This window comes from Strix aluco, chromosome 6 (genome assembly GCF_031877795.1).
Source record: "Strix aluco isolate bStrAlu1 chromosome 6, bStrAlu1.hap1, whole genome shotgun sequence".
Taxonomy (NCBI): domain Eukaryota; kingdom Metazoa; phylum Chordata; class Aves; order Strigiformes; family Strigidae; genus Strix; species Strix aluco.
This window is the reverse complement of record NC_133936.1, coordinates 30,551,902-30,687,347: the sequence shown is the minus strand read 5'-3', so window position 1 is coordinate 30,687,347 and position 135,446 is coordinate 30,551,902. Positions and strand designations below refer to the sequence as shown.

The window sequence follows — 135,446 nt, the reverse complement described above, 5'->3', positions numbered from 1 at the left end:
AGAATAACAGAATCTGTGCTTGTTATATTTCTCTGATTTCTCAATCAAATTTGCTCAATATGCAACTTAAACACCTGGGTTTCCTTTGTCTGTCAGCTGCTGATTGCCATCCCCTCATGAAACCCTGACCTTTAGAAATTGCTGCAATGAGCTGTTTTGCCTACCCATAGTTGTGTTTCATGCCTGCAAAAGACACAGGTCTTGCTTTTTTTTTTTTTTTTTATGTATGTCTCTCATTTCTGTTCTCAGTGCTGATAGCTCAATGATAGAATGCGTTGGAAATGCTGCCCTGATGGGGCAAGTCCCTCGAGACAGCAATTCCCTGCCATCACCTTCCCCTAAATTAATGAAGTTGGGTGAAGAGTGGTGCCTCTGCTGCTTTACCAGAGGGTGGATGAGATGCTGCCGGTCTGCTTTTAAATGCACAGTACCCTGAGGCACCAAAATCAGTGCAGTTGCCCTGCTGAGAACGGCATTTAAGGCCAAGGTCTCAGTGTGCTGAGGGGATGGCTTGGGAGAAAGGGAAGGAAAAGGAGTGAACGTGGACCTGTGTGTGTCTTCCCTCTCTCCAGCCACACACCAGCGGTTCCAGGGGTTTCTGCAGCTGCAGAGCCAGCGGGAGCCCTCATCAGCCACCCATACTCCGTGCTGGGGAAGGGTTTGGGTCAGCTTTGTATGTTTTTGGCTAGGCTGGTTCTGCAAAGCAAAAAGGAGTGTCCTTACTCTGAAAACTAGCACTCAGGTGTTGGATTTGACACAGCTCTATTGTTGCATCATATAGATATGTTTTAGAAATGCCCTTCAGCTGAGCTGTGTGAGTCATCACAAGTTGATGCCTACAGGAAAGAGACGTTCATTTGGTGATGTCTTTTTCCGACAACTGCTTCTCTAAGATGGACAAAGAAGTCCAGGTGCTTTCTAAGGTGTTTTTGGCTGTGCAGTTTACATAGAGAAGACAGTTTTGCTTGTCTTTCAAAGACCACATGTAAAAAGTGATAATATGCCTCATGAAAAGGAGGATTCTTCCTATGAACATGCTTATGAAAGCAAATAACTCCCAGGGGGAATGATGGATTCTTTGTTTAAGTCCCTTACTGTAAGCCACAGTGATGTGAGAGGGGCACCACCATGAGGCCCCAGTGTGTCCACAGGGCCACTTGTGCCACTGTCCCTATGAAGGCACCCAAGGAGGAGGGTGCCAGAGACCCTTGCCTATCCCAGGCTGTCCCTGCGTGGAGGGGACATGCTTCCCACACACCTGTGGGCTGGAGGAGACTGTCTGGCTCTGCATCTACCCACCGCACAGACTGAACATCTTGGTCTTTGCCCATTTATGTGGGGATTAGTCACGTCAGGGCTTGGATGTTGCAACTTTGATGGCGTAATCCTGCCATGTTTTTAGTAACTCGGAGCCTTCCTGAACAAGATGGGAAAGAGTTTAATGTCTGATGTGAAAAGCAGAAATATCTATAAAAGGTGAGTATTAAAGTCCTTCAGGATGAATTCATGAGTCATAAAAAAACAAGAATAGAAATGGTGCAGAAGTGATTTCTGATCTGTCATTGCAGACCACTTTCAATGGAATTTCTTGATAAATAGTTAATATTCATTATGCAATTCCATTTTGACATGAAAACTCCAAGGACACATCGTCCTAATACAGCAAAAAAAACATTTCTAAAAGACGGTTAGACTGAACAGGACCAGGAGTTTTATTTACTTTAATCTTTCCAGATTTCCATAATCTCTTCGCACTAGTTGAGATGCTGCAGAGACCCTGGGTTTGCTTTGGCTGGTGATCCAGCAGAGCTGGAATGCCTTGCTGGCAGTGACCCACTGAAGTCCCAGGGGCTGAGCCACTGGAGGGAGCCTGCGGGGACCGTGGCCCTTGCGATTTGTGACAAACATCACAGGAAACGAGCTGCCAACACTGGGGACATCCCAGCCCCGCCCCCAGTAATCTTATACCAAAAGCAAGTAACCGGTGAGGAGTGGGTGTCTGGCTGTAAGCAGACTGCATGGGTTCATGTAAATCCATTGCTCAGACCTATCCCCATCAATCAAGGCATAATTCTTGTCCTGAGGTGGCTCAATTTGGCCTCTATTAATTCAAGCACCAAAATCACAGCTGAACCAAAACATAACCTTTCTCACGGTGTGCAGGCTACCAAACATACAGTGTGCTTACCCTGGTTTCTTTTGTTTGCATCACATCCTGCTTTCGTTAAGTTTCTGTTGAAGCATATCAAACACTGGTTTTGGGGGTTTCCTTTCAGCCTTCACAGCATCCTTAATTTCTCACTGCAGTCACCCTGCTGCTGTTGCACTATGGGGAAAAAAAGTGAATGTTTTGCCTAAATATTTGCAAACTGCCTGTGCCATAACAAACCTTCTTGAGCTTTGACAGAGGCTGGTCTGCTGAACTGAGGGTGGGAGGGAACCCGAGCGGCGAGCTCCAAGCCAGCCCCAGGGGCTGTTGAAGGTGCTTCTGGGCAGAGGGGGAGGAGGGTGAGAGTCTTGCCAGACTGAGAGATGCTTTTGAATGCTGCGGTTTCATCTGATATGATTTCATAAAGCTAACATTTAAGGGTCAGATGATGCGATATGCTGCCTTCAGACATTGCATATACAAGCCCAGCCCACTGTTGAGACAAAAGTGGCTTTAAGCCCCGTCTATCCATCTATCTGATCCATCTGTTTGCCTTTTGCCAGCTGGCATGAAAGGTTCTTTTATCTGAAGCTATTTCCAGCTATTTCTCCTTTCAGAAACTCCAAAGTGTTTGCATGACTTGAAAGAGCTATTTCCAGCATTTTTGGCTGGGCAGCATTCTAGCTTCAGATTTTTATGACAGGTATTTGAGCACATTCCCTTGCTATTGGAAGGGCTATTACAGCAGGTCATCTTTCATAGGAAGCGTATGTCTCCTGCTCAAAATATTCTTCTTTTTCTCATTATTTTCGATACTCAGAAATTGCAGGTTGGCAAGCCAAGTCCAAAGCATGAGCAGGGGCGGTTCATGTGTTCCATAGGTCTCAAACCAGAATGGGGAGAGGTGCCAGGAAGCGAGCAGCATCTCGGTGTGGCCTCATCTCTTTGGGACTTGCTGGGGCCTGGGATCTGCAGATTCTCTATTTGAAACTGCGCAGAGACCTTCAAGTGTGAAGCCCAGAGCTACTGCTGGGCTTAGTAACGCCTGGGGAATGGGATGAAGCTTCCAGTGCTAGAGAGAGGATCCTTTTGCTGTTCTTGTGTGTCTGCCACTGAGACACTGATTGTTTTTAATCCGGGTCAGTTATTTTGAAGACATTTTTGTTCCTGTTCTGCCCAGACATATCATAGAACAAAAAATAGAAAAAAAAAAAAATAATGGCAAAGGCAAGGGGGTTTAGGTAGCAATGCTGCTCCTGGAGCACTCAAGCGAGCAGCACATGTTGGGCACTGATGATCACTACATTTCCTTATGGTAATACCCAGGCTTTTGTATGTTCAGTTTTTCAGGAGTAGCTTTGATATGTCTCAGCGGAAGGAACTGCGATACGGTTTGTATCTCACTTGTTTTAGGGAGCTCTGAATAACATCTGCTTCCCTTCACACTGAAGAGCCAATGTTCCCACTTCCCTGAATAGCAGCCACGTAAGGGAGCAAATCCTGAAAATTGTCCTGTGCCTCATGGTTACGCTGTATGGAGGGATGGTGGCATAAAGCAGAGAACTTCAGCTACCTGCTGGAGAAGTGTTTGATGCAAAGTCGAGGCTATTGCCAGCTAGCTTAAAAAAGAAAATATTTGTTTCTTTGGGGTTTTTTTTCTTCTTTTTTTAAGATGTAGCAATTTGTGGCCAAATCACAGGGTCTCAAGGGCTCCCTTCTGGCTGAAAAAATTACTTCAGAATTTGGCCTAACATAACTTTAAGATAAAAGCCTTTATGTAATCACTAATTCATAGTCGCAGTTGCTTTGGCTTCTCTCATTATCATTCCTAAGTTATTTTTTTCACGCTGGGAGTTGGATTTTCCTGGCACTGCATCTGTTTTCAGCAATGTATACACCACAACTGCTGACAACTAGGAGTCGGATCCCATGTTCCTCGACCCTGGCTGTAGCTTGTTTTTTCTGGCACCGCTTTAAAGTCTCCCATCTGCACTTGTCTCCTGATGACCACCGGCGGTCCTTCAGCTGCGTGAGAAATGCCTGATATTATCCTGTTGTTCTTGCACTCCTCCGGATCCGTTTCTCGGGCTGGGCCGTGAGCGCAGTCCTGCGCTGGCTGTGCAGCCCTCGCCAGTTCCTAGATAGAGCCTTATCGGGGCCGGCCGTGGCAGCACTCCCATCCCCTTCCAGTCCTCCCCTGTGGTTACTGGAAGGCCCCTTAGCTTTGTCCATTTTAGCATGGCAGAAACAGTGTTCTGCTGCTTCTCCATTTTTTCAATCCTCTTTGCTTTTCTGTAAAATACTCCCCCCTCCCCCTGACCTCTGTTCCAGCTAGGATCTGTAGCAGACCACCTCTGCACCCGTCAGTTGTTGAGAGCCAGAGGGAGAGCTTTGTGTCTGTCTCTCTACCTGCCTCTCATCTCCACTGGGCTATTTTTTTCTAAGCCTGGTGCTGGTTGTTCCATATCCAGCTTACTCACAAGATGCTGCTGTTCCTCTTAGCAGCATTTTGAATGAGTACAGCTGTTTTATGCTTGGATTCTGCCTGACTTGGCTTACCAAGGGTATGACTTCTTAAAGAATGTGTGCTGTTTGGTAACAAGCAGGTGTCCTTGCTCAGCTGGGAGGCTGGGTATTTCTCTGAGCTTACTCTATAGTTTAATGTGTGCACAGTGTACTTGACAGATTAACAGTGTGTTCATTCCTCCCCCACCGCTTTTCTGGGTTTGTTTATTTTTGTTATTCCTGTTCTATTCAGTTTCATTTGTTATTTTGGGATTTGTTTTCCAGGCCTCTTTCCTTTCCTTACTTTTGCTCAGCTTAAAGGTATACTTTTTTGAGCTTTCTTGGTACTGGGGGGGGAAAAATACTATTACTGTTGAGTGTTTCATGCCTCCTTATCATACCTCACCACACAGGGCATGCAAGAGCTTGCATGTGCATGTTCCTTCCCTGTCCTCATTCAGGTGTCAACTTACTTTCATCTTCCTACACCTCCCAGCACATGTTAAAGCTTTACCTGGCACTCAGGGTTTCCATTACCTCCATACCACAGCTGACATGATGTAGCAGTCTTCAGCCATCCCACTTTCTACTGTCATCCACTGGCCACCACTGGGAAAGCAACATGGGAAATTACGGGGAGATATGCCCTCCTGGAGCCCTGCTCCCACCGGCAGCAGTACCGGTGGTTGGGCACATAGTCCTCCCTCAGTCAGGAGGGGAGCAGTGTCCCAGCCTGGCTATGTTTCATGAAAAGCTGTTTTTCAGCTGATCTCCTCTCCTGCCTGCCAGTGTCCCGCTGGTTTCCATGGTATTCGTGGTTGTATAGGGGTGGCAATTTCAGCGTCCTGGCAGCCTTCCAGGCTGCCTCTCCAGAAAACCCGGTACGGTTTCAAACATACATATATTTTTCTTATTTCTTCTTCGTCCCACAGAGCTGCTGTGTGCTTTTAAGCAGTTAATCTATTCCATCCTTTGCTTATCTCACAGGCACAGTATAAGGTTGTGCCTGTTCTTGCTGGCAAGTTGCTCTGAGATCCTCTGATGAAAGGTTTGCTGTGAAGGCAAAGAATGATCATAGCCATGTGATTGCTCTGATTTCCAGGGGACAGTACAGAGCATCCTACTGAAAAAATAACAGAAAGTCCCAATGACAACAAGCTGATTCTTAGAGCTGAACTTAAATGGGATGCCATCTCCATTCACTGCCATCTTATTGTGTAAGGGCTCCTTACATATTTTCATCCACTCTGAGAGCTGCTGTGCCCTGGCAGGAGGTTAGTGGCTGCTGCAACACTGTCGGTGGGTGTGTGCTCCCAGTCCAGCTACGCATCTGTAACAGCAGTGTAGGAAAACATCAGAAAATCTTTCTTGTTACAGATGGGGCCTAATTCCTGTCAATCTTCTGTTTTCTTTTGTTTAAAAAACAAAACCAAAACAAACCAGGGCTCTGCTTTAAGCAACAGTTGGAGTGAGCTGAGCACACATCTGGTCTCAGCTTCACACAGGCTTTCATAATAGTCTTTAGCCATAATAGTCTCATTTTTTGGAAGCGAGTCATTGCTGCTCTTCAGGTTGAATGAACTCTGATCAGGCTTGGACCTCTACGTGTTGGGCTGAAAAAACACCTCATGTCTGAGCTGCGGGAGGCCAGAGGAGTTGAAGAGAGGGGGTGCTGTGTTTGAATACGCACAGAACAGCCTCTGTTCCATTTAATTTGGAAAGGGCGATTAAACTGTGACCTCCTCAGCTAAAGATGGCTGGTGTGTGATCTGTGGCTTCGGCTGTTTTGGGCTTCATTTCATCTGAGGGTAAGATACATTTGGCAACACAGGCTAATACCAGATTGAAGGCCCCCGTTGTTGAGACGGGTTTAATGGCCACGAGTTGAAGGATGATGGTCCTTGGTGTGCTAAAGGGAAAAGGGGCTGTGAGCTGCAACACTTATTAACTGTTGGTATCTGTAGAAACCACAGGAGGAGATAATACAGTAGTAACAGCTGCCCCTGGAATTATTTGTGCATATGTTTGGCTCCAAAGCTTTCTGCCCAGCTGGCTGGAGGTCACAGCGAGCACTGATAAGTATTTGCCAAACGCCAAGAAGAAGACGGAACAAGGTCAGAAGCTCTTCTGGTAGCAAGGCAGAGCATGTTTTGCAAACACTGCTATCTCCCAAATTGGGGTGAGAGACTTCAGCAACAAAACACGCAGGGGAGGTCTGAACACTAGTGGAGGGCAGGAAGAATCTGCTTTACAGCTTTTGGCTAAGCTGGGAGAAACATGGGACTTGCTGTTTCCTTCTGAGCCCAGGATTATCTGCTGGCCTACCCCAGGGACCCGCTCCCGTGGACGAGCACTGAGAAACTTTTGAGCCTTTTCCAGTTGCATCCGAGTGCAGAAATGTCAATGTAGCAAGCTGTGGGAGTCTTCTGCCCCCCCCCAAAATGTCACTGCCACCCCCCTGTCCTGTCGCTGTGTCTGTATCTGTTGGGGCTGGGCCAAAGGAGTAGGGCAGCTGTGGATGGAGAGAAGCGAAGCCCAGCTCTGGCTCTGTAACAGTTCAGGTGCCTGCACTTGGTTACCTGAATGTGGGGACATTTGAAGCAAGGCTTTGTGATCAGCAGCCCTTTGCTTGGCTCTGCCCTTGTCCCGCCAGGCAGGTGGGGAACTCTGGCCCAGCACGGCCTGTTCAGAGGTGCAACCAAAACCACAGCAAGGGACCTGTGGAAGTGCCTGGGGAGGGAGACGGTTGTGAGGGATGGCGGGCCGGGGGTCAGGGGAAAGAGGTGAGGATGGGGTCTGCCTCGAGGGAGAAGGGCATTCATGGGACACTGGAGCGAGGATTGTTTGGTGGCCAGAGGGAACTGGGGGGATGACTGATGGGCCACCAGCAGGTCACGTCTGCATGCTGGCTTCTGCGGGGACTGCCTCTTTTTCCATCCTACACCTGCTGTTGCATGCACTGATCTTCAGCCCTTCCAGGCAGATGGCTGCAGTGACAGCCTCATATCCCAGGATGTCTGAAAGATTTAAGGTGTTCACTATTGCTACTCTGCCTTAACATGCTTCCTTTGCAGGCACAGATGGGAGATCCCCTGGGGGAGGACTCCTGGCAGGCAGACCAGCACTTTCTTGTTCTTAAGGCAAAACTGTGGGGTTTTGACCCATTCTTCACACCCATGGGATTCCTCCTATTGCACACCCATTTGCCTATAGCTCTTGTGGGAGCCCTGGTGAGGACAGCGTCACACAGCAACTCCATTACCATACAAATAGCTGCCTCCCAGTAAAATGATAACCCACAGGGAGGCTTGGTCACAGGTATTACAGGCCCGAGTTTAATATCCCCTTTTTGTTAAATCAGTAAGTGCAAATTCCAACTTGTTTAATCCTCTCCTATAACTGTTTCTCTCCTCCTTTCCCTCCCAGCTCCCCTCTCTGCTGCCTACAACCTCCCTCCTCTTTCTGTTCAACATTTAGTTCAGGGTCCGTACTTCTGTCTGCTCTCACTTCGCACACCTTCCACCCTTCTGCTGCCACTGGGGATGTGAGAGCTTCAGCAAAGTTATGGGGGCAGAGGTACTGAGCGGGTGGTTTTTCCTTTTCCTAAATGCAACCTCTCCAAAGTTGAGGGGATGGTTAAAAGAAAATGAATACAAAAGTGAAAGTGAAAAAAATGCTAAAGAGGGGAAATCCTGTGCAGAGACTGATTTTACCAACTCAGTGAGGGGCAGAGGAAAGGAAGGGAGGGGAAAAGCATTACACAAAACATCACACCTATTTTGTGGCAAATGTGGGGAGAAAAAAAAAAGGAAAAAATTCCTTCAAACTTAAGAAACCTAAAGCACCTCTCATGGCATTTTTTCCTGTGAGATTGTCCTTCCTGCTTTTGATGAGCTTTTGTCTATAGAAAAAAATACAAATTCCTTGCTATGGAAATAAAGGACAATTTTTCATTTAGAAGTCTCTGCCCACTTGTCCCTCTGTCCTCATTTACATCCATGCCTTTTAATCTGAAATTGCAAGCAGAGGTAGAGGTTACACAGAGTCCAAGAGCTGTCTGTGTCCCCTAAGCCACATATGCATAGTCCATTTTGTGCTCTGGAAATGGCCTCTGGAGGCCTGGTTCTCATTTGTGAATGAGAGCTTTTTAGATCTCTGCAATTTCAAATGACCATAGATAGCATGGGGTGAAGGGAGCGACTGTGCCCTCAATGCTTGCTGTGTGCCCGAGCAACTCAGGACTGGTGCCAGTGGCTGGAGTTGGTGGTCTGGCCTGTATCGCTTCAACAAGAGGATTCCTCATGGATATTTCAGGGTTTATGTTTCCAAATCAATCCATGACAGGCAAGCAGGCCGTACAGAGATACTGACTCATTTTGTGATCTGGAGGAACATTCTTCACCGATAAAAATAAGTTTCAAAATTCTCATGCAACAGCTGTCATGTTACAGGCAGAAGCATAAGGGATAGAAATCTCCTGTTTGACATAGTAAAAGGTAACACTTTTCCTTTTATCTTTGCCCAGGGGACATTCCTGGAGCTGGCCGCATGCAGGAGAACGGTGAGCAGGCACGCTCAGAGCAGCACTTTCCTCTGGAAGTGATGGCTCTGAGAGGGGTCAGCCCTCTGCCATCATGGCAGCAAACCCCAAGTTAAAAGATGCTGCAGTTCTAACTCTCTGTTTCCACTGTTTTTTGCCTTTGCAAGAGAAGACTGAGCCCGAAGAAGCTCTGCTGTTGGGTTCATATTTGATGCATCCTTTCTCATTGCAAAGGGGAACTGTTGTAAGAAACCTGAGCAAAAGCTGTTCCCCAGCCACTGCTGCTGACTCCCTGAAAAGGAAATAGGGAGAGATCAAGGAGCCAGGTAATGGCAAAGGCTGAGGGCTGCTGGAAGACGTGGAGAGAAGGGGATGTGTACCCTGTTATGCCAACTGACTGCCCAAAACAGCAGCCTCAGAGGAGAACCACCTGCAAGGGAGCTGCGAAAGGATGAGAAAAGGTAGAGGACAAATGCAACCCTGACTGTGCCCTCTCATCCACCAGCCATCCAGGCTTGGCAGGCAGCAAGGAACATGTCAGAGCTGTTCAAGGGGTACGATGTGTCCTCTAGGGAGTGGAGTAACACTGAGGCTTCACACCTCTGAGGCCTGGTGTCACCCAGGGGCCAGTGGTGCCACCACTGCCACCACTCAGGTCATTTGGGGAGTGGTTATATGAGGGGCTGGTTTGCAGTTAAGATTTCTCATTTAAAATAGCAAGTAATGACTGCATTTTGTAGACATTGCTTCTCTCTTTTGGATGAACTTTTGGCGCTTGTCAAGCTGGTGTGGAGTTCAAGGGCAGCCAGCAATGAGCACACACACAGAGGCTGCTTCCTCCAGACCTCTGCCATGGCAACCTGAGTGCAGGTCCACCAAGGTTTTATCAGAGGCTTTACTTTTGTTCTCAAAGGGCAGTTGTATTCACTTACTGCTAGAAGTATTGAGCTGATTGGAGAAACATTTTCAGGTCTGATCATCTGCGAGAAATTAAAGAACAAAAAGGGAAAGATGGCTTTTGAAAACCAACCTGGCTTGCACTGCTAACTAGCTTGTGTAGCGAGTGATTAAAAAAACCCCAAACAACAACAGCAAAAAACCTGACCCCAAAACCAGACGGAAAAAGGAAGGTAACAGTAGGAGGAGAGTCTGTTGGAGGTTCTGTGAGCTCTGTTCCCAGCCGCCTGTTGTGAGGGTGAGAAGGCTCAGGTAGCTCTCAGGAATGAAACCCTGCAGGTCTGTGGTGATGACATAGCCCTCTGCTACGGACCAGAAGATGATTCTGACACAACTCATTACATTTCTATTTATGACTAAGTCCATTGTTGGATTTAATGAATAAGTGATGTTTTGAACTGATAAACACCCTGCAGCAAATTTCCCATTTTATGTTGTGATGAACAAGCCAAGAGATTGAGGCAAGCTGTAAAGGGCCTTTAAATACGATTTCAGACTTAATTCAAAGTGGGAGGCGCTTCTCAGAGCTAGCTTGAAAGTTTCTCTCACCTCCACCCTCAAAGCGGAGATAAGGTTTCCACAGACTAAGCAGTGTTATCTCTAAAACAAGACAGCGACTGCTAAGAACATTGTCGGTAGTTCATTATTACAGGGAAACAGAGTGTATTATGAAACGTAAAAATGTCTATTAACTATTTAACTGCTAATCCTTTTAGATAGAAAATGTTCCCTTTGTGTGTTTGTCCCACAGTGTGCACCTTTGTCCTCCTTCTCCCTGAGTATCAAAGGCTTACCTGTCCCACACCCATCTGCTTACGTTTCCAGGCTTGACCCTCACATCTTTGATCATGCAATTATGGGCTCCCCATAGGAAGCCACTCACTTCACCAAAATCAGGGAATGTGAGACCAGTATAAAAGAGAAGTTTAATATTGAAATAAATCTTCCCAGGGACTGCCACAGAAGTAGTGCAATTAACTTTTGCATTAAATTAATTAAAAGTCTCCTGTCAAAAGGTAAACAAGACTGCCACAAAACTTCTCTTCCAGTATAGGATGATGTCAAAGACTGTCATGACTTCGTTGCAGTATGGTTCACCTTGCAGTAGATTACGCAGCAACATGCTAGTGTTAGAAAAACCCAGGTCTGAAAACAATTACTAATTCACACTCGCAAATGTTTTTTTTTTCCAAAGGCTCAGAAGTTGGTGCTCTTTTCTGTGTTTCAGAGACAAAGAAAAATGAAGTCATAACAGCCTTCAGACAGACTTTTATGAGTCTAAAGGCCAAAAGTAATGTCTGGCACAGATTATTTAACTTGACTAAAGGGGAAACAAATTCCCTCTGAGGCAGGGAATTCGATTTACCGTTTCCTTAAGGCTGTTGGTAGAATTGTGAACGTGAAAGCCTGCTCTGGTATGTGATGCCACAGGACGTTTTGCCAGTCTTGCATCCTGACAGGGCAGACTGACCATTGTGGATAGTGCTTTTCCTGCCTGTCAGAAAGAACAGAAAGGAATTGACTTTCCGCCACAAAGGACTTTTCCGGGGCTTCAGTCACAGCTTGGTGACTCTCTGTCCCTCTTCTGTGGAATCTGTTTTCCCAAGATGAAGCCAAGGCCTGGAAAAGGAGCAGGAACTGACAGTAATTCAGACAAGGTGAAAGTGAAGTTGCAGGAAGGATCTGAAGGGCTGGATGCCTTCTCTTCCCAAGGAAACGTGTCCATGCAGAAGAAAGGTACTTCCGGGTCCAGATTGCTTCTGAAGTCCCTGGAGGATTCACCAATTTTCTTTCTGCATATCAAGTACCCACATCTCTGTAACTATGGTCTTCCCACAGCCACCCTCACTATCCTGACCTCTAACTCTAAGGGGACTTATGGGGGTGCTTTAATGCCTCTGTGCAACACCCCAGACTGGACACTGATGGGAAAATCTATATAAAACAAGTAACTGAATACTTCCGAGGGTAATGACGTCTGCGTGTGATTACTTGTTTGGCTGCACTGGCTGAAGCTTCAGCTGCTAACTCAGCAGACTGTAAGTAGACAGTATTGTCTTTTCAGTTCATTCTGGCTGCAATTCAGAATGTTAATAATAATCTAGAGAGCTATATAAGGCTTGGATCGTAGCTATCAGAAACCACCTCTCTATCCATGTACTGTTACAGGAGGCGAGATTGGGGAGATGATCATGGTGACAGTTCCCTAATTTAGCAATGAGTGGCAGGCATTCATGGTGGAGACCTGTACCAAATCCATTATTTATTAAGCTATTACTTCGGATCCAGAATGGGTGTATTTATTTGTAGGGAAGTCTGTGAACATCTTGATTGCTGTTCTAACATAAGTTTATGCATCAGAGTCAATGCCATGGGCATGCTTTGTTTTTAAATTAGGAACAAAATGTCCTCTAAAAGCTAAACATCGGACCATGTTATTATCCTCTTTCGCCGACACTTACGACAGCACTGAGAGAACACTCTGGCTAAGCTGATGGGCAGCCAAATATAATTTATGGCTTGTTTTAAACTGATTTGTTGACTTCATGAAAGGCCCTGTCAAAAAGAACCGTCCCCTGAGTCCTAATGATGATAAGTTATGTTGCGTCAGTGCTGAAAAACTCTTGGATAATTATCCAGTGAACCTATCCTGAGAAATCTTTTTAAAGTGCCTGAACATTGCATTTTCTAAAAAGAAATAGGGCTAAAGCTATTGTTTCATAGTTCATTTTGGGGTTTCTTCATCCTTTGTTCATTTTATTTTCCACTGATTGGAATACTCTCTTGGAAGCATGAAAATAGTTTTCCATATTCCAGGCAATTAAAAACGAAGATGTGTGTTGTTTAAAGAAGGTGCTGCTAATGAGGACATGTTTCATTTCACCTATGTACAGAGCTGAATTTGTAAGTGATATCAACATGTTTGCATCTGCACCAGTATGACTGACAGCAGGAAACATCTGAGATGTGTATCAGCCTTATTTCTCATCTCAGTGTCTCCCTTAAGCAGAGGGACAGCCCCAGTGTGCTGCATGTAGCTGTGTCGCTCAAAGCTCCCTCGCCCAAGGGCCAGACACATGTGCCGTGCTGTGGGCTCAGTGCACATCAGACTGACATCTCAGGGGCTTGCAGCCACCACACCCCCAGCTTCTCTGCCACTGTCCTCCTTGCCCCCTGCCCCACGACCGCCCCCCTGGTGCAGCCTTGCCCCTGCCTGGCTGTGAGAACAGTGAATACAGTTGCAAAACAGCATCTACTTCATAAGGTCTTTTCTCCTCATCCTATTTTTAATAGTCTTGTCTCCGTTAACTTCAATATTGTTGTTTCATTGGGTGAATTTCTTCCTGGTGGAAATACAGTGCTTCAGTCAGAATATTTTCTGTTAAATGTTGGTGAGTTTTACAGGTTTCTCTTGTCTCCCCCTTACCCTTATCTGAACCCACAGCACAGATATACTGTGCTGCAGCTCTGCAAGTTTTCATTATCCTGAGTACTTTTCTGTGGGTCTTACTTGACATTGCTGAGTATTAGGCTAGGAAAATCCTAGCTTACAGATAAAACAATATCACAGAAAGAATTATAAATATGTTCTTGTCCAAGCACATAACAATGAGTGAGTCTGAGTGTGACAGATCTCTGGTTTCCTCCCACCACCGTGGGAAAAGGAAGCTGCTTCTGTGCTTAGACAGCAGTGATTACTTCCTACATCTGTGTGGTGAAGCGCAGTCAGCCTCTCCTCAGCCCTGCCAGCTCCAGAGAAACAGGGGTGCAGCAGCTCCAGCTCTGCAGCCTGGCATCAGTGCCCTTTGCAGCCTTCAAGTCACACCAGGCTAGGAGGGACCTGGCCCTCGAGGAGGTGGTCTTTTGCAAAATTCAAAATGGGTTAGGGAGGGAGGAGAACATCTTGCAAACTGCTGGGATTGCGAGTCTGGGAGATTAGTCCAAGGACCTGATACAAGCTCAGGCGAAGCAGATCCACAGCTTCATGGCCTTCAGAGGGGTGTTTCCTTGATCAGGGTCTGGGTTTTTGTGAAACTGAGAGGAAATAATTGCATAAAAAATGGCATGTCTTGTTCCTTCTTTCTAGGAAAACACAGAACAAAAATCCAATCCATTTTGTAGAAAGAAAAAAAGTAAGTATTTTAAGGCAGAATATCTGTTTCATACATTTGTTGTGGAGAAGAACTCCCGGTACTAAGGAATGAGCCAAAACTAGAACCATTGAAACAAGCAAGACTTCTGTCATTTACTTCAGGCTGAGCAGGTTTTGATACACGTCATAAACAATTACAGTAATTTTCTTTTACCATCTAAACAGTGAAAGTGCTGTGCAACCCACACAGTAAGGTTCTTGTTTTCTGTGAACAAAGTTGATCTCACTTCTTTTATTGGTAGGTACAGCTGGGCAGAAGGCATGCTGCATAGTTCAGTGTCTTTACAGAACCAGAAAAGAACACTGGATTTGGGGCCCACAAAAAATACCCAGTGTTGGGGGTTTTTTCCCCTCCCTTGGAAAACAAACTATTGTATTCGTTGCTGGGTATTCTTTCTGGTTGTTGGTTTTTTTTTTCTCTCTAAAGGTTATTTCTTGACAGTTCACATTCCACAAATAACAGGAAGGATACTGTGGTTAACATGTGGTTGCAGTTGTGGAAAGTGGCAATACAAATTACAATCTGGGATTCTATATTTTATTGTCTCTCACCAATATCCATGTTAGATCTGCATAGATTGGAAGATATTATAACAAACTTTTAAAACATTTTTGTAACTATCAGTCACATAAACTCAGCTTGGCCCTAGAAATGTCAAACTGTCTCTGGCCAAAGCATCACAATGATAAAAATCCTATTACAACTTATTTAATAATTCTCTTGATGATGCAAGAATTGGATTATATCTATTTCACCTGTTACAGCTTGTGAAGAGGAATGGAGTTATGCAGAAGCCTTTCGTTATCATTAAAATTGTAACTCTGATTTGCAGCTACACCATTTTATGTAGTAGCATGTAACGTTTGGAGGTATGGAACTGGATTTTTTTAGTTTGTATTCCATGTACCACATTCTTGAAACTAGCGTAGGAATTTAGGCACAGGGAAGCATTTCCCGCAATTGACTCCTTGGAGAAACCCGGATATGAAGGTGCCTTCTCGGTGCAGGATGCTTTTAAGAACCTTTTTCTATGCTACACGCAGTAAAACTTGTTTGAGCAAGCCTTGCTAGGCCGGAACATCAGACACTAGGTTCCAGTCACTGTTCTCCCATCAGCTGCTGGCCTCAATTATCTCTTCGGTCCTGTGCAATATAGCAAAGGTTAAAGCATACCAACAGCTCAGCGGGTTAACTTTATCTTTGTTTTGAAATCATAAAATCTCTTTAATTTAAGAGGCTTAAATGGTTTTGCTTGGGAGAGTCAGGTGGCTGGAGCCCTATGAGCTGGGTGGCCTTGCCTGGGTTCACTAAGGGAGAGGCGTAGGTAGCACTGCCAGCGCTTGCAGCAGAGCTCAGCGGGGCCGTGACAACAGGGGCGCTGGAAGCAGAGGACAAGGCAGAAGCTTCGGGGTTTTTGAAAAGAAGGCCGCGGAGTTCAAAGCTGATGCAGTCACAGGGTCTGGGAAAGATTTTCTATTAACGCGGATTTGTGATTCTTGAGCTTACGCTTCACAGACGTTTTTTCCCGCTCGCTGCCCGGGGGTGGCCGCTTGCCGCCCGCGGCCTTCCCGGGAAGGTCTGTCGGAGCCTTCACCGTGCCAGACGGGGCGAGGCCCGAGCCTATCTCACAAAGCCACCCCGTGCTGCCAGCTCTCCCGGCGACGGTGCCCTCTGCCTCAGCGGCGCACCCCAAGGCCCCGCCGACACCGGCCGGCCGCAGCGGGCCGCCAAACCCTCCCACAACATGGCGGGCGGGCAGGCCCGCCCTCCGCGCGCGGGGCCCCGCTCTACCTGCCCGGAGGCCCACCTCTATGGTCAGGGGCGCGGCGGGCAGGGGGCGGGGCGGCGCCCGGCCCCGCCACTGACGGCGGCGCGGGGCGGGGCCTATCGTGCGGGGGGCGGGGCTTGGCTTGGCGCGGGGCGGCGGGCCGGGCGCCCAGACTGGCAGTTGGAGCGACTCCCCTTTGTGTCTGGAGCCGGGAAGAGCCGTTGGTGCGGGCGGGCGGGCGGGAGGGGCGCGGGCCGCGGCGGGGGCGGACCTCCGGCCCTCGGCTCCCGCCCGCAGCCGGCGGCGGGGCACGGGAAGGAGGCGGAGCGGCGCGGAGCTGCCCCTCGCCGGCGAGCCCGGCGCGGGGAGGCGGGCGGCGGGGGGGGAAGGCGCTGGCAGAGCGGAGGGGCTGAGCCGTTTCCCGGCGGCGAGCGGTAGACGTGAGGGAGGAGGCCGGGCTAGGCCGGGGGGCTGCCCGGCGCTGTGGAAACTGCGGGAGGGAGGCGGAGGAGGGGGAGCGCCTTCCCCCGGCGTGGGGAAGGGCCTCCGCCGCGCTCTCGCCCACGGAGCGGAGCCGGGCGCCTCCGCAGCTGGAGCCGCCGAGGAGGGGCCTCGCCTCCCGCCGCCCCGCGCTCCGGGCCCCACCTTTGTCGGGGTGGCCGGGGGTGGTGTCGCTTCTGCGGGGGGGGGGGGCGGGGGGCCGGGGGTGCGCGGTGGAGCCTGCCCGGCGGGGGAGACCGATGGGCCGAGATGCAGCCGCAGCCCTCGCCGTGAGCGCAGAGGGGGTCGCGCCTCGCCGCGGAGGGACTGAGGGGATCGCCGCCGCCTTCCCGGGAGCGTGAGGCGGCGAGGAGGGGCGACGAGACGGCAGAGACCTTTAACGGGATGGGACGCGGCTCTGCCGTAAGCCCCTAGAGCTTGTTACCCGTGCCCCGGCCAGCCGAGGGGGGCTGCTCTGACTGACATTGCTGTGGACGCGGGCTCGCGTCTGGATATGTTTCCTTCTCCGCCGGGCTGTTTCTTCGATATCGTGAAGCTGCGTGGGAAATAAGCGTGGTTCCCAGCTCGGTGGGGAGCGTGCCGCCGGTCCTCGGCGGGGGGAGATGCCTCGGGGCTGGGAGACAGGAGCAGGCGCTTCCCCAGCGGCCGCGGCGCGGTGCCGGCTCCCGAGACATGAAGGCAGGCGGGTGTAATGGAGTAAGAGCGAAGACGGCTCCTCTCATCTGCCGTTTGCCCTTCCTGACGGGATTGTAAACCGAGAGAGCTGAGGAAGGCTGTGCGAAAGAAGGAGGAAATTCCTCTCGTCGGGTTCCCCCCCCCTTTTTTTTTTTTTTTCTCCTCCTGCTGCCTCGATCCTTGGCTTCCCCAGGTATGACTGCCTCACTGCAGCACCTTGTGCTGGTGCTCTTGCTCTCCAGTGCCACCCTGCTGCTCAGCACTGCGGCTGGTAAGTAGCCAGTGGGTGTAACGAACTAGCCATTTTGGCACAGGGAATGGGGGTGGGGTCCACTGGTATTTGGGCACATCTGTGTCTCCTTAAAAAGTGGTGTGTATCTGTTTCAGCGGCGAAGACTGATAAAGTTTTGAAATCCCGATATGTTAGGCGTCTCGGAGAATAAAATCTGCTTTATTGTGTAAATGAACTCGACCTGCATTCAAGATGTATGCTCTGCCTAGATCTGCTTCTCTTGTCTAATAACTTATTTCAATTTTGGAAAAATATATAATCTTTTTGTTTTGCATACCTCGCCCTTTGAAAGGTAATGCAGGAATTTTTAATATATATTTTAATCGTCAGCAGAGCTGTGCCTGTTTTGCTGTGGGATCTTTGGGCACAGCCATTTTTAATTTTATCAGCATCGATGCTTTTAGGGGCCTTAAACATGTGCTGCAGTTTTATAACAGACTTATTGTAATGTACGTTTTTTTTTTTTTCTTGAAGGAGAGATCTGAAGCAAAAATTTAGCTATTTCTATTGTTGCTTGTGATTATAGAACAGTAACACTGTTGAGGAATGCTGAAAGATCTTGAAGAGTACTTTTTTTTAACGAGAAGTTGGAAGCATATATGCTAAGAGCGTCCTTATTTATATTTTTGGACTCTCTAGACCTATTTTTGCCCAGAAGCTCAGTGTCAGATATGTCAGATGTTTGGCCGTGATACTGGAAGAGAGACGTGTATTGGTCTGGCATCCTTTGGTTTTCTGTCATGGTGACAGATTGGCATATTGGAGCCTTCTGAGTGTTACCCAGCTTTGTTAGGTACTAATACCAATTCTTCTTGCAGTATGCATTTTCCAGCAGTTCTGGAAGACTCCTAGGACTTTGGTGTCTTTTTACTAATCGGGATCCAATTTGCAGTGCTTGCTTTTTTTAAGTGTTATTTTGTAATCTGATGTGTATAAATCATAAATGAATCTTTGTGAGAAAATTGCTGTCTCTTGTGAGGATGACCCAACAAGCTGATGGTAATTGCTGTGTTACATTTCAGTGAGGTCGTAAAATTGAATTATTTGTCAAAGTTGAAGATACTTGGTGTCATTATTAAGAAAATCCTGTAAATTATACATGTTTAGGCAGTTTCTTCATCACTCTGACTGGATAGTCCCCGATTGTCTCACTTCTGCTTTTTCAGAGGTCTCTTTTAGGAGGATATTTAAATGAAAAGATTGATGCTGCCTATATCATCCTGACCTTTGGCTGCCATTATTTTAGACTGATGTCTGCAGCGTCTCTCTGTGGTAGTTTCAGAGGCCCGGTTTTATTTTTTTTTTCTTCTTCTTTTTTTCTGGAAGAAGGGACTTCTGAAGGTCAAAAATCTTGGTATTAAAGCGTGTATGAAGCACGAATGCCCAGCATCTCAACTTTTCTTTCAAATATAATTTTTCATAGGTGTAGGCTTTTTCTCCCTTTTGTGAAACTTCAGTGAGTTGGCAGTTTCTGTGCCCTGATGAAGGAAAAGGGTTACTGAAGGAGCAAGTATGGATTTGAACCAGGCCAAGGGCTGGGCAGGTGCGGTATGAGCCCATTTGCACGGTTTTGCCAATTCACCTCATTCCTGACTTGGCAACAGCATTCCCAGTATTTCAGTTCTGGTTTTGCCTGGTTAAAAAGGTATTAACGATGCCAGCTCGTTTGGTTGTTTTGTGAATAGGAACCTATTTTCCCATTGTGATTTATTTCTTAATTGTGAAATTTTAACAATCCACATTTTAAAAAACCTTGGTCATAATCCTCTGTAAAAGTAATTACATGGGTGATTAGAGCTTTAGTTAAAGTAACTAATGGTTGATTTTAAGTTTACACTGCATTTCAGAAAAAAAATGTCTATACATGGGGAGGCTACACTAATGTGTAGTTCTGCCCTTTTATGTTCATGAAAGAGCCAACACTCTTTCTTCTCTTCCCCTCCCCCAAAGTATGAACTGTACGCTCAGAGTGAAAATGCTGCCTTTGTAGCTTTGAAACCCCTATTAATTCTTACTTCTGATTAGTGAATGGATACTATATCTTAGCAGTGTATAGAACTGAGTGTTTATAAATGAAAAATCATGACATCAGAGGAAAAGTATTTTCATAACAGGTTTGTAAGTTTCTGCCTGGAGGGGCGTACTGGACCTCCTTGGGGAGAGCTCCACAAAGACCTGGGCTTAGTATGGGCAGGAAGAGAAAGATGTAAAGATGTGTAAAGAAGATGACCAAAAAAAACCCAACTTACACTGGGCCTGTAGATGACAGTTTCACTTGTATTCTGGAATATGAATGAAGAAAGAAGGTGGTTTTTCCTTCACCTTTGCAATTGAAGATATAATAACTAGATTCAGAATTATTTGCTGATTATTAGGGGGAAAATATTACAGGCTTTCTCCATAAAATCCAGATCTTAACAGGTATCTGGTAACTCTGTATTTAAATCATGTATTAGTCCTTGTAAAGAGAAATGCTGCAGTAAGGACATTTCACTGATACTACTCTTAGGTAAAAATTTGGAGGTTTAAAAAGTTACATTGAAAAAAAATGGTTTGTGCCACTTTGTTTCTCAAATGACTTGAAATACCTCTTTCTTAAATTTTTGTTTAGAACTATAAGACACATTTATACCCCTTTGTATTTTAGAGGATTTGGATGCGTTAATCATGAGGGTTGTGCCTGAAGAGGTGGTTGGTGAACCTTTGAGCTGTTCCCCAATATTGCTAAAGAATTTTGTTTGGGTGTTCATATGGACCTGATATTAAAGATATAATCTTTCCTCATTTCGCTTGCTTGCCCTCTGTGATATGCAATACTAAACCACTTTTCCTTCTTTATACATATTCAGGGTAGACAGCATTCCATTGTCTAATGTGTAAATTATTTGCGGAACATATAAAGTGAAAATTAAAGCAAACAGAATATCCTTTTATCTTTGGGAATCTTTCCATAAGTCTGCATCTATGTGGTTCAACAGGGCTGCAGAATTTTCAGTGTGAATGGAATTGGATAGAGATTGAAGTATTTTTTTAATGATCATTTTAATTATTAATTAAAATGAGTGAACTGAAGCATCTTTATCCAATTCTGCCTTGCCAGTTAAAGTTACTTTAGTATCTCAACATAATTTGTTTGAAATATCAATTGTTTGACATGAGGAAAAGCCTCCTTTGGCTCTTCAGCTCCTTTCTTCTAATTCAGTGCTTTGAATTAGTAACTAACTTTATGTATCTTGCATATTAAAGAGGTTTTTTTTAAACCTATCTACCCCCCTCTTTACTAGAGCTATAGCTATTGTTTATGGCTCATTCATAAGTAATATAAAATTAAATTTATTTTTCTGTTTGACTTGGGAGCTGTCAGAAATACTAGCCTAGCAGATGGAAACAGACTGTTTGCTTGAGGGGCACAACTGGTATGCTTGATGGATAACCACATGTACAAGTGCAGCCTGTATGCCAGACTAGGGCTTCATTAACTGTCTAGTTGTGTAAAGAAGTAGTGTAACTATGAAAGCACAGGATTCTGCACAGAGCCATTCACGCAGCTGAGAAGAGGCTTTTTTCTATTAGGTGAATCAGCCTGTATGAACCTCTGTGATACTGCAGCTAAGCTGCTCCCAGTTTCCAAGCAAACTTCAGTATTTCTGTACAGCACTGTGCGGTGTAGGCATAGCCTGTGAGGAAATGGAAGCTGCGCTCATCTGATGGCCAAGGAGCCCAAATTTCAAGCCCGAGATGTTACACAGATGCCTCGCTTCAGTGTGAATGGTTTTTACTCTCAAAGGAACCACGTGTAAAAAGTTGGCTAAATTGTCTGCCCTTGTCTGATGAAGGAAGGCAAACCTCACTTCACCCTGGACAAAGAGGGAAGCATAACTGTATTTCTTATGATTATTCTTATGGTGAACTTTATACAAAGTAGTTGTTTTGATGACACCTCTCTAGCACATATTACGAACTTCTCTAAAAAAATAATTTGTTGACTTTTACATGGTTGTCCCCCCCGCCTTTCTGTATTCCATTAAGTATTTCTCAGTAGTCTGTATACTGCTGAGAAAGCCAAGGCATTGTTCCTTGGCAGATACCACCTTCCTCTCTGCCTTTCTTACCAGAGGGACGAGGAAGTTGGTATGTTAGGTTCTTCAGAAATGTTTTACTCCTGACAATGGAGTGCATGGCTTACTGTCACTGGAGCTATATTCTGTTTGGACTCAGTCTGGCTGTGCCATGAACATGGGCTGTCATTTTCTGAGCAGACTCTTAACTTTCCCAGCCAGGGCTTTGTGTAAGTGGTGTGTAAAATTTCATTCGGAACAAAATGTTTATGCCCTGAATAAAACAGGCTTGGTGATGCTATGTTGGGTAGGACAGGAATCTCTGCGTAGCTTACAGGCTACTTTTATTAAGCTTGTAGACTTAGTGGAACTGCTTACTGCTTGAATTTGAATTTAAAAATAAGTGAAATAGAAGAATTGTTCTCCAGAACACCAACGTTTCAGCACACAAACTGATTTTCTGTGTCTCTTTTTTCTTGCTGGTTTGGTGGTTTGTGTGTTTTTTTTTTTTTTTTTTTTTTTTCTTCCTTTCTCTGAAATGTAAGTTCACAGAAGTGTAAGGCTGGAAGTGACTTCTCTTGTGTTTCCTCCATGGTCTGGTTGCATAAGCACAGATAACGATGTTTGTCTAACATCTCTAAAATCTCCAGTGAAGAGGGATTTCACAGCCTGTCTAGGTAGTCTGTGCTGCTACAGTGCTTAATTATCATGTTTTTCATAATGCAACAGTAGTAGTTTTTTTCCCCTTCTATTCTAATGCAAGATTGTTTAAGATATGCCTTAATTAATATGTGGCAATCCATCTGAACATAGCATGGAGTATGCACACAGACAATTGCCAGGGAACATCAGTCTTGATAAGTTCATGTGTTGAAGCCTGGTGTCTCAAACTTGGCTACAGTAATTTGTGATGGGAAGCTTGAGTTGACTATCAGTGTTTTAAAATGATCTTTTTGCAATTTAAAAAAAAAATGGTTTTGAAAACTTATGCTCTTCCTAAAATTTTGATTTCTGATGGTGTCCTCCTGAATTGAGGGGTCTGTTAATTGCAGAGCTGGGAACTGGACTGAGCAGGAGGAGTGGAATCTGAGAGGAGAGGTCAGTCTGGGTGTGTGACCAGGAGGAAGAAAGGCTAGCAGGACAGGAGGCATTTCAAAGGATGAAGGATTCAATCTGATTTGCAGTGGGATGAGAACCAGGGCGTAGTAGACAGCCAGACAGAGATCTTACATTTGTCAGACTTGTTTGGAGCATGAGTGCCTGCAGTTTTGTGGTGGAATGAAGTTTTTGCACTGGGAAAGAGGAAGAATGTATAGTTGTAGGTAGCAGTTCTGAAGATTTCTGTTCTCTCTTTTGAGAATGAATGAGAGACCTAGTCATATAGATAATGCCTTTACCCTCCTCCTTTTTCCTCAGTCTCCTAAGTTTGGAAACCACAGGGGTTTTGGGTGGTGATGGCATTTTATTCCAAGTCATTGGGGTGTGTCAGTTTTGTCGATTCCCTTCTTAGGTTTGCATCAAGTCACGTTTTTTGTTTTGAACTCTAAAGGTGTCTGCCTTCTGCATCGCTCAGTACTTTGTATTTTCTCTTTTGTTTCTTATTTCTGTGAGAGAGGGAGGGAAAAATAGGCGCTATGGACACGGAAGACTGTCATTGCGATCTGTGAACCCTTCCATCCCCACCATTAACTTCTGAATCTGCTGGCCAATTTTAACCATATGTGAAAGATGCTAAAAGTCTCAAGAGTTTAATTTGCTACTGTTTTCATGAAAATTAGGAACTGAATAGAGGAGACAGTTTCAAGGTAGAGATTTCCCAAGGGGAAAGCAGAGCAGAACTCAGCCCAGGTAATTCTCTCTGCTCAAAACTGGCTGCCCAGTCAGTGCAGGAATGCTGGCAAGCGTGCTGGTGCATACACCGTTCTGGACTAAGCACAGTATATTTTGTCTTCTGTTCACTCAGCATGCTGTAGGAGATCTGGGCGAGAATTGGGAGTCCCTTTTGTGGGAGGGTGGGAGTTGGGTAAGAAGTGTGGGAGAAAGGGCATGTTTATAGGCAATTAGTCTACTGCTTATGGAACAATTTGTGTTTCTGAGACAATGTACTAGGCAATTTTTTTAACGGAACTTCCAAAACACAGCCCAAATCACTTTACTGAATGGCTGTCATCCATTTAGGACTTCACAGTGTGTATGAGTAACTTGCAGTTTATGGTATACATTGTTTTTCACACTTTCAAAACTGGATTTAGTTCACTACCCTGTGTATACACTTAGCTTTAGCTCAGATGTCCCATACATTAAACTTCCTTACAATCTTTTTTCAATGGTGCCGTAACTTCTACTTTTCCTGTGGTCCCTTTGAATGTTTTTGTTACATAGTGTACTTGCTTGAACCGGTGAAGTGTATGAAAAATAGTTCTATTATTTGTGTTAAGCAGCAGTAATGCTAAGGCATGTACTGTCACCTTCTGGGTTGGAGTAAATGGCGGACAATGACACAGCTAGTGGTATAGTGAACCTCTGAGTTGCTGTACTGACTGTTAACAGGCAAGTGGGCTTGGTAATGCTAGCAGTGCTGCACAGCAACTCTTACTAGTATGTTCAGCCAAAAGCTGGTACTACATTTATGCTCCTTGTTCTACTAGATATACTTTTTCTGTTTTGAGTTGTTAGCAGGATGGGTGTAAGAAAATATGGGTAAGAGGCTTTTTTTTTTTCTTCTCAAGTGAGATGACTGAAAGTATAATCGTAGGTCATGTATGTTAATTGGGCTCCTTAATTTATACATTAGAGAATGTAGCGCTTAATTAATATCAAAGTATCGGGCGTTGGCAGTGTCATCTCTCAAGCTCGTTGTTGTTGGCATGAAGTACGTTTCCCTCTGCGTAAGTCACAAAGGTCGGGTTCACCTGGTGTGAGAAGCTTTAACGTAGTTCAGTGACAAGAAGGACTGACTAAACATGCTCTACTGCTCTTGCTTTTGCCTCATCAGACATACTCAGTTTGGCTTGCTTTCTGTTAAAAATGTTTTATTTCTGCAACCAAAGCAGCATGGGTACAGATACCGGGAACAAAATTCCTAGACTATCTGTGTTAGAGAACCTTAATCAGGTTTTCCAAGAACTTAAGCTAATCCACAATCCTCTGCTATTCTGAAATTTGTTAGACTTGACAAACATATATTGGGAAAATAATGGGTTGTGTTACTGTTCAAGCTATTTTCTGTAGTAATAGTTGTATTAAATAATCTTACAGGGATATGTTTAGTTGTCCACGGCTAAAAAATTTTTGCTTTTGTTAGTGATGGAGCGGTTCTGTTGTAGTTAGTTTGTTGCTGAATCTACTTGAAAATTAATCCTTCCTTCTGGTACTATCCTTCAGAGAGAAGTCAGATTTAGTTGGAGGGCTTTGTGTCGAGGGCTTTGTGTCCCTATACCTTCTAAGTTGCAAAAATCTTGGTGTGGACATAGTATACACTGTAGATATGTGCTATATCCTGTGAACTTTGCCAGTCCTTTTAGTTGTTTAAAACCTAAACATTAGAAATTACTTCTCTATATTTATTCTGCAGTCAAGGGACCTTCTTAGCTGAAGATTAGGGTTTTTTATGATTACTGGTTCTTAAATATAAATTTTCATTATATTTAGCTGATTGAGATGTGAATGATATGTAGAGCCAATATAGCAAGCTGAAGAAAACTAAGATTGTAGTAGGAAAATTGTAGCACCTATCTTTTTAGTTAGACTGTGGCACCACCATATATCTCCAAATCAGGCACTTAGCCCAAGAACAATCCTTCTGTATTAAAATAATTTCAGTTGCAGTCAGAGAAGGATAAAGGGAACCCTGTAATGAAGTTCGTCTGGATGCCACCACGGTGTCGGTTTCTTACATTTGCTTGTTTAAAGTTCTTTCCCTTTATTTCTAGCTGTAATGGCCCAGGCCAGGGAGCTGTAGCCTGAGCAGCTGCCATGATTGAAATAGCCACACAGGCCTGGGCTCTGCCAGCTGTAACAGGAGACAAGCGCTGGGTCAGGGCACACACTCCTGTCTCACAGGGCTTGCTCCTGGTATTTGAGTAGGACTCGGCTGCGAAGTGGAAGAACTTGTTCCAGGGTTCTCTGCTATTCTGGCTCTGCTTTGCAGGCTGGGATGAATGACTCCGTGAATCTAAATGAGTGAAAAAAAAGACGTGGAAACACCAGGGTAAATAATTTCTCATGCCCACTGCAGCAGTATTTGGATCTCTCTGTAAACTTTTTTACATAGAACAGGCAAATCCCTGATTCTAGTGTGTATTGCATAGATATAGTGAAGATGACTTGTAATACATATATATATATACATATATATGTGTGTGTCTGTATGTATATAGCCTTACATACTCAGTATGTTACCCAAATTCAAGCAAACCAATCTGCTTCACTGCTAAAACCTAGTATTTTAATATTAGCAAATTAGCTGGTTTTTGGTGTTCTTAATTTCCAAAAAGTCCTTACAAACAGCTTATCTTGTGTGACTGGTAAACTTTACACTTATTAATTACATGCAGATTCTACCAGGACCTGTTAAATAATTTCTCTTTTAGTTATACTAAGATGAATCTGGCCTAACTAAATTTTAGTTAAATTTAGTCTGTAGTAGTTAATGCTGTTGCAGCAGAACGTAGTTATTTGGCTACAGTTGTTTATCATTGTTTTAGCTAAGAATTTAAAATCTAGTAAATATTTTTTCTGAAATTTTTCAGTACAAACTTAGAAATATCTTAAATGGCAAATAGAGAGAATTCTTTGCTTTTATTGTTTCCTGTCAGAGAAGTAGCACCATTAATGAAACTGTCAGCAAATTTAGCCTCCCTTATTTTAAGAAGTAGTGAAATAGAATGTTTGTGTGCAAAACAAATAAAACCCTAATTGTTATTTTTACTAATCTGTATGCAGACTCTATAATGCTACTTAAAATTGAAGATGTGGGCTTTGGGCACAGGAATACACAGTCCAAATATGACACAAAGTAGTAAATAAATTTTAAAAATGCAGAGAAGGTGTGTAAAATAAGGAAAACTAGTGATACAATAATAATAACTCAACTTAATGGTTTCACTTTGGGAATGCAAGAATATTTTCTTCTCTCTTTCCTCCGTGCAGGATAAAAAAAAAAAAAGGGTACTAATAAGACATTTGAATAATAAGTAGTGCCATAATATATGAGACTGGCAAGCATATTCTGAGCAGAAGTCACTTCACTGAGGAAATCTACAGGTGTTGAAGCAGGAATGCAGTAAAATGGATGTTGAATTGGGTTGCTCTGAGGAATGGAAGAGTTAAATGTGAAAGCAACTATTCAGATGTCGTGTACTTTGAAGCAGTCATCAAAACAAAGCCCTTCATCTTGAAGCAAGTGAAGGTCTGTAAAAGGAGGCAGATACTGTCAAAGTGATATCATGGACAACAACTTGATTTTCTTGAATGGATTTGGTAGGGTGGGAGAAGGGTTAGTAACAAAAGAGCTGAGCTGAGAACATAATAAGGCATGCAGAGGAATAAAGAATGGGCTTTTAATATGTTGTAAACGAAACTGAACCGAGGGAAGAAGATAAGCGGAAAAGTCAAAAAGCTCCACAGTTAATTAAGAGTCTCATTAAAAATTGAGGGACCAATTGGGAAGAATGGTGAATTGTGTGTAGCACACAGGGCAATGTGTCTTACACTCTTACACATTCTCTATGTCCTGTTACAAAAAGAAGCTTGCACTAGCTGAGTGAGAAAGCATCTGGAATTGCCAGTAAATCCAGAATATGTCCTCTAGAACTGTGTCTGAACTGCACTGTGTGTAGCTAGTACCTATCAAAATAGCAGCAACAGGTTTTTGTTTGAACTGCTGGCCATGTAAAGAAACAGATGAAAACTAAAATTTTAACACTTAGAAAACGTTTTTATGTGGCAAATAATGCAAATCTTTATTGAGCGTATTTTTATACAAAGAACCTGAATAATCCACAGTTGTACTAACTGAAATAAGAATTTGCATAGAATCTGAATCCTTTTTATGATTTTACCTCCTTGCATTCGGTTAGAATTAATCTTTCTTAAAATTGTTAAATATTTGTGAAAATCAGTGCAGTGTCTTAGGTAATGCTTAATTAAAGTGATTGAATGGCGATGGAGTTTTACAAATAGTACCTATGTTTTAATGTTGCTTTACTGCTAACAAGAAGAGATGCGGCTTGTCTTTGGTGACAGGTTTCATGTATTTGTTTTGCATATGGTATCTTTTCTGCCAACTTCAAATCTTAAAATGTAGTTAAATCTATAGTTTTCAGACACCAGGATTCGACATACGTGTAATGACGCTGTTATATACCACTTCCAATCTTCCTGCAATATGTTCATGCATATAATGCAAAATAAAAACTAAGCAAAAGACATCAACAGCCTTTAGCAGCCTACTAATTGTAGTTAATCAAGATAATGCTAAATACTGAACTTATTACTGTATCAGCTAACTTGTCTTCTGTATCTGATTACTGAGGGGAAAATTAAAATTTATGTGAATACTCTGTATTTAAATGGAAATTTAAATAAGTCACTTTTCTCTTTCTGTGCTTAAGTGATGCCAGTTATGAGCCTCTCAACATTGCTTTTTTTTCACATATTTTTTTGTTCATGCTATAAGCTTAAAACCAGAATCACTGTGGGACAATTAAGTTCAGTAGAGTTATATTCTATTTTCAGGTGCTTATTATACAAGATGCTGGTGTAATCCCACCAGCCTTTTTAGTATACCAGTGTTCTGAATACTTTATTCATTTAGACAAATTTACAGTTAGTTCTTTGAACTTGACACAGGTTTTTGGAGATCGGGCATTTTGGTGCGACTATTAGGAAACACTGAGAAGTAAGCCCATTGCAGTATCCTTGCTTCTCCAGATAAAAGTAGACATACTGACTGCATGTTTAACAGTGTTATTACAGGACAAGATATTTATGTCTTGATTCTTCTCCTAGATTTGCCCACCTTTCTCTGCCCTTGGTTGTATTATTCTTTTTAGGATGGTTAGAATAAGCATTTAATGAATTTACCTTTACGTTACTGACATGTGCTTTCAACCTATAATTGCAACTAAATAGTTTAAAGTAATCTAGGAATGCCACATACAAACAGTTATTACTTTTAGCTGAAATATATAATAACAAATGAGGATGACATATGCAATGGAATCTGATAGTAAATTCCTTTGTGGCAATTACATAAAGCAGTTAGTTTCAGTGCTTAATTGATAACACTGGGGCTTGCTTCACTTCCATGAGGTGTGGGAATATGAGGTGCAGAGGTAACTGCATTCCATCAAATTTCAGTCTAGACAGGCACGAGAGCATCATTCATCCTGTACCAAACAAGGAAGGCTAATCACCTTCTTAAAAGTGACCTTGCAGCTAAAGAATGTGCTGTGGTGGGCACACAGAAAGGCAAGTCAAGAGCTCAGTGTGATCACCAGCAATACTCTTCCTGGAGTTAAGGGTCTTAACTTGAAAGGATGCTATCTGGATTGCAGAATGTTTGTTTCTTCTCATTTCATAGGAGTGGTAGTTTTTGAAAGAAATGGTTTAATGAAGCGCTGTACAGTTAATTATATTTGATTGAAGGAAAAGCTTGTTATCTAGTTGAGATGGGAGGAAGTTTGAAGTACACTTTTATAGCAAAATGTATTAGGAAACACTATTGGAGACTCATCTGCCTCCTTTAATTGAAGAGTAGTAGAGTGAGCTTTGACTTTTTCAAACAAGGTTTCCAAGTAAAGGGTCTTTTTTTTTTTTTTTTTTTTTTTAAAAAAAGGGGATGTGTCTACTTCTAAGGCGTATCAAAATTCAAAGGTAAAGTGAGTGTGATGTAGCATAAGCTGAGCCCTGTTTGATTACTTCTGCTGGATTTGTTAACTTGGTTTCTGTATAGACACTACCAGAATTAATTGGGGAGGACTGCTGATGGGAAAAATGGTGGAGCTATTGAGGAAACTGTGGAAAGGTATTTTGAAGTTTTTTCGGTGATGTGAGGACAAACGGTGAGTAGCAGATGCCGCTGATAGCGTAGGGGGGGGGCACAAGTAGCGAGATGCACCTTGACAGCTTGATGATAAATGTTAAGAACTCATGAACAAAGAGGTGTAAAGGAACAGGACCAGTTCAGATGGAAACTAGTTTGCCAGCTGCTTCGCTTTGATTGCCTGTGTGCATGCTCCTAACCTGCAGTAAGTGTAAGATAGCTCTTGGAAAGAAGTTGTGAGTGTGCACATGCAAAGCTGCTGCAGGAAAAATTAAGTAAATTCCCGCTGTAATTTAATATTTTATCTCATCTGGCTTTGTGGACATCACTCCTTCTCCCTTGTCAATTGTTCTGCTTGAACAGGAGATGATTAATCCTTCTGCAGTTTAAGAGCCAAGTGGAGCACTTAAAGAAGGGAAGCTGCAAATGTTATATTTAGCAGAGGATGAGCATAATTTTATAGTTTTGTTTTTCACTAGTAAAACCAGAATTACCTAAAAGCAGAGCATTAAAAACAAACATGAAATCAGTCATGTAAACCCCAAAAAAGTCAATATTATAACTATCTGTCTGACCTTAATTCAGCTGCTTTGTGCGTAACTGTGACAGTTTTTATAAAGTATTTTTCTCTGCAGGATTTCTGCCTCATTTGCTGGAAAAGGGGGTAATTTTAAGTTCTTGCAGAGAATAGACTTTTGCAGTTGCAGACCTTCCTGCTTCTGTCTTCCCCCTGGATGCTATATCCCCCAGTTCAGAGGTGGTTCTTCATGTGTGCTTCTTTCTTGATAGTCTCTCTTCTTCATTTTCACTTATTCCCCTTATTTCAGTTATTGTAAAAAGACACTTTTATTTCAACTTGAGCATTGCTGTTTTATGCATTTCTCTGCTTTAATGAAAAGAAACAAGTTGTATCATGTTACTAAAAAGAGATCTTTGATAAGTGCTCAGATCAACTGGGGTGCATAAAGGAAGTGCAAAAGTCTGAAGTTTATTCTTCCCTAAAGGAATGCTTAACTTCACTGACTCTTCTCGTATGCTTTCTAAAAGTGGTGCTCTTTTATTTTTCTACTTCTGTTGTCTTGCAGAACACAAACTGAGAATCTTCACTGACAGATGACAGATCCTCTGTGAATGTATAATTTATTCTGGGGGAAATGCAGTGGGGTGAGATTAGAGGCAGTATAGGACAGTCATTGCCTACATAAACTTGGCTCAGTATAGCCCATGAGAGGTGGCTCATCTACTAAACTTTTTAAACATGCATGAGCTTGAGTGAGTAATTAAGGAAGCGATTTCAGATAGATATTTAAATAATGCTTTTGGAAGAATCATATGAAGTGTTGGTTAGGATTTGGGGAGGGAGGCAGTTAGGGTAAAACTGTGTGAAGGGCTATTCCAGTCCTTGGGGAATACCCAGGTTCCATGCCACAGATTTCCAAACTCTTTCTCCCATAGTGCATTTTATTAGAGGGTTCTGGAATGACTTTTGAAAGGCAAGCTGATAATGTATTTTTTCACTGTGTGTAGAAGAAAACCAAAATTATTCTCAGTGTTGTTAACTACTGTATGGCAGGGGAGGGAGGATGTGACAGTTAAAAAGAAAATCATCATGCCCCCTTGGAGATCTGTATCTAGTCATTAGTGTGATAGCGGATACCCTTCTTTGTAGTTCTGCTAGGATTATTTTGAGTTCTGATCTTTGTGTTTAGAGTTGTATTGTGCAAGACTGATGAGATCAGGCTTTGGAAGTTAGCTTAGAATTGCTGTAGCCTTTGCTTGCTCTGCCCTTCCTATCCTTCCGGTTTTTATTCACCAAATGTATACAAATGTGAATACAAAGATTGTCCTCATCTCAAATGTCTCCATTTGAGGAAGAAGGTAGAGTTCCTCTCTTCTGTCCCATACCTGGCATATGGTAGCATTTATCCAGTTCTGTTAAGGAGTGCAGAAGACTTGTTTTAGCATATGATAATAAACCTCTCATAGCTTTAAAATAAACAGAATTAAACTAGAGTCAGAGTTAACTAGGTCTTTAGCAATGACATCCTAGAGAGAAGCTCTTAAATTCCTCCTTAATGATCCACCAAATATTTGCTTTTGGTCGTCAGGAGCTGACAAATCCATACAGTGCTGTCTGTCTCGACAGATTCCTGTGCTTGAGTTAAATTGTCTCAAGTGCAAATGATCGCCCTAAGTAGCAGCGCTTAAGCAGCACAATCAAAATACGTTTGTGTGAGAGCTGCATCGCCTTTGCTGCTGGGAGCACCAGCAGCATTAAACACCAGCAGCTTAAATCTGGATCCCCTGACTGGCCTGCTGGTTCATGTTCAGGGCCTTACCCAATTCAGGCTTGCTATTTCTGTGTGGAACAGAAATAGATGCATTCAGATGTAAAGTTGCGTGCTGCCCTTTGGGGCAGAAGTTGGTTTGGAAGCCGTATTCTGCTTTTGCTTTGAACCTGTGAATTGAAGGCAGTGCATTGTTGCAAGTTGCAAGCCCAGATACTCTGTAAAAGCGGCTGAGGGAAAAGGAAATAGTAGTTACTTGCTGCTACATAAGATGAAGAAAGGAAATGGGAGCCTCCCATAAGTGCAGCCACTAAGCAAAGTAGTTAAAAATAACTGCTTTTCCCCTCTAAGCATTTGCCTAAGTTGCCATAAATGTTGTTGTTTCTTGGGAGCTGGAGACAAGTCTCATTCCCTGGATTTTCTGTTCTGAGACACCAGTTTTGTTTTGAGAAATTATGCTGTGCACACCACTGATTATTGTAGTACAGATGTTTAAAAGAAAAAAAGCATTGAGGCCTAACTGTGATTGTAATGAGGAAGAGCATCAGAGTACTTAAAAACTGCATAGACAATGGATGGAAGGAGGACCATAGTGAGATGAAGTATCTGGCTGTTGCTTAGATGTTGCTATTGCCACCAGCAAAGAGGAACACATCTCTGGTTTGCTGGCTCCTCGTCCATTGTTGTCCACTTCACCATTTTGGGTTTCTTTCATTGCGATCCCAAACTGATGTTTTTTTGAGACATCTCATAATTGAAAGCTGGTTGTGAAAGCATTGTACTTATTAAAACTACACTTATGGAGAAAAGTTGTGAAAAGTGGTGGTTTTATTGCAAACCATACAGCTATTAGAGATACCAATTTTTAAATGAAATTTTGTTTTCAGAAGGCTTAGAAATACATTTATTAATTTCTTACCACTGTTAACTGCTCTGTTTCAATGGTCTACAAATAGTTAAAAAGAAAAAAACATTTTAATTTGAAATGTATTTTGGAGTGTTTTACCTTGCATTTTACCTTACTGCTGTTTGAATTCTGCATTGTTAAACTGAATTTTTAATAATCATTCCTGGCCTCTCAATTTCTTCAACTCATTACCCCAAGCAGGCCACAAATTCCAGATATCTGTTGTTTGGTATCATCCATTCATCCTTTTTGTCTGATTGATTGAGCTGCTCCTATGAAGTTTAATAAACAGCTAAGACAGCTGAACAAATTACTAAATAGGGTTGTTTTGGTAGTGTGTACAATTGCCCAACTACCTGAATATATTTTAATGATTCAGCAAAAATTAGGTGCTTATTTTGTAGGCACGTGGTGGATGTTTTCCTTATTTTAGATGAAAGTTCTAAATTCTAATTAAATTAGCAAATCCAAATGTCCGTACTCTGACATGCTTTCCTGAATTTCTTAGAAGCAGCAGTAAACTAGAACATTCCCTATGTAACCTTTTTTTTCTTTTCTTTTGACAGTGAGTATCCTTGTTTTTTTATTGCAAGAAAACAAACTGTAGGGACATGAGCACATTGCTGAAATTTCATGACTCTTATTTCCTTTTTTGATCTTTGTGTATTTCCACTTTTTTTCTCTCTTCTGTTGAAGGTTCTCAAAGTGCCTGTTTTGCCTGTGTAGGAGAGAGAAGAGGTAATTTGAGCCTTAGCATTACCCAATTATGTTGCTGGAATGTTTTGGTGTCTAATACTCCTATATGTAAAATTACTCTGAGCCCTGCCTTGCCTGTAGATTTTAAGAAACTCCTAGACACAAAGGACACTTAAACGAAACCCTAAGAGTGTTTTCTGTTAACCTTTCTGAAACTATTTGTTTTTCACATTTCAAGTAGTGAGTTTAGCATTGACATCTCTCTGTTCAGTTAAATATTAGAACTCCATGCAGGCCTTTCTCACATGGAAGATTAAGCCTTGCCAGGGATGGGCACTTTCTTTTATAAAACATTTGTTTCATTTGTTTAAAGAAAACAATTTTCTAAAGAAAACAATTTGTTTTCTTTAAAACAAATATTCCCTGCTAATGCTATCCTCATTAATGCTAAAGAATGATAAGAATAAATAAAAGTGGATTATATGGGTTTACTCAGATATTGCCAATTTCTCAGCACAGTTTGGTGAATTTTAAGCTATACATACTGTGATGAAACTTTAAGGTAGTTGTGGCTATTTTTTTCTTGTAATCAACTAATTTCCATTCCTCTCCTATTTGTAACAGACATCATTTTTGCTAATAGTGATCTTTATAAGTTTTCTTAAGGCTCATTGTGTGTGTGAGAGAGAGAGCGAGCAGGATGTTTATGGTCTTAAAATTAGTGACTTTGGAATTAGGAGACAACATTTTAAGTAATCTTTGGACAGTTGGAACTTTTAGCATCCAGGTTCCAAAAAGGAGGATATAGTGTTATTAAATTTCTGGATTAAAATATGCTAGTTGCCAAGCCTTATGCTATTGTCATATTAAAACCATTACGAATGGACTATGAACACTGAACTATAGTTTCTTTACTGTGGGAGAAACATGCTACCTAGGTGAAGATTTCAAACTGTATTAGTGAAAAAGTACAGTGGAATTAAAAGTATCAAAATCTGTTGTGGCATACAGATGAACAGTGGATGAAAATAGAAGAACGTATGCTATAGTATTGGTTCATAGATGAAAAGGTAAGAGATCATAATAACAGAGAAGGTTATTTCAATAATCTACTGCTTGGAAACACAAGAAATGCTATTGAGGTGCAAGAATGCTGATAACATAATTGGAGATAAACTTTTTGTCCTTCGTAGTTTTCCTCTGTGGCTGAATGGCTGAAGCCCCAGGCACTAGACTGGTATGAAGAATGAATCCTCCTCACAAGAGATATGTAATAACGACCTCTTTAAGCATATGAAAAAAAAAAATCAAATTTGAGTTAGTTGCTGGGAAAGGTTGAACCAAGAGGAATTGTTTTCTGCTTGAAGTCTGTGTAGATTTCTTAGTAAATCTAAGTAGTTGGCTTTTGGTGTTAGCCTGTCACATATACACAGTCTGTGCCTAATTACCTGTCTCTGCCATAGTATGAACATATTCCTTCTCTGGACTGTTTCCCTTGTAGAGTTTCATTTGGTACCAACACAGAAGAAGCTGCAGAGAACCAATTAATTAAAAGCACATTGTATCTTGCCATTTTTGTTTGTTGATGTAATTCTCTAAATACTACTGAATACAAATGTAAGCTAGCCGTTGAAGTAGCTGAATTCTCTTAAAACCAGACATTTGAAGCATTGGCATCTCTCTGTTCAGTTAAATATTAGAACTCCATGTAGGCCTTTCTCATGTGGAAGATTAAGCCTTGCCAGGAATGGGCACTTTCTTTAATGAAAGATTTGTTTTCTTTAAAACAAATATTCCCTACTAATGCTATCCTCATGAATGCTAAAGAATAATAGAATTCTTAGTCTGTGCTGTTCTGAGTGCCAGATCCTGGTGGGATAGGGCTGTGTTGTCTACTCATTTTTCTGATGAGTGTCTTGCCTCAAACCACCTTTGGTTGTCTTTGGTGGAATACTGCTTGAGTTTTGCACTTGTAGGCTCATCCTGTAGCCACTGGATAATTCTTGTATCCCTGGTTCTGCCCAAATGATTTCATCCTATGGGATAAGAAGTTACTTTAGTTTCAGTTTGGAAATTGTGGCTTATTTTATTGGGACATTGGTTCCATAAATGTGCACTGCTAGAAACTTTAGCGTCTGGATAAGTTTGCAAAGCCTTTCTCCCTTAAACTGTTGCACCTTATCCTGTAATGCTGATTCTCCTTATATCACATTCCATATCTTATCAGTATCTTTGGATGAATTAGAGGAGCATTTAATGATGTTCTTAAAATTTTGAGAATTAAGCCCAGTGATTACCAGGAAAGAGAGTGCAAAGTGCCCTAAAGAAGAAGAGAGAAAAGACTGAAAAATCAGTCTTAACAGGCTGTCTTGCATCAGGGTACCCTGGTGAGAGCTGCTTGCAATAAGGATATGGAAGCAATTAATTAAAACAAAACAAAACAAAAACAAAAAAACCCCAACCAAAACCAACCCCAACCCCAAAACTTTATATATTGAAAACAAGATGTCATTAAAAAAATCTCTTGCTGTATGCTTTGAACCTAGTAGTTTATTTCCTACTGTTTCTTACGGCAATAATATTTTTTTCCTAAGCACAACATTGTGACCAGAATCATAGAATAAATGCCAGGTACCTAGAGGGTGAACAAAAAAAAAAAAAGCGCTTCTGCAAAGCAAAGTTGTTCTTTATTGGAGACTACAAGCATTTCCAATTCTATTTTCTCTGTTTCAGCTGCATCTTCTCCCTCCCTGACTTTTGATCTCATTTGGTTTTGACCTCCTTTGTTTTTGTCTGCTTCTCTGAGCAGTGGCACCACTGCTGCTTTCTCCACTGGCCTATGTTTGGTCTTCTCTCTGCTTTTCACATATTAGTATTCTTAGTATTTTGGCTTCCTATTTTGTGTGCTTCCTTGGCAAGAGCAAGGAGCTTAGGAGAGAGTCGTTTTAGTTCCAGTCGTACCAGAGTAGGTGCTTGGCTGCTGGAGGAGGAAATGAAGGTAAGTTCACCTCAGCTCATTCATAAAGCAGCTGAGTACATTTTTACCTGTCTATGGAAGCAGCATGTACAACAATCCAATGTCCTGGAGACTGTAGAGTACGTCCAGTGCTGCTGGTCTGTGAAAAATTATGTTTCCAAACTAACAACCTCCTCTGAAGTTTTTCAGAGGCCTATAATATTGGTACTTTGTCAAGAAAATGAGCAATCCTCCCTCTATTCCCCTTCCACTTCCCCAAAAGAAAAAAAGAGCTAGCCGCAAACCAACCAAAAGCCACACCCTTGGTATGAGGCAGCCTGTCTGCCACATCTTAAATTCAGCTTCTTCCAGTTTTAGAATTTGTCAACAGAATACTTTCAAAAAGTATTTTAATATGGACTTCACAAGCTATTTTTTCTAGTCCTATTCAGGCATGACAGCATCATTTCAACAGAATCTGTTTTTCACTTCTAAGTAAAAGAGTAGAAAAACACTTGCTGTATGAAATCTGTGACCACACTGATAGTTTGGCAAATGTCTTAAGCATTCCAAAATAGAGTTCTTCTAAGATGTGTCAGGTCCTTAATTACAGGCAGAGTTCCAGGCTTGGTTATAATAAATGTAATTATTCCCTCCCCTCTCAATTTAAAATAAGTAAATATAAATAATGTCAACCCAGCTGTCCCTCAATGCTGTCCTTAATTGGCTAGCATTGAAAAGATGGTTAACAATGCAATTAGAAGAGGTCCTAAAACTTGAATTTCAGGTTATGTATATGAACATACTGAGATGAAATAATCTGAAGATAAACTAGAAGAGGAATACTTGTGGTGGTCAGTTTAACAAAACCAAATCATGATAAAAAGTGTCATGGTTTAAGCCCGGAGGGCAACTAAGCACCACGCAGCTGCTCACTCATTCCTTCCCCCTCAGGGATGGGGAGGAGAAAATGAAAGGAAAGGCTTGGGTATCTAGACAAGGACAGGAAGGGATGACTCTCCCATTATGGTCACGGGCAAAAGACAGGCTGGAGAAGAAAGAACATCCATTTAATTTGAACACCACCACCAATTTACGAATCAGAGTAGGACAGTGAGAAATACAACCACATCTTAAAAACACCTTCCCCCCACCCCTCCCTTCTTCCCAGGCTCAGCTTTGCTCCCGATTTCTCTACCTCCTTCCCCGCAGGGGGGTAGGGGACGAGAGTTGCGGTCAGTCACACATTGCTTCTGCCACTCCTTCCTCCTCAGGGAGAGGAACCCTCACGTTACTCCCCTGCTCCAGTGTGGGGTCCCTCTCATGGGAGACAGTCCTCCTCAACCTTTCTCCAACATGAGTCCTTCCCACAGGCTGCAGCTCTTCCCATGTGTTGCAGTCCTCTCAGGGCCAAACTACAACAGCGGGGGCTTCCCTCTGAGTCCCGGCCTTCTTTGGGCACAGCCACCTGCTCTGCAGTGGGGTCCTCCACGGGCTGCAGGGGCACAGCCTGCCCTCTCACCACGGGCTGCAGGGGGGTCTCTGCTGCGGCACACCTCCCCCTGTGCCCCCCGCTTCCATCCACTGACTTTGGTGTTTGCAGAGGTATTTCCCTCACCCCTCTTCCTCCCAGGTTCTCCTTTTTACATAGGTTATCACAGAGGTGCAGCCACCATCCCATCACTAATTGGCTCGGCCTTGGCCAGAGGTGGGTCCGACTTGGAACCGGGGGAGCTTTGAGAAGCTTCTCGCAGGAGCCACCCCTGTAGCACCTCCCCTGCTACCAAAACCCTGTCACACACACACAAACCCAACACAAAGCCAAAGACAAGTCAGACCTAGTGTGTTAATGCATATATTTATAACCTATTTGACCTGAATTGCCATCCTGTCTTCCACTCTTTTGCAGTTTTGATGAAAACTTTCTTCAGCTTGTATTTTTGTAACATTATTATTAAATTAAAAAAAAATAAATACAATACTTAATAAAATAATTTTGTGGAGTTTGCAGGGAGAAATCTAACTCCTAGCAGAATTTTTTTGAAGAAGATAAGCAAGCACTCCATTATCTAACGATGGAGAATACACATCACTTGTCCCCACTCCTGATGCTTCTTAAAGAAGTTGCCATCTGTGAAGGACAGTATTCTAGTGACTGCTCTATCTTGCTTTCTGCTCTGTAAGCAGAAGGACTTGTATTCAGATGAGTGTTTTTAATGGATCCATTCACAAGTTACATGTCTTCGTGCAGAGCATAAACCTCTTCAGAGCTGCACTTGCTCAGAGTTTTACAGTCATGCTTTCAAATAACAAAACCTTCCATCCCTGTGGAGAGATATTTTTGTGTTCTCTCTCTGGGACTGCCCCAGTGACACAAACTGTGTCTGGCAACTAGTTTTACGTATGAAAGATTGTTCTAAAGGCCTTTACATGAGGAGTAAAAGTTCATCATCATTCCTCTTGTGAAGACAAAGGTACAATTTTTAATGGCTTACGCAGGTGAAAGTGTGAAGCTGGCTGGTGTGGATGAGGTACCTCCTTGTCCCCTCCATATTTTTAAGAGCCTACATGAGGCAATTTAGTTTTCCAGGGGAGGCAGAAAGAGGTTTGATGTTTCTTAATTGACTTGAGACTGCTTTTTCTGAGACATGATGAATCTTAAAAGGAATATGAGAGGCTGAGGGGATCGGTATAGAGTGCCTCTTCCCCTTGCTTTATCAGAGTACTCCCTTTGAAGCTTACAGGGGCTGAGTTGAAGTAGTTACCCTTCTTGGAGGGGAGTTTCATCCCCATCTTGATCAAACATATTTGGTGGTACCTGCAGCAAGCAGAGGCCTGCTCCAGGTCTGCCAGATATTGCCTAAAGGCCACTGATAGGACTCTGGCTGTTGTGGGGGATTCTGGTAAGCGGACATTTTGACACTCAATTTTAAATTCCCCGATGCTGCAGTTCCCAGTCACTGCTTATGATGAAATCATGTAACCAGTAAATTATTTACAGAGGCAGGGCTAGATTGGCAGAGGTGCTCTCATTGTGAAGCGAAAGTTCCCTAAAGCAATGAAACAATAGAGAGTAGAATTGGAGAAGAATTTAAATGAAGTAAAGATTTTGTGGCAGCCAGCCAGAGGGCCAGATAGGGTTTTCTGGAGTACTGGCTGGGTTTGTCTTCATAATCTGATGCTGCAGCCCTGGAAGCTTGTAGAGCTTTCTGGTTTTATCTATAAGGTGACTTATAGATAGTGTGTGATTGTCATAACATCTTCTATTTCTAATAATTGCTACTATGGTATTGCTTATCAAGAACTTGGGAGAGATTCACAGATCTTCTTGTCAAGTATTATTAGCAAGGTCAGGGAGCCAAGGTCACTTCAGTTCAAATCAAACTTCTTTAAAAACTGGTTATGCTGTCCATTCTCAGTATGGCTGAAATACGGTATTTAAAACAACAACAACAACAAAACTACAGTCCTCCCTTTGCACCTCCAAACCTGCTCCCACCCTTCACACCCTGGGCAAGAACCTGACTGAGAGCAGACTTGTTAGCAGATTAAAAATTTCTGTTGTGACTCTCATGCATGGATTACATAGGCCTCCCAGGTCCCTGTTCAGTCCATATCCTTGTCTGAACAGAACACCGGGCAGAGGTAGCTAGCTGTCTTGGATCGATATAAGGGAGCAACCCAGCAGAAGCAACTGTATTATTTTAAGGGAAATTTCAGAAGAACTTGTGCATTCTTGCTCCCTTCAAATATTCTGTTACCACAAACTTCAATTTATTATCTAATATTATCTTTACTGACTTTAGGTTATATCAGCACATCTTTAAAAACAGTCTGTGGAAGTTTTGAAGTTAATTTCAAGATCAAATATTTAACAGTATTTATTACTATAACTTGTCTATTTTTACAGGGTTTATGGTGATTTAAGGGCATGATACATTTTCAAAAGTTTTGTGAAGCTGAGAAAAATTAGTTTTGAAGGGAGATTTCCCCCACCCCCCACCCCCCACCCCAATGGCTACTGAAGCATGCAGACAAACTCTTCTGGACCTCTCTAAAGATTTTTCATAAACAGTAATAGATATCTTGCCTTGTTTTTCTAATCCTGAACTATTTACTGTGATTTCTTTATGATTTCATTAAAAGCAAGCCATTATCCCACAAGAAACAGTTGGTTTCAGAACTAATATATATGACTGAAAGAAATACTTTTTTTTTTTTTTGACTTGTCACAGCTCATGTTTAGGTAAGACTAGATAGTCAATTTTTGAACAGTTCTGTGTACCTTACCCTTTCATGAATGAATTACCCATCTTTGTCATTCTTAACAGCTGCAACTGCATGGTGTTCATTGAAAAGTAGTGCGTCATAGCTAGAAAATACTTTAAATCCTTTCAGCTACAGATAGTCATCTGGTGGGACAGAATCTCTGCATTTCAGGGGTTGAGAAATGTAATCTCTGTGATGCTCTTGTAGCAGGTAGGGCAGAGTGAAAACTTCAGGACTGGAATGTAAGCTGGGCAGCTGACTGAAAGCAGAGGTTAATTTTTCACTTGTCATTAATTTGATGCAGAGTGGTGCTCATCAGGGTCCGTGCTAGCATCATGATTTGCAAATGGTGGTATACTGTCACCATTCCTACCATTTTTGTTGTAGTGAGCAGTTTGGGTTGGTCGAACAGGTTCATTGTTACCTTGAAAATCAAGTAGCCCATGAGATAGTCTGTTGTTACTCTATTCTGAAAGGTTTAATATACAATTCTAGATGCACTTCTTTTTGGTAGATCAGTTTTATCCAGATCAGTTTTATTCTCTCTTCCTTATCCCTTAATCCCCCCTGCCCCCCCCCTTTTTTTTTTTTTTTTTTTTTAATTTCAGGGCAAATAGAAGTAATTTTTCCATGGAGATGGTATTTAATGTGGTTTTAAAGATGCCATATAAATATGTAACTGTGAATACGGAATTTGATTTTTGCACGGGGTTGCTTTTTGGGAAATGTCTGCAAGTAATGATAGCTGAGATTTGGTCAGTAGGTGCCCTTTGAGGTAGGGAGAGGCAGAAGAGTACTTACAGTTCTTTTCTTAGTTGTCCCCAGTTATTTGTTGCATTCTGACAAGGGTCTTCAGGAACCAGGCAGGAGACTGCAGTTCCTGGAGCTGATGATTTAGTCATCCTTCTACAGCAGCAATCCATTAGGAGATCTCTTTCTTCCAGCTTCTCTCCTGCTCCTAGCGATATATTCCTTCCTCCCCCTTACACTCATCTGGAAATCCCTCATTAAGCAGCTTTAAGTCACTAATGTGGCAGAAATTAAAGTAGTGTGTTTGTGGGGTTACTGACCTAGTTTTCTGCCAGACTGGTGAGTTACAGCAACTCGTGGGGGCTCCTGCTGTGGGTCAGCTCCAACAGTTGTTAAATAGTGGGAGTGTGCAGTGCTTTTGTACTGTGCTTTGACATTTTCAATGTTACTGGCAACTATTCTGAGAAGGAAACTTAGCTCTGCCTACTCACTGTATTTATTCAGGAACTTCAGGGCTGTTAGGTGTTGAAACAGTATCTGTGTTTGTACTTGATTCTGTGAGTGGCTACATTTCTTAATAACACACATCTATATCCTATTTTAAATTTAAAGAGCCTGTGACATTTCCCTCTCCTGCAGAATGGGCTGTATTTCTTCTTTCATGTTCTTGGACCAAAGTTGCATAGCTGGCTATCTAAACTAACCTCTTAAAACATGCACCAGACTGATGGACTTAATTTATGTCTGTTTGTAAAGCGTGATTCTTCTGGATATGAGATGAATGATTGTAACAAAGTAGAATATTATAATGTTATAACTGAACACTTCAAATGTGAAATTTTGTAGAATAATTTAGTATTTGTGATGTGCAAAATGGCTTACAAGGTGTAAGCAGATAAAAGAAATTCTTAGTAATGCAAGATCCACATGATTAACTATTTAAGTTCATAAGACTTGCAGAAAAAAGTGCATCAGTTGCTGTGTATTTTTCCTGTAACAGCTAATATTCAAATCTGAATTTCCTTCCTCTACAGATATATTCATCTGCTTTCCAAGTGGAAATATTTGCCTGCTTATGTTTTCATATTTTTGTAACCATTTACATTACGTAGATTGAAAAGACGTTCTGAGTGATCAAACACCTTTTTTATCTTTCATTACTGTCAAAGTTCATTCTCATAAAACTAATTTAAGGTCATTTTGTTGTAATACAGTGTAATTGTCTTGCTTCATAATCTGTCTTTATTATATCAGCTCTGTTTGAAACTCTCCCTCTTCATGGTGCCTTTACGTTATCTTAGAGGAAGACCCGAGGTGTTTGCATTGGACTACAGCACAAGCAGTCTTGTATTTCATGGATGCTTGTGTATAAGGAAAGGCAAGTCTGATTATTGGCAACACTTGAAATTCCAAAGTCCACTGGTATTTGTCCAGGTCATTAGGAGTGAAGTTACTCAGGGTCAGCACAAAGAAGGAAGTAACAGATTACTGCTAAGAAATGGCCCGGAAATGTCTGTGTGAAGTAATTACATGCAGGAAGCTGTATGGGAATAGGAAGTCCGAAAGGCCAAAACTGGCCTATAAGATTTGGGGAGAATCCAGGCACCTATGACTAGCAGGCTCATCCTTGATTTTTCTCTTCAACTTAAAGGATGGTTGCCCAACAATCTGGATCTGTTGGGGTATTTTGGAGTGAGTTTATTTCCTCCCCCGCAAATAAATTTTTGTTTTCAAACACATAGTTACAGTAAATTCCTCTATGTTCTGCTTGGCTTCTAGGGGTTTCTAGAGGCTTGTCAGAGATGAGCATAAAATGGTTTTCAGGAAGGAAATCACATTGCTAGTAAATAATGCAATTAAATTTTAATGCAGAGAGTGCATGAGTGTCTTAATTTCTCTGGGACAGCTTCTATCATTCATAGTTACTGAAATAATGAATGTTTTCTCTGTAGTTTATTTAAAGGGGTCTTCAGAGAACCTCTTTGCATATTCTATCAAAATATATGCAGATTGACTACCCACAAGTCCATTCACTGAGCTATCAAAAATGTACTAAGGCACTTCAAAAGAACTGAGCCAAGTGAAGATTTTGTGTCCTGAAGTGATATCAGTACCGTAGCAGATTCTTCCTATTTCTCATTCTTTAAGAGGAAATCTGGAATTTCTTCATCTATTTGTAGACGTACTTGGTAATAGGTTGCTGTGAAGTAAGTGGTGTTGCCTTTCAGCTCCACAGAGGTTGAAGAATGAAGTGCTGTGGAATTTACTCTGTGAAGGCTTAGTAGTTTACTCTTCTTTGTACAACTCGATACTGTAATTACTCAATACAGAACAAGGCTACAGCTTAAACTTCTATGAAATTCCCGTGAAACCACTGTGACAGTCAAGTCAATGATTTTAAGAGTAATTTCCCTGTGAAAAAGTTCTTGGTTTTAATTCTTGGAAGCGTGGATAGTATCACCCGTGGGATACTGAAACAATCAGCTGACAGTGAACATTCAGTCTGTTTTCTGAGACTCCTCCAGTCAGCATTTGGTGAGCACAAATTTCTATTTCAGTGATCTGACCATTGACTCCAAAGTATTTATTTCTTTGCATTTGTAGAATTGTCACATGTTTGATTTGCTTTTGAAGGAAGGAGTGAAGCCTAGGGTGCAGTTCTGTGGCAGTAAGTTGATCTAAGCCTTGAGCTGACAGGGATCACCTTTCTTGATTTCCACCTGCCTCCTATATGGCCTGCTAGCCAGTTGGCCTTGCCTTCTCTCCCCTGCCAGCACCAGTGCTTCGGTATGCAGAGAGACCCTTCAGAGAGCTGATTTTCCAAAAGTAACCTCCCCCTGCACCCCCAGTTTGTTTTTTCCCCAGATGGTCTCTCTGAATTGGTTCCCTGTGCAGTTTCTTGAGTGTCAGTGCTGGCTTAAGAGAAACAGCAGTAAGTAGGGGAGGGGAAAAGGCAAAATGATGCTAATCCTACTTCAGTTAGGTTTAAGAGGCAGCGTAATGGCCCCTGGAGAGAAAGAGTATTATTCCTGGATTACTGAATAACAGGGTTGTCTAGAGTTATTGAGCAGCTGATTAGAAAAAAATCTTTGTGTAACCACAAGTGGTCCACGGAGCACTAGAGAGTTAGTAGTTCACAACTGATGTGTGAAAACCATATTAATTTAAAACTGCATTGCCTCAATTAAAAGCTTGGCTTAAGGGTTGATGTTTTGGGAACTTCTTGTCTAAAGAGAGATAAATTTCTTTTTTTCATCCTCTATTCCCATTGGTAGTTTCCTTGATTTATAGGAGAAGGAGGCTTGTTTAGGGCTTGACAGTATTGTGCTTTTTAGTGAGCTTTGGGGCAGACTTTTTCTGTAAGGAGAAGGGAGCTGAATAGTTTTGAGTTGGTTGTGTGATACATTGACTTTTGTTATCTTTTTGAATTTCTGCAGTGATTTTTTTTTTTAACTGTTTCTGTCATGGGTAAATAGCAAGTGGTGTGAATGCATAAGTGTTGGGTTTTTTCTTTTGTTTTATTTTAAAGGACCCATTTCTACTTGAGAAGCATTGCTTTGTGGTGCTTCCCAGCCCTTCCCTTTTGTTTCATGTGGGCCTCCCTAGAATGCTTAAATATGCTAATCCCTGGCAGCAGGAGGGTAAAGGCTTTTTAAACTTTTTGGTTTTCTGAGCCTTTGGTTACTTCAGATAATAAGAAAATGTAAATAATAAAGATATGTAAATGATGTGCATAATTATTTGCTAAGATGTATACTGCAGACATAGATTGCTTTTGAAAGACTTCTAGAATAAAGTGGGAGAGATAGTAAGAGATAGTAGGAGACTAATTTAAACAGCAAACTTGCAGAACTCTGAACTGTTTTAGCTCTAGTACTGAATTGTATTTGATGTCTTTTAAAGTGATAAGTGATGAAAAAAGCTAATGTTGCTGTTCTAAAATGAAATGATCAGTAAAATTTTATATAAGCGTATACCTAACCTATTTCTAATTTAAAGATTTCCTACTGAAGAGTTGCTTGTGACGATTTTTTTCCCCTCTTCCCATTTAATCTGTTGCTCTTTTTTGGATTATTTGGTAAAGTGATAGCTGCCTTATGGACACAAGCTGTTACTCTGTGGTTTTGCATCATGTTTGGATAAGCTGTAAGCATTACATACAGAAGAATGCAAGTAATATCTTAAAAACTTGAGATTTTAAGGAAGTCATTTGCATTTCTGAAGAAAATAAGGGAGTGATACAAACTAACTTGATGCTAGACGGCTCTATGATTTTTCTAGAGATATTAGTGTGAGATAGAATGAAGTGAAGGAAATAGACTATTGACTTTATCACTGTATGATCTATTGCAAACTTGCTAAGTATCAGGTTCGAAATCATAATTCTTTGGGACACATACAATGGAGAATTAACAAATCCTTAATGTTAAGCACTAAGTTAAGGATATGCTTATGTTCTGCTGAATGCTGTTCTTCAATGTTCAGCCAAACCAAGACATTTATCTTCTGTTCATAATAAATGGCTTAGATTTGCATGAAGTCAGATTTTTCTTGGTGCTTAATTGCTTTTGTATAAAGTAATGCTTTATAATGGACTTTTATACAGTTGGATAATTCTTTTTTTTAATGTGACCTGGTAAACAAATGTTTTTGGTAGTGAATTATGGACATTTTTAACAGGAGCTTACATGTACTAAGGTTATAATTGTCTATTCCAACCCTAGAGAAAGATGTCAATCTTTTCAAGATTGAAGGAGGTCATTGCTAGCAAAATGTTTTGTTGCTGTTGTTTTTAATGCAAGCTATTTCATGCCATTACCTTCCTGAAAAGAATATTGATTAATGACATTAAAGGATATTTAATTGCATTTAAAATTTTAAATTGCTTGACATCCATATTTGCATTTTAGTTGGGTAAGGTCCATTGTTGCTTTTCTATGAAAGTTGTGATTTGATACAGTTGGTTTCTCTTTAAAGGTGGTTGATACACATGCACAGGATAGAATAGGATGATAAAAAGGAGAAATACTCAATACATCTCTGTGAAAGAAAAATTTCTGGAGTTTTTTTTACACAAAATGCTGTATTTCTGACTTAGAGAGTCCTAAGCTGCTGATGCTTAGAAGCCAGAAAACTGTACTGGAAAATATTATATGTTTGTGTGTCTAACATCTGAAACTGGTCGGTATTGGAAATGATCCAAAAAACATATGCAACCTAAGTGTAGGGTTTCAAAAATATTCTACTCTGTTACTGGCACCAAGTGAATAGCTGGAGGGAGACTAATGTAACAGCCTGAAACCTTTTCATACCCTGAGTGGTTAGCAGCTGAAATGCTTTTAACCAGCGGGATAATCCTTGTAAATGATGTGCATTGGGTCATTGGGAAAAACCTTTTGTCTCATACTGAAAATTAAGGTCTTCTGATCATTTTGCCCATACATTAAGAATGCTGAGAGGTCAGCGTTGCATGTTTTCCCTACTTTGTGTTAAACTTTACACAATGGATTTGTGCTACAAAAGAGTGGTGGTACAAATAAATAAGTATTGCAATTTTCAAAAGCACACAGTTGCCCAGTGAAGAAAGATGTGGAAGGTGAATGGCCTTAACCTGAAGCCTCATGCGTACGGTGTGGGTTTTTGCCATGTTGTCACGTAGGCACTGGGTGCCATCCTGCTTGCAGTGGGGGAGGTCCAGTTTCCTCGCAGCTCCTTCGCTCTGCTGCTGCTGATCCTGCTGCTTTTCTGCTTCATTACGCTGATGTGGGCATTGTTGATGCCTTTTCACTCTCAGTCCCTCGGTCTGATTCAAAGGCTACTCTAGTATATCTAAAGGAAAAGGTCCTTCACCTCCTTCTCTCTCAAATATAGCCTGCATAGCAAATATTCGGTGGTGTGATTATGGAACTATGTTCAGCTGCACAGTTACAAAGACAGATTTAAATGAAATCCAGACTAAAATTTTAGTCCAGTTTGGTGAGAAAATGATAAATGGAATAACAGGTTTTTCATGATAGCAGCTTGGTAAATTATAGGTTGCTGGGTATTGTTAAGATGAGCAAACATTTCCGTCTCCTCCATGCTGATAATTATGCAGAATCGGTGTCTCTTCTCAAATATCTGTACATATAAATCCTTATTTTTGCATTTCACAGGTGTTAATTTGTATATCTTTCATAGTCTGAAATTAACAAAGTGAGATGATGTTACTGCAAACCTTTTCTTCAATACCATATGGTGGGTTGCTAATTCAATTTAAAATTAGTGATATCTAATACACAAAATCATTATTTTATATAAATTTATTTTGTATAAATGTGGTTTTGCATTTCAGTTGACAGCAGTTATGCACAAATTGAAAAATAATTTGTGATTAGTGCAGGAATAGATTGGCACAGCAGTGGTAACCTAGACAGTGCTTTACCGCTTCTGGGCAGATGGACTTCTTATCTGCTGCCTTCCGGCATCTTTTCTCTTGAACCCTTTGCCCTCCCTTCTTGTACTCTCATCCTGCTCCTTTGTTTGCTGTTCAGATTTCCCACACCCTATTTGTGCCATTACTACTGTATTTAATTAAATGTTTTGCCTTTGCAAAATTATCCAAATGCAGTGCTTCATTGAACAACATGCTATGAAATGCCTTTCATAGGAAGGAAAGTCTTCTTGGCAAGAGTCAGCTGGAGAGACCCACACCCCCCTTCCGTCTCTCCCAGCAGTGGGGAGACATTAGATGTTATCTGTAGCTTTTATTATGACTCCACTTTGTGCTTGTTAAAGCTCATCCACATCTTTTATTAGGTACAGTCTCTTGCTGTATTTATGTAATAACAATGTGAAACCCGTGAATCTGGTTCCCCTGTTCAGTTGTGCATGCTCAAGCAGTAACCTTCTCCTTTACCTTGGGGAAATGCTTGCTCCATTTGGACAAGGCTTGCCTGGGTGGAGAGAGCAAGTGCTGGTCCTAACCTAGGATTTACTTGGTATGTTCATTAGATATTACAAGCAGAATGTCTTTTAATGTAAGCTTTGAAGAGTAAGTGCCTTTGCTAAATACTGTATATTTACTGTGTATATATAATTTATGTGTGTAAAACAAAAGACTTGCGGTGAGAACTGCTTTCAACATGAGATGGTAAAGAGAAGTATCAACGGTAAAGGGAGTAAACTTCTTCCATGTTAGTTTTGAGCTTGGACAGTGCTGGCATTGAGCCTGAGGAGATGGGATTCTTCATTGGTTAATTACTGATAATTTACTAAAGTTACACTTTTCAGATGTAGCGTGGCTGCCAGTGGGATCTGAATGTATGGTTTCATGCAGGTGTCTCCTGTGCACCAGTGATTTTTTTGAAAGGAAATGTTTTGGGCCTTGTTAGCAAAGATTTAGGTTATATCCTGTAATATCATAGTAGGTCAAACTCAATTAAATTATAATTTTAATAAAGTTTGCAAATTACTGTAAAGAAAAGTGATATTTCTTTCCAAATAAATAAACTCCTAACCCAAACACAAAAGTCCTACTGGATAACTAAATAAGGGAGAGCACTTTCTGTGCACAGTTCATTATATTCTGGTTCTGGTTTTTTTTTTGGTTTTTTTTTGTTTTTTTTTTTTTACTTGAAGCTAAATGTAGAGCAGCTTGGAAGCAGAGAAACTGCTGTCTATTATATAGTTAGGTTGTACTGTAATCTTTTTTTTTTTTTTTTTTTTTAAACAAGGTTGTAGTCAGTCAGAAAAAGAAATAATCTAAAATATGGATATGAAGCATGAAAATTACTGTAATTTAAAAAATGTGAAAGTATGAGTGGACATTACATTCTTGAGCAAATTCTATTGAGTAGTGTCACTAATGTATTATTGTCGTGTTTCTTTAGTTGAAAACTTTGATACTTGTTTAAAGGAAAAATCTCCTCCTGTCTTGTAGAACTTGGTTCCTGTCATAGTGATTTGCCCTATCAGTGATGCTTAGAAAAGAAATCAGAACTTTACTACTACTGATTTTTTTTTTTCCCAAGTATTAAATAGGTAGCTGGATATCTGACAATTTAAGTTAGAAGGGTTAAGGGTTTCTTTTGCATCAAATGTTAGCTGACTTGAATAGCACTATATGTAAACTTTGTTAATTGTTATAATGTATTAGTGCTTGCTTTTCCTGGAGAAGATTTGAAGTGACATTGGATTAGCTCAGATAAAGTCTGGGGTATACGATATTCTAGAATGTCTGCTTGTCTCTTTATTTTGGAAGTGAAAGCCCTGCTGTCAGGCGCAGCTTTGCCGGCGGTTCTTGTCTGTTTGATGAAGGCTGTTTGCAGTGCTGGCGAGGCGGCTGCAGTGCCGGGGAGTTGCCAGGACCTCGTTAAGGGCAGCTTGGACCCGAGCCAGGCATTCAGGGCAGGGGAGCCTCAGCATTTTCTCTCCCAGCGAAGAGAAGCAGTTCAAAAAGGGAGGGGAAGAAAGAAAAGACCACTTCACCCGTCAACTGCTGTGTTTTATTGTGCTAAAGGGGTTAGCTAAGTTCTTGGAAATAAACTCAGGCCGTAACTTCTGCTAGCTGTTGTGAAAGTTGAATGTGTTCCCTCCTGTCCCTCGCCTTTTTCCTTTGCGTTAGTGAGACGCAATAACCGTAACAGGACGTTCAAAGGTCTTCCCGTACTCTTAGTAAATTGACTTCTCTGGTGCTCTATTCTAAACCGAACGAGAAATAACATATCTTAAAGATGTAAACATCACCACCTTAGAAAAATATGGCCTAGTTTTCACAGTTCCCATTCTTTGCAAGCTGTAAATTATTTCTTAAAAATACATATTTCAATCCATTCCTTTTCTTAAACAATAAATGATTGAAATAATCATTTCTATAAGACACAAAGCTATTTTTTTGCTAATATTGAAAGTAAGTTGTCTGTAGCAGTTATGGGGAAAACGAAGTAATTTTATAACTTTTTGGAAATATTAAGAAACTGAGGCAACTGTGTTTTAAGAGATCAAAAAGAACACTTTCTGAAATGAAGTTCTGCTAGACAGAAGAATCTTCACCTCTGATGCCACTTTTTTCCTTATGTATTGAACTTATGATTTTGATCTGGGTAACAAGGCTTTCTAAAAAACACAGTAGCTCTGAGCAGCACCAATATGAAAAGCTTTTCATTTAAGTGCTACCCTGCTGAATGTTTTGAACAACTAAGATGCAAAACTGTGCCCTCAGATACCTGTGCAAAGACAACACGATAATTTAGTGTAGTTGAGCCATTGTAATGTGAATTGGTTTTAGCAATGGATTGGATGAGTGTGTTACATGTATGTGTCTGGATCTGTCTCTTCTGTCTTTCTCTTGCATTTTTATCCAAAAGTGCCCAAAAAGATTTCGGGGAGGGGAGGGGGAAGCATGAAAATAAGTTACAACCTGCGGCCAGCCAGGGCTGTCGGCTGTGAGAGGTACTATTTGCTCATGTTAGCTGACTTGTTTTGCAAATTTGCAAAAACAACTTTTTTCCAGACTTTTCTTTAGAAATTACAGTCTCCTCATCAGTTTAATAGTTTATTTAGGAAAACGATGGCATTCTTAGCACAGCTGGGGAAACCTCTTCTACCTGAAGAAATAAATGGTGGCTTTTGTTGATGGTTGTACTGGGTATATGGCAAAATTTATGCAGTGCTGTTTTGTGTTTTGAGAACAGAACCTGATAATGAGTCAGAATATTCATAAAACTAACACATGGCCCCTCAGACTCCTCAGGACTCATGATTTCAGCAAAACCCTTTTGTGGAGATGCGGTAGACAGACTGTCATGCAATTTACTGTTTGAGACGTAGTTATTTTTTTGTAACGCAGGGAGCATGTCTTCAAGGTATGTATTTGTTACAATTCTTCAGATGCTGGGCTTATTTAAGCTCAAGGAAGTGCTGCTGAAGGAGATACAGTGTAGTGAAGGAGACTGTATGCTGGTGAAACACTGCTGTTTGTACAGCTGCAGATCAGTTGATAGAGACATAAAGAAGCAGGCCAGAATGGGGATCTGAATACTCCTATATTGTGTGAAAACTGTACACATCCTTAGTTAGCTGGGTTGACTATGAAGGAGAGAAGCAGCCTGTCCCATGCTATGTTGTTAATCATTTTCTGGGAGTGGGGCAATGCAAGCAGCAGTGCTGCTGAGGGGTTACAGTTAGCTTTTGAAACAACATTTGTTTTACAGTGCAGATAAATTGTCTGTGGTGTCTGAAAGAAAACGTGCTGCTTATTTGCAAAGGGATTTAGAATTGCTGTAAGGATTGCACAGATTGATGTTGAGTCAGTGCAATGGTACTGTCTTTTGATAGTAAATCTTAGAAATACCGGGAGAAATAAGAGTAGAGGGATGAACACTTAAGTAGTCAGCTGGCACATCAACATATAGCTGATATTTGAGGTAGAGGGAGTTGATTACAATTTCTTGTAGAATATTGGTTTAATTTTTAGAGGGTGCTAGCCTCAGAGAGGGGAGCATGTACTGATGGCTGTTACTCTCTGTAGATTTCTTTTCAAGAAATGGTAGTTCTGCAAGTATTTAAAGCAACATAGTCAAAAGATAAAAATTGGATATATTGCTGACCAAGCTGCAAACCTCAGATTTTTCCCTCCAGTCTAAAAAGGTAAGTTGCTTTGAATATTTAGTATGTTAATACTAAAGCTATTCAACGATTATTGATAATAGTATGTAGGAGAAGTATCACTGACCACTGCAGCTTATTTGTTTAGTAATGGCAAAATGGGTCAAGTACAAAATATTAAAAATCATCACAGAAGCTTTTGTTGTTGACTTTTTTCCCTAAGCTTGAAAATGACATATATCTTTCATGTTTATCTCAAAATATTTGTTTGATAGTTTAGAAGGTTGTGGCTTTGCTTGAAATAATCTAAATCATGCTGCAGGTCCTTAGAGCCATATTTTGTGACCTGGAAAGTCTACAGCCATGGGTTCTGCATGCCATCATTATACCTAAAAGTAGCTGAGATAGTTAGAAGGAAGTAATTTTATTAAAGTTTTGCTTTTATCACAAAATATCCATAAATGAGAAGTGATTTCCTTGAACTTTTTTAGATTCTGCCCCCCCCCCCCCCCCCCCCAAAAAAAAAAGTTTTAAAGATTCTGAATCATTGAGCTGAATCATCTCCAGCTAAAGTTAGGCAGACTAGTATGTGTGGCATATTTCTTTGCCTTGATGGCATGCCAGAAATGTGCAATCAAATTTGCATGTCTGGATTTGCATTTAGTAACTAAAGCTCCATGTATATAATTTAGAAAATAATTTTTGTTTAGATATTTAAGAATTTAGACAACAATTTAAGAAATGTTTCTGGTTGTTATTGCTGTTGATGCTAGTCTCTCAATTGCTTGCAGGTTAGATACTGATACTGCTTGAACTTTTTCTCAGACCTGAACCTCCTATCATAGGACATCTATCAGAAATTGCAGACACTCCCTCACAATGTTTAAAAATGAAAATTACTATTCAAGAAGAATAATTAAAATTACTTCTTACTCATTTGTCAAATGATGATGGCAACTTAAACCTTTTCATTGCACTTTCCCCACTAGTGACTGTCAGATTCCTCACTGCAATAGATGGACATTATAGGGACTCCAGATAACTGGCAGCCGAGGATATTTTGAATGTTAAGGCCCAGGGCTCTAGAAGGGAAATACAGATGTGCATTCTATGTAGTATTTTTCAAATATGGCCTGGACAATACTAATTAATTACTTGCCCAGTATGTTTCCCTACATTATTTATTTTCTTTTCAGAAAGAGAATTCATACTGTCTCCATTTTCCTATTCTTGAGTTCTTTGAGAGGTGTGCCAAGGAAGCCCGAGCATTTGGGGTCAGCTAGGAAATGGCTTTTCTTCCACTCATAAGAGCTGAGCCATCTGTCAACTATAGCAGAAATTTGCGATAAAAACTAGAGACAGTATTCTCTGATGTATTGGTACTTGTTTTCATTTATGTGAACTGGAGGACAAAGGGTTGAATCTCCAGGGCATAATGATGCTACTAGTACATAACCATATTGCTATCTGAAAATCAAGGCTTGCAGGAATCCTGTAAATGCTGGCATCTGTGCCTGCCATAAGCAATGGTAAATTGCTTGTCTTTTCTTGCACTCCTGCCGCTTCATTCAGGCCAGGAAGGTGCAATAAATATCAGAAGTTCACCTTGGAACTAAGGGATGGCTTCTGCAAACTCAAAAAGGGATTAGACAAGAGCTAGATGAATGTCGTCCTAATTATTTTTCAGATTAGGGCCCAAACCAGAGAATCTATCAGGAATTTTAATTGTTTTTTCTTCCATGTGCTTTTGGCAATGGGAATACAATGGAGAACTGATGGATTTTGACGGAGTGTTAATTTTTACTTGAATATTATAATGGTGGTTATAGTGGCACCCAAAACGATCTTTTGGTTGTTCTTGCTTCCGTAATGATGAATTTCTTGCAGAACAGTGGAACCAATGAATAAAATTCAGAATGATATGTCATTCATCCCTGGATGGTTGTATAAAAATATAAGCCACTGGTGCCTTTATGTCAGTCTTCTGTCTTTTCCTAGAGGTAAAACAACCCTGGATTAGTTTACAATCTTCACAGTACTTTCCACTCCCCCCCCCCCCCCCCCCCCCCCGCCCCTTAATTATTACTATTTTCCAAGATTTTGATTCAAGGATCAAATTGAATCTAGGTGGTTAGGCAGATTTGATAGGCAGCAGGTATAGTGAAACATTACAAAACACTCTGGACGCAGTGTAGTGAGTCAAAGAGCTGGGCTACTAGAGAAATCTCCTGTGAAGAGTGGAATTCTGTCTCTGCTGAAATATGTGTCAAAACTGCCGCTGACTTTAATGAGGTCAACCCTTGGGTTGTAAAGGGACTTGAATAAATACCTTGTGTAATTCTTTTCTTGTTCCAGTGACGTTTCACATAGGCATTTGGGTACAGATGTCATGATATTGATTGGTTTATTTGTTTTCAGAACTGCGAAAATAAGTGGATTTATCTGAGTCTGTGTGGTCTTTGCAAAAGCAAATTCTGAGGCAGATGTCCCTGCTAGTCTTTGGAGGCTTTGTAGGAGAGAGAGGAACCTTATAAAAAGCAAGATAGACATGGCATTTTGTTCCATCTGGAATCTGAGTGTGTTACATCAAGGAAGCTTCAAGAACTGCAGTTGCTATAGTGATGCTTGCAGTGATGTTTTTCAGTTCTTATTTTCTTTGAACACATATAAAAAGTGAAGCTTAAGAAAATAAAAATTGACAGCCTCAGACTCATTTAGTTTTAAATGGTGGCTTGTGTAGAATCTTTTAAATCAATTTATGCATATCAAGAAAATGGTATAAAATGAAAAGAATGTCTGTTCTGTTCATCCTACTGCCAAGAGTAAGTTTTGGTTTTTAATAGACAAAATTCTTGATTCTTTTAAGATACTGCTTGTGCCAGTGTAAGGTTAGTGTTAGTGTATGCTTCAGCAGAAGGTGATGGGGGTGTGCTTGCATAGATCCCATAAGATTCAATTGTTCGTAATGCTTTATAAACAGACACTGCTGTGAGGAGCTTATGTCTGATTTTAGATTAAAACACAGCAATACACTGCATGTTGCACTTATTCCATTTCCTCCCCTGTTCCATTGCAACTGGTCTTGGCTGGGAAGCCCATCAGCTCTGCTGAAGAGCAGCAGAGAGACCTCCGCAGTGTTTCTCAGCTTCTGCCCTGACATCATCTCTGACTCTTAACACTGCTATTTGGCGCTTGACTGGAATTTAACAACTTTAGTACAATTCAGGTAAAGTGTAAATGGTTACATGTGTATACTAAAAGTTATAGAAGTGAGAAATGTGAATTAGATCTGGTGATGGGACAAGCTCTGGCAGATTTGGGAGTGTTGTGCTTGCCAGAGGTCCTCTGAGAGCCGCTATGCTGGTATTAAGTAGGAGGTACTTTTAAGTAATCTTTCTTTTGGCTGTAAAATCTCTCGTGTCTAATAAGCACTTTTTCTTTCCATTCTGCTGTCTCTCACCTCTACCCAGTGAGCTTTCATTGAACTTTTAAGAAATTAGTATCCATGAGGTCTTTACTTTTCTGTCAAATTTGATTGAAAATAGCAAGAAGGCAGTGTTTTATGATGGGCGGGAGAGGTGGACAGAGCCTAAAAAAAGAAATTTTGCTCTCTTACCGTTTCATGTCTCTGAGTTACAGAGCAGACCTGGTTAAGGAGGGAACAAACCAATATGGGAGAAACCTCCACTGCCGTCATTCTGACTGCAGCCCCGTGCCTGTCAGTTGATGAATGCGTATAGGTCTGAGCTCTTACTGTTCTGTTTGTGAGTTTGGTAAGTGGGCTCACCAGGGGTCACCAACAGGGTACTTCTACAGGGGGTGCTCATGCCAGTCGCATTACTGTAGCCCTGAGAGGTCTCTAGAATGTGCTCACCTTCCTTCCCCCTAATTCTGGAGTTACACAAGTGTTAGCCCATGAAATGACAGAACAAATTATTTCCCCTGAATAGGGACTTTGATAAGCACTTTGTAGTAATAGGCAACATGACAGTAACTAAGACAGTTTTGATCTTTCTTATTTTAATATTTTTGATACATTTTTGGATGAAGGCATGAGCTGGTTCCTGTCTCAGTTTATTTGTAGTCAGAATAAAGACACAGTGTAATGACTCAGGGCAAAAAATGCCAAAGTGTGAAGGTCAGGTCACAGGCTGAAGAATGCCAAAGACAGACACAATGCAGCCGCGTAGTGTGTCAACTTAATGCATGGGGGGCGGGTTGGGGGTGTTGTTGGTACTTTTTTAATGGTTAAAAAAAGGGGAACTCATTTCTTCATTGTGGACTTAACATTGTGATAGAAATTAATTTCAGCACAAGCTTGGATTAAAAGAAGAGAGTGACTTGGCAGCTGCTCATAGGAATTGTGCTGTATATATAGAGAGTGACCTAGAAAAGGTGTATTGGTGCTTATGGGAGAAACTGGCATCTGCTATCAAATGCATCTCGGGGGGTGCAGGCAAGGAATAAGCAGATTGAAAAACTCAGTGAGAGACTGAATGCTGTAGGACTTCGAAAGGTAAGACAGGAAGTACAATGAGGTTAAGCATTAAGGGGGGAAATAGCAAGACAGAGAACCTTACCGCCTGAAGGGTGTGAAAGGGACATCGAAGGGAGCATAATAATGAACTCTGTGCTGGGGAAAACCTACCTCTGGCTTTAAACGTTGTGGGAAAGATTCTGCACTCACTGTTTCAGTAGCCCTTAAAGTCCAAATACTACTATTATAATGGTGGTATTTTATGAGTAAGCTCTTCAGTGTATTCAGAGATTACTGAATTTCCTCATACTTACATTGTCTGTATTTTTCAGTTGCAAGTTACTAATTCTGCAAAGCCTGTGAACTGTCAGGTCTTGTTAACATTCTTCTGTAATATTGAAAATACCCTCAAACTTGATTTCGTATAGAAAAAGCAATTCTTTTTGTTTAGAACTTTTATTTACATTTTTCCTTTGCTTCCTTATTTGGTTTTGTATTGAATTGAAAGAGCTTCAGCTGAAGGGAATGGTGGCTTTCTGCTGAAAGACTTACTTCTATAGTTTATGTACTCATTCATTGGGTAGAGAAAGCTTAGTCACGACTGAATTAAATTCCTCTTTTTTTCATCCATGGAGTGCTCCTTTCCCTCCGTGACTGCTGGTCCACTGGCTCGCTGTCACTGATGGAAGCAGTTGCACATTTCCTCTGTTGGACTTTCTTAATTTTCCTTTGCTATTACCCTACAAATATAATCTTGGCCTGGATTTCTGTTTTCTTGTTTTGAGTTCTGTTCTCCTCTTCACATAGAAGAGACTTAACATATCTGCCAACATTTTCATTATTTTCTTCTAATTTTGCATCGATACCCGTGTTGTACGTCCTTATGGTCCAGTGTTCTCAGAGAGCACTTATGTCATACTAATTAGAGAGGGGGAAAGGATTAATGGAGCTGAGCATGAGCTGCTTTTTTTTCCTCCATGATTCTGTTGTTGGGAGCTTCTTTAATTTCTGTTAGTGTTTTCTGGTCCCTGAATAATAGTGACTGGGTAATGTTAAAACCCACATCAATCAAAGTATTTCCTGTTTTGTCATCCTCATTGTCCTCAGTGACGTGCAACTATGATTTAGAAAAAATAAGATGTAGTGGAAAATACAGCTTTTAAATAGAAAGAAGCCAAAGGTGGTGTGAGTGAACTTGTGTGTAGACCCTCTTAGCAATCTTTACTTGTGTGGATGGATAGGGAGGAGGATTTCAAGAGCTTTTATATAAGAGTGAAAAAAGCTTGCAAACCTGAGAGGTTTACCTTTCAGTATTATGGGATACAGACAGCAAGCAAGATTTGGAGAGTAACCACATGGTAAACAATCTGAGGATAAAACTGTGGTAACCTTATTTTCTTTTAACTACTCTGCCTCCTTCAGACAGAGCATTTGAAAACTGTGAATGGGTGTTGTTTCAGCTCCTGCAGAGGATGTTCAAAGACCTTTAAGTCCCCAGAAGGTGAGGAAGAGAATACAAACTAGAGAAGCAGCAAGTAGGGGAGGAATAATCTCTTTAAAAGCTTTCTGAAAAGCCATGCTTTGATTAACTGGTGCATATTTATATTTCTGTAGCTACCCCTAGGCAGTCAGTCCTCTCTTGACTGACTGTGAAATTCTGACTTTGGCTTTTAATTCTGAAATACAGAGGCCATATCAATAGCTAGAAACTGCTATCAAGATGATCCTGTTTTTCTTCCCGTACAGGAATCCTAGGATTCAATATGTAATTCCAAATGACATACACTGAGTTGGTGTTAGTCAAAGTAAACCATATGGAGCAAAAAATGCCATGTCCATACTTCTGATAACAAGATACAGCTCCACTCCGTCTGGTAAAATTACGATTTTTACCAACTACCAGAGAAATGAACTCACTTGGTCACTAGTCTTGGGTTTCCTTCAGTGTCATCTGAAAGGAGTGGTTTTACCAGATGAATGAATCACTACTGTAATTTCCTTCCACATCTGAATTTTGTTTATAGTTAATAAATCTTGAATTTCCGTTATAGTTGTATCAAGCTGGAGTGATGCAGACATTCTCCCATTACCAGTAGTGCAACTCATAAAGATGTTGGAAGAACATGATGCTGAAGTGTTAGTAAGATGTTAGTAGAAAACAAAAGGCATTTCCTGTTTTTTGGTAAGCAAAGCTGTAAACACTTCAGTATGCTGGGTTCCACTGCTTTCCTGTTTAGTGCTCAGTCTCCCGTCAGAATAATAATTCTTTCTCATAGCCTTAAGGAGGAAAGTGTTTGGGTATAACAAACTATTTGAAAACTCTTTAAGTAAACAAAGACACTATATTTATTGAGGGCTATTGGAAGTTTGTATTTTGCTAATTTTTCTCCATGTGAACTGAAAAGCTGTTTGTAAACGTTTTGAAGATAAACCTGTAACTTCCAAATTGTTCAAGTTTTCTCTTGCCATGATTTTATCCTAGCATCTGATAAGACATGAATTTTGGCAGTAAGGTTTGGGGAGACTGAAAAGTCAAGCCTTCGCTGCACAGCATCCTCAGCTCTGAATGGCAGCGTTTTGTAATTCACTTCTTCATTTTGTCAGGTTTTACTGTAAATGTAATTTGTAACTTAAGATTTTTTAAACCAGCATGCAATTTATATTCCATAAATTCCATTTTTTGTGTGTAATAAATAAAATAATGAGTTAGTATCACATTATCCTGCTATGCCCTTCTCTCTGGCAGCAATGGAGTATTCCTGAAAGTGCTTTCCAAGCAAGCTAGCTGCCTACAGTCTGTGATAATCAGCTGTAATGGCACATAGGCAGCTGGTTTGCTAATCCTTTGATTGCAGTATTAATTCATCTCAGAGATTCTGAAAACCTGTCTGATCCTGTAAATGTGTTTAGTGAATATTGTAGAATAAATTAATTCTTGCCTTAAGACTCTAAAACACATATTCAGGTTATGAGTTGTGTATTTTCATTGTGCTTCTGGGATTTTCCCTTTTTTGATAGTTGTTTATGTTAGAAGAAAAAGAAGTTCTAAAACTGTATCGCAGAAAAGTTGCACTTAATTTAACATTGGAAGGATTTGTATTTTAATCACCAGAAATTGTTCTTATCTGGCTTATCACCATGTCAAGTAATTCTGGCTCGGATCAGGATCTTTTACTTAGAGATTGCAAATAAGATTTCCATTATACAAATCTATTAAAAAGAATGGGAAACCTACTTTGTATGTATGTATGGCTTATTTAGAATCCAGTATTCTGTACAACACTGTATTTTTGATAAAGAAACATAACTTTAATAATGCACGTGCAAACAGGAGTGTTTTTCCATGTTATACTTTAATTTTTATAAAATGGAGCCAGTTTGTAGAAAACAAGTACATGAATTAATAAATCTGATCTGAATTTCTGTAAAGCTGCTATTTAAATGTTTACTGCAAGTTATATTGCTTTCTACTGTTTCTAGTTCAAATTAAAGAGAAAAACTTAGTCTGTTCATAAACTATAACATTCTCAGTAGTGCCTGTCATAGTGCTTGATCATAGCTTTTTTTTCTAGAGACATCTAAACCAACTAACTAATAGTTGTTCAGTGTCCCTATAATAAATGTATGTACCACTTTGTGTAAACTCTTTCAAAAAAAGTAAAAATGTAGAGGAAGAAAGCTCTTTACTGGTAAATTCTGCCATTGTGAAGCCTCTAAATTTTTTTTCTTTGTTAGATGAGATTTGTCTTTGTCTTTGTTCATTCCTTATTAGTCCTGATGCCAAGATATATTTGTGCTTATTTCCTGCCCTTAAAGCATGTCTGATTCAGAACAAGTATGAACTCTAAAAATCGTGGACTGAAGCGCTTATTGTATCTGTGTCTGTGATAGAGAGCTGCCAGTGTGCATGGGGAAGCCCCTGTGCAGTCTGGCTCTGTGCTTACCCCTGGAACAGCTGGTTGGTGGGTTAGGCTCACTAGTGACCCAAAGAACCTGATGTTTTCTGCTCACACTGCCTGTTGTGTCTTGTGAGATGTTTTAACCTGTGCTACCTGCGGTATATATATAGGGCGAGGAGTTAAGCATAATTGTAGTCATCGTCCTTAGGTGTGTAATGCAAAATGTTAAACAAGTTGATGACAGTCTTTCCTTTGAGTGTCTATATTTTGGGAGTGTCCTTTTCCATGTTTCCTGTCATTAGCATCAACAAAGATCATTAAAAACAATCTTCTACTGTTTAAAATGATTTTTTTTTTTTTTTGTTGTTTCCTTGGCCCCAGAAGTTTTCCTTTGGTGTGATGTACTGTACTTCAGTATGTGGAAGCCAGTCCTTGAAACAAAAGTGTGTTCAGTAATCTGGGCATGTCTGCATGTACCAACCATACCCTTTTTAACCAGAAGTCAATGAAGATCTTGTCTTGACTAGACTCTGATTTTTCTGACTATACAAAGTTTGTAAAAGTTAGCTTGTATCACCCTTAGCTGGTAAAGTTGTTATTGGTACAACAAAGATTTAAATGGGAAAGAATAAATGCATAATGAAAATGTATGAATTGATTTTAAACAGTGTAGTGCTGTGCCCATAAATTTCTAACAATTTACTGTAACACCAAGAAATATATGAACAGTGACCTCTGTTCAATGGGCTGATAACTCTGAAGTCTCCAGAAGCAAAAGTCAGTATCTGGTTTTGCCCAGTTCAACAAACACCCATAAATACCTTTAGCTCACAATTCTTTCCATACCTTCTCTCAGTTAAGGAACACATAGTCGGAGTGTTTGAAGTAGGTCCCAAGTTCCTGCAGCAGCCCTCAATCTCTTACTAGTCCTTGATAATACTCCATCCTCTGCATGAATTGGCTTTTACCTTGCATTGGCTAAATTAAGGTGCTGTCATGTTGACCATGCTCTTCACTCAAGGTGTGACGATGGTTTGTGGGATATTCTGTGGCATACCATTAAATGCCTTGAAGATAAAAACTTGAGATGTTTTTGAACTTAAATTCTTTGAGGAATTCTGAAAAGGTGAGAGGCTTGATACCCTCATAAAGCATATCAGAGTGGAAGCTAGTTTCTGCCTTTTGCTCCTCTTGTCATTTTTTTCAGAGTTTTAATATTTCAGAGCCAAATAGATTACGCTTCAGTAGTCAGTCAAAAGATAATGTCTATTACTGAGGGCAAAATATGATTGCAGTTTTGGAACGCAGTTTCCTTGTAGCTTCAGATCACAGAACATCTGCCAGTTTTCAAATGTTTCAGCACACACCAGTAGTGTAAGCTCCCTAAAAATGTTTATAGGAAGAATTTTTGTAATATACTGTAAGAGACAGGCTGTATGGGTTCTATCTTTCTCCAAATTTAAATTACTGAAAAGTTTTCAAGAAAATGTTTTAGTAATATACGCAATAGAAATGGCATCCCTGCTTGCTAGAAAAGTGAGTATATTACATGTGTTACGGGAATATCCAGTAACAGACACTTTTTCAAGGGAATCTAAAGTAGACTACAATAATTGATTTTGCTCTGGAAAGTTTCTTAGATCTGAGTTTGGGGGAGAAATACCACATCATTAGTTTGCTTTACTGTTGCTTTTGCTGGAGTTTCCTGTGTTATTCCACGCAGATACTTCACTTTGACAGCCCAGATAAACAAAAGCCAGACACTCATACCCAGAAGAAAATCCCTGAACTCCAGTCTAAAGCAAAGATAAAGAATTTGGGCTTTTTCAGTTCTGTGAATAGACACTGGCCACTGGAAAAGATTATGTGTGACTAAGGCTGTGATGATTTCTGTTCTGGCATAATTGCTAAACAGTAACATGAACGTACTTATTTTTCTCTGCATGGAGACATAGTCGTTTAGGAAGTGAATAATATTTAAAAAAATAAATTGGAAAAATGCTGGGATTGTTTAAATCCTGTAATATACATATTCATGCTCTTAGAAGATTAAATGTAGGCTGGGATTTTTCCAGGACACCTGGAGATGTTGGATGTCCAAAATCCAGTCAAGTCAGTGAAAGCCAGCTACTTACTTCCCTATGATTTTCCAGAAATATCGGCCTAAATGACCTTTAGCTTGAGTTGGAGTAATACTTAAATAAAGTGGAAGGTATACATTAAAGCTGGCTTGCAAAATACTTTTTGTTGAAAACGTATCATTTTCTTTTGCCCAACATCATGAGTCTGTGAGTAGATTCTTTCTGAGTTGATTCAGCTATGTGTAAATACTGGAATTCCTGTTTGCTCATGGGGTAAAATAAGCAATCATTTCATCTTGAGAGAAGAAGATGGTGTAAACCAGACAATGTGACTTGAAGCCACAGAGATACTTTCTGCCATGTGAACTGCCACAGAAAATCATCATCTTCAACTTTATTAAAATTGTGGAGGCTCTAAGATTATTGGAAAACCCAAGCGTTTGGAGTCAAGACTCCCTTAAATGAGTGTTAAATATACTCTCTGATTTGACACTTAAATTAAAATTGTGGAAGCTCTAAGATTGTTGCGAAAAACAAACATTTGGAGTCAACACTCCCTTAAGTGAGTGTTAAACATACTCCATGATTTGACACTTCTATGGAATTTGATGGTTTACTTGTATAAGTTTTGTGCTGATTTACTTCTGCTTTCCAGTATGTGAGCTTGACAGCTTTTTTCACAAGGCTTTTTCAGTATGCTTGGACCCCTACATTTCCACATAGGATCCGCTGACTGAATTTTGCATTAATATGGAATGTGAAGTTTTTGGAAATGGCTGTAAGTTAAGTCTGATGACAAAGATTAGTATTTTAAAGCTAACAAAGTGAATGCTAAAATGCCAAGACATTTTACTATTTTTACATTAAAAAAACTCCAAACCTGCTGTAATCTCTTGCTGCAAAGCCTTTAACTGTTTCTTAAATGAAAAGTTGTGCGATAAAATGTCGTCAGTCCTGTGTAATTGTTGAACTAAGATAATGTTATCATTTTTTTAATGTACCAGAGTGGGTTTTTCACTGCTAGCAGGTGATATATTTAGAAATTTCATACTGGACAGATTGATAACCTTCCTCCACTATCTGTTTGTTACGTACATTCCATTTTAATTCTGTCTTGTTAAAAATCAATGGTAATTTAGCATAGGGGAGAAAGACGGAAGAAACCTGCTGAACTAGACAAACTTCTACAATAAAAACAAATGTCCTACCAGCTGAACATGTCTATAAAACGATATTAACAAAAATGCTGACTCACTGAAGAAGGTAGATTCTTTTTCTGGTTTAGATGTATACATTCTAGAGGAAAGCTTGGAAGGTGCAGGAAGCTCCGATTACTGGCCAAAGTAGAGGTAGTCAAAGGTCAACTTGTTAAGGCTTTAGTTGAGACTTCTTAATTCTGTAGTTTGTCCTTCTCTGACCCAGGCTGAGTCAATGAGATACATCCTCATCACAGATTCAGCTTGAATCTCTTCCCATATCAGCTGAAAAGTGCCTCAGCCTCTTGATGTAAACCCATGAACCAGTATTAACTCTGTTGGTTCAAATTTGTAATTCTTGAATTTTGTCCTAATGGATTTTATGCCAGAACACAGGTGTTGCTAGCTGTCTTGCCACTGTATCTTGTGCTCTTACTAGATAGTTAAAATTTTGATTCTGTGGTAATGCCTGATTTGGTTGAGGTTTGCACAGCGAGGTGGTCTGGTTGTCGTCAGAAACGTTTAGAAGGTTGTGGAAATAAGGCAGTGACACAGTTTGTGGGCAGTAAGCTCAGGTATTTCTGCATAAAATCTGGCAGCGTTTGGGGACTACATAATTTGTCAGCTGCTAGCAATAAATCTCCGCCATCCTGTTGCTCTCCTGCATGGCTCTTGCTTAAGCTGGGTACTTCTAAAGTAACACATTTTTTTGAGAGTAAATTTGGGGGAAAGAAGAACAAGGCCTTCACTAAAGAACTTGAATTGACTATTTGTTGTTTAGCCACTCCATACCTCTATATTTACATTAATTTCAATTCATGAAATTCCTGGTATTGTGGGTGCATCTGGGCAGAGGCATGTAACACTAGCGGGCTACAAGGGAGGTATGTGTTGGTGGCCCTCTGGCAGTGAGGCTGTGCTAAGAGGGTCAGCACATGCCACAGTGGTGCAAGACAGCAGTGCCTGGGTGGGAAATGAAGCGTGAACCTCATGCAAGATACAACACAGCTGCCACATGATCTAGTTCTGTTTTATTCATTTAGTGCTACCAGACCACTGGTACTTCAGAATGAAGCTGAAACACCAACATACCCAAGTACTATTGAAGAATACACAACAGGAAAAGATTGGTGTGTCTGTCACTGTTGGCAGGGTTTATCAGCAGACAACACTGTTAGAAAGGGAGTAAGGAGAGAAAAGAGATTTAAAATTTGCATGCTTCTTTAAAAGTTAGATTGAGGAGAAGGAAAGACTGAAGTATATTCATGTACAGAAAAAAAGAGACTTGAATTTTCTAGCCCCATGCTGTTTTGATGAAAAAGGGTCTTGTAACGAACATAAATGATTTAGTCATCTGCATATGCAGTCACTTAATCACTTTGAAATGAATATCAGTACTAGCAATCATGTTAGTTTTGGCACTAGTTCTCAATCAAAGCCTGGCTTTGTGTAATTGCCAGCATTTGAAACTGTGATGTTATACAGCAAAAGCAGACAAAACCAAAATAATTTTCATCAATGAAGGCTAAGGACATGCAGTACTGTGAACAGATTATTCCAGATTTTAACACTGAGTATAAACTATAAGGGGTTTATTGTCAAAATATATTTTGCAGTATATCTTGAGGTACATAATATGTCCCGTAAAATATAGGGGGAGCTTTAATAATTGTGATGTTTATTTCCTCTCTTTTTGTTAGAAGAAGAGGAAAGCTTATGATCATAGATGTAAGTTTCTGAAGCATTTTTCTTTACTTTTCTACTTCCCTTCTGGAAGTTCCTACTATATTCTTTTGTACTTTTCTATTTCCATTCTTTCTTAGTCATGTCTTTAAAATATTAGCATAGCAGTTGCACTTGTGGAGCCCACCTAGAGAACTTCCAGCATAGAAGTTTGCTGTAAAGCAATAGGTTGTGCTGTCTGCCCAACCAAGCGCTCCCTGGCTGTGTGTTGCACTGTGTTGCTCCTGACCTCTTGCTCAAAAAGTCCCCGGGCCATTTCTGGTTGGTTTAGACCTTCATGCTCTCATGCCTAATCCTTAAGCAGTCAATTTATTTCTCTTCCTGACCAGTCAGTGCAGATCTCTGCTGTGCAGTTGGTCAAACACATTACAAAGCAGAGTACTGGAAGTGTAAATATATGGAAGATTACCATCACTTTAACTTTTTTCCTCCCACTCTTAAGTTAGTGTTAAGGATGGTCTGTCTGTAGAAGAATGACTTCTTTCAAAAGACGTCTGCTTGTGATATATTTTTATATAAGTGTATACACATTTAGAAATATTTGTAATTAAAACCTCTGAGGAGAAAAAGATGAAAAAAATGGCAGTAGGGTGCTTGCTAAGTGATGATTTCTTCAAGATTCCGTTTCTCTGTACATCATGCCAGAATTCAGCTATCAGTAGTTGAAAGGATTTACCCAAAGGAGCCTCCTGATGTACATTACTTTAATCGCCTTCCTTTTAATAGTTTGCATTATGAAGGCACGTGCTATCTCATAACCCTGCCTCAAGGGCGATGATGTTTCCCTGTATTGTGTAAATAAAAGAACTCCCTAGAGAGCTGACAGGGCCAAAAGAAAACAGGTTTTGTGTCTATGGCTGTTCTGATGAAAATCTCACTAATTCAAAGGACAAGTTACAGAAAAAAAACCTCGATCTTTTAAAAAAATCTGTTGCAGCTTAATGAGGTTCCCGGTTGAATGTATGGTGGCCTGTGTTTAAAGAAATCCCATTACAGGCAAACAAATGCTCAGAAACGTTTTTCATTTTTTGTCTTTTTTCAGGCCTTCACCTATGTGGTCATGAAGGCGGTTGGACATAATTACCAACATGGTACCCATGTATGTGGTCTGTGATGCTAGCAAGTCTATTCTTGTAGGTTACATGCAAATTAGTCTTCTGACTGTTATCTCGGATTCTTAGTTGTGACTGTTGCATCACAAAATGTATTGCCTGGCATTAATCGTAAAGCGGCAACTGTTTATTTATTTTTAATCCTTGCAATTAGAACATGGAGTAGAACAATTCTTTGTAGCATTTGACTAACATTTGAGTCCTTTTTCCTTCCTTTCCCCCTCCCTTTGTACTTGATGCAAATTCCATGTACTTCATTGAATAGATGTAAGGTCAGGAAGTGTCGATTAAGTCGTAATGGAACTGACTTCCTATGCTATTAATGAGAACATGACTCACGTTCTAAGGATTTGCAGTTGGGTTCCTGTAACTTCTGGTATTTCTGTTGTAATTGTTTTCATTAATTATGTTTTCCTAGAACACAAAATGATCATGAAAGTATTAGTATATTAGAAGCAATAACAGTAAAAGCAACAAAATAAATAAACAAATATTAATTCGTTTAAACTCATCCTAGTATGGATAAATTGTGTATTCATAGCACACAGGATTTCTGACACAGACAGTAGATGCACTCGTAATTTTCTTTTGATCTTTGCTGTCCAGAAATATCTTTAGTGGGGCATGAAGGCAGATATTCAAATAGTAAACATATCTCAGGGTTTTTGTAGCAAACCACTACAAACATCCAGAATTCACATATTTGTGTGAATCACTTCTCTGTTCCTGAGCAGCTGGAAATAGCAGTATAGTTAGAGGGAGAAAATACTGAAGACGTCAATATAGTATTTTTCCTATAACAGCTTGCTTTTTTTCAGCTTTTTTTTGTTGATGGTAGAACTGATAAATGCTAAGACTCTAATTGTATCAAAAACTGAGCCATATGCCAAAAGGAAATTCCTGAAGCCCTTGAGGCTGTACAGTGACATGGGGATTGAACTCCATGCCCTGCAGAGCACTGGCAGTAAGAGTGAGCCACAGGATGGACTTGGGAAACTATGGGCAATTCCCAGTTCCTTTATGATTTCAGGAAAGTAATTTAATGTAGTCTGTTTCCCTATTCTCCTTTTGGAACACGACAATCAACTTTCTCAATCTGCTTCAAGTTAAGTCTGCTAATGCGCGTGTGGTCATCAAACGCACCAGTAATGGCAGCCAAGCAGGAAAGCTAAGAACATTTAATGTTTCTTGGATTACTTCTTGAAGCACCCATACTCAATTGTAATGCCACTCATATTTTAAGCATGTTTGTGAAACTGGACAGTAAAGTGTATTTTTATATAAATGTAGGTGTAAAATGGGCTGGAATGCAATAGAACTCATTTTGGTTTTTTTCTGGTTTATGATAGGGAAGTGGAGAGCTTGCCCCACTCTTGCTGGTTTTTCCCTTGGTAGGACTTCTGGGAATGGTGCCTTTCCTTCTTGTCTTTGTTGGAAATCTCTGCTGGATGAGAGAACGGAAGTTTGAGTTCATTTTACTATTTTTATTGAATCATTTTGACATAGTTTGTTTAGTACACAAGTTCAAGATGAATTGAAAGTAAGCATTTCATTATAAATCCTTCACAATTTGTTGTTCAGTTTTTACTTTTCGTCCTTTTCAATGTCAGCCTATCTGTTGCTGCGGTTGTCTGTTGTAGCACATTTCTTAGTGGCATATGACATGTAAGCATTCAATTGCCATTTGTTTGTTTCAAAATCTGTCTCATAGTCCTGCATTAAAGGTGAATTAGAAAAGACCTGAATGTATAATGAGTTCTATGTGATGAACAAATATAGTTTACTATGAAATTTACCATATAAAGAGAATGAAAGTACCAAAAGTCCTTCTCTTACTTCTTATATATTGTGAAATAAATAATAAATAGATGATTTCCAGTTCTGGAGGTAGACTTTAATGTGACTTTCTCCTAGTCATAATTTCCGTATTTCTTATTTTTTTTTTGTCATTTCCCGATTTAATCCAATAATTGAGTAAGTACAGTGAGTTCTCCAGAGCTGTCCCCCACCCCCCCACCAAAACCAGAAGTTGCTCTTTTGATTCGGTAGATTTATAATCTTTGGGGGAATACATGCATTTTCGGCAGTTTTTTCTGTTTGTTGTGCTTTAGACCTAATGATGAAAGAGTTATTATAGACTTATACATTTATAGAGAAACTGCAATCCAAATTAATTTTAATGATTTTACTGCATTTATCTTTGTGATGCTTAACTTGTGCAGGAGTAATGAGATGGATGGCTTGAAAGGGCCTGTAAAAGAATTGAAGCAACATGATTCCTTTTAGTAAGGGCAAGGCTCTGAAAGATGACTTCAGATGATGCAGCAGATGTCCTGTGAAACCTGTGCTGCCACTTACTTTGGTGTTAGGTCTTGGTTTTCTTTGTATGCTGTGACTTTTCATGTCTGGGCAATTATAACGTATAGCTTGATCTGTAAACGGCTTCTGAATTTTGCCGATTTGAGGATACGTTGCTGGTGCGTCTTGTGTCAGTGAAATCTGTAACGAGAGGAGCATCTGCTTGCAGGGGCTTTGCCCTTCATTTTTCTGACATAGGTAGCAAATGAACTGGATATATCAAATGGGATCAGTTCAAGAGCCGCAGTCTTCATAGCATAAGTTGTTTTAATTGCTCTTGTTTAATAAAGATCCTAACATTTAGGTATTTCCTTGTGTTTGGATCTATTTGAAGACAAACAAGAGAATCCAGTATTTCTAGTCTTAATCCTACCATTTTGCCTGCTTTGGAGACAAAAAATAGCAGGTAGCCCAGCTGAGGAATATTGTTTTTCTGTCTGGTTCCTGCGCACTGAGTACCTTGAGACCTCTGTCCTGTGAAAATCACAGAACAGTTGAGGTTGGAAGGGACCTCAGGAGGTTATCTTGTCCAACCCTCTGTGCTAAAGGGTCACCTAGAGCTGGTTGTCCAGGACCATGTCCAGATGACTTTTGCATATCTCCAAGGATGGAGTTTTGGAAGAAGCAGCTCTGGAATTGTTTCTAGCTAAGCTGCTGTGGAGAGAGTTGGTGGCTGCCCTGTACATTGCAGGTGCAGGGCTCCCAAGGGATGAGTAGATGTGTTTCAGCTCTGAATGCACCATGCATAGCTGGTGGCTCCCATGATGACTGAAAACTGACATAAAAGGTCATCCATGAGGAACACATGTAAATCCAAATGAACAACGGTATTTTATCTTGAAAGGTAAGATTTCTGTTGAAATAGGTAAAGCTTAGAAGAGGTAGCCCAGCACTTCTGTGTGTTTTTGTAGTAGTATCTCTATTTCTTCCAGGGAAGGTTTAAGATGTACTCAGCTAGGCTGCAGTTTGCTTTCAAGGCCTAACTTAGAAGTCTTCCAGTACTGAAAGTTTTTAGAACTGACTAGTTTCCACTACCTGGAAGAAGGAAACCTTTCTGCCAAATTCCCAGAGCCTGCATGTGCTGAAATCATGCAAAGGAATTGAAGCAGCTCATCTATTCTGTTGTTCTTCAAGATGATTTCTGAACATCTGAATGCCCTACCCAATTTTCTTCGGCATTACAGCTTCAACAATGAACCTACAGAGGCCACAGAGAAAAATAAAGTAGCTTTTGTTATGTGTCCCCTATTCTCCAGATGTTCCATGCCATCAGGGAAGGGGCAGGGGTCAGCAGAGTATTGCAGTGGGTACTGCTCCCACAGGGGTTGTACTACTCTAAGTTATAATCGAAGCAGGAATGTGCAGTGATCAGCATGAAAACTCTAGTTGTTGGGTGAGTAACCTTTACTTTTTGTTGGAAAAGTTTCCCACTGAGATCATCTGACATTAAATTGTGGCAAGTTAACTTGCATTTTTATTAGTTTGCTAGAAAACTGATAGACAGTTAGATTGCTGGCAGTGGATGTTGTACTTTCTCATGCTTGCCCCTTCCTACCCTCTGCAGGTATTCTTATAGGGCAATACATTTTTTAAATCAGAAAAGCCTTTGGTAGCAACTGTTATTTTCTGTAGTTTATGGTTGGACAGCATCTAACATGATGTTAACATGTTAAAAGTTAACAACTTTTCTTTTTTCAAGTATGTTCTGCATGTTCTTGCCTCTCAAGCTTCATCTTAAGAGATTTATAGGAAGTGAAGAGACCAGAAAACTAGGCAATTAAAGCTGTTTATGTCTCTGGAGTACAGACATATGATACATGTAACTGTATTTCTGAGTAGAAGACAAAAACAAAAGGGTGTTTTTCTTTTTCTTCCATTAGTTCAGAGGTTAAAAGATTTTTTTTTTTTTTAAACCTATTGAGGTATTATGAAAGTGGACTTTCTTAGAATGACTTTTTTTTTTTTTTAACCAGAGGTTTTTGATAATTAAACCAAATCTGTGTGGCTGTTTTATAAATTCTGTTCTTTCTATTTTTCGTAATAAAGACAAATTATGAAAGGGCTTATCTTGCAGTCATTTGAGCATTCTGTAAACAACCAACATCTCAGATGACCTTACTCCCACTCAGCTATCACACACAACTGATTTTAAAACCTTCATAGTGTCCCTAGGAGCAGATGTATTGTGTTTCGCAAGGACATATAATTCTGTCCCATTCTCTCTTGAAAATTATAGTTCCATGATCATTTTTTCCTCTTTTGATTTTCAAAAAGTTAGTTAGCTCCAGTTCTCTTATGGCAGTGGAGTACTGTCCTTTCATACATTGTTTCTTGGGCAGTCCCATGTCATGGAGCAGAGAATGCAGGACAGATGCTTCACGCCTGGCATACTCAGCTGTTCCTGAGAATAAAACTACTACGTGCGACTGGCAAGTACTGTTTGCAGCAGCATATGCTAGCTGTTAATGTGTGACCTTTTAGCCCTCAGTAACTCGACTAACTACTCATTTGGAAAGAATAAAAATTAGATGTGAAATTCAGGTAACTGAGTTTCTGAGTATCAAGCTACTGCTTTATAATAAATGTATTTATCACTTTAAAACCCTAGTTCCAGATGTAAAATGTTAATTGTACACAGATCAGTGTACAGAGAGGTGGGTGAGTAGCATGGACTGCCAGCCAGGTTATTGGAGTGCACGGAGCTGCAAGTGATTGAATTACAGTGGCTTAAGAAGTTCCTGTCTCCTCAGCTGAGACTTTTACCGCCACACAGCTCAACTTATCATAGACGCCCTACCAGGCCACTAAAAAATAAGCTAAGTTGTGCTATTTTAACTCTGCTGCCACAGAATAAACTGGGAGTCACTGACAGATTGCTTTTCTGGATGGTGCAGCTATTTATGGTTGTCTCAGTGTAAGAGATTCATGAATTTTGACTTTCAATGAATAGTAACAGCCATAGAAGTGAGACACATATCTGAGTCTCTTGGTTTGTCTTTCTATTACCCAATCATCTGTACTGGTGACACAATGAAGCAGCATTTTTGCAGTAAGTCTGCCTTGGTGAAACATGGCTTCTTTGGGGCCAGTGCTGCAGAATGATCAAATAAACAAATCCTCAGTGAGTAGACATTTTATACATATAAAGTACCTTTAATGATTTACGATTACATATGCTGTGATTTTACTTAAAGTTCAAAATCTGTTTTCTGAAAATACCAATCTATTCCACCTTCCATCTGTCTGCTACCAGTGCTTTCATGGGAGTTAAAGAACTGGATGAAATCTAGTTGTTGAGGTACATAGTACAAGTTCTTACTGTGATTGGATGTTTGCTGAGCTGTACTACTGAATAATACTTAAGTACCTTGTAATTGCACATCTAGCTTTCCATGCATTTTATAAAATCATTCAAGTGATGAATGAAAATATTCTAAATATCATATTTACTACAAATGTAGGATTTATTTATCTTGGACTTAATGCCTTTCTGAAGAATTTATTGTATGAATGTGTTTACTTTTCCTCAAGAAAAGATGACAGCGGCATATCAGCATGGTTTAGTCCTTTCATTGAGGTGATATAAACAAAAAAGCAGTAATCATATGGGTAAAACATATGAGTTCTTGAGATGCTAAATTTTTGAAGTTCGTTGATTAAATATTCTTGTAAAAATCAGTATGCTTTTTGTGGGTGGTTTTGGTTTTGTTTTAACAAAAAACCCCATAGATTTTTCAGGTGATCACGGGTATTTATTTTTGCTCTCACTATGTATGTTTTATAGTGTTCCTGCTGGCCATTCCACAGAGAGACTTCACACGCGGTGTTGCTCCTGTTTACAGGCAGTGTTTCCCAGAACTGCTGGTCAATCATATGGGTTTTACTGTGCCATTAGTATTTCTGTTGGCTGTCATTAATGAAGTTGTGTGAAAGAGCCCAAACTGATTGGTCGCTGAGCAAAAAGAAGTAAATGTCAATGTCATGGCTGGATAGCACGTAGAAAAGAGATAGATCAAAAAAAAAGAGAGTGGAAAACACCCTCTGAATTAGGTAGGCACTGGCTTGGATGGCAGTCTGGAAAAGATAATCTTGGTTTAGGATCTGGAAACAGTAAAGAAATGCATCCAGGTACTGAAGAAACCAGCTAACAGTTGCATAACTTATGCTTGAGGACAAATGATGCAGATGATGCAGACTATGCAGTGAAATTTTTATTCTGCACCTGTGAACTTCAAACATTTGCACATTCATTTTGAAATATCTGCTGAGGTTTTTTTGTCCTCTTTATGAAAGTAACTTTGGGATAGACCTCATTTTTATTTCTGACTGTTGGAGTACAGTTTAAATAATGGATAAGTATAATTCAGGATGATTTTGAATGTAGGTTAATCATCCTTTTATTAAAGTTAATATTTTATGCATAAAATCACTGACAAAAATTATTTTTCTTTCTTTGTCTAAAGCTGCCCAGAGTGAGGAGCGGCTGTGTGCATTTAAGGACCCATATCAGCAGGACCATGGAATCAGTGAGAGCCGAATCTCCCAGGAGAATGGCACAATTTTGTGCATGAAAGGTAGTACCTGCTATGGACTTTGGGAAAAAACACGAGAAGGAGACATACATCTTGTAAAACAAGGTACGTAACGTTTCAGTGTAAGTGCGGCAGTTTTGCTACTCTTTTCACTTTTTTTGTGATCTAGGCAGCCAATACAAAGATGCACAGCTGCAAAACTAGGCCTTTTGTTTGTGTTGTACGAATGCATAATTTTAAACTTCCCATTTAGTAATTTTAAATATGAACAGAAGGTTTGTTTGAAATAAATGACTTTTACAAGAGATCAAAGAGATAAATGCACAGCTGAAGGAAAAAGCACTCAAATTGTTTGTTACTTAGGATGTCCAGAGGAAGATGACTTTCTTGAATATGTCTCAGTATATAGGCCAGCTTGGATGGGACTTTGAGCAACCTAGTATACTGGAAAGTGTCCCCGCCCATGGCAGGGGTGGTGGAACTAGATGATCTTTAAGGTCCCTTCCAACCCAAACCATTCCATGATTTTATGTTTCTACATCTATTGATGTAATGATAAATTTAAAGTAAGTGTCTCATTAAGTAAAAATGTGTATTCATATTGATTGGATGTTTACAAAGGAAATTGCAGCTGTAGCACAAAACTGTCACTAACTGTCAATTTGCTGCTATTCTACAGGGAGAGTGATGGTAGGGAGGCGTGAAGGGTCTTGCAGTTGATGGAGATGTGGTTTGATTACCATTCTCAGGGACTCTGCGCTTGGTTACTTGGATACAAGTAGATGTAGTATAGGGCTGAATGAAAACTGGTATTTACAAACATCCTGTGCAGTTGTACTCAATGTTATTGTTTCATGTTTGATCTGGTAATCTGCTGAAAGGAGGAGTCTGACTGCTCACCTCTGCCCCCATACTGCCTCTTTCTCTCCCAGGCATTTGTTCCTAAATGTTGTTTCACTGCAATCAACCATACTTGGGAAGGAACAGTTGCTGCAGGGAGAAGGGGCCTGCGTTAGCCAAGAAATAAGTTGTGATCCTGTAGAAGAGCCCAGTGATCTTGACAGTGAGGAAGGACAAAATTTTTAGAAATTGTGTAGAAAGCACCAAGCCATAGATACAGTCTTATGGCCTAGGTCTAAGGAGGGGACTAGGTCCCACTTTCATCTAGACTGTGGGCCAGAGGGTGGTAATATTGTCTGTGGTATCAGAGAAATGGGGAATGGCATACTTCTGCATAGAAGGCTCAAGAATTCAGGTTTTGTCTTACTGAGTTTAACAGCTGGACACCTCTGATGTTGGTCTTCATTGCTGCCCCTATTTCTTCTCCTTGTCTGTGGTAAATTCTGGAAGAAATTTTTCAGTTTTTGGTTTAAAAAGTGGTAGTGGAGTCAGACAAGCAAATTGTGATAACTGTTTTCACGCCACTCTGTAACATTTATTTAGGTTATGTATGGATTTTAATAGGTGTGTTTAATTGTCCATGCAATATAATTAATTTTATGCCTCCTTTAAAAAGAATTTTTTAATTCATCTCTTTTTACAGGTTGCTGGTCTCATATAGGAGACCCACAAGAGTGTCATTTTGAGGAGTGTATAGTTACAACCACCCCTTCCTTGATTCAGAATGGAACATACCGCTTCTGCTGCTGTAGTACAGACTTGTGTAATGTCAACTTCACAGAAAATTTTCCACCTCCTGACCCTACTGATACAACACCTTACAGTAAGTCAGATGTTTCCATCTCTTGTCATTTCATGGTTTAAGTAATTTAGAGCAAGACCCTTCTTTCATGATGTGGTGGGTTGACCGTGGCAGGATGCCAGGTGCCCACCAAGCTGCTCTGTCATTCCCCTCCTCAGCAGGATGGGGGTGGGAAAGAAAATAAGATGGCAAAAAACTCATGGATCAAGATAGAGGCAGTTGAATAAAAAAATGAAAGGCCACATGCAGAAGCAAAGGAAAATAAAAGATTTATTCTCTACTTCTGATCAGCAGGTGATGTCCAGCCACTTTCTGGGAATTAGGTCTTCAGTACACGTAGAGGTTGCTCTGAAAGACAAATGTTATAATAACGAATGCCCCACCCCCTTTCTCTTAGTTTCTATTGCTGAGCAGACAGCTCAGTTTTGGTCAGTTTGGGTCAGCTGTCCTGGCTATGTCCCCTCCAAAGATCTTTCCCCCCACCCCCCCCACCTGCTGGTGAGGGGGGAGTGTTGGAGAGACAGCCTTGATGCTGTGCCAGCACTGCTTAGCAGTAGCCATCACACTGGTGCATTATCAACACCTTTCTAGCTACCAATACAAACCAAAGCACTATGAGGGCTGCTATGGGGAAAATTAACTCCATCTCACACAGACCCAATACACGTGGTAGCGTAAAATGCAAAACTTGTGACCTTTCTATTTATATGCAACAGAAATGGCAAACAGAACATGAGTTTTTCCAGATGAAGTTTATCACATTTATATATTCCACAGTGCTCTGCAAAGAACAAGTTAAATGCTTACAAGAGAATTGTTTCTATAGGCAGCTGCCAGGTGCAGATTACATTTTCCAAAATGGTCTCTAATCTTGGGTGCTTTGGTATTTGGATGCTCAACTTCAGAAGCCCGTGGGGATATTCAAGGATTCAGACTTCTGTTAAAAACAGGCCAGTAAGTTCATTAAGATTATGGTACATTTGAAATGTCTGGCCTGTCTGTTCAGTCAGTGTTCAGATAGCTTTGAGGGGTAGAACTGGTTTTATATCAAGCTGTTGGGATTCTCTCCAACAGTCTTACAGTGCTTTGAAATCTGACTTCTTTCTATTGCATTTTTCTGCTAGAGATTAATTTAGGCATAATGTTCAAAGAGTAATACTTTGAGCAATGTCGTTTTCTTTCAGATTAGATTATCTGTTAAATTATTTATTATAATATCAATATAGCATATGGATTCAAGTCAAGGGATCAGACCCCTTAAACTCCTATTACAGAAGCAAGATCATAACTATCAGACCACACTGTTATGCTGTGTTCCAAGAATTAAGAACATGTAAAGAAGCTGAGTTAGTGCCCTTATCTAAACATTTGGACAGGCTTTTCTAAATAAGAATTGTGAAAGAGAAATTGAATAGAGGCAGGTATGTAAATGGAGGTACAGCTGTTTCTGTATGTCAGGAGTTCTTTATCAATGAAAAGTGTTTTGTGAAATGAAGATGTCTTCAGTTGGATAGTATTTACAGCTCTAGAATGCAAAAAGAATGGTTTGTGTTTAGGAATGATATTATTTGGATTAAACTCTTAAGTTAGTGAAGATACTGATGCTTTCACAAGTAGCTGTAGGATGAAGTCTTTGTAAGCAATTTCGGTCAAAATGTGGGCTTGGCATGCTAAAAAAAAAAAGCAACCTTTTACTGGGAAAGTGCATGTAGTATAAATGGGTAAAGAGAGTTGATGAGACACGGTGCCTTTTGGCTGATAATACTATTTGTAGAACCAGTAGAATCACCATTTGGAATCAGTGTCTGAGCTCAGCACTGTGCAATACAGAACAGACTCTACTTGGCTGTGGTAATAGTCATCTGATTGGGCTCCCCAGATGTGACTCGAGTTAGTGCTGTGCAGGGGATTTAGACAGGAGGGAAAGAAGGCATAAAGATAACTCCTTGTCCCTTTCTATCCCCCCCAAAATAGGAAGACAAGGTTCCTACAAATGACTTGTACTCATTCTTCTCCAAGGGTAGAACTTACAAGCTGAATTAATTCAGTTATTGGGTGATAAGATCTTCAAGTAATTTTTAAGTGGAATTTTTAATACTGAAAGGTCTAGCTTGACTTGCAAAGTGGTGGTGGTGGTATATTAAATTTGTAACACAGTCCTTAATTCACCCAGCTGTAATTGAGTGCTTGCAGCGTACATTTCTACTGACTCAAACTGTTTTGTGTTATTGTGTCACCTTCCATTTTCATAATACGCAAATTTGGCTTTAGGCATAAGCATAAGCAAAGTAGGTTGCCTAGCACAGTTGTCTGTCTGCTTTGACTAGGTTAAGAGATGGAAATTGGCCATTCCAGCAGCAAGGATGGCCTCATTTGCCCCTCCAGTGTTTTCTTTGTAAAGCTCTACTACTGCTGCATCCAACAGAGATGGGACTGCTCCTGGCAGTGTAAATCCCATACACCTGCAGCACTGTGGAGGTAAAGGATGTTCCAGGAAGCTGGAAGAGTGAAAAAACAGGAAGGCTGTGGCACACAGGCCCTTGCAACGTTACTGACCCCCGTTTCAGGCACTAGAGTCTCCACAGTCCCTTTCCCAGCCCTCTTGACTGCTTCTAGAACACATTTTGGTGCTGTAAGATTTAGTTCTGCCACCTCGACATTGAGGACAGAATTCTTGCTTTAGCAAAGTTCAATTTTTATGGAATTGTTGGGAAGCTTTGAATTACCTACTGGACACCTTACTTGGGCACTCTTTCAGCCTTTTCTATTAAAGAATGCTTTAAGGACATTAATAAGCTTAGCTGTACAGACTGTGGCAATCTGTATTACTATAGATTTTAGATTATTAAATTGAACAGGTCACAGTCACATGGGAAATCTCCTGCAGAAGGTTATTTCAGTATAGCCCATGAACTGTAAGAGCACTATTTCATCTATATTTTTGATAAGGCATTAAAAATGTTGTACATTAAATAGTTCTTGAATGACAGAAAGTAAGGTATGTGGCCTCCTAGAGCTGTATTTATGATCCTGTAAATTTCAAAGCAGGTATGACTAGTGTATGGTTAATATGTGAAGCCCGATCAATTCAGCCAACAGTTAACTAAGTATTTGTAAATGTTTTTCTGCTGATTTCCAGTAAAATCACCCAGAATAAAAAGTTCCTGGAATAACAAGTGGAAATTCAGCTATAGTTTAAAAACTAACAGAATCTGAAAACACTACTGATTAACTTAGTCAATTTAAAACTTCATTATTAAGGAAAATTGTAGGTGTTCTTTTAAAAGTGTTTCCTTGCAGCTATCTGGAAACAGCAGAATACTGTTAGGCTCTTGAGCAAAATCCATCCAGAAAAATAATGGGAGATAAAAAAATTACTTTATACGATCTTTTGGTTCCAGTTTTTTGTAGGACAATTAACAGTGATGTATTGAAAGATGTAGGTAGACTATAAATGATTCAAGAAGACTGAAAGTAGCTAATTTAGATCTTAACACATGTTGGATATAACAAATCATTGTTGTCATAAAATGTAGCAAATCTCTTAAAATATTTCACTTAATTTTTATGTCATTGTCTTTTAGGATGTCAAACAGTGTTTATCTCTCAACCATATCTGTGTAGAATGGAATAGGGGTTTTTTTGGTTTATATTTGGTCAGGGCATAAATATAAGAATTATAAGTATAAATATAAGTAAACAAAATAATATATAAGTAACAAAATGTAAGTAACAAAACTTCTATAAAAATCAAAAATAAGATTAAGGACAAACAGGTTCTTGAAGCCTTAAATTTAATCCTTACTGCTTCTTAATGTGCAGCTGGTAATTTAAAACAATCATACATCTGAGTAGTCATAATAGTCTTCTCTTCTATCTTACAGATAATCCAAGCAGATTTGAGTAGTTGTTGGTAGTTAGTCCCTCCAGCTAGAATTCTGCAAATGCTGTAGGATGGGGTGTAGTCTAGAGCCCACAGTCTGGAGGTATTAAAAATGCAAAGATTCAGATGGCTGTTTCCTGATGCCAGGGGAAGTAGAGGTTGGAGAATGGTGTTTATTTCAGATCTGAAGATTTGCCTGTGGAGTTTGGAGCTACTGAAATGCAGAAGTTCAAAAACAACCTCCCATCCTCAATCTAAGCTTGCACTTTTGGGGAAAAATATACTTTCTTAAGCTTTGCTAAATCAGTCATGGATAGATTAATTACTCTTCCATCTTCTATTCTCACAAAAAACTGACAAAACAAAAGTCCATCTTAACTTCAGCCGGTATGCGTATATACCCCTTAACCTGACCTGAAAAGGGCCAACTATGGCTTCCTGAGTAAATGTTTTGAGATGTGTGTTTACTCTGTTGGCTTTGTCAAATATTTATTTTGAAACCTGTTAAATATCTGCCTCTTATGTCTACAAAATGCTTCCTAAATTCTGAGAATGTTTTGAAGACAAATTCATTAGTTCTACAATCATTCATAGTGGCCATTTAAATAGAATTTAAGTAGCTGAAGAGGTAAATGAAATGATCTCCCTCATTGGTCATAGATATATTACTGTAATGAAACTTTCATGTTAAAATAACATCAAGATGAAAGCAACAAAGCCATTTTTAATTATTTTTTCCTCAAGGCTGCATTCCTGGCACTGCAAATAAATTAATCTTACAGCAACTGATTGTTAACATCATATTCTTGTATGACAAGTGATGTATTTGCATGATATATGGAAAAAATCCCTGGCAGCAACAGCTGAACATTACTGGTACATATTATTGTTGAAGTGATGTAGGGTTTTCTCCTCATAGCAACAAACGGTGGCTGCAATTTTTAGAGGAGTTAGAAACTTATGTTAAATAAGAGCACTGAGATTTGGATATAAAGAAACCGCCTCACACAGCAAAGGAAGTTGATGTTTCTTTATTCTAAACCACTGATAGATGGATTTATCTTTCCAGTGTATCATCCTGGCCTTTCTTTGCCAGCCTTCTTGCTACGTATATAAAAGTCTGTCTTTAAGTGCTCACAGAATTCTGTGGAGACTTTGAGGAAAGCTACCATTAAAAAAAAAAGTAATTATTAACATATGTGGCTGGGTCAGGTTAATTAAGGTAGTAATAGGCAGTTTTCATTTTAACTATTGCTTTTGCGAGGCAGCAGTTAGACTCATGTTGCTGTGTTCACATGGCCCAATCTAACTCCCACTGAAAGATGGAGGTGGGACTGATCCACACAAGCATTAAAACTTGTACCCTTGAAAAGATAGGGAGTCAGTCAGGCACATCTTCCCTTCAGTGAAGAGACAATGCGTTACATGTTGTTAATGTATCTTCACTATATTATAAAGCAGGGGAGAAAATCTTAAGACATTAAGGGCTTTAATATCTCTTTAAAAAAAACCAGTTTACTTTGAGACAGCTAAGTATTTGGTGCAAGAGGATGATAACTGTGCCTCCCAGGAAGTTATTTTAGGGCACTGCAGAAAATGAAGATGCTGAACTGCTGGAGGAGATATACAGATGAATGCACACGGAGGTTTCTAAATACGTATCTCTGTTAAAAGAGATTATATGTGGAGCAGCTAATAAGAGGGGAAAAACAAAAAGTGGGTTTTTCTTGGGAATAATTCTTCAAGATACTGACATAATGATGAAATATTTTGGACTTTTGGCTAGCTTCTTGAACCTTCAGTTGCCTTTCTGTCTGAAATTTAATGCATATTTAAAAGAAATTCTTGTACTATTTGGGGTTTTTTCTGTTTATTTGGTTACAGGAAATGTAACTGGAGGGGGTTGTGACAGGGTGCACATTGATACAAATAGTGGTAACATTTTGGAAATGTGTGCTAATTAAGGCTGTTTATTGTGGTGGCTGCAGCTGAGGGAAAGGTGATAGTATTGTGGATTAATGTAGGGGAGAAAAAGTAGAAGTGAAAGTTGTTGCAGGGAGCAAACAAAGTATTAAAGCAATTACTATAGAAGGTTATATAGAAATTCAAGTGAAAGCCTTAGTTTCTGTAGAATCAGTGGAAGGTTTTGCAAGTCACCCAGAATAACTGGTAATGCTTGTTGAGTAACATCAGTTCAGTGATTCTCATTAGAAATGGATATATCAAAAGCAGAATCTCTTAAAGATTGTTGGTAGCAGCACTCAATGTTTTAACTTCTAAGACATCATAGTCTCCTGAGATTACACTTGCATCTTTACTGAATTTAAAAGTAAAGCTTTGATGTGCAATTGGAGTTTGAATATGAAATGGTAGCTGTGAAGGCCAAGCCTACTTAGACAGAAAACTGTACATGTAAATTTTTTCTCTTACAGAAATGTTTAATCAGGAAGATGGAATTGTAGTGTTTTACTTGCACTGAGATTGAAATGTTTGGAAATGTGGTTTGGTGCATAACAGAAATTTTAAAACAAAATGCTGAAAACTGTGTTAAATAAAATAAGAACAAACATATTTATCTGAAAAAGGAGAAACATTTCAAATATTATTTTTACCAAAGAAACACCCTTCTTTTTTTATGAGTACATTCCCTATTGCTTTGTCAAACTGCTGTTTGGAGCATACTTGATAGGAGAGCTGTACAAGGTAACTGCAGAGCTGTGCCAGCAGAAATTAGTACTGTATTATGACCTGGAGGTCTGTGAATAAGGACTTTTGCAAAGGTCTTTTAAAGATCTGTTGGAATCTTACAAAACACCTTTTTGGATGCAAGGTGGGATTTTAATCTTTATCTTGACATTGCAATAATGTGTTTGTGAAGTGCTAGAGCTGTAACTGCTCTTTGTTTCTGAGGGCTAAAAGTATTTTACTTTAGAGTCCTTGGAGATCTCAATTATTCAAGTAGATGTGAACATAACTTTTAGCTTATTAGTTTGATATAATTGTCTGATCTGCATGTTTGTCATCTTTGAAGTGTCCTGCCTGTTCCTAGTACTACACAGCAAATATTTTATTCAAGTTTCAGGTCTAGAATGAAGAAAGGAAACATCCGTTTTCTGAAATATAATCAGTAACTTTTGCTGCCTTCAATAATAGTGTAAATGTACATTTTAAGCCAATTACTATCTGTAAATAGGGGATTCACAGTTCTTGTATCATGTGCAGTTCTTGAGGCACTAATTTACATCTCTGCTGGAAATGATTTGCTTATAGTTAGTATGTTTTATGCACTTCTAAGAGTTTAAAGATCTGCAAATATCTTTGGGTAATACAAATATAGTAAATATGTTTTTTCCATTTACTAGGAATTCTGAGTATTGTCTGACTTTGATACCGCTGTATGCTATATTCAACATCATAATTAGCAGATCTCTGTTGTGACAATGCACATTGGAGCTTTATTGTGAATGCCTTAGACACAAGGCAAAAGTAGATAAGGCTCGTAAGAGTGGGACTCTTTTAGAATGCATTAGTGGAAAATTGGACTGTAAATAAAAAAGGTAGTAGATAAGGAATTGTTTTGCCTCATCTCAAGGCAAAATGAAGAACAGACAAGGATGCTATACTTTTTATTTCTTTATTCAGATGCTGCAATATGCAATATAATGCATGTATAAGGTGTATACAATATCAACATTATTCTAAACAAATCCTACACTGCTATTTACAACCCAGATAATTTGAGAAATAGGTAGAAGTTCTCTGGAAGGCAGACTGACGTATCAGTACGCTTTTTGGGGTTGTCCTAGATCAACAGGCTTTCTGATGTAGTAGTAGTAATAGTCTTCTAATAACTATTTCACCCACCCCAAAAATTTTAAGACTGGGTGCTGTAAATCTTAAGACTACAACACCATGGAAGCATTTCTCCTTTGAAGACTTGTGAATGTGATTAGGTAACTCTCCTCAACAAAATATACTGACTGAATTAGCCAAGAAACTGTACATTGTAGTCATTACCAAGCAAAATTAAAACACTATTTATGTTTTGTGAATATTCTACTTGTCTATGTCCCTGTGCTTTTTCAAACAACATTTATTTGCTCATCAGCTTTGTTGATATCCCCCTCTCCCTGTCATGTCATGCTAAAGGCTTCTTGCAGTGAGTGGGAGTGGCAGAAATGGCTGCACGCAGGCTTCTCGGCTGCTGCAGCTCCTGACAGAGGGCATTAGCTTCAAAATGCTCAGCTGTATCTCCCTGGGCAGGCTGGAGCTACTGGGCTTGCTGAGAACATCGCTCCTCGTAATTCCCTTTCTCCTGCGATGTTACCCTCATAGCGTTCCTCATATTTGATTTTTAGCATGGCTCTACTCTGGTTTTCTTTACAATGTTGAAATGAATGAAGAATAAAAGGAGCAAGAACACTGCAAAGTTTGGTTATAAAGCACTGCTAGGTGCTGCCAGCTGCTAGTAAAAAATTCCCATGCCCACTCTGTCACCGGTTTTGTCTGTCCCCAGTACAGTAATGGTGAGAAGGGTCTTTGTCTGCAGACTACTGACAGAGTAAGAGGCAGACTTAGGACTGGAACTGTTGAGAGCAAAACAGATCACTTATAAATATTGGGTCTGTTATTGGCTGTTCAGTACTATTAAGCTCATCTGTGCAGAATAGTGTTTAGATCGTGGAAAACCTTTCATGTCTTTATCTTACTCCTTAATTGGGCATTTTCAATAAGCCTCAAATGTTTAAAGCTTGCTGACAAAAATCTGATCCTATACCATGGTTTTGTCCAATACATTGTATCCCCTTGATTTTGGAACTGATCCAATTTAGAAAGCAAGCTATAGGTTTTTGGTGTTTGACATACACTTAGAATAGCCCCCTGTTAGCCCAGCTGCTTTGCAGTCTTACCTGAGTTGCCTCCATAGCTCAGCATGATGGAACTCAGCCTCCTCAGAGGAGACTGAAAGTCCAGACAGACGATTAAAAGATGTTGGCTTTTCAGAGTCGGTCATTAATCACTGTTCCGTTTTGAGCCTTTTTCAGTAAAATTTTTTTCTTTATCTGGAAAGTATGGTGATCCTGAAAATCCAGTACATTACTTAACTTTGATTTCTGGCTCCTTTCTTTATGATCTAGCATACAACGCATCTTCAGAGAGGACACTATCTGGAGGTAAAACACTAATGGTATTTCAGTCTGGCACAATCTTAGGAGCTGTAATGTATCACATTTGTAAATTATGTACACATAATGTAAAATGTATCACATTTTAACAATGTGATAAGTTGTTTCTAAGAACACTTGAATTACTTTAGACAAAGCATTTAAAACGGCTGAGATATATATCAGTTAGATGTTAGGTGGCTCCCGCAGAGGCTGGTGCAGAGCAGGCTGTGGGCAGAGATAGTTGCACGCCCCCAACCCAGGGAGCGCCGTGCTGGCCCATCTGCTGGGCTGGGTCTGGCTTGCAGGTGCTGCAGTCAAAGCCTGAACTCAGGACTGTCTGTACTTATCTTTGTATATATGCACTAAATGATCCTTATGTGATTTGATTTCTTTTTGTTGCTTTTACAACTGTGCTCTTGGAGCGTCTTCTGTTGAGAGTATAAAAAAGGTTAGGAGCTGTATGTGATACAAGCTATAGTTTGTCTCTTTCCCTCCATCATATCAGACAGAATCTCTCCATGTAGATGGATACTGGTGATCAGGGTTTTAAATTTGTTTTCCTTACAAAGAAAGGCTTATGTCCTTTTTATTAATAAAGTGAATGGCAAATTCAGGTACATGCCTCAGGTGTTTGAATTATGAACCTGTGACTAACTCTGTAATTCTGAATGTGATGTTTTGTAACTGGGCATCTAGCTCCTGTCATGTGTCATCCTGGCTATAGATGTCTCCATTATTTCTGAAGAACTGAGCTGCCAGGGCTGTTTTGAAGTTGCAGAGATCTGAGGTGATCTTTTGGCTTTCTGGCTAACAGAAACCATGTGCTTGAAAAATGAAGGGTTCACAGAACATTCAGGGGAACCAGTGCAGACAGGAAAGCATCGCATCAGTGTGCTCCTGGTCATGTTACTCCTGATTATACACCGATTGCAGGTTTTTTCAAAGCCATTGTTTTCAAAACCAAATAACTCCTATTGTTGCTGTCCAAACAGGAGATGATGACAGCACATTCACTAAAATCTTGATGAAGATTCCCATCTAGTCAGGGATGTCAAGGGCTACAAAAAAAGCTTTTACAGGTATGTTGGTGGTAAAAGGAAGACTAGGGAAAATGTGGGCCCTCTCTGGAAGGGAAAGGGAGAATGGAGGGATATGGAGAAGGCTGAGGTACTCAACAGCTTTTTTGCTTCAGTCTTCATTGGCAAGGGCTCCAGCCACACTGTCCAAAACACACAGGTAAAGGTGGTGACTGAGAGAAGGAAGAACTGTCCACTATGGGAGAACATCAGGTTCGAGATCATCTAAGGAACCCAAGGTGCCCAAGTCCATGGGACCTGATGAGATGCATCTGTGGGTCCTGAGGAAATTGGCGTATGAAGTGGCTAAGCCACTATCCATCATATTTGAGAAGTTGTGGCAGTCCAGTGAAGTTCCCACTGACTGGAAAAGGGGAAACAACCCCCATTTTTATAAAGGAAAAAAGGAAGACCCAGAGGACTACAGGCCAGTCAGTGTCACCTCTGTGCCCAGCAAGATCATGGAGCAGATCTTCCTGGAAGCTATGCAAGGGCACACTGAAAATAAATAGGTGATTGGTGACACCTAACATGGCTTCAGTAAGGGCAAATTGTGCCTGACAAATTTGGTGGCCTTCTATGACAGGGTTACAGCACTGGTAGATAAGGGAAGAGCAGCTGACATCATTTGCCTGGACTTGTGCAAAGCTTTTGACACTGTCTTGCATGACATCCTTATCTCTAAATTGGAGAGACTTGAATTTGACGGATGGACCACTTGGTGGATAAGGAGTTGGCTGGATGGTCGCACTCAAAGAGCTCAATGGCTCAATGTCCAAGTGGAGAGCGGTGATGAGAGACGTTCCTCAGGGGTCAGTGTTGGGACCGGTGCTGTTTAACATTTTTGTTGCTGACACAGACAGTGGGATTGAGTGCACCCTCAGCAAGCTTGTTGATGACACCAAGCTGTGTGGTGCAGTTGACGCTCTGGAGGGAAGGGATGTGCCAGCCAGAGGGACCTGGACAGGCTGGAGAGGTGGAACCATGCAAACCTCATGAAGTTCAGAAAGGCCAAGGGCAAGGTCCTGCACATGGGTCAGGGCAATCCCTGACAGGCTGGGCCATGAGTGGGTTGAGAGCAGCCCTTTGGAGAAGGACTTGGGGGTACTAGTGGATGGAAAACTGCTGTGAGCCAGCAATGTGTGCTCACAGCCCAGAAAGCCAAGCGTGTCCTGGGCTGCATCAAGAGAAGTGTGGACAGCAGGTCAAGGGAGGGGATTCCCCTCCTCTACTCTGCTGTCATGAGACCCCAACCTAGAGTACTGTGTCCAGCTCTGGTGGCCCCAATACAAGAAGGACATGGACCTGCTCAAGCAGGTCCAGAGGAGGCCACAAAAGTGATCAGGGGGCTGGAGCACCTCCCCTGTGAGGACAGGCTGAGAGAGTTGGGGTTGTTCAGCCCAGAGAAGAGAAGGCTCCAGGGAGACCTTATACTGGCCTTCCAGTACTTAAAGGGGGCTACAGGAAAGCTGGGGAGGGACTCTGCATCAGGGGGTGTAGGGATAGGATGAGGGATAACGGTTTTAAACTGAAAGAGGGCAGGTTTAGATTAGATGTAAGGAAGAAATTCTTTCCTGTGAGGGTGGTGAGACACTGGCACAGGTTGCCCAGAGAAGCTGTGGCTGCCCCCTCCCTGGCAGTGTTCAAGGCCAGGTTGGACGGGGCTTTGAGCAACCTGGTCTAGTGGAAGGTGTCCCTGCCCATGGCAGGGGGGTTGGAACTAGATGATCTTTAAGGTCCCTTCCAACCCAAACTGTTCTATTCGATGATATGATTCGATGTATGTAATTGTACTATTGAAAGGCCTTCAAGCAAACAGAGATTCAAGTTGATACCAAAAGTCTATTTACATTTGTGTTGATTATATAACCAAGAAAACACTGTTGTTAATAGAGCAGATTAGGGTGAGAGGAATTCCTGAAAATGTTGTAAGGAAACTTATATGGATTAGAAAGAGTAGAGAGTTCCTCAATCCATAACTACTTCTGTATACCTGTACTGAGTCTTTCTTTGTGTCTTTTCATTTTAGCTTGAAGTTTTTGTGGTATTGCTCTTCCCAGTCACATTGCAATTTTGATCTCTTTCCATGATAGGTTTGGGAATATTCCTTCCTTATGTATCGAAATACCTGTTGTTGATGTATACCATTCATTATTACTATTTTTACTGTTTTTTATTTAATAAATAAAATGAACAGTGCTGTGTTGCTATGGACACTAATATATAAACACTGGAGTTGGGAGATGGAGTGTTTTGTCTGTTTTTGTGTGTGACAGACTTTCTCTTGTTGCAGTTCTCATTAGGACTGAATTTGTGATAGGAAATCTGACTTTTAGTGACAGCTGTTAGAAATCTGCAGAATATTTTCTTTTCTTTTTTTTAAGCTTTTATGCTTTCAGTATCAAGAACAGGTACGGATCTTTCTAAATCATGAACGTCATCAGATTTATGTTTACAGTCTATACGTTTCTTTCTCAGAAGTCTGTTTTGATTATCAGTATTTTATTTTGGGATACTGAGATATCTATTCTGTAACACAGTTGATAATTTGAACGAATTCAGTATATTCATTAGTCTTAACATCTTAACTTATACGAGTTTTACTTTATTTCAGTTAATTTGTGTAGTATGCTTCCATACAAAATTGATTCATGGAAAAGGATTTGCTATACAGGTATGTCTAGAGGGGAGAAGTTAGAAATTCAGTCTCTTAAGAGCAAGGAGAGATATTGAAAGAGGGAAGTATGAAGACTTTCTACTGTCTTAACTTTTTTTCTTGTGCCTTAGCTTTTTTTTTTCTTGTTTTAGAGTAAAAAGAGAGATTTGACGTTTTCTGAGAGGTCTGAGGAAGGACTGTATATGAGTTTGTGATCCAGTTCTTTTAAATTCCTTTGAAGGTTCCAGTGAGGTGGATTCAGTGTTTCAGCACTACAGTTTTATGCATTTATTTTAAAGTTTCAGCCTACAAAATATTGCATATATGTTTCTTGGCATTAGGCCAATTATTTCCTAAAAGTTTCTGAAGTATCTGTAGATGACATTAAACAGCTTTTGACTTTGGCCTGGATTTTTGCCTTCCTTTAAACTGGCAGCATGAGGCTCATTTAGAAACTGCTTGCAGGCCTGTAAATATTTTCCTAGACTAGCAAAAATTTCCTTGTTACAGACATTCATATTGACTTCAAAACTATATATATGTTGAGCAAGAATAAGGTATCCTTGCGTTCTGTATAAAAGCATTTCTCACTTTTGTAACACTTGGACAGGAAATATGAGTGTTGGAGCTGTAGCAGTGAAAGTGATTTTTTTTCCTATGCCATATCAAAATATTTCCATTTATCTTTGAGTGATGGTTCAGAGCCCTGTCTCTTGATCTGTTCACAAACTGCATTCATGTATCTGAAGGAAAATATGGCCGATACATGCTCTAGACAGCTGGACCATCTGTATGGAGCCACTAGGATCATTGTTGGTTGGTCATAGCTCTGTTGTTCCCACTAAAGCATTAAGTCACTCTAAAAGTAGTGATGTGGGATGCAGAAATAGAACTTTAAACCCTGACAAATGAGTACAAATGTTATAAAACACAATTACAGTTTTTATATATATGTCCCTTTGACATGGGAGGTTTTACGGTTAAAAAAAAAAAAAAACAAACCAAAACACCACACACACAAAAACCCCAAAACCTAAAACCACCTTCCCAACAAAAAAAACCAGACAAAATAACACCCAGGGGTGGAGAAAATACCCACATTCACACCAACATGAACTCCTAAAAGGTCGACCTCTAAACTGCAGCAAATACAAATTGGTTATATTATAACTGCTGTTCTGTTTTTGTCCATTTCTATTCTCTCTGAGAATAATTGCAGTGAGTAAGGCAAAATGGATGATGCTAACTGAACCATGGTGAATTACCTTATCAATGTTCTTCCTTTGAATGTAGGTCCAGATACTGCTGCTCCGCAATGCTGTGGGAAAGCAGAGAAAACCTGGTGAAAACTTATTGTGATATAAAGCACGGAAAACCACCAGAAGTCAGTGATACATGAACATACAGAAAATATTTAAACTGTTTTTTGAAAAAGTTTTTTAATGACCCTGAAGAGTAGCTCGAGCTTTTCTGCCATCATCAGCACTGTCAGCAGATCAATCGTGCACTTGTTAGCTGTGCAGATGAAGCTGGGAAGTGTCCACCACCACACGTAGGCTGGGGTGTGTGGAACATGTACACACCTATGTTAGACACTCCCAGCTGCAGAGCCATTCATAGCATCTTCGGAGTAAACCAAAAATGTGTGTGGGTGAAATAAATATAGGCTGTAAACCAAAAGCATTACACATCTCCTGAGCGCTGTGCCAGGAGCTCTGGGAGGGATGCTGTCCACAGGCCTCGCAGCTTTTGCAGACAGTGCTTGTACAGGCACACTTGCAATGAGAGAGTGGCAAGGAAGGTGTAGTCTAACCCTGCTCAGCTTTGAAGGGTTAAATAAGAGACTTCTTCCGTCCAGGCCTAAAAGAATAGTTAGTGTGTAATGGCAGTGGGAGAGAGTACATCAAGGGAGAGGTTTTAAACTAATTTGAGATTTCAACTGTATAGCTCAGGTATGCTAACATAATTTTTTCCTGTCTTTATACAGATCGGTTAAATGGAATTTTTTTTAAAAACCTTATTATTATTTTAATTAAAACAGAAAACATCAAGCACTACTGTTGGGAGAAAGTTTTCCTAATAGTCTTAGGGTGTTAGATATCTGTTATGAAGACAATAATAATTAAATTTTGCTAATGGGGAAAACTCATAAATTGTGAATTCATAATTTCACTGAATATTCCAGAATAGACCAAGTCAAATAAGGTACCAAAAATATCAGTCTGAATATTTTCCCAACTCTGCTGAACTTGATCCTAGACTGAGCTAGTGTGTAGTATTATAATCTATAGTAGACTACACAGAGCAGGGAGTGGAGGTGAGCACAGTCCAGCATTTAATTTAGTAAGAGTCTGTCTGTGTGGTCACCATGTTATGTGTGCTGTGGAACAGGAATTTTCTACAGTGTGGTGGAGTGTAGCACGAAACATTTAACTAGCTGAGTTCATACGTCACCTAAATGTTCATCAAAGACATGTTCATTTTATGCCTGCACACTTACGTGCTAACACCAGTGAGTTGGTAGGTAAGCATAAACTGGTAAATTTGGAGATTTTTCTAACAGCCTGTATAAGAATTGAAGTAATCACTTTTAGTCATTAACAGTTTCTGCTTAAGCAGGACCTGATGAATAGCCTATCACGTTCACTGTCACAGTGATGCCAGAAGCATGTCATTAATTTCTTCACTGCATTACTGTATTTGTAATCATTGCAATGGGTTATGTCAGTAGCAGTGTCTTATTCCCACAAGTGCCATTGGCATGATGATGGCCTGTGTTATGATGGAGGCTTTTCCATTCATTCTAGATTATTATAAAATGAAGTAGTTAGCAGGTAGGTGCTCTTAGCTGCAAATTTTTTCTTCTGGAGAAGCAAATATGTACTTGCAAGTGCCTTTTGAAGTTTGAATATCAGCTTACCATGATAAAGGAACCATATTTTAATTGTTTGGAAGAAATGTGCTCAAGTACTTAACAATTTGCTACATTATTGAAGTGAACTGGGCTCCTGACAGACCTTTCCTGTATTTGAAATCTTACAGCAAAGGGAAATTTAGGAGGAAAAATAGAAAGTGTATTTTGTAAGCATCATAGAAATCATAGAACACTTGGATTTCCTTTTTGAAAGGATAGACTAGGAAACAGAACTTGTCTAAAACACTAATAGGCAACACCTGCTCAGAGGCGTAACTGATGTGATTACCTGTGAATTGTTAGATGGGATAAGCAAGGAAAACAAACAAAAAACCCCAACCACCAAAACATAGTGCAGTCTGAAAGGGTAGAGTTCATTGAAGTCTTCCATTTCGATTGGTAATCATAAATCCTCATTTTTGTCCTGGTTAGGTATTTTCACTTCAGTGGAACTTATAGGATTGCATATTCCTAAACCTGATTTGTTTTAAGAGTAGTGTGAGAATGATGGGCAAAAAATTAGGGGTGTCTTAAATTTTGGGCGACCAAACAATTATGTATTAAAAGTGGGCAAGTTTCACAGTGTCTTTGCTGGAATCTAGAAATGCTTTGATGGTGTCGAGTTGGGAACCAGAAGAGTAATTTGAAAACCTTGGCTACAACTGCTTGTATTTTGTGATGTGTTTAAGCAGGAACACTTGTCAGGAAGGAGTTGGTCTCAAGTTTAATTTTATTCTGTTGTTTCACAGAAAAGGTTTCTATTTTTTTAATGGGACTTGAAGTTTTTGGCATTCATTTAACAGGATTTCATGGTACACTCAGGATTTGAGTAAATCAGATTGACAGAAACCTTCTTTATATTCATTTTTTAAAAGGCTGCTTTCCCCATTCTAATTTCTACAGTATTTGTGTAAATAAGTGTCTTGTGAAGGCATCAATTTCAGTCTTACAATTTAATTGTACAGTGTCATTAAAATAGCTGAGACCAATACTCAGGGCCATGACAACTTCTGGGAGTGATTTAAGAAAATTTATAATTACATTGAAAGTATGTTTAAAGTAGAACAGTTAGAGAATCTGTATCATTCAATATGTAAAATTTTTGTTCAATCTGTGAAATTAATCTAGCAACCACACAGATTCCAACATCATTAGCAAATTGGTTCTATAGGATTATGAAATGTCTCCCTGTGACCTATTCAGATTTGTGTTGAAATATTTATTCCCAGTTTGAAACAAGTTTGTTACTGTAGGGCAGACCGAACGTGTTATACAAGTGAAGTCAGCTATATTTCTCATATACCCACGGTGTAACACAAATAGATAGCTTTGATACCAGCCTTGATTGATGTATATTTGTTTTGGCAGGGGTGTTGCCTTAGATACCGTTCTTCCTCCCCTCCCATGGTCTTCCCTGTTGGCTTTTGTACCCAGTTCCCTGCTCAGCATAACCACAGTTGTACAGCACAGCTGTCGGGGCACCGCTGGGCTGGAACAGGCACCTGGGAGTAGGAGGCAAGGGATGCTTGAGCTGGCACTTGTGCTGCGAGGAATGAACATCAAACGATGTCTGTATTTCATCTGAAATCAAGTACTTAGATCTGTAGAAGGATTTTGCATATGTGCAAACTAAGGATTACTATTTATCATTATTGCCTTTTTCATCTTCATGTTATTTTGAAATAATCAGAATAACCTTTGAAGTTAGGGAACGTTCTGTTTTCCCCATTATATACATTATATAACTGGCTAACATAAAGCACAAAGAAACAAAGTAACCTGCCTAAGATGAGGCTATTCTATACCAGAGCCAGAAACAGAACCTGAATTTCTCTTTGCTTTATATTTAAAGTTCTGGAAAATTTTTCTTTCCTTTAGGAAAAAAAATGCATTTACACATATCTAACGTGCATTTGTGTGCCCTCATACAAGATGCAGTTATCTGTTTGAAGAAGGTTACTCCAGCTGATGCCTTGGAAACAGAAGCTGTGTGTCAGTGGAGACTATTGATCTTGCTGGGGTCCTCCTGAGGTTAAAGCTTTTCTCTTCACTGGGCCATTCTCACTGTTTCAGCTTCCGCCCTTCTGGCCATGCCTCTGTCTCCTCCTGACTGCTTTGTTGGGCTTGTCAGGTTTCCATGGCTTTTTCTGTCCTTAATTTCCTTCTGCTTAAGGATGTCCCCAAATAGCTGTGTATCATATCTGTGAAGCATCTTTGAGAAGGAGGTTCTTCCTGCCCAGAAGCCAGCTGAATCTCCATTTAAGCAAGGCTAGGGATAGAGGAAAACAGCTGTTGCCAAGGCCTCGCAGCTGAGGAGGAGAAATGGCTTTCAGCAGGAACCAGAAGTAGTTCAGCTGCGCCGCTGGCCTCCTCCGCTCACTGGCGTGGACACAGGGGATTGCAGCAGAGGGAGAGCAGTGTCTTCAGTGATGGTGCTGTGCTGGATGGGAGCTGAACGAGGAATAGGAGCGAGAGAGAGAGAGAGATACCAAGAGTCACTGATGCTGACTGAATGAGAGTGCCTAAGATCTCGAGGAAAAGAAGGGAAGATACTGCTCACTGTGTTCCTCAGGGACCCTGGAGCGAGATAGGAGGGGGATTTTTGGCTGGCCGCAGCTTCCCACTTTCAGCTTCATCACTCAGTTCCTTCTACCAGTAATTTCATATGGGAAATACCTGGTAAGATCAACCAGTATGATGTTAGAGGGTGGAGAAATGTAATGATTATTGTGATCTTAAAGTTATAAAGATTTTAAAATACTTTTTAAGTCCTAAAAAGAGAATCTGATAAAAGTTAGAATTATATGGCTGTGTAGAAAAGATGACTGGGAAAAACAGGAGAGTATGAGGGGGGATTAATGGGAAAATGAGACATGTACTTTCATGTTAGACTTTGTCCTTCTAAACCATGACAGGAAGAGCTGGAGCAGATGCATACCTTTTGGAATACCACAGGTGTTATGTGAATTGGCATTAGCCAGACAAACACGATCTTTAATAACCATGAATGTTTCTAAAATGTCAGACAGGTTTAACTCACAGCTCTGTAGCACATGCCTTCAAATGTAAAATTACAATCCCTTATACGTACGAGAATGTATGCTATACTGAGTTGTACTGAAAGTATAGAAAATGTTCTTGAATTAAAGTAGGAAGAGGTAAGTTTTAGTAATAAAATACTTGCTACACTGGAAGATTACAGTATTAAGCTGATTTAGGACATTAGATCCAAAGTACTAGGACATAAACTAGAAGTGTAGTGAAAGGTTTTGTCAGAACTCATTCCCACCCTATCTGTTTGTATCAATATTGGGTTTTTACTTGAGGACGTTAGTTGACTAAAGCTGCGCTATAATTCAGATTTCATTGCATGTTAAGGGAAAAGATTTTGGAATAAACGCCCCGTACAATCATGTCCATTAAATCGGTTTGTTTATCATCGCCTGTTGCTAAGGTTGACAGGAAAAAAATATTCCTGAACCTCGGTCAGAGGTGTGCAGCTTTACTGACAGGACATTAGTCCTCCGTGTACCTGCCTGTACAGGAGCACCAGAGCGGGCAGCGCAGAGCTGGCAGCGGGCAGACGCAGCATCACGCCTCTGTGCCGCGGCTGGCTCTGCTGGCCATAAACAGAGACACCCGGCGCTCCCCTGGGGTGCACCCAGGGAGCACCTGCTTGGGCAGGCCCAGCTGCCCCACACTGCTTGGGCTTGGCTCAGCCTTCCCACTGAGGAAACTGCTGGCAGAGGAGGGCACGACCAATTGATAGACAGCGTTTGTGGGCTTTGGAGTTCTTGAAGACAGGAAAAATGCAGGCACATGGGATCAGAGTTGCCTTTTCTAAGAGATTTTAGGGGTTTGAGGGGTTTTGTTTGTTTGCTCACTCATGTGTTTTGATGTCGTTTTTTGAGCTCTTCTATAGTGCCTGGGAACATTACAAACATTAAATATTTAGCTGTTGAGCCTGTTGGATTTAAAATAACTTGAAATAGCTTTAAAGAGGCATTCTGAAGTACTCTTTTTTTTTTTTTTTTTTTTTTTTTTTTCCCCCCCATTGCAGCACATCCATTTTTTGGTCCAATGTTTTTACAGAGGCTGAAAGAGTGCCATTATGTTAAAGTCAGCGTTACCATTTGGTTTGATGAGGAAGTCCCATTGGTCCAAGATCAATATAAGGGGATAATGTAAATGTTTTTTTCAGCCTTTTTATTAAAAAACATTTTTCTGACTATTTTATTTCAATATAGAAGATGTCCCCAGTATGTGGTTAAGTGCCCAAACTACCTTTCCATTAAGCTTGAAGGCAAGGTTGCGGTGTACTCAAATGCAGTTTACCTATAGAAGCAAGGTATTTCTTTTATCTCTGTAGTAAACAAATATTTATTGATATATAGGGAACTTCAGAAATATAATCTAGATTTGGTTTTATTTTTGAATTGCTATTTATTTTACATACATCATGATTATAGGGGTCTATTCAGTAGTGTTAGAAATTACACTGAAGATGCCTGAACTCACAGAAGAAAAGGCAGAAAGAGAAGTAGTGTTGGGTTTTTATCAGCTCAGGAATTACTTCTGTACAAACGTGACAAGCTGCTAATTCACCTCTCTGTATCTAGTCATCAAAGAAAGAGCTATTAGGGATTGCATAACCCACTTCTCTGCCAAAGAAATTACCACACATGCCTAATTTTTAAGTTTCATGTGTCAGTGCAGCCTTCAGTTGTCAAAACAAGGTGAATCTAATACCCACAGCCTGGCGCTGGATCAGGTGCTTGGTGGCAGCCTACCCTAGAGGAGGACAGAGGCGCTGGGAGCAATTCCACCTCTTGGACTGCCTGGCTGCAGGAGCAGCGAGGGAGCCCTCCTCCTCCAGACAAAGCCCAGAAAGCTCAAATCCAGAGTGTATCTTCTGACAGCAGATTTTTAAAGAGAGATCTGCCCACTGAAACTCTGCCATCATGAATGACTGACTTGTAGCTGTAGCAGTATTCCTCTGGAGCATGTTACGGAAAACAAATTTTACAGCCCAAGCTGTATGATGTTTTGAGGCGTTCTCTGAGGAGACAGATGGGATCTGTGATGCATTGTTGCCAGGTTGTGATGTTACTGCAAGTCTCATGAGAGTCTGGTGCTTTCTTACAGCCCAGGTTCCATACAGCAATGTGATTGTGTGAAAAATAAGTTAAAATTTTAGCTCTCCTGATGTGGAGAAAAACATGAGAAGATGCACCTTAAAGGACACTTCATTACAATAATTATATAAGATTATATATAAAAAGTTAAAATCAGTCAGATATAATGATGCAAAGTGGAAACATATTGGTGACTATTTAAATTTTTTCTTCAAATAATGGAATGATTGGAACTAAGTGCAAATTTTCTGCTTCATCTAAGCCAGTAGACTAGAAACCAGGGATTTACTCTTAAGTCCAGGGAAAACAGTCATTTTCAGTTATGAAAGAAAATTGCTTAGTGTTACTGGTTGGTGGGATTGTTTTATTAAAGAATGTTGTGCCATCTCCCACAAAAAATACTGTTCTTGTGCTTTTCATCTGCGTGAGCACTGAATGCTCAGTCCTCTCCCATAGAAGTTTTCTTGTTAACTTCATTGTGCATTCCGGTACCTCCAAAAATTGTATCTGAAAGAGTGTTCCTTACCTTAACTTTGGTTTAAGTACTGAAGGTAGTCATGTTGATAGGTATCAGATATTTACATTTTATACTATCTAATTACAACATTTGGGCATGGATTTTAATTTTATTAATAATTTGTCAGGAGCTTACAGAAGGATGCAGCCTCACTTCAAATGTACAGGCTCATAAATCAAAATTAGGATAATAATTGTTTTAAAACATGCACCTATAAAAGCTTAGGCAAACAGCAAAAGTTGTTTACGAAATGCTATTTTTTGCCTTTCATCCTTCTCAGCTATGCATGGGTTTAATGGAAAACTGGCAATAGCTCCTGCTGGAGTCCATTGTAAAGGTCTGTAGAATATAACTTTAAGCTATTCCAACCTTGTATTTCCGGTTTATCTAAAAATGTGGATTTAACTGCATTTAGTTAAATTGACGTAGAAGGCTATGTGATTGGGATTCTTGTTTGCATATATGAAAGTCTGACCTATGTCCATGGTATCTAAAAGGCTACTAACCTATTTCTTTGTTACAAGTTCTCTGCATTTTTTTTTCATTCACATTTTCTTCCCTGCACTGATGAATTTAAGATTCACTTAAAATAGCTTGAGTCGTTTTGGTATAGTGTTTATATTGAAGGCTTTCTTGTAATTTGCTCTAGCGTGATGAAGACAACTTTCTTGCTGTGGGACAGTGGATCAGGAATGAGGTAGTGGTCAGTTGGTTGGAAAAAAATGCTGATTACTGTCCAGACAAGAGGAGAAAAAAAGACCTGATGAGGTGTTTTTGTTTGGTTGGAATGCACTGCTAGAATCCAGTGAGGGATGAGGGCTTATTTTACACTTCCTAGGGCATGTTTGATATAAGCTATGTGTAGACAGAACAGATAAACAGATTGTGATTGAGAACTGTGGGCCTTTGGAAAAGATTGCTAATTTTATGTTTTTTCAAAGGACTGAGATCTTATTGCTGTCATGAAAGTTGTGCAGGGTCACTGTGAAAAGAAATGTGACTTTAAAAGCAAGTAGAATTAATTATACTTGAAAAGTCTCTTTTCCAATCTGCAGAGCATATTTGCAGTCATCTGCAGCTGAAGGCCGTATTGCCCCCACACTTCAGCCTTCCATCTTGCACTGTGTTGGTGACTGAACCGTAAGGTTTCCCTCATGCTTCTGATCTCATCCTCAGTATCATTCAGATTCCTTAATGGAAAAGCAACTTCTGCAACAGATCGGCAGTGAACATATTGAATCTATCACATCAAAGAAATAGTTGTAGGATGGCGTGAAGACTCTGCTTCTTTTAAAGTGATCTGTATGGGCAGATCTTTGAGTCCCTGTGTAATTTTACTGACTTTGATCAGAGTCCGTACAGCTATAGTTGTTTTGAAGAATCAGATGTTACTGTTGTGCTGTGAAGGTTAAAGGATGGTGTTTTCATTATTTGTGGGAGACTAACATTGCTACTTACTTGGTCATATGGCAATTTAAATAAATATTAATATTTTGGTACCTATCAGCTGTAAGACCACTTGGCTTCTAATATACTGATACTAGCAATTCTGTGGGAACATAGGTAATTATTTTTAAAACTAATTTTCATTATATAGAATAATTGTATGTTTCTCTAAAATGTTTTTATACAATGCTTATCTAAACTTAAATACACACATTTTCTAGAATTATTTACTACTGTGTGACAGATACACAGCTGTGAGTCATTTAGATGAAGAGTAGGCAGTTTTCTAAAAATGGAATGAAAAGCTTTAATAGCAATATAGAGATCTGGTGGAAATTTATGTGCAAATGTCCTTTATTACATGATCACCCCCATATAAATATATAGCATTGAAACAACATTTCAGAGCCAAAGGTTTCATATTCAGCCATTTAAAGATTAGAAGGAAACTGTCATTGCTTGCACAGTTTTAAGGCCATCTCCTTGCATGCGTTTGTGTTGTGATACAGCCTTTAATTATACAATCAAATTTTTCCCCATGGGATTCCTAGGTTTTCAACATGGCTAACACTCACTGCCTTTTCTCATGGCTGTCTCATCACAACAGTGATCTCTACAGTGTCCCAGGGAGCTCTTTGGCCATCATGGTGTAGCACCTTTTGGTATAGTGGTACAGAGGAGTTTTCAGGACAGCTTTCAGCGGCTATAAGGAGGAGACTATCCTTCCTTCTCTTCATTTCCCATGCCATTCACTTCACACCTTGTAATTTTAGTAATAATATCGGGGGCAACAATCTGCTGAACAGTGAAGTAGGAAATGTGAAAACTCTGCATGAGTTCCTCATAGTTCATCAACCAGGCTGGAATATTTAACCTTCACAGCACAGAGTTTGGTGCTTGAACTGACCCAGTAACGTTGGTAGTGGTGGGTTAGTTGACACTTTATCTGGAGCAGCCACAGAGGGAGGATATATTGGGATGGGGGGAACTAAAGGGATAGCTGTCTGCAGTTTTCTCAGTATTTGCTGATGGAAAAGGAAGATACAGGAATTGCACATCTTCTTTCTGGCTCCCAGGGAAGAGTTCTGTATGTTTACAGACTCTTTCGCCATTGGCTGCTGTTACCTGGTTTTGTCTCAGTTTTCTCTGATGTCTCAAAATGTTCTTTGGTAATAGGATAAATGCTAATTTTAAAGTATGGAAACAGGAAGCATATGAGAGAGGCTTTCATTTTTGAAAGTTAAATTACAGAGAAACAAAGAAGCAGCTTTTTTGGGCATAGGTACAGATTGGAATACTTTTGCATTAGTTAATATTACAAGCTTATGTTTAAGGTGGAAAAAGTAATTTGAAAGAAAAATATTTCTTCTGATGCCATTGGCACTGTCAGCATTCTTCATTCTGTGTCATTCCTAGGGAAGGTTAGGAAGACAGCAGTGACAACCTCCATGTGCGGCAATATGGAAGCTTAATTCTAAAAAATTAATTTACCAAAGATATTGTATAAGTGTTTGGAAACTATTATGGCAGTGATGCCTGAGAGAAGAGAGAGAAATCCCTGATGTGGTAGAAGTGCCTGCAGGGAGTATCTGAAGTTCATGGCTGGGTTCAGCCAGATGACTCACTTCTAACCAAGTACTAGAAGCATTCCCCCTTCACAGTTTGCTCTGAAATACATTCACAATTATTTGTGTGTACCTTTGACAAAATTCTCTCCGTACACAGGAGCTGTTGTACTCAGAGTTTTGGAACCCAAAAACAAGCCCTTTATTGATGGTGAGGTCAGGACGCTTCTGGGAACAGTGGCTTGTTGGTTACCAGCTGCTCCCCAGCCAGAAGGAGGTTGTCTCTGTTTTAATGAGTCGTGCTTTGTTTCTTTTTCTTACTTAAAAAAACAACAACAAAAAAAAAACCAAACAAAAAAAAGACATACTATTTGCTGTGATATTTCTTTATGACGGGGTTGGTGGCCTTCAGAAAAATGTTGACTAGTATCAGACTGGCAGAAATGTTTCAAGATAGAAGTATGTATGTGCTTGGTGCTTTCTAAATGGCATCCTCACGCTGCTGCTTGAAGAGTCTGTAGCCCTGTGAACAGTGCTCTCCTTTTCCCATCCAAGTGGGATAAGAAGTTGGCTCTTAAGGTGTTTTGGGCCTTACAACAGTTTCTGTTGGTTTTAATTTTTTGTTTTGGCAGATTTTGTTTTAGATCAGGGAGCCTATGTGGAAGTTAGAAATAAAAAACTCACATATAAATAGCAGTGAAACAAGCAACTACACTAACCTCTGCTTTCAGTTACAGTAACATAAACCTGAGGAAGCTTTGGCAATACCTTCTGTGTACAAGTATAAGTAAAATTTGGCTCCACAGTCATCTCCTTAATCATTGGATTTTCTACAGTCTGCAGTTAATTCTGCTTAGCATATGCTATTGCTTTTTTAATGCTATACATTGGTTTGGGAATAATATTGAGATACCAGTGTTCCCAGTCTGAAATTTGAAGCCAGTATTGGACAGTTTGGTTTTTGTTCAGTTTGTATTTGTCACTAAAGAAATACCCAAATATTGGTAATGATCCCAAAAACTCAAATTAGATTGTTGAATAGTAGTTATGCATGTTTAAAGTCAGTTCATACTATGACATGACAGAAAAATACTGAAGCTGTAAGGCAGGTCTCTTGTCATTTTGTAAATAAACTTTAAAATCCCCACTGATTTGGGAATGGGATTGTTAACAGTTTCAGACCAACAAAGTCTTGCTTCAGAAAATTTTGTTTGCGCTGTGTGATCCATCTGGAGCTACTGATAGGAGGCATAATATCAAATAAACTTTCATATCGAATTTCCTAATCTTAAGAAGTCGTGGTTGTTTCAGACAGGACCAGTAAATTCATGGAAGAAAACATGAAAAGAAGTTTGTATGCATATGTATTTTACATTCTTATTTAAAAAGTACCTTGCTTAAATGTCATCAATTACTTTTATTGACCCACTATGATGTGCCTTTTGGTTAGTTAGTTAAAATGCATCTCCAAATAATACCAAGAGAATTATGGCTTCTCTGCATATATACATATGAATTATGTATCATTTTACTTAAAATTAGATGAAAGAGGAAATGTGAACCTCTGCAAATGCCTTGAGAGCTCCTATCTAGTTTTGGCTTTGCTAGCATTTCTCATCTAGGCATTTAAAGGCAAGTCAGCAGCTGGTATAAAAGGCTAAAAATGAAATATATCCAACGAAAGAGATGGATTGAAAAAATGAATTAGGTAATAAGAGTTTTGTTAAGCTTTGGGAGGTTTTAAAACTGGGTCGATACGTGACATCCTTTTTGTTCTATTTAAGAAAGACTGATAATCTGACAACATCAAAAGTTATTAGTCATACAAAGCAGATAGAGGGCAGATAGAAATAATACGTTTTATGGGGCTTTGGGGGCCATCTGGGCTTTTTGTCATTGTGTTTGTTTTGCACTTTTCTTTTTATGTAGATTTACAGGTAAAAGATCATAAAATTGTCCTTGCTGGGAAATGACTGGCAGTCATTTGTAGCGTTTTACCCACTCATATTGTTTTGAGCTGCACGTTACCACTCCATTGAGATGTCCAGTCACCCTTATTAAGAAATTTGTATTTATTTTTTAATTTATAAATGTTGCTCAACAACCTGACAGTAGTAAGTCACACTGTACACTGTAGGACTGACTTGGCAGCTGGAATGTTGACAACGTTATTTTAAAATGTTTATAAGAAATAAAAATTGGCTCAAGATAAGCCAATCTCTAAGATTTGTTAAGAAACAACTCTGTTTAAAAAAAAATTAAAACATCCTTTCCTGTTGAAGGCCAAGTAAGTTCTTTGAGGTTACCTGGGGCTGCACAGCTACCCACTAAAGAGAAAAAGCCCCCAGACGGGATGGTCCATCAAGGAACAAGAAAGCAACAATCTTTTTTTCTCTGCATGTTTTTCTGCTGCTGATCGGCACAAAACCTTGTTATTTGGAGATTTTCTAGTAGCTCTCCAGCCTGCATAATGCCACCATTCACAAGCTTCTAATGGGAGAAAGAGCAAGTGTGCCAGTGCAGCCAGAGCTGCTAAATAACCCTTACTCAGGTTGCCCTTGCCCTGGGCCATGCTTGAGGTGGAGGAACAGCAAAATCCTGTTCCAGGGTAGAGGAGGGCCCTCATGATTACTGTATATTTAGCAACGGGAAGGTTGTAAATGGCTGCACCCTAGTTGTGTGGTCAAAGAAAATACAGCTGAGATTATAGCAAAAAGTTCAGCCCCTGAAAACCTGTATTTTCTTAGTACATGCTAGGCACTGTCTTGAACTGATGCAAAACCTACCACATTTAATATATATTTTAAAAGATAAGCCAATAAAAAGTAAATTCCATTCATAAAAATCTGAAAGTCAAAATTATGATTTCCCTGCCAGCAATTATTCAGCTTCTTAGACTTGTGTAATATTTCATATAGCTTTGTGTGATGTAACAGTTTCCTTTATGATATTGTGGGTTTTAATATACATGTATGTATGTATATGTTTTGAATTCATAATTTAGATGAGAATTGTAACATGTATCTTTTAATCTCGCCATGGAAGTCACCACTCCTATTCCACAGTACTGTGCTCTGTGACAATAGCTTATTTTCTTAGTGAAACTTATTTTACCAAAGCCAGTAGTGATGGTATTGCTTTTGATGGAACAAATTTGAGTTTGATGGTGTCATGATTACCATGAGCTCCCTCTTATTTAAAAGGCTTATCAGATATGAGCTGCATGTTACTTTTTGTGGGTGATTTTTTCATGTGCTTCTGTCACAGCTGAAACTTTCTCTAGTATTTTGTTTTACCAGCGTTTTATTATTTCCTCTTGCCATTATGGTTATGTGAAAATGGAAGTAGTTGTCTTTTAAATTTGCTTTCTCTTCTTATCTGGTTCTCTTGTGTCTGTCCACACTGGGAATTGGAATAAGTGAATCAAGTTTAATTTCTGTTAAATGCAGTTCAAGCAAAGTGAATTTGTCAGTTTATGCAGCTAATGTAGACTGGGATAAATTGTATTTCAGTCTCACCTAAAAATTTACCCAATGATTAAGCCTTGTGTGCATTTTATATTTTGTGGTTTTTAGGATAGTTAGGTCTCATTACAGTCTTTTAAGGAGTGCTTTTAGCAATATTTAAGACAAGTTTAGACATAGTTCCCAAACTTGGTTTTGAAGCCAAGGTAAATGAGGTCTTGTAGTGCTACATTCCAGTGATTCTGACATCAGAAGAATATCTGCAGTAATAAATTTTTATATAAAAGTGGCTGAATTTTTATATGCCTGCAAGAAGCAAGAGTGGGGTCTGATGTGGAGAAGAATTAAGCTAACCATTCAAGACACTAACAAATTTTTTCATGAAAACTTCCACCCCGCACTGTCGCCCCCCACCCCCCCTAAGAAAAAGCAAGATACTTACATTTTGTCAAAATTCAAATGTTAGTGTTTCATTGTTGTTTCAGGTTTCTTGATACTCTGCTGCAGTCTGTAGAGATATCTGTGAATTAGAGAGTGAGAATTATGCTAAAAATTATCTGAGTGCTGACACGAAGCAAACCAAAACCCCAAAGTATTTCAAAATACTTGCACAAATGGATTTGTATCTAATGTAAGTTGTAGATATTTGAATACAAAACATTCAATATTTATCACACTTGCAGCATTATTAGCAAACTTTTTTGAGATTTTCATTCTGGGAAAAATAGTAAAAAACCAAACTTGTAAAGGTTACAAACCTGATTCATACCAGGAAACTGGATTAAAGCACAGATAGCAGAGCAGGACTGCATCAACTTGGCCTTGTATAGCTGGGCTGAACTTTGCCAGCTAGAAAGAGCCAACTTTTTGCTGTTGGTGCCTCCCTCTGTGGTGACAAGGGAGGACTGGGAAAAGCTGCCCATGAATGTGCTCTCAGCTGTGTTTGGGCTAATCAGCTCTTTTGCCATCCCTAGATTTTAAGAGGAAAAAGAGTTTAGTGCAATGTCTTACTATCCAGAGTGCAACTTTTTTTCCTCGTAACAACAATTACACGGTTTTTAGTGCTGATTCTTTCAAATTTACAATTAAAGAGTTTTCATCTTGTTTTTTTTCAGATTCTTCTCATTCTTTTCATCGAGATGAGACTATAGTTATTGCCCTTGCGTCTGTGTCTGTACTGGCTGTTTTGATTGCTGCTCTGTTCTTTGGATACAGGATGCTTGCAGGTAGTGTTTGATGATACCTTTTTTTTTTTAGTTGTTCTTTTGACTATTTCTCAAAGTTATACTTGTGTCTTATGTTCTCCCCAGTCCCTATTATATGTTTGTACATAATGCTCCCCTTTCTCCTCTCTGACACTTTATGGTGATATCCCTTTCATAACAGTCTAGAGAGATTTATGATTTCTCCAAGCTGGCATTTTGGGACTCATTTTCCTTCAGCAAATCTTCTGCTCAAAGCAGCTTAAGTGAGGTTGTGAACATGCTTTATAGTTATTGTCAGTGACACTCAATTATCACAATAGTCGTGTAGCACATAGCCTTAAGTTTGTAGCTATCAGCACCTTCACTGCTGATTTTTACTGACTCCAAGAAGATTTTACAGGATTCCTTTTTACTTGTTATGTCCTTGCCTATAATGTGTATTTCTGCCAAGTCCCAGGTAAGTTGTGTTGTTTTCACTTGTAGCATGGCAAAAAAAACCCCCAACAGTTTGATTCCCTTCCCACCCCTTCCACAGGAGACCGTAAACAAGGTTTGCACAGTATGAACATGATGGAGGCAGCAGCATCAGAGCCCTCATTGGATCTGGATAATCTAAAGTTGTTGGAGGTAAGTGTTCAACTCAGTTTCTTAATCTTCATTTTTATTTATTGTAACGCTTGTGGTCATATCACGTCCCAGATATAGTTACAGAAAGAAATGTATCAGTGCTCCTGTAATGTTTTCTTCTAAATCACAGTTTAAAGAAGAAATTAAAAGGAGAAAAAAAAAAAAAAAAAGGTTGCCACAGTTACTTTTTGCCTGGTTTTGTTAGTAATATTGTTGGTATTAGCTCAAACATGTTCTACCTTGAGAAGAAGATACTAAACACTGGGAGGTAATGGGGAAAATTGGAATACACTGTATTTCAGCATTGCTTCAAAAGATCCATCTTTTTGCTTGACACTGCAGTGTCAAGTATCTAAGTATCCTACTGTAGTAATTTGAAATGCTTTAGTAACACTATTGGGATATAGAATTTACTGCAGATAGGGCAGTATATTTCAGTAGTGGTGCATTTATGTATAGTCATTCTTCACAGTGGGGTACTCTCTATCTCCATGGCAACTAAAGGCCAACCAGAACTTTCTACTCAGCTTGGTATTAGATGTGTGATCAGAAAGCTGCAAAATGTTATGCTTTCAATTGGTATGCTTGAGAGAATTTACAGAATTTTTAAAAGCTTTTAGCCAGAAAGCAATCAGTAGAATGACTGAGAGAGATTCAGAGAGTAGTACTTTTCTTCTTTTTGCCCATTAGAAATCACTCCTAGAGATGCAGACTGCCGACATGCAGCATGGTCTGGGCTAATGGTGACAGTAGACTAATCAGCAAAGCAACTTGGGTGCCTTCTGCCAACAGAAAAGTACTTGAGGCAGAGTAAGAATATGTATTGTAACAGTGTGCAAAGGCCCAGATTAAATTACTCATACTGATATGCAGTCTTGGAAAAAGCAGCAACTGTGTTGGTGGAGAAATCTGCTATGAGGTCTTCTGTCCTCTTTCTTAAATCCTAAGGAGCTGACTCCTCGCCCCCAATCACAGGGTGTTGCAGAACAAATTGTCGTAACCTGTGCTCGCCTTTCACATCTCTGTGGGTAGAATACATTCCAGGTTTGTACCTTGAAGTGACTCTGCTGCTTTGCAGTCCACTGACATGGGAGGACTGAGAAATGGAAAGTCTGTCTATTAAAGCATATTTTAGTGTTGAAAACTTTTCTGTTAGACAGTTTTATCATCTTTAGAAACATTACTTTTGTAATCCCTTCCACTTTCCACTCCTCTTCCATGTGTAAGTATTTAAAAAGTAAAAAGATACTGGTCCATGAATTCTTTACAGTTTCATGTCTAGGTCTTTCTGAAAATTATTTGAATTAAATAGATATTTAAATTTTTATGTAGGTAAGACTTTTTTGAGCTTTAGAAACTAGGACTCTTCCTGAAGGTGGTCCTACATTTTGGTTTAGAGCAGAGATTACATCTTTTTTCACTTGCCATGGATGTATGAAGGGCCATTCTGTGAAGACTGTCTAACATAGTGTGAGCTAGAATAAAGATTGGCAAGTAGTAAGGAATTTATTCCTTTCTGTTAAAATCTGTTTACCTCTTTTGGTATCTGTTTTGCACTACAAATGCATATATTGTTATTACTAACCTAAAAGGTACAGCTTTTAAAGCTATCCTAAACCTGAAATGTTTTGCTTAATGTTTGTGATCTCTGGAGTTAATTAAAATTGGTCACATAAAAGCTATAAATGTTTAGTAGGCAAAAGTTTAATAAGAGAATGAGCAGCATAAAACACATGAATTTTGTTGATTCTGTTTATAAAACTGCTGATTTATGATTTATTTACTGGGCATTCAGATCAATTTAGTAAAATCTAAGTTGGCCTGTGCTGAGGTTTCCAGCTCCAAAATCGCTTTTATGACAGCATTCTAATTCTAGTTTCAATACAAAATATTCACCCTATTCATTATTTTTTATAGTGGAAGTCAGTATAAAAGATGGTATACAATCTTTGTAGGGTGAAAACTTGGATTTTGTCTTCATTTATTATTTAGCGAACTAATTATTTACATTTTTTTCCAGTTGATTGGCCGGGGACGATATGGAGCAGTGTATAAAGGCTCCCTAGATGAACGTCCAGTTGCTGTGAAAGTATTTTCTTTTGCTAATCGTCAGAACTTTGTCAATGAGAGGAACATTTACAGGATTCCACTGATGGAACATGACAACATCGCCCGCTTCATTGTGGGGGATGAGAGATTCACTGCAGACGGCCGTATGGAATATTTATTGGTGATGGAATATTACCCCAATGTAAGTGCTTCAAAGAAATCAATCGGATTGGTTTGGATTCCTAAGAATAGCCACGTAAAAGGGATGTACTTTATTATTTGCCAATGTTTTTCATTGCTTCTTCTTGCACAGTAATGTAAAAATAATCCATATAAATTACAGTTTTAATGAACCTTAGCATGGTTTACTGTAATACCCTTTAAGATTTCCCAGTTAGTGCTACCAAATGTAGTGTTACAAATTCTTAGTATTTGTAGTATTCTGTAGTATTTGCTCTTGGTTATGGTACAGGTTTTTTTAGTTAACTGCAACATTCAAGGACAGAATTTGAAGAGTTGTTTTTACTTCAAAATAATTTAATTTAAAACTTCTTAGTGTTAAGACATTGTATCTCTGTTATGGTAGTTATGACCTCACCCACTAGCTGTAAATGGTGGGGTATATTACAATGAAACATAATAGATTCAATATTGTTGTCAAACTAGTTTGTGGTACTATAAATCACGTTGGCTTTTTATCCTGTTACCTTCTTTAAAGCTTTCTGTGGCATACCTTATTTATTTTGCTGCAAGATATATTGATGATGTAGGACAAGTCTTAAGAAGGCACTGACTTTCCAGAACCATGTCTTCAAATCTCTTTAGCTAATGAATGCTTACATCCCTCAACTTAATTGATTTGAGATCCTAATGCTCTGTGTGTCTCTGTACGCACATATAGAAACAAAAATGTTTTTAAAATACACAGCATAAATGTGAATTGCTTTCATGAAAAATCATAAAATGTAATTTACAATACAATTTATTTTGGGGCTTTTTTGCTTGTGTATGGGAAAGAACTTCAATTGTTCAGTTAAATAATTTTTTTAATGAGCTTTTTGGTCTCAAGTAAGTGAACTCGTATTTCGCCCAGTGTGTAAAGGTGATGGCTGAAGTCTGATTTGTTACGGGGCCAGTAGGACAAAAGCTGCTTATTCAAGTAGCAAAAAGAAACAGAACAGTAATAAATAGCAGTAATGTTGGCTTGTCTTAGCGTGGTTCTGTCTATATGCTTGTGTTGAAAGTTAAATGCATACTTGTATATAAATATCTAAATATATATGCAAATTTAAGTCAACATAGCACTTTACTTGATCATGTCGGCTTATAAAAGATGGGCATCTAAGAAGAGATTGCAGAGGCTGGAAATGACCATAGAAAAAGCTCATTCGTGCCCGCACCAGATGGACAGTGGCAAAGCACGTCAGCTCTGGCCTGCTCTGAAAGAGTAGGTTTATTTTCAAATAATTAAGTGAAATCAAGCGAGTATTCTGCTCCTGGGAGGGCATAGCATAACTGTCTTAACAGGTAATCTGGTTTTGCTGTTTTCTTGAATGAAGGGATTTTCAGTTGAAATGTAATTTGATTGAAAATTGTGTCTTGTTGCTTATATAAACAGGATCTGTTAATGATCTGATTAAATGCACAGATGAGACTTATGACATCATATTATCAGATTCTTTTTCAATATGGTATTAAGAGCAGCAAGATTAGTCTAAAATCAATCCACTGGTGGTTTGGAAGTCATTGGAAAAAGTGCACAGCAGGTGTAATTAATGCACAGCGTGATCCTTGATTCAGTGAGCAGATGTTCTGCTGTGTGTGGAGCTAACAGCAGAGAAGGACGCCTGCTGTGGCAGCCCTACTAAAAGGGAATTGCACCATTCAAACTGGAGCCATAAATCTTATTTCAATAAGGAGTAACCCGTACAAGATGTGCAGGTGAAATACTCCCCATCCAAAATATCCTTCTCCCTCAAAATACTTTCCTTCCTGGAAATAAGAACGCACAAATGAGAACATTTGCACACAGAAAATTGTTCTTGATGTTGCCTAGGTGAAAGCAAGACAGATAGGTTTGACCCAAATTGTTTTGTTATCCAAACATGCCTTCAGACCAAAGAAAGTAGGTGAGCAAGTAATAAAAGGAAAGATAGGTGTATTTATCAATCAACATGCTGTTCTGGTAGTACTCTGAGGTGTGGCAGGTGAATAAGCAGTGAGTAAGTTGCAAGGGATGACATAGTAGGAAATACATAATAGTCACTGAATTGTCCTCCCAGTAGTCAGACATTCATGTCTTTTTAGAATAGAAAAATTGTTGTAAAACACATACAAAATCTTTTCATTGTTAAAACAAAACTATCAATTGTATCAAAAGTTACAATCAGAACAAATGTCCTTAATTTAACATGTAACTCATGACTCTTGATGAGAATAATCTTAGTTACAAAGACATATCTAAATCTTGACTAAAACTTTTCCTGGTTGTCATTTATATTGAACTTCACTAGACGTATAAAATCACAACTCTCAGCTAGCTTAAAAAGTATCTGGTGGCTAGCAAGCTCTGCAGCAGAAAGATCTTGAAGTTGGTTTGAGGTCTTTATATAGTGAGTGTTTTCCAGTCACACCATGACAACAGTCCTGTGGCCTCTGTTAGAATGGGCTGCAATCTTAACCCACTAAGCCAAGAAAACCTGTTACCGTGCCCAAGTTGCTGGCAGGTGGAGGCTGATAAAGAGTGTTTGTATTTCTTGAAAAGCTTTAAACAATAAGAAAAAAGTGTAAAATTATTTAACTTGTTTCTATGTGGATTCTCAGCTTTTTTATTTATTATCAAAATATTTTTGAAGTTCATATAACAGCATTTAAACAATGAAAAAAAACTGCTCATGTAAACCTGTATGAGTGACATTTGGTCTGTGTTTTCACCAAGGAGGTTATCTGTTACGGCTTCCTTGTTCTGCACAGGCTAAGTCTGAAAAGCTGTAAGACTTTTGTAATTCTGTTAAGGAGTGTCAAGAACTTGGTTTTAGTTTTAGCATTGGGCTAAAAAAAATCTAATGCTTCAGTCACTTTAAATTCTGGTATCTGTGTGTCTCCATCTGAACTCTGCATGTGTTACATACCTGAATGTTGACTCCAAATGGACTCAAGTGGCACATACCAGATTTTTTTGAACCAAATGTTACATAAGCAATTTTGCAATAAAATGTTTTATTGTGTGGCTATGATAAGATGTTACACATTGGTGCATCTTTAAGATTACAGATTTAAATAGGCAAAACCAGGGCGGTTTGTAGTCATAAATATATTGTAATATGTATGCCAAGACAACAGGACAACTTGTTCTTCATGCGTGGGGTTTCAGTTTGTTTAAACTGAGTATATTGTCACTGGGGACTATGTGCATAAAAACTGCTCAAAGGTGTCACAGTTTGCAGGATCTGGCTCTTGTTTCAGACAGCAGTGTCAGTTTCTAGAATATCTCAGTATCATAATTGCCACCCTTCCTTCTGGCTTTCTTGGAGATTCCACCACAAATTACTAAAAAATCCCCCATTTTTCACATTTAACTTCTCTTGAAAGAAAAGGGGGACATGACATTCTTTTTTCCTGTTTCTTCAGTGTGTGTGGACTTGCTCCTATTCTGAATTGCATTTGGGTTTTTTTGTTTCGATATATGAATAGATTATAGCAGGGAGATAGATGCCAGTGAGAGTTGATGAGTGTTCTTCTGTAAGTGCTAATGGTTTAAAGACCACTATTTAGTAACCCAGGCTGTTATGTCTGCAGTTACCTTTCTTCTGTTGTTCAACAAGACTTTTTCAGAAGAATAAATCAAGTGTATGCTTTGCTTTTGTTTTATAATTAATATCATTTTTCCTAAAGGCAATCTGTGTTATTTTGTGATAAATTTTCTGTTCCGCTTCTTTAGATAAACCAAATGGTAGCACTAGAAATTAATGAAACTTTGGTCCAATCTTGTATTTTAGAACATCTGGATAAACACAGAAGCAGCTGCAGGATTACACCTTTCAGGAGCAATGGATAAAACTGACTCTCCTAAAGATTTTGGGTTATTCAATTGGACTATGATTTTAATCCAGTATTTATTTCTTTTTTTAGGGTTCTTTGTGCAAATATTTGAGTCTCCACACAAGTGACTGGGTGAGCTCTTGTCGTTTGGCACACTCTATAACTAGGGGCTTGGCGTACCTGCACACGGAGCTACCTCGAGGAGGTAAGGCCAGGAAGGCATGCCAGGATGTTCAAGGTACTCTTATTTATCAGGTAGTAGATTCCTGCATTTCTTGTTTTTCTTTGTGACAGTACGGTGAGTAGAAATGGTGAATGCAAATAGAGATTACTCAGAACTTCTGGTACGTTCTTTCCTTCAGAACGATCCCGTGTTGCGGACTGTGTCTGTGATGCTTGTATGAAAACATGGAGTGAGAGCCAGCAGAGCCCCAGAGAAAGGCAAAAGGAGGAGGCAGAGTTGTGCAGTGCTGCTGTATCATGGCAACAGATTACTGAAGACCTGAAGCACTGGATGTCTGTCTAGCAGAGAGCAAACAGATGGGGTGTTCTCTTTGTTTTTGCAGTTCAGACACAAATCACCAAAGCAATTTTTAGTTTGTGTGTGAGCTGTATACACAAAGAGAAATAACTAAATCTTCTAACTCTACTGTAGCTTTATTTATTGTGTCTCTTGATTTTTGTCTAAGGGTGTGGGCCTAGTCTTCACTGTGTACAAACAATACTGCTGGACTTTTACTGTTTTATGAGAGCACTGGATGTGACAACATATTGATTTGTATCTTTGTATTGCTGCTTGTGTGCTTCAGCCAGCATTTCAGCAGCTGAAGTATCATGTTTATAAAGATGATATTCTGAGATCTGTGATGTATCAGCCTGAAGAACATGGCCTGGCACTGAAGCATTAGCTTTTTGGCAGTAAATAAAAGAATGGTATCATTAATTCTATGTTAAGGTGCTAATGTTTGGATTAAAATTCCAAACTATGTATCTCAAATGTTAGGCATCAACTCTAGCAAAGAATGACAGCTGAAGATGCTGTTAAAAGTACAAGGTTGAAAATACCTAAATCAGTATTCCTATGTGCCATTGAAACTGCAGCTATCATCTTAATTTCATCATTTCGAAATGTGCAGACAGGTGTGTCCATTAGCAGCCAGAAAATGTGTAAACCTTCCATCATAGAGAAGAGACAGCCATAGGCTGATCTACGAATGCTAGGAAGAAACTCGTGAGTTAGAGTGAATTCCACAGTAAAACTGGTTCTATAGTGCTGGCTGCTTTACTAACAAAATAAATTGCATGTAAACTGAGATTATTCTTTGGAAAAGATCAGATCCCTTGCAAGATGAACATGTTCAGACTCTCTGGAATAATATTGTCTACATATCTTCTGAATAGGTGCCAATTCCAATCATAACCTAAATAGTTGGTGCTGTATTTGACACAGGAGTGTGGATATGAGAGAGACCATTTGGAATGACTGTCAGGGTGGTGGCAGCAGGTCTGTGCTTAAGTACACAAATAGTCTCTCCTGCTAAAATCATGCTGAAATATCCCTTGGAAAGAAGCTTACTGGCAAACACAAACTGTGTATAGCAGTAGCCTAATATATTATATAGATAAAGTGAAACTCTGAATGTCAGTCACTTTTCTATAGATCACATACTGTGGAGCTCATTATAAAGAAGCAAAAATGTTAGCTTTCTCAAAGATAAGTTGATTTTCTGTTTATAATAGCTGAACAGACATAATGAGGTTCTCTCATTTTGCCTAGCAGTAGAACTGCTCAAATAGTAACAAGCATTTCCATATGTCCAAACAGACCATTACAAACCTGCAATATCCCATCGTGACTTGAACAGCCGCAACGTACTGGTAAAGAATGATGGAACATGTGTAATTAGTGATTTTGGACTCTCCATGAAGTTAACTGGAAACAGACTGGTACGCCCAGGTGAGGAAGATAATGCAGCCATTAGTGAGGTAAGTACAAATGAAGATAAACCAGTGTATAAAGGAAGACAAATTAGTATGGAAGTAACACTGAGAAATAGTTGTTTCTGTGGTTACAAGGTGAATGTTAAGGTGGTACAATTCCTCTAAGGGGGAATTGCTGCAGTAGGGGTGAGAAGTGGCTGAAAACCGTGATAGGAAGAAACTGGTTTTATTCTCTAAACACTCAAAACCAAACCTAGCATTTTGAAAGGTGATAGATTGGCAGCTCTGGAGACTGAAGTTTTCTGTGTGAGATGTGAGAAGATGCAGGGTAGGTTTGGTTGCCATGTTGTCTGTGATGATGTGGTACAGATCCCTTTGGTCCTGCGCTGCAATTATTAACTAAAGACCAAACATTCTTTGGTGGTTTTGGTGTTAATTTTTCTGAAATGGTGACACACCGCGCTCTGTATACTACAACCATTTCTCTGTGTGTCACCTGCAATTTTCTGGACTTTAAATGAGTACATCTGGAGAGTAAGTGCATGTAGAAAGAAATGGACCAACTGAAAAAGAACAGGGACAAAATAACAGGAGATGCTTGAAAGAGTACCTTATGGGAAAAGATGAAAGAATGAGAGTTGTTTAGAGAAGTAAAGACGGAGACAGGTCTTCAGATATGTAAACAGCTGCTACAAAGAGAAATAATAAACTGTTTGCATTCAGTCTGGATAGGACGAGGTAATGGGATTACGTTGTAGGAGGGAAAATTTAGGTTAGTTACGAAGAAATCTTGTAGAAGGCAGCAAAGGTCTGGAATGGACTGCTGAGGAAGGCTGTAGAGAATATGCATTGTTTTATGAACTTAAGGAACAGATCAGGAAAACGTCTGCTAGGAGTGGGTTAGAATGGATTCTGGGCAGAAAGAAGAAACTGGTTTCTTAAACTTTCTTTTTTATGATGCTGTGATTCAGAGAGTGGTTTTTTCGTCGTTGTTTTCTTTTTGTGTAAGTATAAATACACTGACACCTGAATATAGGCTACTGAAATACAGTGAGACTATTTTAAACAAAGTTAAAGTCCCTGATGGTTCAGTATATTTGTCATCTTTGTGCTTTTTACAGAAAGCCTTTACATTTCATTCAAAGAATGTGTTTTGCAGTGCTAATCACCTTCCCTTAAAAAGCAAGTGCTACATTAATAATACCTACTGCACAGGTCCTCTTTTCAGATCTCCCCTTACTGAACAAAGAAACAGGGAAACCATTGTTTAAAATGCAGGGATATGGAATAGTCCTGTGACAAAATACTGTCCTACATGTACTGATGAGTGATTGCTCTGATTTAACATATTTCCTAGTGGAAATTAGTAGATATCTTCCAAGACTGTTAATAACCTTTGACCATGGAAGATGGTGGGGAGAGCCTTGCTGACAATCCAGGAATAAAGAGAACAAGTTCCTTTTACAGCAGCATCCTCTTCCTTTATGATACATACCCTGGTGTTTAACAGAGTAGTTTCAGGAAGAAGAAATATTTCTGCTATATTGTATTGCATACGAGACCATTGAGTAAGGGACAAAATTATTTTGTTTTGGTACATACAAAAAAGTGACAGAGTAGGGGAAGGGTTTAATTGTGACTAGGCTCCTGATAAGAGTCTAGAAGCAGAGGGCATTGATTAGAAGAGAACTGAATTTTTCTTAACTGTAGAAAATATCAAACAACAACAACAACAGTATTAAATTTTTTGTTAATTTTATTATTAAATATAATACATAACAAATATAATCATTAATTATTAGAGTATTTAAAAATAAATCTCCATAATAAATTGAATTTAGAAGTTGCTTCCTGATTTGAAGCTTTGATTTTATGTTTTTCCAGGTCGGCACGATCCGCTATATGGCCCCAGAAGTGCTTGAAGGAGCAGTGAATTTGAGGGACTGTGAATCTGCTTTGAAACAAGTAGATATGTATGCGCTAGGCCTTATCTACTGGGAGATATTTATGAGATGTACAGACCTCTTCCCAGGTATCTAAAAGAACTGGAAAAAACATAATAGTAGAAAGTGGTAGCAGCAACCAAAGCTACTCCCTAGCTATAGCTTTTTTAAGTGAAGAAGAGAAATAATTTTCTTAATTGGTTTTGCCATTAAGTCGGTGCCATCTAGTGTTCAAGATGATTGTTGTCAATATAGTGTGTTTGAGTGTGAAGCATGGTTCATGCTGAGAGACTTTTAAATTACCTGGTTAAGCAGTTTGCAGGCCTCATAGTAAGTGCATTTTGGGCATTATTATTATTATTATTTTCCCGAGTTTACAAACATTGAGAGTTTGGCTGATGGCAAAGGCAGTGCTTTCAGTTCTTAGAGCTGGTAAAAGTGCCTGAAGTGTCTTGCAGACTTTCCTCATGAAAGAATAGATGGGAAGGTGCTGTGATTTAATATAGCCTTTACTGAGTCGTACTTTTATTTATGCTAGTGACATGGAAAATTCAGGGAAATCCTTCATACCTGTAACATAAAACAAGAGGAAGTGGACTTTTAAAATTTAACACGTGAGATTGTGTCACAACCATCATCTTCACAAAATATAGCATATAGAGTTAATCTGACATGCATCGTTCTCTCTGTAGTCAAATAGCTGCATTTCATGTGCAGAGTCTTGTAATCTCGCTGGGCTTCTTCTGAAATGAAGTACATAAATATATTCAGCCAGCAACATTTCACAGAAATTATATGTCATCCTCAGACATTCTGAATGTGCCACTCAACCAGCAAAGTCTGAAGATGCTATCCTTTGAGAGGTTGCTGAACAACACTTCATTCATTTTAAGTTAATTCATCTTTTTTTGTGAGGTTAGACTTTGGGGGAAAGTGGAGAACATCTCGATAGACAGCAACTTTGATACTACCTTTCAGCACCTGAAGGCCCTTGCTCTCTGCCTTTTAATCTGTGATTTTTTTTTTTTTTCTTTCTTTCTTTTGCTAACAGGGGAGTCTGTGCCAGAGTACCAGATGGCTTTCCAGACAGAAGTCGGAAACCATCCCACTTTTGAAGATATGCAAGTCTTGGTGTCTAGAGAGAAGCAAAGACCAAAATTCCCAGAAGCATGGAAGGAGAACAGCCTGGTGAGATAGAATATTTTCAAAGAAACAATCATTTAACCAGCTATAGGGTGTACTTACTTCTTAATGCAATTTTTGAATATATTCTTTTTAAATTTTGTTAGTATTTAAGGATTGGGAGCTGCTTCTGTCTGGACTTCTTAAATATTGCATTCAGTTTTCAAAAAGACATTGACATGAGAGCTAGATTTCTTTTAAGGGAAAATACTATGATTATTATCGGATGCTGAAGTGTGATACACAGAACATAACTTGTTATATTAATTGTTAGACAACATCTGTAGTATTATATGGGAAGTGCCCATATGTTCTCTGTATGCTGGATGAGAAATACAAAGGCATTTTCTGCCTTTTGACATCTTATAAACTAATAACACCCTAAAATAGTTGGCAAGAATTTAAATATACTCTTCCAAACCTAAAATCTATAAACACTGTAATAAACTTTTTCTGAAGTTGTATAGTCCTCAAAATTTGCAGAGGCTACAGCTTCCAGCAATCATTTCATTATAACTACATTAGAAATTTTATATGGCTTCATTTGATCTGCAATTTTTATTTTCAAGACTATAAACATAGTAATGTTGTTTGTTGTTTTGAATTAATATAGCTTAGAGTTTTCCTTGCTGCTGCAGGCCAACAAGTTATGGCAAGTGAGCTGAACTCTGGTAAGAGTCTGTGTGCTTGCTTTCATCTGCAGCAAAGGGGTGAGGTAACGTGAATCCCCTTAGCTTAGCTGGGGTTGTTTGTCTTTTATTACAAAGTGAAATGCAAACAGTTACTGGGTTCCCCCTGATACATGGTAACTTGTTTAAGCTAAAGTACCTTGATAGTGAATATGAAAATGACATGTTTGACTTTCCTTAAAAAGATACTTCTCCTTATTCCCTTATTGAAATTATGCTCTTCAATCTTCAGAGACTTTGCTAGCTGATAAGTATGTAGCTACTGTTCAGATAATGGGGTGCCTAAGGCCTCATCTATGCTGGTACTTGTAAATATGTATGAAACCATTTTCAGAGGAACATAGCCTCCAGTATTAACACTGTTGTAAAACATGTTGTAACTGAGTTGAGAGCTTCACAGAGAGGTTCTTTTATTACACAGTTTTGGCCAGCCATTCTTTGGGGGTGGGAAGAGAAAAAAAAATCCACGCCCAAACTATACAGGAAATCAAGCAGCAACTGTTTTAACTGTAAACATATTGACAAATACAGTGTTGGAAGAATCAAGCTTGACAGTTGTTTTTGAAGACAGTTTAGTTATAACTAAAAGAGTTCAAGAAGGTTTGTTTTGTTTTGCAGAGTACCATTTTAAATGTTAATTACTTTCTAACAAGCTGATAGACATCAGCATTATTAGACACTGAGCTAGTAATGATCCCTGTATTTAAACTGCCTAACACATTCTTTGTGTTGTCACTCTTTTTTTTACAAAAATTCAAACTAATAATAATGGTGGTGATAAGTCCAACTTTAAGGATGGAGCTACACCATTTCTTTAACAGAAAAGAAGAATAAATAAACAATCTGTAGTTCTCTCATGGGTATCAAACGACCAATTTCACCCTCTGCCAGTCCAGGATAACATCTGACTGAGCACTCTAGGGGAGATGATGTAGAAAACTAAGCTCCAGATAACCTCACCCTGGACCCAGATCCTAACCTTCTGTATCTAAAGCATGGGATAAAAGACTTTTGTCCATTATTTAAAGCTATGCTGACAAGGTTGGGTTATAACACTTTCATGCAAATTCATCTATCAGAGAAATGTATTTGCCCTTTTCATTTGAGAAATACAAATAAAAAGCAATGTCATATTTTTTAGGTCACGTAATTAAGGCATTCAAAAGACGTGAAATCCTAAATTTATGATTACCTATGCAGTCTCAGTCTGCTTCTTGAACATACGTGTTGTGATACAGACCTTGATTAGCAGTATTGTTTTTCACAGTATAAATCAACAATCTGAGCAGATGATGTGCATAAAGTAATTCAAGGCCTATAAACTGTGCTGAGATGATAGCAGCATTCTTGTCTTATTTGCCAAAGCAGGGCCCAAGCTTGACTTCAAAGGTCAGGACTGAAGGATATTAAGAGAATAACAGAATAATGCAGATTTCCTGTTCCTTCTATTTTTTTATGACTGCTAGAACTTCTAAATAGTGCATTTTAGTATAGATTTCTTTGAACCTGAAGTTAATAGAAAACATGTTACTATGGTAAATATGAAGCCCTAGAAATTCAGTTTTGTTAACGGTCTATACAGTCCTTGCTGTGCTGCTTTCGTGATCCTTAAAACATCAGAAGGAAAGGATCTGCTGGAAGAGAGACAATATTAAACACTGGTTAAATTTACTGCTGGTGAAACCTGTAGGAGAGTCTTACAAAGGGGCAAGACAAGATTAGGATGTCCACTGACTTAGATATATCCAAACTGTGACTAAATCAAGTCCTAAAAGTCGAATGAAGGCTTTTTATTCTGGGAGAGAAAACGAATCCAGTATACTATCATGTCATTTTTCCTGAGGGTGTTTTAGACTTATGTCCCTCAGCTTAAGAGGGGTGTAGTTGCTTAGGCCCCTCTTCGATCTACTGTGGGAAGGGAGATAAAAGGTTTACTTGTGTGGGAGCTCATCCCCACCTGTGCAGCCATAGCTGCATCACTAAGCAGCAGTGACTTGCCAGATGCAAGCGATGCCAGGAGCCCGCTCTGTGGGTGAGGAGCTCTTGGCCAGCATGCAGAGCTAGTCCTGGCTTTCACTGCCAGAAGTGAACAAGGCAGTTCTGGCACGGAGGCAGTCAGCAGGACCCACTGAATGCCTCAGTGCCCAGCTGGGACTATGCACAATCATTGGTGCTGGAGAGGTTAAAGCTGGGCTGTAGATGTGAGATGTTCTGGCAAACCACATCCTATCCATGGGCCATGGATTGGCAGCACGGGCCAATAAATGTCTGCCTGGTTTTTGTACTTCGGATGCAGTGGAAGCAGAAGTGTTCAGTGCTCATCATTTCAGCTGTCTCCTCTCCAGGTCTCTGACCATATGGCAGCACATTTTGGAGGTCTTGAGCTCTAATCCTGGCTGCACCATTCACCCCACAGTGTGATCCCAGGAAAGTGTGTCTGTTTCTGTTTCTCCATCTGTAAAACAAGGGCAGCAATAATCTTCTCCTATAGTGCAGACAAATTCACTGGTATCTGTGAGGCATTTGGATGTTACAGTAGTGAACGGAGGAAGAAAAGCATGATGAAATGAGCAAGGCTGTGTTATTTGCATACAGTGCAGGAAAGCAAGGCAGGGACCTCTAGCTGAATTGTGAGGATAACAATGACAGCATTTCCAGAATATCATCAATCCTTAGTACGCAGCTTTCATAAGGCAGGGAGAGTGAGCTGAGTGTGTGTACGTCAGAGAGGGCTGGCTGAAGGTTGTATGGGCATTGGCGAATGTAGCTTGTCCTAAGTAATTGTCTTCCCAGTGGGGTGTGCATGAGTTATAACATTAGTCCTGCATATTGCTGTATTAGGGTAAACTAGCTTTGAATGAAATTGTGTATCTTCTGTTTCTCTTCCTCACTAGCCTTGTGACTATTTTCATGCATACAGAATGCTGTTACAAAACAGTAAATTAGAAGCACAACATAAAGGGAAAATAAGATAAAGGGGTTGGTTTGTCTCCTGGCAGGCTGTGAGGTCACTTAAAGAAACAATTGAAGACTGTTGGGATCAAGATGCTGAAGCTCGACTGACAGCACAGTGTGCTGAAGAGAGGATGGCAGAACTCATGATGATTTGGGAGAGAAACAAATCAGTCAGTCCAACAGTCAACCCTATGTCAACTGCCATGCAAAATGAGCGGTAAGAAGAGAAAACATTTGGTTTCAGTCAGCAGCAAATGCCCAATGCAGTGCTCAGCTCACTCCAGGAAGGAAGCTAGAGCACTCTGCTAGCTTAATGTTTCTGCACCTGTGAAGTGGGTGTGTGTTACATGAGCTAGTCTGCATATGGGTATTGTATGACATGATCCTGACTGCTTGTGTTCTGAAGACCTCCTATGCATCCCCAGAACTGAGGCACCTTTTATGTAAACAACTGTGCTTCTCACAGAGGGGCCTTTTAAACTGAACTTAGGCAAACTGTCTAAACAGGCTTGCAAAGGTATGAAGTGACTATGAATTGTCTTTAAGGACTCTTGCTAAATGATTCATAAACCTTCTGTTTAAAATATTCTGCTAGAAACTGTGAATTTGCAGGCAATATGAGTCCAGGAAATCACTGAGTCTCAAACCTGTAGCTTTTCAGTTAAAGAACTGCAGGGCCATCGTTTAAGTCATCATTATTCTGGCCCCAGGGAGAGAAGTGCTGCGCATTCTCTGCTTATATATGATCCAGAGGGAGAGAGAATATGCAGAACTGACATTAGTGCTTAATAGTATACGCTAGAGATCTGGATTTGAGAGAAGGGTAATGTTGCTGTATATGGCAGTGTTTATTGTAATGAAAAAATCTATGTTCAAATTGTAAAATACCTAAATTGTTAAAATAATAGATTTTTCATGGTTTGGGACCTTGTGACTTTTTCCCAGCATAGCTTTCTCCATCTTGTGTGTTGAGTTCTTGTTGCACTCCTTCAGCATCACTTCTCTGAAACGAGACCAGTACCTTAGCAGTGAACTTGACAAACAGCGTATTGGACAAATAGAAGAAAATTACTGTTATCCGACTTAGTTGTATAAATAACATCCATGACAAAATTGCTGTCCTAGTAAAACCAATTTTCTGATACCCAGGATTTTTCAAGGAACTTACTGAAAGATCTCAGTTTGTACTGTATCTGTCCTTAGTTTATGCATGAAAAGAAGCAGAAAGACATTCAGCTCTCTTAAATGAGAGGCTTTATAATATGAGGTGATTTTTACATATATGATCTTAATATCGCTTATTTTTTCTTAAAGGAATCTGTCGCATCATAGGCGTGTATCAAAGATAAGGCCGTATCCAGATTACTCTTCCTCTTCCTACATTGAAGATTCAATCCACCACACTGACAGCATAGTGAAGAACATTTCTTCTGAACATTCAATGTCCACTACACCATTGACTTCAGGGGAGAAGAATAGAAACTCCATTAACTATGAGCGGCAACAAGCGCAAGCTCGCATCCCTAGTCCTGAGACAAGTGTCACCAGTTTGTCCACCAATACTACCACCACCAATACAACTGGCCTCACTCCTAGCACTGGCATGACCACCATATCCGAAATGCCTTATTCGGATGAAACAAACTTACATACTACAAATGTCATGCAGCCAGGTGGGCCCACCCCTGTTTGTCTGCAGCTGACAGAGGAGGACTTAGAGACAAATAAATTGGATCCAAAAGAAGTGGATAAGAACCTGAAAGAAAGCTCTGATGAGAATCTGATGGAACACTCACTTAAGCAGTTTAGCGGGCCAGATCCACTCAGCAGCACTAGTTCCAGCTTGCTTTATCCACTGATAAAACTTGCAGTAGAGGTGACAGGACAACAGGATTTCACGCAAGCTGGCAATGGTCAAGCCTGTCTGATTCCGGATGTCCCATCTGCTCAGGTCTATCCTCTACCCAAGCAACAGAACCTTCCGAAGAGGCCTACTAGCCTCCCCCTAAATACCAAAAATTCAACAAAGGAGCCACGGTTAAAATTTGGTGGCAAGCACAAATCAAACTTGAAGCAAGTGGAAACAGGTGTTGCCAAGATGAACACTATCAATGCTGCAGAACCTCATGTCGTGACAGTTACCATGAATGGAGTGGCTGGGAGAAGTCACAGCATAAACTCTCATGCTGGCACAACCCAATATGCCAATGGCACAGTGCCGTCTGGCCAGACAACCAGTTCGGTAGCACAGAGGGCCCAGGAAATGCTTCAGAACCAGTTCAGTGGAGAGGATAGTCGGCTGAATATTAATTCAAGCCCTGATGAGCATGAACCCTTGTTGAGGCGGGAGCAGCAAGTTGGCCATGATGAAGGTGTTCTGGACCGCCTAGTAGACAGGAGAGAGCGACCACTGGATAACAGCCGAACAAATGCCAATAACAACAACAGTAATCCATGTCCAGTGCAAGACACAGCTACAGTCAGTATCCAGAATGTAGTGAGAAATCCTGGGCAGACCCAGACTAGAAGAGCACAGAGGCCTAATTCGCTGGATCTATCAGCCACAAATACTTTGGATAGCAGTAGTATGCAGTGTAAGTGCCTGCAAGACTTGAACAGTTTCCCTGACACTTTTTTACTAAATAGCTACGTATATCTGCTTGAATAGAAAATAATTCTGTCTCTCCTGTCCTTCCTCAAAGCATACTTACTAAATCCCATTTAAATTGAATTTCTATCCGCGCAATTTCAATCTTCTTGATAAAGTGCTGTCTCCATCAACCCCAGCACATGTTAGGTCACTGTCTTCCTTCCACATACATGGAATAAATCTGTCTCTTTATAACCTGCCTACTTTGACTCAAGGAAGGGAGTAATTTCTAACTTCCATTATTCCTTGCAAGGCACCTACTTTGACAGCTGCAAAGCATATTGAAAAAAGCTTCCAATTTCTTCCTTCAGGGGCATATTATACCTTCTTTTCCTTACTTTTCCTCATTCTAAGAGTAGCTGGCTCTAAGATGCATTGTTTAAAATAATTTATTGTAACTACTACTTACAGGCTACATTACTTTTAAAGTGACTGATTTTACTGTATTAGCTCAGCCTAGATGGAGGGTCAAGCATTCTCTACTTTGCTGAGCTCCAACAGTTATAGCAATCCTTCATCAGTTTACCATGTACATATTAAAAATGAATCAAAGTAGTTAGAGAAAGAATCAATTTTAATACACTCCTTCAGAATAACTGCCTTAAGAGTTTTATGGCCAAAGATAGAAGAGGTTACAATGGGACTCTCCTTTTTACAGTATGAATGTAATAATGTAGTTATACTTAAATTAGGTACATCCTTGGAGTTTGACTTCGGGCCTGTTGGAAAGGCCTCCTCATTTTTAAGAGAATATAATTCCAGAATGCACTGTACTCTTTGAAAGGTGCTTGCAAACCTCTGACTATGTTTAGACAGACACTGTGATACTAGTGAAATAATCTAGGGTGCCAGGCATGTTTGGAAAGAAAAGGTTTAGAAACAAACCAGAACAGATCTTTCAAGAAATGTAGTTGAATATATAGCAGTGGAATTTTTAAGCCTTCCTTTTAAGTAGGAAACCTTAATTTTTGTCTTAACATGTTGACTTGAGTTGAAATCTTACTGCGGTAAAGAAAAAAGATTATTGCAGTAACTTTCTTTAATTGAAGGTTAAGTTAAAAGAAAGGGTTTGAAGGTTATATAAACTGACAGGTTTTTTACAATCAGATTTCTACTGCTGAAATTTTACCATGTTTAAAGTTTGTTTTGCCAGTTTTGCAAACCAACATCCCAAATCCTGACTTGGGATCTTAACAGAGAATGGACCATTTTGTGTTCAAGTGAAACGCTTTGCTAGGTGAAGTAGGATTAGAGGACCTATGATTTAATTATGCTATTAAAAGTTTAGCCTTTGCCATCCTGTAGTAGCGACATTTTTTTGTACCTCCCATTACAGGTAATATAAGATACTATGATTGCAAAAGCCCCTCAAATGTCAAATGCTGATTCTGCTGTTTGGTGCCAATGTGCATTCAAGGTAACACAAATTACTTCACTGAAGTAATTTCTGACAGAGAACACAATCCGATCCCTTGTTTTAGTGGCAGTTACTGTAGTTCATATACCTGTCATTCCTCTGCCATGCAGTTGCTTTTGTGTGATAAGATTTTTGTGCTTTTGCATGACTAACAACCCTGGACTCTCCAGTCTAATCTTATGCTCCTCATAATGCTATTTTCTACTCTGTTTTTGTTTTTTGTTTGGGTTTTTTTTTTTCTTTCTTCAGTAGGTGACTCCTCACAGGATGGCAAATCGGGCTCAGGAGAAAAGATCAAGAAACGTGTGAAAACTCCGTACTCACTTAAGCGGTGGCGTCCTTCAACGTGGGTCATTTCCACTGAGCTGCTGCACTGCGAGGTCAACAATAACGGCAGTGACCGGGCAGTCCACTCCAAATCCAGCACCGCTGTTTACCTTGCGGAAGGAGGCACTGCCACAACAATGGTATCTAAGGACGCAGGAGTGAACTGCCTGTGAAATACTTTAAAAGCCCACAAATGACCTTTTTTTGCATTATTTGAAACAAACATGCAGAAGACATTTTAAAAAACTGCTTTCTCCTCCTGTCAGCAACCCCTACCAAGGACTCGCTTTAAATAGATTTCAGCTATGCAGAAAATTTTTAGCTTATGCTTCCATATTTTTTTATTTTGTTTTATTTTTTGAACGTTTTTGCACTTTTATTTAGTATCGCTAAAGTTAAGTCTGTCTGTTTTGACCACAGAATATATATATGTGTATCAAAAATGTGGTCTCAAAATATTTTTTTAAAAAAAGTAACAAAAAAAAGTATTGCTGATAACCAGTTTGGACCAGTTTCTTAAGGTCACTAAGATCATAAGCAGACTATAAGACAGGTTTGACTGCAGTGGTGTCTTGTAACCATGTTTTGATTTCTGTGCACAAGCTAGTCTGTATATTTCTATGTTACAACGTGTATTCTCTTTTGAACCCCCTATTTTTCTTGTGTCATGTTGAAATGTGCAATAGTCTATAGTTCACAGTATGCTTTATTGAAAAGTATGTTTCTAAAACTGCCACATATTTCCCTTTTTGTATTTGCTAGTTTTTCCCTGACAGTTGAGCAGTCAGCCGGTCATGACAGTGAACTTTGCACACCATAGCCAGCTTGAAGCAGCTGCCTATATCACATTGTGCTCTGAGGTGACAATGCATGAATTTTCCCCAACTTGAAAGGGCTTTTAAAAAGGAACAACAAAAAAATCAGAGCTCAGTACCTTTCCTTTGATCCTTCCAAATCAAAACGCGTTTCCTTTGTAGTAGTAGATGCCAGCCTGTAAAGTTCTGAATAACAAAACATTGAGCAAATGTAAGGAAACAATGTCAGCCATTTTTCCCATTTTATCTGGTGTGCAGTTTCACCCCCTGTATTTATGTAAAACCTTATTTAGATCACTAATGGTGTACATTGAAAAATACATTTTATTGAGAAATCTTAATAACTGTCATACTTAAAAGCTCTAGTGATGATAGGTTGCGAATGTATTTTGTTTACACAGAGGAAGAATCATGATTCTTATTTGGCACAAAACAGTTTTGTGATTTTTACCTCCTTACAGACAGTCTGGGGTAAAATCAGCCTGATTTCTTATGCAGGTAGGTGCATCCTAATTGACTGTTGTTGCTGAGTTGTGTTGACACTGATCCTCCCTTCAGAGTTTTTAAAGCCCCTTGTTCATCTTGTTAAAATTTATTGCATGCTTTTATAATTCATGATTATGAGTGTTTGCAGGGGAGGGTTGGGGTTTTTTTCCCCTCTGCTTGACCCTTCTTTCAGTTTGTATGCACATTGATTTTAGGTGTCAGTGAACATGAATGTAATATCTATTGAGATAAATGTTTTTTTCACCTTACCCTTTTTTTAGAATGGTTGATTTTACCGTCAACTGAAAGAAAATTAATTTCCGTATTGATCAGGACCTCCTTCCACCTAAGAAATATCCTTCCACCTGAGAAATATTCTGTTTGAAAACACTTCAGTAAAAGCTATTTAGGTAAAAAAGATGTAACACATGTCAGTCTTTGGTACTGAGTGAAGTTTTATCACTGTATCTGTAAACTGGTGATGTTCAAAGAAAGAAAATCTATTCAGTCAGCCTGCCAAACTCCTGTGGCAGGATACTGGCAGCAAACAATTGCCTTCCCCCAGCCTGTCTCCTTTCAGCTGACTGAAACAGATGCTCTGTGCTTTCAAGCTCATTTGTTTCCTTGCTGTTATATTATTTTTTCCCCCTGAGGTAAACTTTGTCAACCCTGTTCTTCTATATCTGATGATACAACTAGCATAATACATGCCTCGTTACATCTGATTCTTGCTGTTTCCCAAATGCCCTTGATTTTGCTTGATTGGTATGATTTTCTCTTGTAATGCTTCTTAATGTTTCTTAGATTCTCCTAGATATCTCTAAGAGATAACTCTGTACATCCAGACTTTGATTAAGTGTAGTTGTAGAAATACAAGCCATGAGACACATTTTGTTCTCCCTATGTTCTTTAAGCACCAGTTCAAGTAGTACCTTTTGTCTCTGAGGCGTAATTCCGTTATCCACCTGTATAAATACACAGTTATATCTCCCCGCTTCAAAAATACAGCCTTTCTCTGGTTTCACTTTTAATTCACTCTCCGACTTCCCATCTGCTGCAATCTCACATCCCAGATGTTGAAAACCTGCCAGTTGCTCAGCTGGGTTTCAAGACCTGAATCAGAATTTTTGGCATTTGTTCATAATGCTGGCTGTGGTTTTCTTCTCTTTTGGCCTTCTTTGAGTCTCTATTTGAAGTATGGTATGTTGTTTTGTGGTGATTGCTGTATCATGCATATTGAAGATTCTTCACTCCTCTCCCATTGACTTTGCTTTGCCTTGTATGTACCATCCATCAGCATTTCAGAATGTGGGCTGAAAAGCCTATTTAGGACACTCTTGTCTAACTTGAAACTCAAACTTTTTTATGCTTAGTGCAATCAAAATCATTCTAATACCAGATGAAAATGTTCTGCAGTTTTCCTTAAACACTCCTAAAGCAAACGTAGTAGTTTCTTTTCCTTTATCTATTTCTATCACTTGATGGAAGGCCTTTGGGATGAACTATAATTAACAGAAAGTATTGGCTTTGTAATCTGGCATAGATAAATGTAATTTGTAACATGATAGAAATATACAAAATACCCTATAGATTAAATAGAGAAAAATATTTATTTTTAAAGGTCAGTCAAAACAAACTCGTAAGTAGGTACCAAAATAGTGTAATTCTGCACAGTTAGATGAGATCAGATTAGCAGTTTGGTTTTAATGCTTAATTTAGTAATACCCTTTTTTTGCTCACAGCACATAATCCAATCTCCACAGAATACTTTCTCTGTAAATTAAATGATACTGAATCGCATCTCATACCATGAGGATCATCCTTAACCAAACGAAATACATGTAAGAGAGAGAATTCTACAGATCAGACACATGGGTAGTTGATAAATGTACCATAATCAGGGGAGACAAATGTGGTTTATTGTGTTTTGTTTGTTTGGGGTTTTTTAAGAAAAAGGGATAATTGTGAAAGTTGATAATTTTCTATCAATTTCTCATGTATATTGCAGACAAGATAAATATAGCAAAATGAAAATGGAATGATAGTGTAAATACCTATGAATTGTGCCACTGTCAAATAGGCAACAGTAGAATATTTGCTATGGTAATTTATAATGTATAATTCAAGTAAAATGTTAGAGCAAACATTTGTGATGTTTGTATATATAAGCCAAAATCCAAAATCTTACTGGTTTTAGAAAATGACGTGCTAGTAGAAGCCAGAAGAGTTGCTTAGGTTAATGCATTGTCTCTTTTTCTGTTTCCTACAATAGAGATACTCACCAACATAATATGGGTTTTAGAATGTGAATTTTAGCCATTGGAACAGACATGCCTCATAGTCAGATTTATTTTCTTCTAAAATTGATATTTACAAGTCAGATTATCTGCAACACTTCCCCTGAATTTGCTTATAATGCTGTATAGCTTCATGTGCTAAACAATGAGTATTAAAAATGCCTTTCCTGAAACTCTAAGATGCACTGAAGTTGCACAGCTAAAGGTAAAGGAATTCCAGTTAATATTGTCATCATTAGAATATTCTCAGAAACAAAAAACATTTATCTTTGTGTTTTGCTTCTTTACTGTGGTTCATTTATGTCTTGTTTCCGTATAGAAAATTACCTAATTTTCAAAGGCAACACTGTTTCATTTTTTTCAGTGCACTGGGGACAAAAAAAATGCAAAATGGATGCTGGTAGGTTTCACGAAACAAGCAAACAAAAAGACCCCACCTTATAAATATGTTTAGAAAGTACATATCTTGCCACCTGACAACTTTCTCTAAAAGAAATCTTTAATCCTGCCTGCCTCAGAAAGGACAATGAGGAAGTTCTGTATTTGTATGGAATAGGTTATTGGGTCAAATTTCATAATAACGAATCGTTACTTAAAAGTATATGTGTATACATTGTATATGCCATAGTTTCATTGATCAGTGCATTTTGCTCTAATGATATTCCTTTTTTAAATGTTAAAAAAAATAGTCCACTAATATAACGTTACTAAGTCTATGTTCAGATTATAATTTTCTTTTGTGAAAAGATCATAGCCATTCTACCACTGAAACTTTATTATGGAAAGTTCCAGCCTAATTAGAGAGAATTTTAAAATTCACATATTTAGTCAATACAGGAGAAATTAATTATGCTGTAATTTTTACTTGTACAGAAATGGTGGCAGTTCCCATTGCTGAAACAGGATGTTTTTAAGTCATAATAATTGCCAAGCACAGTATCATCTGATGGCTAATTAGAAAATGTGGAGCAGCTTATCAAAGAAAATTGAAATAGGAAGTTGGATTATAGACTGGACAACTTAGTATTTTGCATAAATTTGGATTTAAATTTTTCTGTCTAGTCTCCCACTATCCATTTTAACAGGTAAATATATTAAACTCCTTTTTTAATGCCTATTTTTTGTTCAACTTTAAGCCTTTCTTCAGTCAAAAAGCTATACATACTGCAGTGAAGCCAAATATATATTTTTTTATGTAAACTCTGTATGTATTTAGATGCATATGTATGTTGTGCATAAATGGCAGGATTAAATTCTGTGAGTTACAGCATCAGATGGTAGCACTGGTAGCAAGTATAATGTTCTTTTTCATGTGCCATTTTTAAGTTGTATTCAGTGCATCACAGTAAAATTAGGATCAGACTGTGACATATAGTCCAGTAGTCGAGATCTCCCATGACAGACTTGTCACTGATTGTTTAGGTGAAATGGATTTATGAGCCAGAGAGAGAGAGAGAAAGCTGGGAATGCACATGACAAACTATCTGAAGCTGAGTAATTTAAGGTACCTTGCTTAAAGATCAAAAAATAACACAAAATACATGATAATTTTTGCAAGGCTTTTTATGTAGTAGCTATAGTTACATGTGTGGTTGCCATTTAAATGTAGTATTTTAGCCCATTAAATCCAATTACATTTTAGACTTCTATATTGTCGTATAAAACACTAGCTGTAGAAATACATCCCTTTTTTGATTCCACCCACCTCCAAGTAGGTTCATTTTTGATGTGAAATAGTAACAAATCAGATTTCTCATTTTGAGGTTTCTTCTGTACTGACTAAAACCAGTTATGAAGCAGAACTTCTGCAGAGAACAGATTCAGGCACTCCTGCAAATCAAAATGAGAGTTACGTTTGGCACAAGTATATCTGAGGAAATCAACATCTAATCTGCTAGTGCTTGAGCTGAATGCTGTTGAAATCAAAGAGGAGTATGCCATTGATTATAAGCAAAGGAGGGTTGGGTTCTGCTGGCAGTGGTTTTAAAAATTTCTTGGGAGGATTAGCCCTGGGAAGACTAAGGTGGAATGTGGGACCACATGGGCAAACCCTGGCTACTGCCCTTTCAGGTGTGTTAACTGATGCCTCAGTTCAGGGTGCCAGGCTAGGTCAGCACCTCTGCAGCTGTGGTTATTGCCAAGAAGTGGAACTGCACCACTGGGAGTGGGAGTGGAAGGTTTCAAGATAAATCCTCATTTACAACAATTAATGCCCTTTAATGTTGATCTGGGCTTCATGCAGGTCTGATTTAGTGGCTGCTGTGGTCCGTTACTAATATGAATTACTTTACGGCCATTTCTATTTATTTCACTGTGGTGTAATATACATATGTGCATAATAAGCAGGAACTAGTCAGAGTTACATTAATTTATAATGTAATTGTCAGATATTTTTGAAAGCCTACTGATCAGCAATTGTGTAAATTTGCAAGTCATTCAGTTGGTTAACTTCAATGCATATGTCATGCTTCAACAGACGCAGTAACTGTCACAGTAAGGAAGGATTTCTTCAAAAGTTCTTGCAGGCTTCTGCAGATATATTAGAGGAGCATACATTCATCAGGGGCATAGCATCTTGCCTGGTAACTATTTTAAAGCAGAAGTAATTACCTTTTATAACTTCCTAGTTTCAAGATCTCCCAAAAGTCAATTTTTGTAGCCTATTCACTTGTTTTTAAAACAGGAAAAATATGTGAGGTCTATTTCTAGAGCACTTGATTCACTTTTTTGGTGCTTCAGAACTGTATCATGAAGTATCACACTTCAATTTTGTTTATTCAGAAGGAAAGAAAATAGTTAATGTTTCTGTAGTTTGTAAGAAGTCACAAGAACAAAGAAACAGGCAAGTCCCAAGTTATAGCTGACTTTTATTTGTCACTTTTGAATTTCCTGATTTGTGACTCTTCTCTCTCTTTCACACTGTTGAAATGTATTTAAAAAGGTTTGTATGTAATGTTTCTTGTCTGCTTTTTGTCTCTAGAGGAAAGCGTGCTCTATTCACATTTATATAAGCTGGAATCATATTTTACAATCGCTGTTGATTATTTTCCCCCCAAACGCAGTGTAAGAGGAACATGGCAAAGACTGATTTCTAGGGTTTGGTCTTCTGTAGAAGATGAAATAAGGAGATGTGAAACTGCCATTTTCCTTATGAAAGACTGTAAAGAGAGCATTACTTTCTGAGCGAGCTTTTCTGGGGACAAGGGGGAGAAACCCTAGAATATGGAGTCTCATCAGAACCCTTTCGTTAACGGGTATTTTTGGTTTTTCTCTCAAATGACTGAGGAAATATCATGTATGAATTTATAAATAATTGCTTTCAGTTACTTCTTTTGTATAAGCTGCCCAATACCCTTGCTATGCTGTATAAGTTGTGTTTCATGGAACAGTGTGAGTATGAAATAAAAAGCTAATTTTTGTTTTTTAATCATCTGTGGATGCCACTATGAAAGCTGACATTGTTAAAGCCACTACAGAGTTTTCTATGAATACTTGTAAGAATTGCTTTGTTTATATATAAACCTAAATAAAGAGATTGTATTGATACAGAGACATTGGATAAGAACATTTAAAAGGCTATTCTTTAGGTCTAAAAGAAAAGGCTTGCTGTAAAATGGTGCATTATTCCATTTATTAAAGATCATATTAATGACGAAAAGCATGGTCTTTTGTGGGTTTTTCATGGTATTACTGGCCATGAGTAATAAGACATGCTCCCCGGAGTAAGAGGAAAAACCCTTGTTGCAGCTGTGTTTTGTTGGTTGAAGGATAAGGAAATACTTCATTACTGAGGGCTGAATAGGACTTTTGGACACCTTAAGCATGTGACAGATTGCACACTGCTCTGTTATCAGATAACAGTGTGAAATATTTAGGGCTTGCCATTGCTACATTGATGCAGTGCCTCTGCTTGCTTTTTTGCCCATTCTCACCAGTCGGCCAGTTAAGATGCTTGTACTGTCAACTAAATACAGTTTTGTCGGCATTTCAAAGCAGTAGGCCTCTTGTCACACCTTGTCTGTCTGTTTAAATGCAGAAAAACAAAAGAAAAAATAACAGGAGAAAGAGGTGTTAAACTTTCTCCTTCACTTTTGGTAGGGCTGCAGATGGGTAGAGTGCAGGATTGATGGCAACCAGGCATGTGGGAGGAACACAGCAAGCAACAACCTTTGCAGGTGGGATAAGAATTAAAATAGCAACCCCCTGTCCTTCCCACACAAACTATTGCACTCTCTCCCCTTCCCGTGAGGAGACAATGTCATGGCATTCTCACAAGCAGGAGCTTTCCCAGCCCAGAGCTGCTGTCCTGTCCAACAGGACTAGAAGAGATGGTTTAAGTCAGCAGAAGGACCCTGCAAATTCCTCCTGCTGACTGGCCTGACGCAGGAGTTTGCCTGCTATGCCTCCTGAAGGGAAGGTGCTGGGAAGAGTTGGGTCTTTTCTCCACTGCAGTCTCATTTGGTTTGCTTCCTGGTGTTTTCAACTCCCGATACAAGACCTTGACTTTGAAGGAATTGTCTGGGATTTTGTAGTTTGCAATGAAGAGCTCTTCCTCTAGTTTCCCTTCTTTCGGTCATGCTTATGGGGAACTCCAAGCTGAGCCATTAACTGGAATCACCGCCATACAAATGGTAGATACACTGTACTTGTACACAGGTGACACACTTCATGTGGTCTCTTGTCATCTTTGTCATCTCCTGTGTGACCGTTGGCAAGTGTGAGGGAGTTAGTGCCCCATGGCCCCACAGTTGCTGAGGCAGACAGCAGGATGCTGAGGCTTTAGGACATGGATGCGTGTCCATGTGGAGAACAGAGGGAAATGAATGCAAAATGGTCCTGAGAACTGAGTATCATCCCCACTAGTCACCTTCCCTTCCTGACTAGATGGAAAATATTAAATCTTCCCTTTAAACAAGAAACAAGCCCCATCTTTCTTTCCCTTTCTAGCTGTGCAAACGCTAGCTGAGCTCCAAGACAGCCATTCTGCCTATGCATGTGGAGGGAACTCCATTCTCTCCTCAGTTCTCTTTCTGGAGCACAGAGCCGTGCCAGCTGGGGTCATGCTGCCACCACACTGCAAGCTCACTTGGGCAATGGTTACCACAGCTTCGAGGCAAAGTCTTACACAAGGTGCATCTAAACTCAACTTAATGCTGTGTCACCAGAGTGGTGAACTCTTCTTTTCTTTGGTTCCATTCTCAGTGTTCCTGGGTTTGCCTTGGCCTTGGGAACGGATTCCACATTAGCACCAACTCCGTAGCATGAGCATCCCAGACCCTGCAGTGTTGCAACACACATCTTGCACATAAAAGCACCAGGGTTTTTTTTTTACTGTGGGACCTCACTGGCTCCAGCACTTTCCATTATACACAGAGTGGTGGGGCCCATCCTGTCAGTTGCTTCATTGTTTGTATCTTTCCTCCTCACTTAATTCTTGTTTATTTTTCTCTATCCACAGTGATGATTTTTGCAAGCAAGTAAGAAAATGGTGCAAGTCTCACACCTCTGTGGCCAAAGAACTAGATCCAAAATGCAAAGAAAAAAGGAAGACTGAGTAGCTTCTTTTTTATCTGTTATAAATAAGGAGGAAGCAACAAACGGAGAAAAGTAGTGTATGGCTGAGTACCTGCCTGTATGGCAAATCACCTCGGTCCCACAAATGAACCTAGAAACCCCTGACTACAGGGAGGGACCCTAAACCTAGAAACCCCTGACTACAGGGAGGGACCCTGACAAGCCTCACTTCCCCTGTGAGCAGGAGGCAGACTCCATGTTCCAGGATGGATCTGCAGCTACCTTGGGAGTTTCTGCCTCAGAAAAGGATTAGGAGATTAGGACAGTTATTGACAAGGAGAGAAGGTCCCTCCCTGAAAGAGAGCACTGTGCTTACATGCAGTGGCTTGCTGCTGGCTCAAGATGGCTGAGCAGTGCCAGCTCACAGGAGAGAGGCTGGCTAGCCAGGTCTTACTACCCGCATGTGGGGCGTTAAGGACAGGCCTACAAAGCTCTTTTTATCCAGAGATTTCAATGACATTGTTGGGAGCCTGAGACCTCTTAAGTCTTCCCAGGAAAGTCAGATTTCCCAAAAGGTTGTAGCCAGGGAGAGTCAGTGGGGGTCAGGGACACCAGGAGTGCTGGGAACCACGTGAAGGTCTCATTTCCCTGAGGCACAACAGGCCTGTTCCATGCTGCCCTGCCCTGTGTGGCAGCTCTGCCTCTGGAGTAGGAGAGAGCAGCAAGTCGGGGAGGGATGCTGACCTGATCAACACAGGAATAATAAGAGTTCCTGCATGCCCGTCCCACCTTCACTAGTGCCCTGGACGGAGGGGCTGCTGCTACCAAGGAAGGCTGGGAGCGGGGGAGGGGGGGGGGCAGCCATGACAAAAGAAGTAGACGTGTACCCCCAGCAATTATCACTCCTTGCCGACAGCAAGAGCAGTCAAGTCCTGCCCTACCCTGGCAGGTGTGGCTGAGTCTTATCCTCAGGGCATCTGAGAAGCCTTGACTCAGTTCTTCAATAACAAAGTGTTACCAGTGAATTTTACTGATATATTTTTTACTGGGTAGATGAGCTACTCAGGCTTAAGAAATAGTCTCCTCATAGTTTTCCCTGTGTGACCTCATATACTCACCTCAGCCAGCTCTCTCCTGCAGAAGTAACAACCACTTTTATTCGGCTTTTGCTTTGCTAATGGGAAATGAAAGTAAAACAACAATAATTATATTCCCCTTTGTTCCAGAGCAGTGATGCAGCTGCAGAACGTACTTTGTGGAACGCAGCCACGTCAGTCTTCCATTTGTTTCCATTCAGGGTTTTTTTCCCATTTACTTCTTGCTAATTCTGATGTTATGGAAATTCTCCACGTGCAGGAGATTATAGACATCTGCTCGCTGCCATGACCCAAAGCACGTTCTATTGGATAAGAAGGTTAATTTTCCACAGGCAGGAAAACTTGACTATACCAAAATGTTTGTATAAATTCAGCTTTTCATGTTAGCTTGAAAGGTTGTCATTCTCCATCTAACAAGGAGTTGAAATATTTTGATTCCTAGAATTTAAATGGCACACTTGGGTCTTCTGCTTTTATGTCAGGGGATCTTCTTTCAACTCTCAGTACCATGGGGAAAGTCTGTGAGAAATCCACAAATGGTGATCTGAGCCGAAGTCATGCTTTGGGGATCACTTATGCCTCTTTCACAAAGACAACAAATAACACTGCCTGAGGACAGCTGGTCTGTGGATGATGATTAAGGAAAGCAAGTCTGTACGCAGCGTTGGAGCAAATGTCATTTCTAGATGGGGCTCACATGGGCACTGGAAAAATGTTAAGGATGCAAATATTGAGAAAGGTTGGAAACACCTGATCCAGGTGCATTTCAATTTCTGATGAGGAGGACAGGAGCTTGCCAAGAGCTTCTATCACAGTTCAAGCACCTTTGAGAATGAGGACGTACACCCAGTACAGAGCAGGCATGGTTTGGGCAGATGTTGGGCAAAAGCCAGTGCGCAGTGTCTCAAGTGCACAAGGTGAATTTAAGGAAGGGGAAAGAGCATGGAGGGAGGGTAGAGATATTTGTTTCAGACATCAGCAACACAGTAGGGCTCAGCATTTGTCTTTGGCCCTATTTCTTTGTTGTTGCTGCCAAGTGCTAATAGGAAAGGATAGTGTAGGGCACTGTGATAAAGAGGGTACAGAGGTTGTACAGCTCATTTTACTAGTGTCACTGCTTGCAAGAGGCTGCAAGCAGCTCCTAGAAATGGTACAGGCTTTTTTTGCTTTCCCCTATCACTTAGTGCA

At 39.6% G+C, this 135,446-nt stretch overlaps 1 protein-coding gene and 1 long non-coding RNA gene across 13 annotated transcripts; one reads left to right on the top strand and one right to left on the bottom strand.

Moving 5' to 3' along the window:
- Positions 1-16,413: 16,413 nt before the first annotated feature.
- On the top strand, positions 16,414-131,305 carry BMPR2 (bone morphogenetic protein receptor type 2). Of its 12 annotated transcripts, XR_012623845.1 has the most exons (16): positions 16,415-17,520; positions 73,429-73,602; positions 75,041-75,220; positions 104,139-104,249; positions 104,764-104,855; positions 106,876-107,106; positions 111,036-111,150; positions 112,771-112,931; positions 114,771-114,918; positions 115,881-116,017; positions 119,700-119,872; positions 120,970-122,249; positions 123,972-125,760; positions 127,093-127,191; positions 128,012-128,047; positions 128,521-131,305. XR_012623845.1 is itself a non-coding variant. In XM_074829415.1 (14 exons), exons 1-13 carry the CDS (start codon positions 17,445-17,447, stop codon positions 123,689-123,691), a joined length of 2,928 nt encoding a protein of 975 aa, XP_074685516.1. In that variant the 5' UTR covers positions 16,414-17,444; the 3' UTR covers positions 123,692-123,722; positions 123,972-124,024. The 12 variants fall into 12 exon arrangements, 3 of the variants coding, with proteins under 3 accessions (XP_074685516.1, XP_074685515.1, XP_074685517.1); XR_012623847.1 differs by lacking the exon at positions 127,093-127,191; XR_012623846.1 differs by lacking the exon at positions 128,012-128,047.
- Positions 24,615-41,813, bottom strand: LOC141924979 (uncharacterized). Its single transcript, XR_012623714.1, has 2 exons — positions 41,564-41,813; positions 24,615-25,773 (listed from the first exon to the last, which is right to left on the bottom strand). It is a non-coding gene; the product is annotated as an uncharacterized LOC141924979 (long non-coding RNA).
- Positions 131,306-135,446: the final 4,141 nt, after the last annotated feature.

Coding starts and splice junctions, on each gene's coding strand:
- BMPR2 (XM_074829414.1), top strand. CDS start 17,445: ATGACTGCCTCACTGCAGCACCTTGTGCTGGTGCTCTTGCTCTCCAGT. Junction 107,107..111,035: donor TGATGGAATATTACCCCAAT/GTAAGTGCTTCA, acceptor TTCTTTTTTTAG/GGTTCTTTGTGCAAATATTT. Junction 122,250..123,971: donor GGATAGCAGTAGTATGCAGT/GTAAGTGCCTGC, acceptor TTCTTTCTTCAG/TAGGTGACTCCTCACAGGAT.